The sequence below is a fragment of the Nycticebus coucang genome, chromosome 18 (genome assembly GCF_027406575.1).
Source record: "Nycticebus coucang isolate mNycCou1 chromosome 18, mNycCou1.pri, whole genome shotgun sequence".
NCBI classification, from domain to species: domain Eukaryota; kingdom Metazoa; phylum Chordata; class Mammalia; order Primates; family Lorisidae; genus Nycticebus; species Nycticebus coucang.
Genome location: NC_069797.1, coordinates 52,776,098 through 52,918,830, shown reverse-complemented (window position 1 = coordinate 52,918,830; position 142,733 = coordinate 52,776,098). Strand labels below are relative to the sequence as shown.

Genomic DNA, 142,733 nt, shown 5'->3' with positions numbered 1-142,733 from the left:
TACACACACACACACACACACACACACACACACACACACTCAGCTACCCCAATGCACACGACTAAGTCATGGATGCAGGAAACCTAAATTTTCCTTTGGAAACTGAAAAACTCATCTAAGAGCAAGTAAAGGGTTGTATTCTCTACAGAACATCCAATACCTCCCTTCTGACCTATTACCCTGCTTCCACTCACTGAGTGTTATTTAGGCTTTGTGTAGAATTAGACTAGGATTGCACTGGGTAGGGACTCCCTGACCCCCACCCAACAGCAAAGAGATCCAAGGCTCTTGGCATATTGAAAAGCTGGTCCCAGGTCCTCCTGGGGAAGTGAGTTGGACTGGTACCCCTCAGGCTTCAGATAGCACCCAGCTCAGGCCCCTCACACTGACCCTCTGGGGCCTCTATCCAAGCCCTCCAGTTGCCAGAACCCTCTTTACCAACAGGGAAGAACCAGAGAAACTCGTCCTCATCATCCCCAAGTCTCCTTCCTCCTCCCAGGCAAGTGCCAGTGAGGCCAATAACCCCAGCTTAGAGCCAAGGGGACCAAGGGTAATGGAGGTTACCTGCAAATGCTGCCTTCCAGAAGGGACCCAGTGGGTTCTGTTCTCCTTGGCAACACATCTGGCTGTTCCAGCCACCAGCGAGGCCCCAGGACTGGTAACTGTCCACGGGCAGCAGGGAGTCATGGCGAGGCTCCCCGGGAGCCCCCAGGGTCTGCACCACTGACACATCCAGGTAACTGGCCATAGGCTGGTAGGTTCCAGGGTACCCGGGATAGAAGGCAAACTCAGTAGGGCGTCCAGGATACTCCTCCCCAGACGCAGCAGTCTCCGCGGGGTAGGCAGCCAGTGTGGCCGCCTGGGCACAGGGTTTCAGAGAGCTCCGGGATACTCGGCAGGAGTAGTACCCGCCTCCAAAGTAGCCATAAGGCATGGGAGCTGGGGACGCCCCCTGGGGAACCCCGGGACACGGGTGGCACTGCTTTGGGGGCTCCGTAGGGCCTGGCAGATCCAGGGGGGCATAGTTGACAGCGGGCATCAGCGTAGGCGTCGCTGGGTGGCTGGTCAGTGGGGAGTGGGCGACTAGATTCCGACCTCCTCCGGCTCCCAGCAAGCCTTCCATATCCTTGGCCCCGTCCAAGGTGGCATAATTGCCGGGCTCCATAGGGCCGAGGGTCGGCTCATGGGGCGCTGGGGTGGGGAATACAGGGGGCACCCAGCTCGATCTCCCCACCCAGGCCCGGGGAATCCAAAGCGTTTTAAATCGCTCCCAGCTCGCAAGGCTCCTGCATTCGCTCAGCACTGCGGTCCTGACGCCAGAGACGCAGGGGCCCGGGCTCGCGCGCTGATTGGCTGTGGCCTGGGGGAGAGAGGCTAATAAAATCCTCAAGGCAGAAATTGCGAAAATACTTTACCCCAGCTTTTATCTCTCTCTCCCCTCTCCCCCCACCCCCGCCCCGTCTCTCTGTCTTCCTTTCTCTGTTCTCTTTCTTATCTATCTTTTCTCTCTTCTTTCCGTCTCTTTCATTTCATTTGAAAACAACAGTAGAGAAAAGGGAAGAGGTGTCCTTTCTCTGCTTTCCAGTTGGGAGAAACTCAGTTCCATGTCGGGGGGGAGGGGGAGGTTCTCTGGTAGGCGGGGTGAAAGGGGACTAGGGAGCCCGGCCCCACCTCTGTCTCCTCCTCTCCTTCCCCGGCTCTCCGTCTCCTGTGCTTTGGTTGGTTTAATGAGAGAATAAAAAGCCCTCCCCATAAAGTGTCCATCTTGTTGGGGGAAGGGTAGTCGGGGGTGGGGCTGGGAGGCCGTTCCCCGCCTCAAAAGAGAACCCGGGAATGAGCTTAAGAGAAGTCTGGAAAGTAGGGATTAAGGGGTGTTTCTGGGAGCCCTTTGCTTTGAGTCCTGAGTACTAGCACCCCAGGTCATTACGGGTGCCCTTCCTATCTTGGATGAGATGTAATGAGCTGCTCCGGGCTCCAGGGAGATGCCCGGGACGCCTCTTTCCCAGGTACTCTTAGCTACTGCCCATAAGACTCTGGAAGCTTCCCATTGGAGTGAGGCAGAGAGAGGGGAAGCAAACTTAAACACAGAAAACGTGCTATGTGGATGTATCTCAAACACTCAGTGTCCCGACCTGTAAGGAAAATGGAGCCTCTATACGTGGCCTGGCTTGGATTTTCTTTTAAGAGTGGGAAAGAGATACAGAGACGTGTGTGTATGTGTGTGTGAGAGAGACAGAGAGAGGGAGAGGGAGGGAGGGAGAGAGAATATGAGAATAACAGATCTAGAGAGAGCAGCACAAAGAGGAAGGGAGAAAAGTTAAGGAGGGCATGAGACAGAATCTTGTAAAATTCTAGTGTCAGTCAAAAAAAAAAAAAAAACACTCTCCTCCCCCCACCCCCACTTTTCTAGGATCTAAAGAAGTCTGAGTAAGCCAGGCCTGACTAACAGCCATGAACCAACTGTGAGAGTTCTAGACCCCCAAGAATGCAGGCACCTGGGCTGTGTGGAGATGCCCAGCCTTTCTGCCCTGCAGTCCTTCTGCTATGGTCCAGGAGGCCCAGGAAACTGTCCCTGGCACTGGCACACTCCTACCTAAGCTGAGTGTCCAGGAAGCCAAGGACCCCCATCTACTTCCTCTATGCTTTAAATTTTCCTTAAAAGGAAAAGGGAATGGGAGGGGTAGCCCCAACCTCTGGCAGAATTGCTTGAGGCCCCTCTGTTGGGGTCTACTGTGCAGTGCAATTCAGAAAATTCAAGCGGGTTGTTTTACAAATTTGTCTTTAGAAGTTTGCCGTTTCTTTTACTAACACCTCTCAAATCAAATCCTTCTGTGCCTGCTTTTTCTAGAACATACAGTTTTTCTAGAGAAGAGAGGAATTTTTCCATTCAGTGACAGGATCTTGATCATTATATGGAACAGACCACCGTGAGCTCTGACTGTGCTCAGCCATGTCTCCTCACCAACCTAAACTTGAACTTGAGCCACCCGCGGGAAGGAGCCCTGATGAAAGCACAGATCCTTGTAATGATTGCTAATAATTGAAGATGCCGAGCATGAAATCCTCACTAGATTTTATTGCATTTGAAAACAATATAAACAAAGGGAGATGTCTCTTCAATGCTTTACATTTTCTCTTCATAGTCTCTTGTTTATCTAATATGAAAAGCAAAAATACTGGGAATTTAACCTAAACACTAAGAATTTGTCACTGGGTTTTACTTGGTAGATGGTGAATACACAGGGTATATCCATGGTTTAAACTTCCACTAGGAAAACATATATATTTATGTTTCCATGTATATAATGGCATGAATAGATTCCTAAATTTGTATTTAATTTAATTCTTTTAAGAAATGGGGTCTTGCTCTGTTGCCACAGCTAGGCTGCAGTGGCACTTAAGCAATCCTCCTGGCTTGGCATCCCAAGTAATTAGAACTACAGATTCAAGCCACCAGATCTGGCTGATTTTTTATTTCACTTTTTGTATAGATGGAGGTCTTGACATGTTGCTCAGGCTGGTCCTGAACTCCCGACTTCAAGTGATCCTCCTGCCTTGGCCTCCCCAAATGCTGGGGTTATAAGTATTAGATACTGCTCCCATCCAGATCCCTAAACATTAACAAATAAATAATCAGGCAGATAGGGTGACTCACACCTGTAATCCTAGAATTCTGGGAAGCCAAGGCAGGAGAATCCCTTGAGCTCACTAGTTAGAGACCAGCCTGAGCAAGAGGGCGAGCCCTTCTCTACTAAAAATAGAAAAAAAAATTAGCCTGGTGTAGTGGGTGCCTGTAGTCCCAGATACTTGTGAGGCTGGGGCAGGAGGATCACTTGAACCTAGGAGTTTGAAGTTGCTGTGAGCTTGGCTGATGCCATGGTACTGTAGCCTAGGCTACGGAGTAAGACTCCGTCTCAAAAATAAGCAAGTAAATAAATAATCATAATCATACCCTATGGCCCAGTAATTATATTCCTGGACATAAATCCAACAAAAATGAATGTTTAAATCCATCAAAAGACAATGTGCTAGAAGGCCTATAGCAGCTTTATCCATAATACTTTGAAACTATCAACAACTCAAATGTCTATCAACAGTAGCATGAGAGAAGAAATCATGTTATAATTAAATGAGCACTATATAGTAATAAAAAAAAAACCACTGCTACACACAACATGGATGAATCACACGGATATGTGGATGAAAGAAGCCAGACATTAAAGGGTAACTTTGGTATGATTCATTTCTATGCAATCTAAGAATAAGCAAAATTAGGGTCTTGTGATAGAGATCAGAATAGAAATTGTCCTGGGGAGGTGGGCTTTGGGGGTGCTGGAAGTATTCTTGATCTTTCTAAATGCTAGTGGCTAGATGGATTTGTTCACTTTGTGAAAATTCATCAAACTGTGCACTTGGGAATTCTGTATATATAAGTTATATGTACATAAATTATATCTCAATCTTTTTTTTTTGAGATAGCGCATCATTTTGTCACCCTCAGTAAGTGCAATGGCATCATAACTCACAGCAACCTCAAGTTCTTGGGTTCAAGCGATCATTTTGCCTCACCCTCCCAAGTCGCTGGGACTACAGTCACCCACCACAATGCCAGGGTATTTTTAGAGATGAGGTCTCTCTCTGGCTCAGGCCGTTCTCAAACCAATGAGCTCAGGCAATCCACCTGCCTCCTCTGCCTCTCAGAGTGCTAGGATTACAGGCGTGAGCCGCCTCGCCCAGCCCCCTATCTCAATTTTTAAAAGGAAAAATAATAAAATCAAAAAATTTAAAATTTATATCATTGCCTATAACTGTGCTTTTTGGATATATAATATTCTTTGCCATGTTTATTGAAAGCAGCAGCTAAGTGCATGTAACCTCTACATTGCTGTGGAATGAAGAGATGATCAACTTAAACTTTGCCTGAGAGGTCATTAGCTGTGCTGGAGGCACCCCTCTAAACAGATACATTTCAACAGACATAAATACTATGGGGTTTGTTTTTGTTTTGTTTACTGTACAATGTATTTAGCATCTAATAGATCCATATGGACATATGTATTAACCTATGGGTATGTGATCCTATTTCCTGTACACATATATGTGTGTCTGTCTGTGACCCACCATAGAGCTCAACTGGAGTCAGGTAAAACCGTAAAATTAAGTCTCTTTATATGTAAAATAATTTTTCTTACCTCACAGGAATGCTGTGATGATTTAATGAGATTTTGCACCTAAAAGAATTTCATAAACTGAATAAGTACATAAAGTCTCTTTATGTTCTTGCATGTGTATCTGTTTTTAATGAATTACAAGCCATCTGTTTTTGAAAAGAAAACAGTTGCTCTAAAGAGCACCGGTTACTTGTCGCTTGTAGCTCTCAGCCCTGAATAAGCCACGTAGTTCCCACGTAGAGAAACTGAGGCTCAGAGCCTCCAAATCCTCCCTGCAGCTGTACACGAGTTCAGCCCTGAAGTCTCTGCACACCTCAGGCGTCCTGATCTCTCAAGCCAGGCTGGGCTGAGCCTGCCCTTTCCCCAGCCCCATAGATGCTTTGTGTCCCGCTGCGAGCTCCCCGCAGACCCTCCTGGAGCCCAGAGCCTCCCCCAGCCTCCTTTACTGACCCAACCAAACTCGCCAAAAGCCGTGGCGTGCTTCTTTACATACCGGCCAGACACCTCCAGGAAGGTCAAGGCCAAGTTGAAAGTTAAGAGTCTGTTTACCTCCGGGAGCCCATTCAGCTCAGCCCGGCAGACCGCCTGTGACCTTTGCAGCCTGGCCTTTGAGCGCTGCCGCCGCTCCCCCAGGGGTTCCGGCCAGGCGGACTTGGCACCTCCTAGTCAGCTCCCGCCCCCGCCTGTGCTAGAGACCCGCCAACGAGGGGGTTGGGGGTGAACAGAAGCACCCACCCTCTGCACTTGGGGGCATTTGCTAAATTACGTTTCATTTTTTGTAAAGTAAAGTGAACTCCCGCTGCCTTCGTTCTCCCAACTGCAACAACATACGGCGGCGACGATGGCGGCCCCCAGATCCGTAGGATGAATGATGAGGATTTATTTGCAACGGCAACGCTTCCTTTTCTCAAAACGTCGGGACTCAGCTGTGCCGCCAGACTGTGCGGGCCTGGCTGACCTGCTTGCGGTCTCTTGGCTTCTCTCGGTTTTACCAAAAAAGGCCTAATTGGGGTGCATTCCTTCCTTTCTTCTTTACTTCCATCCTTTCCTTCCGTCTGTATTTTCTCTCATCTGTCTTTGCCAATATCTTCTTTTCTTTTTGTGTTTGGTTTTTCTTTCTGCCTTTCTTTTCTTTAATTTCAATTATCTTACTTTTGGTGTGTTCTTTCTTTTTGTCGCTCACTGGATCCTCCACCCATGCTTTGCACTACCTTTATTTTTCTTTTGGTTCCTTTCTTCCTGTCACTTACCCTATATTTTCTCTTTGCTTTTGCGTCCTTCTTTCTTTTTCCTTCTTTCATTTTCTCTTTTTTCCTTCATTCTTTTTCTCTCCTGTAGCTACCTTTTTTCCTTTCTCTTTTTCTGTTTCCCTTTTGTTTCTATTTTACTTTACTCCCTTCTCCCCAACACACCTTCTCATTTGCAGCCCTCTCGCCCTACAATTTTCCATTGTTCTTCTCTGAAGTCTGGAAAAGGCCTGCCAGGGGACATCTCTGAGCAGCTCCAGCCTGTGCTTGGCAGCAGACGGCCTGATTGAGCGTGGCCATGCTGCGGAGCCCTGCCTGGGAGTGCCCACTGCGACTAGAACTGCTCAGAGGGCTGGGATGAGGGGTGACTGGGACTTTTCTCCCTGAAATGAAATAAGGCAGGGTCTCTCTTTGCCTCAGAGGACAATCTTTTGGACAATTTGACAGCGGAGTACAAGAGCTAAGAGCCCAAAGGAAGAAGGCACAGCTGGTCAGAAAGAGGCCACTGTTACCTCTTCCTTCCCTCCCCAAAGGGCCGCCCTGAGACATCCTCAGATGAGGATGTTTTGGGGACAAACCTAAGTGCCTCAGAGGTCAGGGTTGAGGGAGCTAGCTACAAAATTAGAGCCAACTATGGCCTTAAAGTCACGGAATAAATGGGTCTGAGGAAGAATCGAAGGATGGGCTGCTGAGCAGAGAACCTTGCCCCAATTGCACAACCACTGCTGCCACCCTGATGGCGCCTGGAAACTGGAGGAGCACTCATTCAAGCCCAGAGAATCGTGAGTGGGGTTGGAAGCAGAGGGAGGGAAGAAGGGAGGCCAAATATAAGGGTCAATGAACAGAGACCAAGAGTCCTCCTCCTCTGGTGCTCCCCCCCCCACCAGCTCTAGGTGAACAAGCCAGGTTTTTCACTGGCCACAAGTGCTGAGTAGAAAGATTGGCTGGTCCCAGGGTTTCCAGGCCCCTTCTCTGATCCTGGCCTTTGCTAGGGTGCCACCCACCCAGGGAGGCCCACCTAGATTCAACACAAACCTGATTCAAAATTAGGAATTTGGGGCCTAGATGGCTGCACCACAGAGCATAAGTCTGCTTCAGCTTGGTGTGTTGGGCAAACTCATTTTTCCTTCTCTGTGCCTCAGTTTTCCTATCTGTACTATGTAAGGAGAGAAGGGCTGGACCAGCTGTCCTTTAAATCCCAGTTAGAGTTCACCTTGAATAGAAGAAGGAGCCAGAAGGAAGCCACTAGGCTGCCATTTATTTTTCCATGCAGATCCAAGGCGGGGCACAGTTATTAGGGCTTTAAGGGAGCACGGACTTGTGACCCGGGCCTCTGTAAGACAACCCTCACGTTCTGACTCAGTGAGGAAGGTCAGTCTGAGGGTGTAAACTCCACAGTAGCTCATTAAATAGGACCAAATTGGCATAGGATCCTCAAATGGGGACAATCAGTGTCTTTGGGGCTTGTAACAGGTTCCAGGGTCCTGAGAGACTGGACTTCCTTTATTCCAACCCTTGGGATCCTGGATGGGACTTAGGAATTAAAAATATATCAAAAACCAACCTTCAAATTCAAGAGTGAAATTTGAGTCAGTTACAACTTGTCTACTATCTTGATTTTGTTTTTCCCTTCAGGGAATGTGGATGTTGGTGATAATTATTAGGAAAATGATGGCTATTCTCAGGACTGGAGGAATGCTAGTGCCAAGGGTCTGGCATTTCAAGTTCTATACCCACTAATTTGGCCTGAATTGGAACTGTAGATTGTAAGATTAGGAAAAAGTTTAGTTTGAGAAATTTAATTTCTTGCTCTGATGCCCTTGTTTTCCCTGAGTGGGGTTGGAAGCAGAGGGAGGAAAGAAGAGAGGGTCCCGGGACCCTTCCAAAAAAACCAGAAAGTAGCCATCTGTGACCCACTTCTCCCTCCCTCCCCCCCACACAGCAGCATCTTGTGTTCCCACTAAGTTATCTGTTCCGAGAAACAAAGTTGGGATAGAAGGAAGGGAGGCATTACATAAGCTCATGGTTCCAGGCCGCTGGAACACACATACACACACAGTGGAAAAAAGAAAAATGGCCTGTAATTCATCCCTATGAGGTCCTGTCCTGTTCTCCATGCTCATGGGCTTTTGCTCGTAGGTGCCACAAAGGACTGCCCACCTTGTGACTCAATAAAGGCTTTAAAAATAACCCTCCTGCCTCCCAGAGTGTCTGTGCACACGTGTGGGTACACACACACCATCTGCCTTTCTGAATTTTAGCCCCAGCCTGAGATGAGCATTGAGCACTTCCTGGTTACTGCCCTGTAGACTCTATCTTGGGGGAAAGTCCATCTTAGGCAGACCGCCAACCATTCATCCCAGACCCTGACACTTCCTGTTCTAGAGAAGTCTAGCTGATTGTTTGCAGTGTGTCTACACTGACTTGACTAGTCCAGAGCTAATATCAGGTCATCTACATGGGACCCCTTCAACTGGGCTCTTAATCTGCCTGACTTGTGAATCACTTTGTGTTTAAACTGGTTCATCTTTCCCATGCTTCCTTTAGAGGTTTTCTAAGAGTGCTAAGAAGACAGGTGAAATGACTTTCACTTTAAATTATAAACTCACAACAAAATGTATTTCTACAGGGTGTCCCCAAAGTTGCCCCTAAAATTGCCATACATATGAAAAAATAGGAAAAATGTAGCTTAAATGTACCTTTATTTACAAAATATTCATTATAAAAATTTAAATAATTTTTACTTTTAGATAAAACTTTACCTTGATTTACAAAATATTCTCTACATTTTGGTCACCTCTTTGTAAAATTTCTGGATCCACTGGCCAGATCTGTGGTTCTAGGCAGCTACAGTTTCCCATTTTGCCTATTCTTCTCTTAAAGAACAGAAAGTTCCAAATTCCCTAGCTACCCAAACTAGTCAGTTGATGTTTGGGGTTGGGAGAATCCTTAAAGATCATTCCATTCTAGCCAGCTATGTGCTTGGGTGTCTGGGAGGCAGATGCTAAGGGAAGGAAGCTATCTATCTTGCCCAAGACAGAGAAAATTGACCTCAGGATCCAGTGGCTAGTTCTGTGGTTCTAGACATTTGGAACAGGAGATGGGATGAAAACCACAAAAGGCAGACAGCTATAGCAGCTGGGTACAGCTTTGGAGCATCCAGTGATGCCTTAACTGTACTTCTGCATGCTTACCCCAGGGAATTCCAAAAGTGAGGCAACCTGGAACTTGAGTATGTAGAAGCTCACATGTTCAGGATGGTTTTATGGTACCAACTCCATGACCATTAGGTTCTAGGGATCCAAAGGTTGGTCACAAGGGCATCTCTCCCAGGTTGGGGGGCACTGCTGGTCTTGACTGTCTAGCTCTACTGGGCAAAGATGGGACTCCAGTTTTGTATTCTTTTTTCCCCAATTAATATGAGGTTACCTACAATTGGGTTACATCGTTTCATTTGTAAGATAAAGTCTAAGTTGTACTTCACCCAGGAAGCGTCCCATACACCTGCTCATTGTTCCTGCTTGGTGGGAACCCACCAACCCCCTCTTCCCGCTTTCATATTCTTGAGGTTAGCTGGCTGGGGAAGGACCTTGGGAAACAGATCTTCGTCTCTCCTCCCCTCCATCCTCTCCATAACCCCTGCCTGTGCGGAGTACTGTGGCTCATCCTGGTAGTCCTAGCACTCTAGGAGGCCAAGGCCAGTGGATCTGCTGCGTTCAGGAGTTAGAGACCAGCCTGAGCAAAGCAAGATCCGGTCTCTGCTAAAAACAGAAGAGGAGGAAAAAACTAGAAGAACGTAATGGCCGGTGCCTGTACTCCCAGCTACTAGAGAGGCTGAGACAAGAGGATGAGGTTGCTGTGAGCTATGACAGACCACTCTGTCCAGGGCAACAGAGTGAAACTCTGTCTCAAAACCAACAAACAAACCAAAAAAACCCTCCTGCCTGGTACAGGCCAGGCCCAGATCTCCAGCTGTGTGGAGGAGGGGTGCAGATAGGGATTAGGGGTGCTCTCTATCCTGGGGTGGGAATCCCCCACACCACCCTACCTGTAGGTTCTACCTCCTTTGTCCCCTCCCCCCTGCCATCTGCATGGTTTTTCTAGCCTGGGGAATCCCCTGCCCTAGATGGGACAGAGGAATGCACAGCCTGTTGGCAGACCAGCCCCTCCTGCCGGGCCCTGTGTGTCCTGAGGTCTGTGCAGGGCAGGCAGACTAGGAGCCTCTCTGGCAGGTGGCAGAAATCACCGCAACCCAGGGAAACCTGCCACCTCTCCATCAAGACTAGAGGCCGGCCTAAGAATTTTTCTCTCCTTTGGTCAAGAGACTTTCCTTCCTTCCTTTCACTTTGTCCTGAAGATTTTTCAGTAATGAGACTGAAGCCACCGGGCTTGGCGGATTTTACCCGCCAGCTCTTGGATTGCAAAGCGGCCCGGGTGGGTGAGATCTCTAACCGCCCAGCCCGCGCAGCCCGAGAACGTGGGGGCCTCCTCCCACCCACCATTCCTTTCACGCACCCAGAGACCACCCCTACGGAGGGTCCACCTGCCCTCGGTGGATCCTTCTCCTTGGGCGGAGGTTGTACCTGAAGACGGAAATTTTTGCAGTCTCAAAACCCGGGTAGTGCGTAGGTGTGTGGCGTCTCCTCCTGACCGAACTGGGACAGATACGCCGCACTCCCAGGACGCCACTTTGCCCAGCGTCCTGAGCCCGTAGACCCCTGATATCTGTTGCTCGCTAGGGCTCCCTGAGGCAGTCTCTTCAGAATTCGCATTTTGGTCATGATGTTCCAGTGTACCTTTCACTTAATCCTCACGACAGAATTGGGTAGGAGCCTACGCGGTGGCTCAAGCCTGTAATCTTAGCACTCTGGGAGGCCGAGAAGGGTGGATTGCTTGAGCTCAGGAGTTCCAGACCAACCTGAACAAGATACCCCATCTTTACTAAAAATAAAAAAAATTAGCAGGGGCGTCTGTAGTCCCAGCTACTCGGGAGGCTGAGGCAGAAGGATCTCTTGAGCCCAGGAGTTTGAGGGCGCAGTGAGCTAGGATGATGCCACTGCGACCTAACCCCGGCGACAGAGGGGGACTCCGTCTCACAAAAACAATCCGGACTCTGTCTCACAAACAACAAAATTGGGTAGTGGTGGCAATTGTTACTCTTAAAATGTGATTTAGGAGATTAATTTGTTTAACTCCTAGATGCTAATAAATGAGGAATTCTTAGGAGATTAATTTAACTCCTAGATGCTAATAAATGAGGAATTCTCCAATAAATGAAGAACTCCACCCTGAGTCTTTATGGCACTAAATCTCAAGTCTGATCATTCCACTTCTGCTCCTCTTCAAACATTCAGTCATTGGTGAATTTTAAAATGGAAACAAGGCTCATTTAAGTCTCATTAGTATCTCAAGCTATAAAGGGAAAAATAATGGAATTTGGGAAAATCAAAACACTAGCTCAAAGTTAAAATAATCCCTCTAACATGCAGTGATTTTTTTTTTTAACCAGTGCCTTCCCTGACTTCTAAAACAACAAAAGTGGGGACTAAACCCTGCCCTTGTACTCACACCTCACTCCCAGCCACTGTAGTCCCAGTTTTATTTCAGAGGTTGAGTCCATAAGAGCAACAAATAAGCTATGCCTGAAACTTTTCACCTATAGTTGAGTCCCGGAAGACCCAAACTCCAGTGGCTCTGCAGCCAGCGGACACCAACAACACCGCAGAAGAGGAGGCATGCTGGTCCACCTGGTGCAGAAAATACCTTCCAATTCTGTCCTCTCTATGAGGAAAAATAGGTGTTTGGTGGGCACTGAGAATTTGGAACTTAATTTTATGGGTGGCTCTCTAGGGCCCACCCCTTGAACTTGTGGGTGAAAGTAGGTGTGTGTATGTGGTTTTCTGGGATATGGGTCCACAGCTTCGTTGTATTGTTTTTTTGTTGTTGTTGGGAGGGTTGCTGCTGTTTGTTTGTTTTGACACAGTCTCACTCTATTGCCCAGGCTAGAGTGCAACCTCATATTCCCAGGTTCAAGCTAAGCTTCAGCCTCCTGAGTAGCTGGGACTAATTTTTCTGTTTTTAGTAGAAGAACACAATCTCATTTCTTGTTCAGGCTGTTCCGGAACTCCTAAGCTCAAGGGATCCTCAGCCTTCCAAACTACAGGCATGAGCTACCGGACCCACCTTTTATTGTGTTTTTCTAATAGCAAATTTCGATATATACAGAAAAGTAAACGGAAAAATATTATGAACCCCCTGTTCCTATGGTCCAGATTCAACATGGATCAACTCACACGCAATCTTACTGCCTTTTTTCCTGGAATATTTTAAAGCAAAACCCAAACATCATTTTACTCCCAAAATACTTCAGTTTGAATCCTTAACAGATAAGAATTTTCTGCCAGTATTTTAAAGCAAAACCCAAACATCATTTTACTCCCAAAATACTTTAGTTTGAATCCTTAACAGACAAGGATTTTCTTCTTTTTTTACATAATGTCCATGTGATTATCATGCAAAACAAATGAACAATATCATTCTTTAATGCTATTCGTGTTTAAATTTCCTCAATTGTCTCATAAATGTCTTTTTACAAGTAGTTTGTTTAAAATCAGATTCTACACAAAGTCCACACATTACATTTGGTTAATATGTCTCTTAAAGTCTTAACAATTGCCTCCTCTCGGCGGTGCCTGTGGCTCAGTGAGTAGGGCGCTGGCCCCATATGCGGAGGCGGGTTTGGGCCCAGCCCCGGCCAAACCGCAACAACAACAAAAAAAGGATGGCCGGGCGTTGTGGCGGGAGCCTGTAGTCCCAGCTGCTCGGGAGGCTGAGGCAAGAGAGTCGCGTAGGCCCAGGAGTTGGAGGTTGTCGTGAGCCGTGTGACGCCACGGCACTCTACCCGAGGGCGGTACAGTGAGACTCTGTCTCTACAAAAAAAAAAAAAAAACAATTCCGTCCTCTCTTTTTTCATGTCATTTATTTATTTATTTTATTATTTTTTTTTTTTGTAGAGACAGAGTCTCACTTTATGGCCCTCGGTAGAGTGCCGTGGCCTCACACAGCTCACAGCAACCTCCAATTCCTGGGCTTAAGCGATTCTCTTGCCTCAGCCTCCCGAGTAGCTGGGACTACAGGCGCCCACCACAGCGCCCGGCTATTTTTTGGTTGCAGTTTGGCGGGGGCCGGGTTTGAACCCGCCACCCTCGGTATATGGGGCCGGCGCCTTACCGACTGAGCCACAGGCGCCGCCCTCATGTCATTTATTTATTAAAAATCTGGGCTGTAGCTCAGTGAGTAGGGCGCCGGCCGTATACACCAAAGCTGGCAGGTTCCAGCCCGGCCTGGGCCTGCTAAACAACAATAACAACTGCAACCAAAAAATAGCCGGGTGTTGTGGCGGGTGCCTGTAGTCCCGGCTACTCAGGAGGCAAGAGAATCGCTTAAGCCCAAGAGTTTGAGGTTGCTGTGAGCTGTGACCCTAGGGCACTCTACTGAGGGCAACAAAGTGAGAAAAACAAAAACAAACAAACAAAAAAAAACTGGGCCAACCCAATTCTCAATGGTACTGGATTCCTCAAAAAAGATTACTGCTCTTGGTACCAATGTTATTAAAAGAAAAAAGAGGGTGGCGCCTGTGGCTCAAAGGGATAGGGCGCCAGTCCCATATGCTGGAGGTGGTGGGTTCAAACCCAGCCTCAGCCAAAAAAAAGAAAAAAGAGAGAGATTACAGCTCTACATTGGACCAAACGAATTTATTCTTACAAGCTTCTGCTCCGCTCGCCCTCTAGCTGGGGCACTCAGGTGTGGATAGGAGAGCTGCACAGTTCCCTCCACCTCTTGCCAAAGAAAGTGGCCCCACTAGGCCATGTCTTGACTCCCTTTGATTCTCTCATTGCTCTTGGAATGAGGGTCCTCCTTCCCTCCCCCATTCCCAGGCAGCTGAGACTAGGATGGAGTTTTGGATTATGTAGATTTGGGAATGTGAAATACCAAATACACAGCTCCAGATCTAAAGGCAAGATTGCTGCTCTTGGGCCAGCACTGCTCAGTTTCTGCCTTGCAGATGCCCCCTGATGGATGCTTCTCAAGGGAACTAAAGAGCAAGGTCTGTTTCTGAGGTGGAGTGGCCAGCTTAGCTCTGCCATCTTTCACTTCTTTCTGCCCCTAGGGTATCCTTCACAAGGAAGGCTTGGACGCTGTCTCTGCTCTAGTTTGTGTTGCCAGACATGTGTCCCTGGGCTGGCCATCTCTTCTCTCTGACCCTCAGTCTTCTCACCTGTAAAATGGAAGTGATTGTCTCTTCCCACCTTCTTCACAGGGCAGTTTGGAGATAGACAAGTTGAGGGAAGGGAAGATTCTACAAAGAATCAGATGCCAATATAATAAAAGGAGTGTTTTTCTTTTATAGTTGGTGGTGTCCAAGAAGAAAGTGAGGATTTTAATTGAAAAAAGAACCAGAAGACAAAACTGTTCTGGCCTCAGGTCTACAGAGAAGACATAGCACTTCCCCCCACCTCAAGCTAGGAAGAGACCTGAGCTTGGTGGTGTCCAACGGGAGAAGCTGTAATCTCTGGGAGAAGCATACCAAGAAGCCCACTCTTCTTTCCAAGAAGCCTGGGGCCTGGATTTACCTCAGCCCTGAGTTCCCCTGTCCCACTACTCATATCCCTTCCTTCTTTCCAGGGCTCCCAGCTTTGGGGCACAAACCACCCCAAAGTCTGAGCTTCTCTCCAAGAGAAACACTGACTAGCCTAATTACAGAAGCTGAATGGAGTTCAAATCAGCTGCAATAAATCTGCTTTAATCTTCCAAGCTGAAGTCTCTCTTCCCCCCAGTTTTGGTCTCTGAGGCTTGGTGAGGAGGTGTCTCTGTGAGTGCAGAACACAGCACAGACATCACTGAAACATCCTCACATTTTTCATTTCCAAACTACACCTAGCTCATAAAAGCCAGCAAATGTAATAAATTCTCCCCTGCAGGACATGGTTTTGATTAATTATTGGTTTTATTCAAGGTAATTCATGTGTGAAACGCAATTCGCACTCGTAAACTGAATCTCACATAATCCATTCTGAGTAACTGGCTGCTTGCTATCTTCTCCAGAGACTTACACAACACATATTTATCTTTTGAGGGTCTTAAGGTGAAATATAAGTGTAACTTCAGCTTCAAGAGAGCTCACTCAGCTGCCTAGGAGTACCAAGAGATTGGATCTTGTTTTTTCAACTGCTGATTTGATGAAGTTTCTTTCTTAGAAAATCTGATGTTTTTATACACATACATACACATTTATATATTTTATTTACTTGTTCTGCAATACCTGCAAAGGATATGTGAAGCTCCTTCTACTGGCTGGGCCTCTGAAATTCAGTCTTTATCACCAAAGGTTCATGTTTGCCTCACACCTGGAGGTCTCTTCTGGGCAGCGTGGAATTGCTCTTGTCTGGGATTTATAGTCCTTTCTGTCTAACTTTAAAAGCCCTTTACTCTGGGCCCCACATCTACAAAACAGGCTTCTGCCCAGAATGGGTATGGGATTCCCAATAGAGCCATTAACATTGCGGGGCCTCTTGGCCCACAGCATCAGGGAGTCTACATTTTTGAAACCTCTTGGGATGGTGGAGTTAAAGAGCTGAAGCTATTCATTTAACCAGAATCTAGAAAAACATGAGGTAGGAGGGTGCATCTGGCTACTCTGGGCAGTGCCACCTGTTTGCCAGGCTCCTTCCCTAGACCAAGGCAATGCAGAGTAGGGTGGGGTGCAGTGGGAGGATGGGAGAGAAGGGAACCAAGAAAGACTTTGGGTCCCCTACCCAGAAGTCATCCAGAGAAGGAGTGGGACACTCCAGCATTGAATCTGGTCTCCTGCCCGCAAAACATACTTTGGGAGAAGGAAGGAAAAGAAGGATGGGGGAACCAAAGGAAGAACAGGATGGCTTGTTTTCTCTTAGTTTTTGTCTGGTCCCTGACTTGAGCGTGGAAGTCTCTTCCAGGGCCCTGCGGCAAACCAGTTCTGAGCTGAGGAAGGCCTCCTTCGGGTGTTTTTTCTTGTTTTGTTTTGTTTTTTTCTTTTTTTCTCCTCTCTCTCTTTTACCTCTTCTGACTTGCTTCCTTGACCTGGAAGTCAGAAATTTTTTTCTAAGTAAAAAAGAGGCTGGATTCCAAACACCCCTCAACTCCCTCTGGACCCCAGAGGTCTTTCCTGGCTGGTCCTTGAAGTTCCCCCTGGGCCCTCCAAATGGGGATCTGTGTCTCAGTTAGAGTCTTGGGCTGGAATTTTTTCTTTTTTTATTCATGGCCAGGCTTAGGAGATTCCAAATGGAAACAAAATAAAATTCTCTTCCTTTCTCTGACCTACTTGAATTTTCAGTTTCAGGAAGAAAGAAATTTCAAAATGTGTGGGAATTTAATACATGGAGGAGGTGAAGTGTCACCTTCTCTGTGAAGAAAAATTTGTCTGCACCATAAGGTATCCAAAACAGTGCCCACAAGCACCCCGCTGCAAAAACACACTGACAGGAGAACAGATGGCAGCTATGTCCTACTCATACTTAGATGATCTGATCCAGCCGTTGAAAGAGCTGATTACAGAGAGTGGTTAATTCCTTCAGAGGAACTCCCCCTTTCCAGAGAAATAGATGCAGTCTGTGATAGACAGACCCACAGAGGGACAGATAGGCAGGACAGGCAGAAATTTCTGCCAAGGGGATGTCCCAGAGAGCTGGGTAGGAGAGCAGCCAGGGCTGGAATTATCCAGAACTCTTTTGACACAGATACATATTGTCCAACTCAACACCACTAGGTTGGCCTTCTAAGATACCAAAATAGCCAGCCAGCCCTGCCAATCTCAGAAGTCAGCAGAGCCATTGTTTGGCTTTCCTTCCAATAAACAATAGTTGACTGGCTGGAATTTTCACTTTCCCTGAGTTGTTAGCTCCCAGTGGAGAGTCGATCAGGGTTACTTGCTTCTCTCTAAAAGTAGACTCCAGCCCCTTTCTCTCCAGGCCAAGAGTTTACCAACTTGTATGTAAGGGGAAAATCTCTTGCCCCTACAGTTCAAATTTTGAGGGGAAAATGTTTCAGTTTGCTGCTTATACATAAAACAATCTAGAGTAATCCAGAAGTTTTATCAACTCTAATCTCATCACTTTCAACAAGTTACAGAGCCAGAAGAAGCAGGACCAGAGACTCACTCACAATTCAATTTGTTTTTCAACTTTTTTTTTTTTTTTTTTTGAGATAGAGTCTCACTTTGTCACCCTCCGTAGAGTGCCATGCAGTCATACTTCACAGCAAGGTCAAACTCTTGGGCTCAAGTGATCCTTTTGCCTCAGCCTCCCAAGTAGCTGGGACTACAGGCACTTGCCACAATGCTGGGCTATTTTTAGAGATGGGGTCTCTCTGGCTTTTGCTCTGGCTGGTCTTGAACTCATGAGCTCAAGCAATCCACCCAGTTCAGCCTCCCAGAGTGCTAAGAGTACAGGCAGGAGCCACTGTACCTGGTCCCTCACTCACAATTTTAAAGTCCTAAAAAAAAAAAAACTAGTTTTTTTATTTTTGTTTTTATTATTTGTCTCATTCTCTGCCATCTCCTCTGTTTGTTGTCCCTGACCTGCAGCCACATTTATAACCAAAAAAGCCAGAGCATTTGGACAAACACTCAGATTCCAAGTCCTCCTCCCCAGTCAGGAGCCAGGAGGATGGAGGGATCCAGGAACAAGACTCCAAGGGCCCTGCTTGGCCCACTGTGTTCTTGCCTTCATTTAGCAGTTGCTTTGAAGGTACTGACAAGGGAGAACAGAATCCGCAGAAAAGGAATGGGGGAAGTGGAATATTGTCACCAGTGAAAAAGAGAAAGGAGAGGGTTGCTGGTGTACAAATCCAGTCAGTTTATAATTCTGTGATGTTTAGATCAATTTAGCTTCTGAGAGCCTGCTTTTAGAAGAGACACCAACAGCTGGGAAGTTGGCTTACTAGTTCTTAAGTCAGAGTCTCCTTTCAAAGGCCCCTTTGGGGACTCCTGGAGTATAGGATCTCTCTGTCCATCCTGCAATAATTCTTCTGGCAAAGGTTCCCGCCCTCCCACACACACACTTGGGCTATCTTTATCTGCCTGTTCTCCCCGCCTCCCCCCCAATTCATGCTAGCTCCAGGGTTACCAAGGACCCTGTTGACCATAAAATCGTGCCCCAAATTCTCTGTATCTGTCTATGCTTCCGTTTCCCTTAGATTTAAGCTGGGGGACTCAGAAGACAGCTGAGGCAGCCACCATTGGGGAGGAAAGGAGAGAATTTGGGCAAATGTGTGGAAAGGAGTTCAGACCCCACACCCAGGTTTCTGCTGCGGGGGTTGAGGTCACTGGTCCCTCCAGGGACACCGAGAGTCTCCATGCGGAGGCCAGAGGGGAGCAGCAGCGCCCACAGGCGTCCCCACCGCCGCCGCTCTCGTCCCTTGTTTTTCCTGGGCCCCAGCTTCGCGCAGAAGGCAGGAGAGTTCCCAGCCACTGCTCCCTTCGCTAAATCCTACGGAGTGGAAAACTGGCACAGGCACAAAGGGCTAGCTGACTTTAGCACAACGCTGCGGAGCCGGAGCAACTCGCGGGCCCCAGCGGTCAGGGCGGGAGCGCCAGGGAAGGTCTCTGGGTCCCCTTCCCCGGCTGATGCGTCCCGGCTCTCATCTCCCGCCTGGGCGGGAGGGCCGCGGAGGGAGGCATTGCCTTCCAGGAGTATTTATTCCCATGGGGTACTGTGAATGCCATCCAGGCCCTTCCTCCATTCCCAGCTTTCCGTCTGCCGTGGGCCGCGGAGAGACAGTCTCCTGGAGCAGGCTCCCCCGGGTCTCCGGGCGAAAAGGTCCAAAGATCTACACTGCGGGGGCCGATTGGGGAACTTGGGAAGCCCAGCAACAATAAACAGGTTTCGGCTTGGAAACGAATCCTGGAGTTTGGCTTAATTTTTGATTTGAATGGGGCAAATAATTTCTCTTCCGCACTCTTCGGTGGGAGATCTCAGCTATATAGATTGGCCTTCAATCTAAAAAGAAGAGAGAGAGTTAGCACATATTTCCTCCCAACCCCCTACCCGGAATAAATTTTTTTACTTGGACCACCAGCTTTGGCATCACGCTAGTTGAATTAAGCTCTGTAAACTCACCTCAGAAAATAACTAAAAGGTTTTTTTATTTCTAAGTTTTGAATTTTACATATACTGTACTTTTTTACAAGTTTCCACACACAGCATTGATGTTTTGATTAAAAAAAAAATCTTTCAAGTAAACGGTCTGATTTTAATTCTAATTCTCTGAGAAAAGTTTGTATTTTAATTAAGTTATAATGATTGTGTAGACCAGACCCTAAGAAGCAGAAATGTAATTAATTTAAAATTTTTCAACATTGCCCATAATAAATTTTCATTACCTATATATTTTGAAACAAATATTACTAAAATGATAATTTCCAGATTTGAATCTACTTTAAAAAAATAAGTAATGTACATTAAAGGAAACAATTCAAAAGTTACATTAAAAAGGAAAGTATATTTTCCTCCTACATCTTATTCAGCTTCCATTTCCAAAAGTAACTACTGTTCCCAAAGTATCCTTACAGAGGTGTATATAAATATAGCCCTTTAACACAAATGGCAGCTATCATACACAGTTTTATATTTTGTCCTTTATTTTAAATATATAGTGCATCTTAAGGACCGTTCTATATGTTTACTAATGTCTCTTTGTTTATAAAGGCTCCATTTTATTGTATGGATTTACCTTAATTTATTTAGTTAGGAGAGAGTTGACAGATATTTTCTTTTTTCTGCTGATGCACACGATATACACTATTCTGTGTATATGAGTAAATATATCTGTACAATTATTCTTAGAAATGGGTGCTATCAGGCCGGGCATGGTGGTGGCTCAACAGCTATAATTCTAATACTTTGGGAGGACCAGGTAGGAGGATCTGTAACCCTAGTACTCTGAGAGGCCAAGGTGGATAGATTGTCTGAGCTCAGGAGATCTAGACCAGCCTGAGCAAGATCGAGACCCATCTCTACCAAAATAGCCAAGTGTTGGGGCAGGCACTTGTAGTTCCAGCTACTGGGGAGGCTGAGGCAAGAGGATTGTTCAAGCTCAAAAATTTGAGGTTGCTGTGAGCTATGACATCAGAGCACTCTACTCAGGGTGACAGATTGAGACTTTGTCTCCAAAAAAAAAATTACTTATGCATTTTTACTTTTTACAGTTGTTGAACATGTTTTCATAGTGTTAAAGCAACTTTTATGTCCTTTTTCAGAGAACTATGAAAAAGTTCTATGTCCTCCCATTTTCTGTTGTTTTTCCATTTTTTCCTAGTTTCTTACTACTTTTTCACTGGGCATAGTGTGGTGGTTCATGCCTATAATCCCAGCCCTTTCGGAGACCGAGGTGCATCGCCAAAGGTCGGGAGTTAGAGACAGAGAGAGAAAGAGAGAGAATTATCTGGACATAGTGGCTCTGTAGTCCCAGCTATTCTGGAAATTGGAGAAGCAGGCGATCGTTTAAACCCAGCAGTTAAGGTTGCAGTGAGCTATGATGATGCCACTGAACTCCAGCCCTGAGCAACAGAATGACAGCCTGTCTCAAAAAATTCTTTTAAATAAAAATTACAAATTTTTTGTGTTCGTGTTTTGCTAATATGTGAGGTTGTGGTTTGGTTTTGTCAATAAAGGTTATACTTATAGGGATATATAAAGTCTCTGCGTATATAGGTATTGGAATTTTGATTGTTTCCTGGAGGTGGAGGACAGATTTGGAGGAGGTGTAGAATGCCGACTATCGCTGCTGGGATTTTTTCCCTGTGAAATTCTGGCCGTGTTGGAAAATGAGGAAAGATTTGTTTTTTCTTAATCGTTTTCTCGTCGTCTTCTCTCACGCTTTAAGGTTAGAAGACACGGAAAAGTCCCAGGTTGGACTACGATGGGAAAGGTTTGAGCCATACAGAATCACGGCCCCAGACCCCCATCCCCACCCCGCTTCGCTTCTCTCACTCCCACCCTCGAAGCCTCCTTCGCTTTAAGTCTCGACCCCCGGGCAAACTCCCCTTCGTGGGTCGCCAGACTGTCACGAAAGAGCTCCACAAAAACCACTAGAAGGAAATTAATCTAGAGAGATATGGCCCCTCCAGGCACCTAGCAGATGGACTTTTGATGATTCCGCTTTCTTCAGTTCCCAATGAATTGAGAAAGCGCGGCTAGTCCTGGGACCTAGTGATCGCCTTGGGCTTAGATTTTCTGAGGACTATAGGCTGGGGTCGGAGCGTCGGCAGAGCTGGAATCGAAGATGAGATTGGAAAGCAAGGAGTGGGGCGGAGGATGGATCGGAGGGGACGCAGAGGCCGCGTCTGGCTCTCTCAGAGGCACGGCACCAACAGCTGAACCCGCGGGCTCGGCCAGTCGCCACTGAAACTCCGAAATTCCGGGGCCGTGCTCTGGGTTCCTAGGCTTGGTGCCTTAAGCAGCCCTTTTCAACCTCATCGGATTTCCCCCTGGTGAGATAAGGAGCCATCGCCAGCGCTTTGCTGGGAATTTGTGCTTTAGCCTCGCATTCGCGCCACTTTCCTGAATTTGGAAAACAATGGTTTGTGGCTCATTTGTCCTACCTGGGGCACAGACTAAAAAACTAGGCCAACTGAAGAAACGAATGCAGATCTTTAGAGGAAAGGCAAAGAGAATTCCGGCCTTGCGGAGCTCTTTGGTTCAGAGCCAGGGAGAGGAAGTCGCTCCCATTTACTGAGCACGCGTTGAGTGCCCGGGACTTCCCACGTGGAGCTTCCGAGTTCGGGGGGCCTGATGGCCGCTTCAAATGCTTCATCATACTGTTTGAGGCTTGAAGCCAGGATAGATTTTCTCAAAGGTTTCGTTGGAATTGTTGGAAATGAAGTGTAGATTTAATAAATTGAATTTTAAAGTTTTTGTTAAAAATTTTTCAGATAATCATTTACTTTTTCTTTTTTAAGCCAAAAACCTCTATCGAGGGTAGCCTGAGAACATTTCTTGCCTGCTTTCTGACCAAAGGGCATTTAACTTTTTGGTCTAATTATTAGATTATGGCAGGTGAGAAAATCCAATTTATCCAAATAATTGATTGAATTAGTGTAAACCACATTCTTGTGCTTAAGACATCTGCTCCTGTCTAGAAAGGGGGTTGGCCCTTCAAGGAAGGAAAAGCTCCCCACCCGCACCCTAGAGATTCTCTGCTCTCTCTTGTGGGTGCTGCTTTCCATGTCCCCACCTTCTCTCTCCCAACAGAGCTTGTCTTCCAGGGGTCTCTGCCAAAAGTTCCTCTTTCTTGAGAGACAGGGTTGAGTAAAGAGCTGAAGAAGGATCTAAAGGAGGAACTAGTATTGCAGGGGTGTTGGCAATGGGAGACCCTGAAGCAAACAGCTGCAGGGAAAAAGACCAGGTGGCTTCCTCCACCCTGGACAGATGGTCTTCAAACCTGAACCCTTGCAGGCTTTGTCTACACTCCATGATACTGGAAAACCGAGATTATCCTGATGCTTTGCAGCAGTTGATTGTTTCAGGGTAGACACTGAAATAATCTAATTAGTGTGATCCCCATTTGTTTGTGAGCAAGGTCTAAAACAGCAAAGGAAAATGAGAAGCTGAATCCAAGCCTTCTCTCCTCTGCCCATATTCAGGGTTGAGCTGAGGGATTTTAAGCTTCGATTTCTGAAATCATTGTTTAAGTTCTCTGACATCAATCTTCCTTAGTTTTTATTGTTTCCTGGAGCTTTTCTGAGGCGGTGACTATGTAAGCAAGCTAACTGTGGTGGGAGTAGAGAATCAGAGGACATTACTTTAGACCAACTAGGTGTCACAGAAAGTTTGCTTTGGTGAAGGAAGGGGTGGGAGGTGGAAGAGAAGGGGTATGGTATATATTGAAAGGCAGAAGGAACTGTAGTGGAGTTCAGCTGTCTAGAGAAGTACAGACACACCTCCAGGTGACCCCCCAGCCTCAGGTCGGGGAAAGGACAGGCAGAGAAGCCTAGAAAGGCAAAGAAGTTAACGATGTTTGGCTGTCTGGGGGCTTATCAGCACGCCAGGGTCAGGTAGGGGTGACATACTCAGGCAGTCAGGCAGTCAGCAGCCAAGTTCCAGGCTGTGTAGGTGAGGAGGGGTTATGTGGGGGCCAGCCTGCCCCACTAACCCACTTGGGACAATACAGCAGCTGGGCTGTGGGGTGGGCATGGCCCTCAGAGCCTCCAGGTAGAAGGAAACAGAGGAAGAGGGTGGCTGGAGAAATATTAACCCCCTTAGGGTTCTGTAGAAATGGGGAAGGATGCTTGTAGCAAATGGATGAGAAGTTGGGTGGCTGCTATCCTTTCTTAGTCCCTTCATCCTGATTGACTGCCAACCCCTCGGGTGAGATTGAGCAAGTTCTTGAGTTTCCTCTGCTTCCTGGCTCCAGGTCCCCAAAGGAGAAGAGTTGCTCAGCCTCATTTGGGCATAGGGTATGGGTAAAATTGGCATCCTCTAAAAATTCAGCAGGGAATGTCCCAGGATGGCTTACCCAAGTATTAAAGTGAATTGGGTTGAGATAGAGTAGATTACACTCTCTCAGCCCTAAATCTCAATCTTGGGCATCAGTGACAGTGACAGAGTAGGTGGGGAGCACGAAGATCCCTCTCCAAGTTCTCCCTGTCTACTTGTCTAGGCTGTGGGGGCTGGTGGCAGTAAGAATAGCTGGGAAGTTGGGGAGTTGCAGGCAGGGACATTTCTTGGCTGGGGGAGTGGGGTTGCTAAGCCCAAATCTCTTCACCCTCCTTTGGCCTCAGGCTTGAGGGTCTGGTGGGGGCAGGGCTCAGGGCCTCCCTGCTGTGAATCAGGCTTCTGGCCTCAGTACCATCCCAGCTTCTCTCTGCAGGGTAGACATCTTCTACACTTTGGAAACTGGTGGGAGAAGAACCTTGAAGGGGTGGTGGGGAGAGGAGAGAGGAAGGGAGGGATTCCAAGAAGAGGGGAAGTTCTGAAATGCTCTTTTTCCTGCCTGGAAACAAGCAGAGGCCTTCCAAGGGGTGGCCAGAGGCCTACTTGGGGCTTCAGAAGGAGCTTGGCATGGGGCATTCTTTCCAATAACTAGAGAAGGTTTCATAAACTTGTCTATGGAAATGGTGGGGGGAATTGGGAGGGCAGCGTAGTGGGGGAAGCAGGAGTGGACTAGTTCCGGATTCACATTTGTTCAAAATTACTTGATTCTGGAGAGAGACTGGGCCACTATGAAAGGTTGGGAGCACATGCAGCAACTCACCCCAGTATAACAGAGGAAATCCCACTTCTTAGGGAGGGACAAAACTTTAAGAAATGATTACTGGAGCTACCATTTTTAATGTTGAAGATGGTGTGCAGGAAACCTTTTCTGTCTCCCATTTCCAAGCTATTATTGGGCCATAGGCCCAGCAGAACAGCAGGAAACTGTGAGATCAGTTAGACCCAGCACATGTCCCTGTCCCACCAGCTTCAGGCCCCAGGAAGTGTCTTTATCTCCCTGAGCACAGTCTCTTCAGGAATAGAACACAACTGCAGAGTTGATTACTGAATCAGATAATAATACAGTGGCATTCGAGCACTGGTGGAGCCCAGAACAAAAAACCCCTGAAGTCCTGCCTGCCCCTGCTTCCTCTTGGACCTTGCTGAAGCCAAACTGCGTGTGACCTGGAGAAACCCTTGGCCACTTGCCCTCTACCTGGTCCCCACCAAGTAACTAGAGCGACTGAGAAGTGAATCAAAGAAAAAGGAACCCCCAACTCCATTCTTCTCCACAGCCCCTAAGCAGAAGGCAGGCAGGCAGGGCAGAGCTCACTTCCCTTTCTTCTGGTGGCCCAGTGTGGTCCTCCACACCGAATATCTAAAGCTCTGTAGAGGAGTAGTTACTGTGGCAGCAACACTCCTCACACCCTGTTTTCTTTGCAGGTAAAAAATGTAGGAGAGCAGCCTGCCTGAAAGTTCTTTCTGGCCTTGGAACATCAGAAGATCTTCCTGGGAGCTGGTCTCTAGACTGGCTACGACCTGGGCCCACCAAGCCCCAGTTTCCTACGCTGTAAAATTGGCATAATGGCCATTCCTCTCCCTGTCTTCCTCTGGAGTTGCAACAGGAGCAGTAGCCTTACACTGATCACCACACTAGAAACGAATTTCCTGTGTGCAACTCAAGTTCAAACAACCCTGATCTGGGAAGGGCAGCGCCGAGGTCCCCCGTCGACTTGGAGTCACCGGCTATGTCCAGCCTTGCCTGCAACACCGCTTCCTCTCCAGTCCAGTTTTCTCATCTGTAAATGGGGCTCTTATCTCCCTCATAAAGTGGTTTGGGGGATGATAAAGCAGGCAAAGTGCTTTGCCCCAGTGCTTGGCACATAATTCTCGCTAAGCAAACAGCCAGGCAGCTCCTTCACAGGGCGCACCGGAGGAAGCCCACTTCACGCTCCCTCGGGAGACGAATTCACCTGTCTACGGCTTGGGGGCATCCGAACCGGAGCCGCTGGGGCCAAACGGGCAGAGGAGCGAGGGAGAAGAGCTTGGTAACGGGCTGCCTGAGCGTTTCCACGAGGACCTCTGTCCCACTTCTCCCAGCCTAGGGCGGATCCTCTCTGACCCCGCTGGGGCGAAGGCCCAGCCTCTCCGCCGGGAGCTCTTCGGCCCTGCGCTGCCCGCGGCCGCGGCGCCCGGCTCCGGTCCTGGCGCTCGGGCGGTGGAGCGCCTGTCTGCGGCCTCGGGGCCGCGGGCCCGGCAGGATCCGAAAAGCACCCAGAGAGTAGCCGCTGACCCAGGATCTTTCCCCGCCAAGAGGCGCCGGGCTCAGCGCCCGGAGTCGGCCGTAGTCCTTCCGGTGGCTGGGAACAGCAACTTGGCCTAGGCGGTGGGGAGCGGGATTTTCTTCTCTGTGCGTCCTAATCTCCAATTCCAGGCAAATTCGCCACGACGAGCCTTTCCATAGAACCTCCTAATCAGCCCTACACAAGCCTGGCTCTTTTGTGGGGACGCCCCCCACACACACACACACAGACCCCCACTTGCCCTCCAAGTTCCCCCTGTCAGGGATGAGAAAGGGAGATGTTCTGAATCAGGACCCCCACCTTCACTTCCACGGGCCCCTTCTGAAGAATGGGATTTTCAAACTGGATCCTGGAAATCCCGCAAATGAAAATGCCAGGGAAAAAGAACTGGCAAATTGTGTACAAATCCAATGAATGATTTCTCTGTACTTTTCCTGTTCTTCCCTCCCTCAAAAACAGAGCTTTTGAGAAATCGTTTCAAATAATTAGGAAAACCGCTGAGAAATGGAGAGCCAGAAGCGAGCACCCTGTCTAGCAACTGCTGGTCTTTCTTTTCTTAATAGTAGTCTTTTCGTTAGCTATGAATACAGCTACCGCGCATTTAAATTTTCACAGGTACCCAGGACGCTAGAGGTACCAAGTGTCTGCAGGGCATAGAGGGGCCTGCCTATTCAGGCTATGTTCAAACATAACCAAATTACCACATAAAAACAGCAGGTCTTAATCCAGATCTCTCACTTTTACATAAAAGGGGAGAACACTGTTGAAATATCTAAATAATTGAAAATAAACATAGTCTCACTGGGCCTCCATTTGTGTTGGTGGGTGTGGTAGAAAAGCGCAGAGCTGTGAACAGTTTCCTGATTTAAAAACAAAAATACCCCCTTCCCGCCTTTTCTTCTTACTTATGAAATGGAAAAAAAGAAGTCCATTCTCACACTGTGGGAGCTTTGCTTGTCAGGGACTGGGGGAATTGACATGGGATGTTTTGGTTGGAGAGGTGGGAGGGTGGAGGGAATGAGAAATACAGCAAACACTGAGTCAGAGGCCCCAGACTAAGGCCTGGTTCCGTATCTTTGATATCCCTGAGCCTCAGTTTCCACACGGGTAAGATGGAGACAATGTTGATCTCTCAGGACTGCTGTAAAGAATCAAACATATATGCAAAATTTTTTATCATTATCAGCCTTTGTTTGGCCTGGTCCAGACTGAAAGAAAACGGTAGCAGGGAGGGCAGGGGCCAGCTTGGGCCCAAGCTCGGAACGGGAATGAGCATTCATTCTCCTGCCTTAACAAGCAGGCTTAGCTGGCTCAGTGTCACCCTCTGCCAGATGGAAGGGGAAGTGAGAGTCCGTGGTAGCAGGCCTGTCTCAGCCCCTGTTTGCTTTGGCCACATTGTGATGGTCTTGCTGGCTTTGCCAACCGGATTTAGGTGTTTACTCTCCTGCCTGCCTGGCTGCTGAGGCAGCTGGCATTCTGTTCCTGATTATCACGCTGGTTAAATATTTCTCCCTAGAAGAGGGATCTGTCTCAGAGTTGCCTGCTCCTGCCAACTTTCTGTTGCCTTTGCCTCTTTCTCAGTTATGTGGGGTCCCATTTTACTATAATTATTATCATACAACTCCTAGGCTTGGTAAAATAGGTGGTGGAGGGACACCACAGTCTTTCCCTTTAAAATGACTGCCCAAGAAGTACATATCCAAGGACTAAGAGGAACCAGGAAGTACACCAGCAAGAGAAAGAGACAGAGTCAGAGAAACCAGACACCAACCCTAGACCTTTAAAGAATTTCCTTTGCTTTCTATACGACTTTCCTCAATTTGTGGGGACAGTAGCAGGTATTGGGGAGTCAAGAGGAAGAGGGTCTCTGATGAAGATCACTCTAGATCAGTCAGAATTGGTGGATGGGAAGAGTTGTGGCAGAAGCATGATAATCAGGAGGGTGCCTGATGGGAGGGACAAGTGCTCGGAACAGTCACATGCCCTCCCACACCCAAGGTAACTCCCGAAGCCTCAGCCACAGTGTGCATTCAGGAGACATGAAGTACCCTCCACATGACATGCTGTCCACTTGGCTTTACCAAGCTGCTAGTTAATGACTTAGAGTCATCACTGGGGAATGCAAAATCATTGAAAACAATGCTTAATAAATTGCAGTTTCAAGGTTTTCATTGCCTTTCTAACAATTTGCAAAACCCATTTTATTGCTTTTTCAGATTCCTTGAGTGGAAATACCACTGTGTGCTGTAATTAAGCTAAGTGACATGCCAGCTGTAAAGAGAGGGCTGTGAATGATTACAGTCAGCTCATGTACTCATCCAGTATGGGTGTGTATAAGGGGGAGGACATTTGCAACAGCTGCCAATCTTCCTTACTTACACTTCCTGCCAGGGTAGAAGAAAAACCAGAATTCAAAATCACCTGTTTAATGCCAGCAAGAATTACCCAGCCTCTCAGACGTGGGTTGGGGGCTGTCCAGTGTAGGGGTTAGCCAGATAAGTGGCTCCTGAACCTGGCTGTGCATCAAAACTCCCTGGTGAGCTTTTTTTTTTTTTTTTAGAGACAGAGTTTCACTTTATCACCCTTGGTAGAGTGCTATGGCATCACAGTTCACAGCAACCTCCAACTCCTGGGTTTAGGCGATTCTCTTGCCTCAGCCTCCCAGGTAGCTGGGACTACAGGCGCCTGCCACAACGCCCAGCTATTTTTTTTATTGTTGTTGCAATTTGGCTGGGGCTGGGTTTGAACCCACCACTCTCGGTATATGGGGCCAGCACCCTACTCACTGAGCCACAGGCGCCGCCCTCCCTGGTGAGCTTTTAAAATCCAAATCAATCTCCTCCCTCTCCCAAATGGACTAATTAGGTCTAGGGAGAACCACATGTTTTTTAAGCTGCCCAAATAGTTCTGATCTTGGGGATCAGAGGACCTGCCTATTTCAAGATGACTATTTTTTTTTTTTTTTTCAGTTTTTGGCCGGGGCTGGTTTTGAACCTGCCATCTCAAGCATATAGGGCCAGCACCCTACCCCTCTGAGCCACAGGCGCTGCCCAAGAGATGACTATTTTTTAACAAATTGATGTTCGGAAACATTACTTTTGTGCTTAGAAACTTCCTTTAGTGCTGTTCTTTTAAATCCATCTGGGGACAGGAATTCATCCAACTGCTTTATGAAACAAATACCCTGATCTCCATCCTCCCAAAGCACTTTCTCCTATTTTCTTTTAGGGGACTCAGTTCTTTTGAAGCCTGCTCTATTGTTCCCTTTCCCTTTTCCATGCATCTAGCTGCCAAGTTCCAGCCCTATGATGTTTCTCTTCACCTGCCTCCCCTCTTTCCTGCGTTCCCAGCCTTGTTGAGATGTACTATGCATCTGCTTCCTTGTCTTCCCCACAGCCATCCATCCTGATAGAGGCTGCAAGGGCTTGAAGCCTGGACCGTGCTATGAGCCTCCTAATGGCTCTCCCATCTTGGGTCTCTCCCCTTGCCAAGCCATTCCACTATACTACCAGATTCATCTTCCTAACACTAAATAAAATCTCTCATTCACAAGCCTTGAGTAGTTTCCTACTGCCAACTGAGTTATGTAAACACTTCCCAGGGTAACATTTTAGACTCTCCACAATATTAATTCATTTGATAAATATTTACTGAATTCCTAGTATGGTTCTCAGGGGTCCTCGAACTTTTTAAACAAGGGGCCAGTTCGCTGTCCCTCAGATCGTTGGAGGGCCGGACTATAGTTTAAAAAAAAAACTATGAACAAATTCCTATGCACACTGCACATATCTTATTTCGAAGTAAAAAAACAAAATGGGAACAAATACAATCATACCGCCTCATGTGGTCCGTAGCCCGTAGTTTGAGGACCCCTGGGTACTAGTCTAAACTAGTGAATATAACAACGTAAAGAAGCTGGGCGTGGTGGGTTTTGCCTATAATTCTGTGCTTTGGAAGACAGAAGGATTGGTTGAAGGCAGGAGTTTGAGACCAGCCTGAGCAATATAGTGAAACCCTGTCTGTACAAAAAAAATTAGCAGGGCATGGTAGCATGTGCCTGTAGCTCCAGCTACTCTGAAGGCTAAGGTAGAAGGATCTCTTGAGTTCAAGGCTGCAGTAAGCTATAATTGTGCCACTATACTCCAGCCTGGGCAACAGAATATGACCTTGTTTCCAAAAAAAAAAAAAAAGGATGTAAAGACATGGTACATTCCAGTATAGAGACAGCCATACAAACAAATCATTATCGTGGGGAAGTGACATGAACAAAGGGCCCTCAGCTATCTAAGATGGTCTCTTAAACTATCTTTTTATCTTCTCCCAATTTTCCTTTCTGATCCAGCCAAATTGGACTAGACTTTGCCTCTTTATCATGTTCAGGGTTATTTTTATTTTCTTCCAGGCCACTATACCTCAGTTCACACCTTATATCCACTTTTATTTATTTATTTTGAGACAATTTCTGTCACCCTGGGTAGAGTGCCATGGCATCATAGCTCACAGCAACCTCAAACTCTTGGGCTGAAGTAATCCTCTTGCCTCAATTTTTCATTTTTAGTAGAGACAGGTGTCTTATTCTTTCAGGTTGGTCTTGAACTCCTGAGCTCAAGCGATCCACATGCCTTGGCCTCGCAGAGTGCTAGGATTACAGGCCACCATGCCTGGTCTTATATCCACTTTTTAAAATCCAATTTATCCTTTCCTGCCACCATCTCAAACATCACCTCTTCCAATGAAGAGGATTTAATCCTACCAACTAAAAGTGAGGGTATTTCTTTCTCATCTACTGACAATCTTTTTTAGTGGCATTTAACTCAAGCTAGTCATCTTCCTCCACTTATACTCCACAGAGGCAAGGACTGCCACAAGCATTTCCTTGTCCCCCAGAAGCATTCAACAAACAGTTGTTCTGTTTTTGGCAGCCTGGCATTTTTTCCTTCTCATTGGATAACCCAGAGCTATTAAAGCCTCTGATCAGGACCTGCTACAAAATTGGGTGGGTCCAGGGTGAAATAAAAATGCAGGGTTCCACGTTCAGAAATTATTCAGAATTTCAAGATAGTGGCAACAGAACACTAACCCAAGTGCAGGGCCCTGTGTGACTACATGGATTGGATGCTCTGTCCCTAGGATCAAAGGTTCTTTAGAAAGTGGCACCAAAGTGTTCCTTAGAAAGACAAATAATCCTGATTTCACATTATTAAAATACTTTATTGCATCACCTCAGAAACCCTTGACTGGCTAGGATTAAGGACCAGGGAGAAAAGGGAACAGTTGTAGCACTTTTAGGAAGCACCAGCGAGTCTTAATTTTTTTTTTTTTGAGACAGAGTCTCACTCTGTTTCATATGCTAGAATGCCATGGCATCATAGCTCATAGCAACCTCAAACTCCTAAGCTCAAGTGATCCTCCTGCCTCAGCCTCCCAAGTAGCTGGGACTATACACATGCCTGCCACTACCCATGGCTAATTTCTGTTTTTAGTAGAGCCTGAGTCTCCCTTTGCTTAAGCTGATCTCAAACTCCTGACTTCAAACAATCCTCCCGCCTCAGCCCCCCAGAGTGCTAGGATTACAGGCGTGAGCCACTGCCCTGGCCAAGTCTCAGGCTGACAACCTCGGATCAGTCTCTTTTGAGCCTCGGGAATGGCATCAGGAAAGGGCCAGTGAAGTAGAAGTTGAGGCGACAATTAAGCCTTTACTGTCTGCCGGTGGTAACCAGGCCTGCTTCTTCTGCCATCCAGAAGGGCTCTGACTTATATTAAAAAGAACACTATACCATGACCCTTGAGGACCAGGCCCAAATGAGGATGAAGAGGTTGTGTCCATACTGTATTTCACGGTGGGACACAAATGGCCTGAGTCTAATTCGCCGTTCAATACCTTGGATAACTAAGGTTTCTGCCTGAGGGCTTCAAGTATCTGAGACTCCCTCAACATCCTTGAGGCTAGAAATTCATTTCAATGGGAACCCATAAGGCAAAGCTAGGTCAGCATCATGAAGCAAGAGCTTGTCTTTAGACCTCTTTCTCCTCCCCGCCCGTATTTCTCCAAAGCTCTCACTAGGGATCTAACTCAGGAGGAGCAAATGAGGCAAAAATCATGGATCACATTCCTGGAGAGGGCAGAGAGCAAGAAGGTAGATAAGGAAAGATGTTATGCCTGGGGTCAAACCAGGACCTGTGCTGGGGAGAGTCAGCAGAGCCATTGCCCCAGAGAAGGCCACCTCAAGATCTGGGCTCCCAGCAAGGAGGGCAGGGCTTGACACTACTTGCCCCGAGATAGTCTTCAAAGGCTCCTGATATATAGTCAGGAGCTCCAATGTAATTGGAGGTTTCTTTCTTTCCTTTTTTTGGGGGGTGGTGGTGGTGTCACCCTTGGTAGAGTGCTGTAGTGTCATAGCTCACAGCAACCTCGAACTCCTGGGCTCAAGTGATTCTCTTGCCTCAGCCTCCCATGTAGCTGGGACTATCGGTGCCTGCCACAAGCTGGGCTATTTTTAGACCCCAGCTGGGGTCTCACTCCAACTCAGGCCCGTTTCAAACTCCTGAGCTCAAGCAATCCACCCTCCTTGGGCTCCCAGAGTGCTGGGATGAAGCTTTCTTAGTGAGGGTGCTCACTAGAGTTATCTCCCCCACCTCCCCTTCCCATTCTCCCTCTGAATCAGGCTCCTCGTGCTGGCATTGGGCATGGCAATTTATTAATGTACACCTAGGAGGAGTTGCATTGTTTCTGCACGTGGGTGGAAAAAACACCTTCAGGCTGGGTCCTTTCATCTCACCTCTGCCTTCATCTGTAAGACTGAGTTGGGCTGATAAGAGAGGTAGTGGGAAGATGTTCAGGCGCTGAGGTGGCAGGTCTTTTGGCTGGCTGGGGCAGAAGGAGGTCTGGTCTTTATCTGGTGGTGAAGCTGCAGCTGCTCCAATTCTCTTATTCAGGGTTCAGAATTCTCCGTCATGCCTAGCCCTGTCTTTTATCTTCAGAGATGAAGGCTTAACTGGCATAGTCCTACTAGTGACCTGAGGGCTTTGGACTCCTGGAAATCATGAGCCCTTCCCAGAAACATTATTCCTATCTGGAATAGTGTTCTGGATGGCAGTGCCAGTGAGGGACCCAGAGAAGTACCATTGGCAGGGCAACCAGGGTGTGTCCTGGGGTAGCACCAATTGCCTCGCAGAAGTCACGGTCCTCTAGCACTAGAGACCAGCTGGGTGGATACAGAGGCAAGGCTGTGCTTCAGTGCTGCTGATGGGAGATATTTACAAGACCCAGGATATCTACATGAGGAAATAAAACTTTCAGTTGATTCTGTGGACACTGGAGACACCGTGGGAAGAGACAAATCATTTCTTGCAAGAGGTAGTAAGGGAAATAATGGCAGAGATATAGTCTGGTTCTGGAGGGAAAAAGAAAGATTTTTCTTAGATTTCTCCTTTAAAATGGTCCCTAGACTATTAAAGCAATTAACTCATCATCACTATTGCTAAGGAATTAAAACGTGCTTAGGTGATTCATATCTATAGTCACCAGAAGCTCATTTAACCTAACAATATTCAGCTTCCTATAGCCTTACTGTCCTGGATATTTGATATGGATCATTTAGAGCTGCTAGTATGGCTAGCTGGAGATCATATATGATAGCGGTTAAGAAGCTGTGTGCCCTGGGACAAGTTACTTAACCTCTCTAAGTGTGGTTTTCCCATTTGGAAAAAGAGAATAACAAAGCCTTGAGGGCTGAGATGCAATGCTTTTAGTACACCAAAACCAAGTGTGTCTTGATCCAGTTCAGTCTGGGCTCATCGCCCTCAGCACAATATCATCATCATCATCACGACCATCGTCATCATCACTATCATTTTAACTATCATTTACTTGGTAAGATGCAAGATATCCCACTTTACTAAGCCACTGAATCATCCTTAAAATCCTACAAGATGGATTACTTATCCTTTAGAATTCAACTGTTATTTTTTTCTTTTTTGAGATAGAGTTTTACTTTGTCACCCTCTGAAGAGTGCCGTGGCACCATCATAGTTCACAGCAACCACAAACTCTTGGGCTCAAGCAATACTCTTTTCTCAGCCTTCCCAGTAGCTGGGACTGCAGGCACCCACCACAACGCCCAGCTGTTTTTAGAGATGGGGTCTCACTTTTGCTCAGGCTGGTCTCGAACTCGTGAGCTCAAGTGATCTGCCCACCTTGGCCTCCCAGAGTGCTATAATTATAGGCATGAGCCACTGCACCTGGCCCTAGAATTCATACAGTTCTGCACCCTGGCCTCTCTGATCAACCCACTGTGAAAGTGGGTCCAGAGGAAAAATAATGAGGTTATAGTGATGTAAACAGAAAAATGGAAGAATTCATCAGGGCTCCATTTCTCACGTGGGTCAAGACAGCCTTTAAGTTCATAGCAGAATGGTAGAGAAAGGAACATCTTATCAGGCTCGTTGTTCATAGAGCAACACTTGTATGAGGTTGGGCAAATCATTTAATGTCCTTAAAACCTTGATTTTCTTCATCTGCAAATTGGGAATAACGTAATGACATCTGCCTTGCCAACTTCACAGCATTCTGTGAGATATAGTTTGGAGTCTTGACATATGGAAGGTGTTAATGTTCTGACACTTACCGAGGAAACCCCTGATCCACAGCTGGCAGTGCCCTCAGACATTGCCAACTACAGCACGTGTGTAGTAGACATCTATAAATGAGATTCCACATGGTAAACTGCTTTTCAATATTAGAGCCAGGGAAAGACATCTCTCTTAGAGAACAACTTGATTTTTTTTTTTTTTTTTTTTTTTTGTAGAGACAGAGTCTCACTGTACCGCCCTCGGGTAGAGTGCCGTGGCATCACACGGCTCACAGCAACCTCTAACCCTTGGGCTTACGCGATTCTCTTGCCTCAGCCTCCCGAGCAGCTGGGACTACAGGCGCCCGCCACAACGCCCGGCTATTTTTTGGTTGCAGTTTGGTCGGGGCTGGGTTTGAACCCGCCACCCTCGGCATATGGGGCTGGCGCCCTACTCACTGAGCCACAGGCGCCACCCGAGAACAACTTGATTTATTTTTACTCATCTAGGAGAAAATACTGAAACCTCTGTTTACAGAATCCTGGAGATTCTCAGGGAGTCTGAACCCAAGTTGGCCTTTGCTCAAGAATGTCACAAAGAAGCATTTGATGTCAGAGATATTCACCAAGGTTCAACTAAGGGGGATGCTCTTCTTGCTCCCAGCTCATTACAACCCAAAGCTGATACTAAGTGTACACGGGGATATAGGATTCACTATGACCCAAAGAAGGTGAGTCCCAGTGTTTATAGGGATATGCCGGGAGCTTAAAGGGGAGAGAAACCAATAGGACTAATCCTAATTGTTGGGGAGCTCCCAGTCTGGGGGGAAGGGTCACAGCCCCTACCTTCAAGGAGATCCTGATAGTAGAGACACGATCCATGCCACTAGAGAGTCTCTTTTCTGATTTTCCAGACAAAAAAAGACCAAAACAAAACGCTAAATTTGGTCTTTTCTGCAGAAATTCAGAGCCAAATTCAATGGTCAAAACACTCTCTTCCTCTAATTATCTCTTCTTTTTCTTTGTGTGGCATTTGATCATTATTATTTGTAACAGTTCCACTGAAGATGAGTTTTCACTGTGATCTACATCAGCCTCCCTTTTTGTAATAACAGAAACAGATAGCAATAAATAAGTAGCCATCTTTACTTAAAATTCCAGTACCAACATATTATGAGCCTTGTGCTTAAGACAGTAAGGGTGAGGGGCAAAGGCAGTGGCTCACGCCTATAATCCTAGCACTCTGGGAGGCTGAGGTGGTAGATTTCTTGAGCTCAGAAGTTTGAGACCAGTCTGAGCTAGAGTGAGACACCATCTCTACAGAGAAATAGCCAGGCATTGTGGTGGGCGCCTGTAATCCCAGCTACTGGCGAAGCTGAGTTAAGAGAATCACTTGAGCCCAAGAGTTTGAGGTTGCTGTGAGCTAGGATGCTACAGCAATCTACAGAGGGTGACAAAGTGAGACTCTGTCTCCCAGAAAAAAAAAAAAGACAGTGAGGGTGGGGTGGAGCTCTCTAAGGTTCAGAGAGTTTCACCCCAAGAACAGACCCACAGATCAGGGCTGGCTATCACAGGCTTTTCTTGCCCAGGCCTGGATCTAAATGCAAGACAGTACTTATTACCCATACAAAAGATACCTGACCAAAATATGAATTCCCAGGGCCCCATCTCAGATCTCTAGTGCCCAAATTTCCAGGGGATGTGCCCTGAGAAAGCCTCAGCCACAATTCTTATCAGCAGGGAAGTTTGGGGAACATCGGTCCCAGTTCTTCTCAATGCATGGGGAGAAAAGTATGAGAATCAACTAAAGGAGCATGGAAAAGGCAGATTCCTGGGCCTCCCACCCAGGACCATCTGGATTGAAATTTCTGGGAATAGGCCCTAGAATGTGCATTTTTACACGCACCCAAGGGAATGCCCGTGGGCTGATGCTTCCTCACAGGCCCTCCTGACATGTGAACTACTGGTTACAAAGGGGCCAGAGCAGAGTATCTGGACACAGTCTGCCTTAGGTGACAGGGTGAGGGAGACAATTCAAACCTGTAACCTTTCTCTATAGGCAGCTGGGCAGCCCAGATTCCTCTGCCCCACACAATGCTATGTTGTAGAGTTCTCCTAAGTTCTTACGCACAATTTTTACTATGTCCTTGGTCTTTTCACATAGTGGAATCAAAGCTTCTCAAAGGTCTGTGGTTCCATATCTTCTCAGACCCCACTGTTCTGTTGCTCTGTCCCCTCAGTATACCCCATTACAGGGACAGCCTTTGGGGCAACTGACCTAGGCTTAGCCCAGGCTGGCACAACTTGAAGGGTATGAAAACCAACCTCTCATAGTTGGCATGGTTCTAATACTGGAACCTGTATATAGGACTCCCTCAATTTTAGCTATGAGTGGATGACAGGCAAAGTGAGCCTTGTGGTGGGGGCAGACCAGATGTATCAGAAATACACACAGCATGGGGGTCACTTTTTTTTTTTTTTGAGACAGGCTCACTATGTTGCCCTGGGTAGAATGCCGTGGCATCACAGCTCACAGCAACCTCAAATTCTTGGACTTAAGTGATTCTCTTGTCTCAGCCTCTCAAGTAGCTGGAACTATAGGTGCCCCCCACAATGCCCAGCTTGGGGGTCACGTTTTGAATGAGATGAGTCTTAATCACCCACTGACCTTTATGTCTTTATCAATCCATTCATCCTCTTGTCTACCCAGCATTCTAGGAAGATACCGCAAGTGCCTGCCAATGCACTAAATACATTAAGGGGCTATAGTCGGCCTACCTATTTCCTCTCCCATCCTTTTTGGCCAGAGGCCTGGCAGTAACTATATGCTTGCTGATCCTGAGTACTCGGGTCCTTCGCAGCACCTGTATGGCTTCTGCCAGGCCTCAGATCCAGGTGAGCTGGAGTGGCAACCACCAGCAGGTCATTCAGAGAAATATCACAGCTGTGAGGACTCTGCAAGAGGAGGAGGGAGGACACATCCAACTGCTTCTTTTCACCACAGCTGCGGCTGCCGGAGTAACACTCCTTGGGCAGGGCGGGGTTTTCTGGAAAGGCAAAAGCATGAGCATTATTCATGTGCACTGCTGGATTCAGCACAAATTCCTGGTGAAGGGCACCTCCCGCTAGGATCCCATGGCCTGGAAGTGGCTGAAGCTCTCTGAACCAGAATCAGCCACTGCTCCTTTCTTCCAAATAGCTCTTCTTCCCCATTGTTCATACTTAGCATCCGTACCTGCTACAGACTCAGCTGAGTGGGCCTCATCTGAAGGAGAACAAGGAGATGTTGAGTGAAAGTGGACTCATCCATAGCATTCTCTTTTTAGTTTTTTATCTTCTCAGTCAGACTAGAGACTCCCTTAGGGCATGAACTATGTCTCCACCATCAAACGGGGGTATCTTTGAGGGCAGAAGCTGCGTCCCCCCCTCCCAGACGAGGGGCTCCTCAAAGATTGGGACTGGTTCTGCTGCTTTGCCTCACCCCCTATACACTGACACTCACGCAGTTGGTGACTTGGCTTCAGCTTTGTGCTGTAGTGAGCTGGGAAGAAGGAGAACTTCCTCCTCATGTAAGCGTTGGTGAATAGTTCTGGCACGGAATATGGCTTCTTCATGTCATTCTTTAGTGAACACCAGCTTGGGTTCAGACTCCCAGAGAAGCTAAGGGGTTTTGTAGACAGAGAAGTTTTCGAGATTTTCTCCTGGATGAGCTGCGGAGAGAGCTGCTGTTGCTTGCATTTAAAGGAGACCATCCTGTCCATCTCTGGGCTGCTGCGCACAGAGCAGTAGCTAGCAGACATGGTCCAGGTTGACAAAGACACTGGGGAGGTTGAGATCTGGGAGGAGGATTCTAGGGAGGTTTCTACTGAGCTTAAGGGCTAGAAGAGAAGATAGTTCAAAATGAGATTGTGGAAAACAGGGCTCCTTCCCATCCTATTCTTGATTAAAACAGACCAGGAGCTGGGTTCATTAGCAGCAAGAAAGATGAGGTCAGGCTTGGCGCCCATACTCAGTGGTTACCATGCCGGCCACATACACTGGGCTGGATCAAACCCAGCCTGGGCCTGCTAAATAACAATGACAACCACAAAAACAACAAAAAAATAGCTGGGCATTGTGGCGGGCGCCTGTAGTCCCAGCTACTTGGGAAGCTGAGGCAAGAGAATCACTTGAGCCCAAGAGTTTGAGGTTGCTGTGAGCTGTGACGCCATAGCACTCTACCAAGGGCAACATAATGAGACTCTGCCTCAAAAAAAAAAGAATTCTTACAATTTAATAATAAAAAGGCAAACAATCCTATTTAAAAAAAAGAGGGGAACCAAAAACTTGAATAGACTCTCTACAAATAAAGGGGAAATACAAATTAAAACTACAATGAAATATCATAACATAACCATTAGAGTGGCTACAATTAAAAAGACATAACACCAAATGCTGACAAACAGATGGAGCAACTGGAACTCTCACACATTGCTAGTTCAAATGTACAATGCTATGATCACCTTGGATAAAGAGTTTGGAGTTTCTTATGAAGTTATACATAGATTTACCCTTTGAATCAGGAATTCTTCTCCTAGGTAGTTATTCAAGAGAAATGAAAATGTATGTCCATAAAAGATTTGTATAGGGATGTTCATAGGAGCTTTAATGACAATTAATTTAAGGTGAAAAAAAGTCAGAGAAGTCAGAATCAAGATAGTAGATACTTTGGAGAGAATAGGGATATAGACTACCTGGGAAAGGACAGAGGGAATTTTTGGAGATGTCAAAATGTTCTATATTATGGCAGGTGTATGGGTAACATGGGTATACTTATTTGTCAGATATGTACAGTTAAGGTTTAAGCATTCCAATGCATGTAATTTTTGTTTTTTGAGACAGGGTCTCACTCTACTGCCCAGACTAAAGTGCAGTGGTGTCATCACATCTCACTGCAACCTCAAACTCCTAGGCTCAAGTGATCTTCCTGCCTTAGTCTCCCTAGTAGCCGGGACTACAGGTGCACACCACCACACCTGGCTAATTTTTCTATTTTCAGTAGAGGTGGGGTCTTGCTCTTGCTTAGGTCGGTCTCAAACTCCTGGCCTCAAGCAGTCCTCCTGCCTCATCCTCCCAAAGTTCTAGGATTACAGGCGTGAGCCACTGTACCAGGCAATGCATGGAAATTTAATATTAAGGGAAAACATAGAGCTCAGCAAGACAAAAAAAAAAAAAAAAGGATATAGAATGAGCTATATAACCTAATCACATTTAAATAAAAAATATTTTTTTTGAGGTAGAGTCTTACTTTTTTTTTCACAAGTCTACTTTTTTTTTTTTTTTTTTGAGACAGAGTTTCATTGTGTCGCCCTCGGTAGAGGTTGCAGTGAGCATCACAGCTCACAGCAACATCCAACTCTTGGGCTTAAGTGATTCTCTTGTCTCAGCCTCCCAAGTAACTGGAACTACAAGCACCCACCACAACGCCCAGCTATTTTTTTGTTGTAGTTGTCATTGTTGTTTAGCTGGCCCAGACAGGATTCAAACCTGCCAGCCTCGGTATAGTGCCATGGCATCATAGCTCACAGCAACCTCCAACTCTTGGGCTCAAGTGATTCTCTTGCCTCAGCCTCCCACATAGCTGGGAGTACAGGCTCTTGCCACAATACCTGGCTAGTTTTAGAGACAAGGTCTCGCTCTTGCTCAGGCTGTTCTGGAACCTATAAGCTACAGCAATCCACCCACCTTGGCCTCCCAGCATGCTAGGATTACAGGCTTGAGCCACTACACCCAGCTAAATAAATTTTAAATGCATGCATTAAAATCTCTACTTTGCAAAGAAACATACAAACAAAAGATGGACAGAGCAGGAGAATGGAAGGTGAGCATGAAGATAAGAAGGGAAAATAAATAAAACAGGCAAAGACCTTAACTGAACCAACTACAACCAAGCATACAGAACCAGAGTTTGATTAATCAACTCCCTGCATGTGAAATCCAAAAAAAGGAACAAAAGTAGCAATATGTTGCTGCCATAATTGTTTTCAAAATATCTTTAGAGTTATCTGGGCATTGTGGCGGATGCCTGTAGTCTCAGCTACTTGGGATGCTGAGGCAAGAGAATCACTTAAGGCCAAGAATTGGAGGTTGCTGTGAGCTGTGATGCCAAGGCACTCTACTGAGGGTGACATACTGAGACTCTGTTTCAAAAAATAATATCTTCAGAGTTAAGTAATACTGCTTTGATTATTTTAGGTTAATGAAAATATAACAAGGGCAGTCTAAAAAAGTAGCAGTAATGTTAAAATAATAGCTGATGTTTACTGACTGCTGTGTGTCAGACACATGTTCATAGGTTCTTTCATCTAATCCTCATGGTAACCCATTGGCAGGCACATTTATTTATTTATTTTCAAGACAGAGTATAAGCATGAACTACTGAGCTGAGTAGTAGTACCTACTACTGAGTAGGTACTATTATTAAAAACCCATTATTATTATTACTTTTTTTTCCTGAGACGGAGTCTCACTTTGTCACCCTTGGTAGAGTACTGTGGTGTCATAGCTCACTGCAACCTCTAAGTCTTAGGCTTAAGCAATTCTCTTGCCTCAGCCTCCCAAGAGCTGGGACTACAGGTACCTGCCACAAAGCCTGGCTATTTTTTTGTTGCAGTTGTCGTTGTTTAGCAGTCCTGGGCCAGTTTTGAACTACCAGCCCCAGAGCATGTGGCCATTGTCCTAACCACTGAGCTGCAGGTGCCTAGCCTAAAAACCTATTCTTCAGATGAGGAAACTGAGGTTTGATGAAAGTTTTATATATATATATATATATATATTTTTTTTTTTTTTTCTTTTGCAGTTTATGGCCGGGGCTGGGTTTGAACCCGCCACCTCTGGCATATGGGGCCAGTGCCCTACTCTTTGACCCATAGGCGCCACCCTGAAAGTTATATATATTATTAAAAGGAGACTCCAGGATCCAGTTGGAGGTAGCCAGATCCCCAAAGCATATTCACTATTTTTAAATTCTGGTAAAAAACACATAAGATAAAATTTACCATATTCATCATTTTTAAGCCTACAGTACAGTAGTGTTAACTGTATGCACGTTTGGTGTGCAACAGATCTCTAGGACTTCTGCATCTTGTGAGTGTGAAACTCTATACCCATTAAACAGCTCCCCTTCCCTCCTTTATCCCACCCCTGGCAATCACCAGTCTACTTTTTTTTCGAGACAGAGTTTTACTATGTCACCCTCGGTATAGTGTCATGGCATCAGTTCAAAGCAACCTCCAACTCTTGGGCTTAAGTGATTCTCTAACCCTCAGCCTCCCAAGTAGCTGAGACTACAGGTACCTGCCACAACGCCCAGCTATTTTTTTGTTGTAGTTGTCATTGTTGTTTAGCTGGCCCAGAAAGGATTCAAACCCGCCAGCCTGAGTGTATGTAGCCAGAACCCTACCCACTGAGCTACGGGTTCTGCCTCTTGTTTTTTTGTTGTTGTTTTTTTTTGAGACAGGGTCTCCCTATGTCGCTCTCACAGTAGAGTGCTGTGACATCACAGCTCACAGCAACCTCCAACTCTTGGGCTTAAGTGATTCTCTTTTCTCAGCCTCCCAAGTAGCTGGGCCTAAAGGCGCCTGCCACAATACCCAGCTATTTTTGGTTGCAATTGTCATTATTGTTTAGCAGGCCCAGGCTGTACTCGAACCTGCCAGCCTCAGTGTATGTGGCCGGCACCCTACTCACTGAGCTACAGGCACCAAGCCACCAGTCGACTTTCTAAGAGTCTGACTACTCTAGATACCCCCTATAAGTGGACTCATAACAGTATTTGTCTTTTTGTGACTGGTTTATTTCACTTAGCATAAATGTCCTCAAGGTTCATTTCTGTTGTAGCATTTGACAGAATTTCCTTCTTTTTTTAAGGCCGAACACTGTCCCATTGTATGTATATACCATTTTTTTTTTTTTGAGACAGAGTAGCACTATTTCGCCTTCGGTAGAGTGCCGTAGTGTCACAGCTCACAGCAACCTCCAATTCTTGGGCTTAAGTGATTCTCTTGCCTGAGCCTCCCAAGTAGCTGGGACTATAGGCGCCCGCCACAACACCCAGCTATTTTTTTTGTTGTAGTTGTTATTGCTGTTTGGCAGGCCTGGGCTGGGTTCGACCCCACCAGCCCTGGTGTATGTGGCCAGAGCTCTAGCTGATGAGCTACAGGCATCAAGCCTATTCATTCATCTCTTGATGGACATTTAGGTTGCTTCCACTTCTTGGTTATTATGAATAATGCTGCAATCAACATGGGTGTGAAAATACCTCCTCAGGATTATATTTTCAGTTATTTGGATATATACCCAGAAGGGGGACTGCTAAATCGCATGGCAATTCTACTTTTAGTTTTTTGAAGAACCTTCACATTGTTTTCCATGGAGGCTGCACCATTTTACATTCTCACCACAGTGCACAAAGGTTCCAATTTCTTCACATCTTCGCCAAGGCTTGTTTTCTGTTGTTTTGTTTTGAGACCAAGTCTCACTCAAATCTGTTGATGTGCAACAGATCTCTAGGACTTCTGCATCTTGTGAGCATGAAACTCTATACCCATTCACTGATGTATAGACATCATCCGCTGGGCATTGTGGCAGATGCCTGTAATCCCAGCTACTTGGGAGGGTGAGGCAAGAAAATCACTATGATGCCATGGGTGCCGTGGCATCATAGCTCACAGCAACCTCAAACTCTTGAACTCAGGTGATCATCTTGTCTCAGCCTCTCAAGTAGCTGGTACTACAGGTGCCCACCACAATACCAGGCTATTTTTAGATATGGGGTCTCACTCTTGCTCAGGCTCGTCTCGAATTCCTGAGCTCAAACAATCCACCCGCCTTAGCCTCCCAAAGTGCTAGGATTTATGGCGTGAGCCACTTCGCCCGGCTGTAACATAAGTGATAATTTGTTTTTGTATTTGTTTTTTTTGAGACAGAGTCTCACTACGTAGCCCTGGGTAGAGTGCTGTGGCGTCACAGCTCACAGCAACCTCAAACTCTTCAGCTTAAGCGATTCTCTTGCCTCAGCCTCCCAAGTAGCTGGGACTACAGGTACCTGCCACAACGCCCAGCTATTTTTGATTGCAGTTGTCATTGTTGTTTAGCAGACCCAGACTGGACTCAAACCCACTAGCCTTGGTGCATGTGGCCAGTGCCATAACCACTGTGCTACGGGCACTGAGCCAAGTGATAACTTTCAAAGAACAGAATAGGATAAGGCACAGGATGGAAAATATTAAATGAGTCACAGAATGTAGCATTGTTTTAGAAACTTTTTTCTAGTTGTATATGCAATGGATTATAAAATAAAGTGGATACCTTACCGTGAGCTATGGTTAAGATTTTTTAAACATATCACACCATTCTCTACTGTACTTGATTTCCCAGTAGTTACAGTAGGGCCATCACATGGCCCGCAGTGAGCCTCAGTGTGAGGAACACAAAGGGACGTGTGCTAAAGCAGTTAGTACCACATCCATGTGCCAACTTTGTTTTTATAACAATAGAAAAATCAGGCCAGGTGCAGTGGCTCATACCTGTAATCCTAGCACTCTGGGAGGCCGAGGTGGGTGGATTGCCCTGAGCTCACAGGTTCAAGACCAGCGTGAGCAAGAGCAAGACCCCATCTTTAAAAAAATAGCTGGGTGTTGTGGTGGGTGCCTATAATCCCAGCTACTTGGAAGGCTAAGGCAAAAGAATTGGTTGAGACCAAGAGTTTGAAATTGCTGTGAGCTCACAGCACTCTACCAAGGGTGACAAAATCAGACTGTCTCAAAAAAAAAAAAAAATCAACTGTCACCTTAAATTAATATTTTTTATTTGAATTTTGCATCATCTGTTTTGTTTTGGTTCTGTAGTTAAATAAGAGCTCTAAGTATAAAGCTATTTTATGCTTATATATACTTATAAAAATGAGTTAGGTTTACCATGAGGGTCTGAGAGAGTTTTCTTTCCTTCAATGATGTCTATACATCCATGAAGTTTGAAAAATGCTATTTAAGACCAGGCACGGTAGCTCACGCCTATAATTCCAGCACTCTGGGAGGCTGAGGCAGGTGGATTGCCTGAGCTCATGGGTTCAAGACCAGCACGAGCAAGAGCAAGACCCTGTCTCTAAAAATAGCCAGACGTTGTGGGCACCTGTAATCCCAGCTACTTGGGAGACTAAGGCAAGAGAATCACTTGAGCCCAAGAGTTTGAGGTTGCTGTAAGATATGACTCCATGGCACTCTACCGAGGGCAACAAATGAGACTCTATCTCAAAAAAGAAAGGAAGGAAGGAAGGAAGGAAGGAAGGAAGGGATTTAAGAGATATACTGAGTTTAAAGGTATACCCCAAAATTCATGTCCACTGGAACCTCTCAGGATGTGATCATATTTGCAAAGTGGGGGGGTCTTTGCAGGTAGGATTAAAGTTAAGATGAGGTCCTACTGCATTAGAGTAGTCCCTAAATCCATTGACTGATAGACTTATAAGAAGTCTACATGAGGATACTCAGGGGAGAAACCCAGGGAAGAAGGCCATGCATCAGCAGAGGCAGAGGTTGGAATTATGCTGCCACAAAGCAAGCAATGCCAAGGATTGCCATCAACCACCAAAATCTAGCAAGAAGCAAAGAAGGATCCTCCCAAGCTTTCAGATGGAGCATGGCCCTGGACACCTTGATTTCAGTCTTCCAGCTTCTAGAACTATGAGAGAATTAATTGTGTTGTTGTAAGCCACCAGGTTTGTGACTATTTGCAGCCCTAGGAAACTACCACGGGGTGGCAACCTGCCTTAGAAGAGGGGGTGATTAAGAGGGTCTTTCTGTTATAAAAGCCATCCCAAGCCTATCTTCCCAGCAGACATGCCACTCCAAAACATGGGCTTCTCATGTTGAGAAATGGAGGCCTGGGAAGGCTCACTGGCTTCCTGAAGGGGCCTAGCCAGTCAGGAGTAAAAAAGGGACCAGAAAACAAGACTCCCAGACTGGGCCTCTGCTTACCATGGTGTTGGTGAATATGTTCACCGCAGAGGCAGACTTGACCTCCTTGATTCTGGTGTTGGGTTTAATCGAATTCCTCAGGTCAGGGACAGAACTGGAGTGCCTCACAGATGTAGGCTTTGGGGAAAGAGAAACAGCCTCCATCTTGGGGGCCTCCTGCTTGCAGCTGCGGTCTGTTTCATTTTGCGTTTTGTCTCGGACACTCAAGGGCAAGTCAGGTGTGCAGGACATCAGTGTCAATGGCCGGAAGTACTGGAAAGGAGAGCAAACACACAGCCCATGGGAGCCCAGCTCTGTCCACTTCCAGGGTAGTCTGCATCCAGAGTTAGATGCAGGTGAGGAGAAGAAAGGCAGTTGATATCAAAGCCTGGACTCTTAAAGTTCTAGGACCCCTAGCGGGCTTCAGGGGAGCTTTGAGCCCCTTGAAAGTGCATTTTAAAAATTGTGCATTGTGTACTTTATGGCAAGAGATTCCATAGCTTTTATCAGAGTCTCAAAGGGTCTGTGACTGTAATGAAGTCAAATGAAAAAAAAGAAAACAAAAAAACAAACCCTGCTCTGATCCTGTCTTTTCAGGTGTGCCTTTGTAAAGGAGAAGGATGGACAAGTCAACCCAATCTTTCCACTGAGCTAGACGAGAGTACTGGGCAGAGATCGGGAAGCCAGACTTAGATCACAGACCAAGTGAACTGCTGACCCACAGCTTTGGCTGTCCCTCATTTTGCACAGATAGCAGGTTGGAAGGACCTGCTGCCATGGTCAGCCATCCCATGTGATGTTCAGAGAACTCCTAGAAGCTCTTCCCAGTGGCCTGCTCTTTTGGTTGTGCTCCTGGCCTGCTGGAGGGGAGGGCTCCAACCCAAGCAGGAGCCAAAGACCACTCCTGCATGCAGTCCTGGAGCCTGCTCTCTTCGTGGGGTTCATGCCCAGCCTCCTAGCACGGCCTGCCTAGCTGCTTTTATTCCTACTGGAGGAGGCAAGTAGGCAGACCAGTGACAGTTCCCTACTATCTAGATGCAGGGATCCTCCAAAGACAATGGCACATGTGCCTTTGGGGCTCCCCTCCTGCTGCCCACGCGTCTGCATAGCCCTTCAGTGTGTCTGGGCTCCAAGCAGTGGTCTCCTCAGGAATCCACCGCGGATTGGTCCCAGCTGGGGAAGGGTGCTAGGTACGTGTGCTCCCCTCCCGTCCGGGTTTACTTGTTTGAAGGTGACACGGGTGGCAGCCTTGTGTTTCTGTTGTTTCTGTTGCCAGCTCCTCGCATTCTTGCGCTTGGCCTGCTCGCCTACTGATTCGCCCTGCATCTCTACCTTCTTCTCCTTGGTTTGGAAAGATTTTTTCTCCTGTTTTAGTCTCAGCTCCTGGATCAGTTTCCTGTCCACAGAGGAACAAGTAAGTGTCACGAGGTCAGGGACAGGCTGTACAGGTAGGCATTCTCCCTGAGGGATGGGCCAGCCTGGGCGAAGTGGTGGAATGCACCAAGCTCCCTTCTAGTCTGTGCAAGTGATTGAAGGCCAAAGAGTAGGGTATGGGGGGAAGAGTCATCCCTCCAAGAAAACTGTCACCAGTCTGGGTCACAGCATCCAAAGAGAGATGCTACCTCCTCCTCCACCATACCCTTTCTCCCCGCCATCAACTTCCCAACAGGCCAGTTCCCAACCATGGCAAGTGCTGGGAAGAGGGTCTGCAAAGGAAGCTAAGCTAGGGGTTCCATGTTGGGCCACTTCATATGCTGGGCCTCTCTGGCCAATGGGTCCTAAGAGTGACATATATAGTGGAAATAATTCGGTCTCATGAGTCAGGAGACAGGAGTGGTTCTAGTCCCTCCTCTGTCATAATCTTTCTATGTGACCCCCTCTCTGCTTTGACCTCCCATTCCATAAAGTGAGTTGGGGAGCGGGGACTGAACTCTATGGGATGAATCCCAACTCTTAGATTTTATGCCTGTGTTGAATCCACAGGGCAGCTCTGAGGCGGGGGGCATCCTGGAGGGAGTTTCTAGAAATAGCTACCTTTCTTTAGCCCACACTAGGGAATCTTCCAATTCCTGGTCCTTGTGAGACCAGAGCAAATGCTCCTCTGGCAGCTTCCAGGTTAGGGACCGCAGTTCTGAGACTATCCCCCAAACACCCCACCCAGCTCGTCCCAGAGCCCTTCCTACCGGGCATACACCTCCCGGGCCCTAGACGCAGCGGTATTCTGGAAGACAGAGCTGTTGTCTTGAAAAAACTTCTCATACTTCTCTGAGTTCAGACTGGGATAGATCAGTCGGAACCCTCCACAGTTTTCTTTCTCATACTTCTCAGTTTTTTGTAACCATGTGGCCTGGTAACCCCTGGTTTCCTCAATCCTGTTGGGAAGCAGAACACAGGGCTGCAGTTCAGTTTTCTTGGGACAAAGCCTGGGCCACAGGCTTTGTTCCTTCTAGGGCTAATGGAGTCCTTGCGCATAATAGGAATCAATCAGTATTTCCTAAGTAAATGCATGAACATTTCCCTAAAAAGAGACCTGGGACAGCTGTTGTCATAATGTAGGAAGAGCTGATTAGAACAGGTTTTTTTTCTGTTTTTTTTTTTTCTGACAGCACACCAAATTCTCTCCTGTTATAAGTAAAACCTGTTTTCCCCTCAGCTCAGTTCTGCCCAGGCAGACTGTCACCACCTTCCCATCCACAGCCCTGATCACCCTCTCTGGAGAATGGCAGCTTGTGTTTTGCTAAATTTGAGGGCTTCTTGGATGAGCTTGATGAGTCTTTACGAGCTGTCATGATCTCATTCTTCCTCACAGCCCCCCAGGGAGGTGGAGGTCAGGTTGGGAGGAATGATAGGCCTCCTTTTACAGCAAAGAAACCAAGAGCCACTCAAATATCCAGGGCCCAATAAAGGAGAAGACTGGTTCAGAGGAGGCCCTTACCCTGATGGGCGCTCCCCCATATGGGAGCTGCTTCCTTCGCAAGAGGAATTTAGAAATGGCATTGCACAGTGGAAGGGATCCTGGAATCCCCGGCCACAAATCCAGGCCTTGAGCTCTGGATCCAGACCTGTCACTTACCAGTGAGGTGACCTTGTGCAAGTCCGTTCTGTTTCTGGAGTCTTGGTATCTTGCCTTCAAGAACAGGACCACACACCACCCCATCCTCCCGCCCTCCCTGCTCCTTATAGGGAAGACAGTACAGGTGACAGTGCCTGAGAAACACAGTATTATCCAAACAAACGTAGACGTTATTTATGGTACCAGTTCCAGAAACTCAGACCTGAAGGATGAGGCTGGCTGTGCTCTGGAGAGGGTGCTAGAAGAGAGCAGGGGGCTGTATTGGGACCATAAAAGAACAAAGATATTTCCTCCACCAGGCTCAGAGTCTCTGACACTAGGACCACCCCACAAAGTGAAGATTCTAGTTCCACGGTAAACAATGCTGAGCAGAAGCAGGAGACATCAGCACCTGGCAGCACTGGAGCATGGGGTAAGGAGCAAATCCTTCTCTTCAGTAAAAAGAAAGGAATGGCTTTATTTTTTTAGATCAATAGATCAATAATTCTTTTCTTGTTTTTTGGACACAGTGTCTTGCTCCATCACCCAGGCTGGAGTACAGTAGCAAAATTATAGTTCACTGCAGTCTCCAACTCCTGAGCTCAAGCTTCTTCCTGCCTAAGCCTCCTAAATAGCTGTGATTACAGGTGCACATCACCATATCCCACTACTTTTTTTTTTTTTGCAGTTTTTTGGCCAGGGCTGGGTTTGAACCCACCACCTCCAGCATATGGGACCAGCACCCTACTCCTCTGAGCCATAGGCACCGCCCCTACTTTTTTTTTTTTTTTGAGGGGCCTTGCAGTGTTGCTCAGGCTGGTCTTGAACTCCTGGGTTCAATCAATCCTCCCACTTCAGCCTCCCAAAGTGCTGGAATTACAGACGTGAGCCACTGTGCCTGGCCTGGGTTATTCCTAAATCTTCATATGATATTAATCAATACATACATAATTATATGTCTGAAAATTAACCTCTTATTTCTAGGAATGAAGGAATACTCAAAGTAAAACTGTTCAAACTGCTACATTCTGCAAATAGAAACCCATTTTCCAAACAGAATTATCATTTGTTAGAAATGATCTCCCTCTCCCAACTCCGGACAAGATTCTTAATAACGTCTAATGTAAATAATCATGCCAGACACTATGCTGAAATGTAGAATATGCATTATCTCATTTAATTCCCCACATAATCTTATATATCATTAGCTCCATTACACAGAAAGATCACTGAGACAGAAGTGGCAGAAAGAGCACATAACTGGTAGGCAGTTGAGTCATAACTTGGACAGGCCAATCTTGTTGGGGTAGGGAAGTCAGAGAACCAGGGCCTTGGGAAGCTAATGTACCTGCTTTCCCGAGAACGACACTGCTGCAGAAACCGCCCTCGTTGTTTCTCTTTCTCCAAGACTTTCTTTTTGTCACAGTTTCTCAGGTTGATCAGAACCAAGGTGTCATATAGCAGGTTGTCCTTCACCTCTTTATCTAACCGGGAGTCAGTGGAGAAGCTTGGAGAGTGGTTGACCTGTGAGGGCAAGATGGTGGCTGGAGACAGGGCTGTCCAGCATGAAAGCAGGCAGTGAGCCCAAGATGCTGCCTCCCGGCTGCTGCTGAAGCCCACCTCAGGGCCCTGGCTACCAAGATGAGTGGAAGGGAGAGGAGGGAGCATCTGGACTGGTGCCAGAGTGAAAAAAAGAGGAAGCGGAATTCCCTCCAGTTAAACCAGCTTTTATCTCAGCCCTTTCTTCTTCGGAAGCATCAGAGGTTGGCCTCTCTTTGGTGTGTGTGTTCTGCTCCATCTCGGAGAACGAGTGTTCTCTCACGTGCATTGAGCATTCAACAGGGCAGGATGGAAAGGGCAGGCTGGGAGGCGGGGAGGAGAGAGGAGTGATACATTCCCGTTATAATTTGGACCAGGACAGGCCAGTCTTATTGAGATCGGGGAAGTCAGAGAACATGGTCCCTGGGGTCCACTACACCTGATCTCCCAAGAGGACCAACACTGGTGGGGGAACAGGGACCACCTGGGGTGGAGGGGAGACAGGTGGGAGGAGGGTGAGGACTCACTTCTGTCCACGGAAAAGTCTGTATTATTCAGAGGCACTAGGTGACAATTCGTAAGTTTCTAGCTCACTCCTTCCTTCATTCTTTCTTTCTTTTTGAGACAGTGTCTCACTCTGTTTCCCTGGCTAGAGTGCAGTGGCCTCATTATGGCTCACTGCAACCTCAAACTCCTGGGCTGAAGCCATCTTCCTGCCTCAGCCTCCTGAGTAGGTGGGACTACCTACAGGCATGCTCCACCATGCCTAACTAATTTTTAAATTTTTATATTTTTGGTAGAGACAGGGTCTCACTACATTGCTCAAACTGGTCTTGAAATCCTGGCCTCAAGCTATTCTCCTACCTCAGCCTCCCAAAGTGCTAGGGTTATAGGCATGAGCCACCGTGCTCAGCCTCTCTAGCAGTTTTCAAAGGCTCGCTCCTAGTGGCTCCTAGCAGACCTCCTTCTGCTCTCGGGGTGAGAGCTCCAGACTGCCTTACCCTCTTTCCATTTTACCTCAGAATAAGTGCCAGGCGGGGGGAAGGGTGAAGCACAGGAGCCTGATCTCTGAAGTCTGTGTCATAGGTACCCTTGCACCCTTGCGCTCTGAAAGGCGGCTTGAGAGGGTTCCTGAGGGCAAGTCCAATCAGAAAGAGAAGCAGCCACCTGGAATACTTCCCTTCCTCCTCCCACCACCTCATGGGTCTGGGGGAGGCAGGAAACTTACTGAGTGCCTCCCCCTCCTATTTCTGAGGCAACAGACACGGTCCCCTCCCTATTGGTACTCAGAACCAAGTCATCCAAGCCCCTGAGAACCAGGCACAGCAGCTCCTGTCTGATACTGAACATTGTTAACCTACCTTTGACGAAGAATATCCCCTTTCTGGGAGACAACTCTGTCACAAAAGACAGAGCTATCTTTAGAATCGCCCTGTGCACTGAGATCAGTGTTTCCAAGACTGGGTGGAAGGGGAGAGGAGGGAGCATCTGGACTGCCTCAGGAAGGCGCAGGAATTCTGTAATTCCCAGCTGTCTACTCCCCTCTGGTGGCCACTTCTCAGCTGGGCGTGAAGCCCCAGGCAGCAGGCAACAGGCAACAGGAGGAAGTAACCCAGGAAGTTGAGTAAAACAATCTAGGTGAGCCTGGAAGAGTCCCTGAAGCTGACTGATTCTCATAATGGGGTCAGTTTTCCTGCCTCCCCCAAACTTCCCTACCTCTAGCAGCCAAGGTTTGAGTTTTCGGTCCAGCAGAATGTCAAAGCCCAGGATTTCAAAGCAGGCGCTGTTGACTGTGTGGTTGGGGAAACAGGTGTGGTAGTTGTGCTTGATGGTGGGCTGGGCTGAGATGATCGTCTTGACAATGACATCCTCGATGTCCCTCCATATCTGCTTCACGTCGTAGCTGTGCTTCTCCATGTATACGTTGAAGGTAGAGAGCTTCCTGGAAGGGGACCATAGGCCGTGAGGCAGGGCAGCAGCCTCTGGTCATCCGAGGCTAAAAACCAGAAACTGCTGGAGAAGATACAGCTCCAGAGCCAGTGGGGTGAGTGCCCAGGTGCCAGGGGACACTAGGGCTGTGTCAGGGGGAGAGGAGGCCTTCAGGAGTCACAAGGCCATGCTGCCCAAGCCTCCAGAGCTCTGGGATGGACGCAGATATAGTCTCATAGGAAGGATATGACCTGCACATTTTCACTATGACCTAGAAAACACCTGTGGGCAGGGGAAGGGTTGAGTATCACAGGTGGAAATAAACCACCCTAAGCCAGGTGCAGCGGCTCACGCCTGTAATCCCAGGACTCTGGGAGGCCGAGGCGGGCAGATCACCTGAGCTCACGAGTTTGAGACCACCTCAAGCAAGAGTGATACCTGGTCCCTAAAAAAAAAAAAACTAGCCAGTCAATGTGGCAGGTGCCTGTTGTCCCAGCTACTCAGGAGACTGAGTCAAGAGGATCACTTGAGCCCAGGATCCTGATATTGCTGTGAGCTATGTATACCATATCATTCTACCAAGAGTGACAAAATGAGACTGTCTCAAAAAAAAAAAAAGGAGAAAGAAAGAAACCACCCTATATCACGGGTTTTGCTTTGGTGGCAATGGTTTCTCAGCCTTTAGTGTATATCAGAAACATGTGGAGAGCCTTTTGAACATACTGACACCCAGGTCCCACCTCATCCATCGGAGGGGATCCTGGGGACACTGAAGACACAGAAATCTTGCTTAAAGGCTGTATATGAGAAAAAGGCAGTCTCAAGGCATTTCCACAGATAGGGTTACCAAATGTCCCAAGGAAACTGGACTATCCCAATTTTAGAACTGAAAGTCCCACATTCTAGGAAACCCCTCAGTTGCAGACAAAAGAAAAGTCACCCTATCACAGGGGCAATCAGAGGAGGTGCTCATGAGGAATATCTGAACAGATGCTCTAGTCAGCTCTGACCTGGGCGGCACAGACAGAGGAATAATCTGACAGATCCCAGCGGCCATGGTGGGGATGGGCACTCACTTCCCCACCCTTCCCACACACACACGTGCACAGAGAGCTGAAGTCAGAGCAGAAATACGAAAGCAGAGAGGAAGTTTGGAAAGCTCACTGGGCCCAAGCGAAAGGAGTCAAAGAAGATGAAGCAGAGTCAGCCAGTCAATGAGCATTTGCTCAAGGCCTGCTGTGCATGCAGTTTCATGCAAGGAGGGGACACCTAGAAACTGCCACCTGTCATGAGAAGCCTAAGGACCATTTGGGGAGTCAACATACATATGAAACAACTACAAAAGCAGGTATATAAAGACAGACAACAAAGGCCACTCAACATAGAGGCCACCTCCGCTACCTGCCATTGTCAGGGAATGGGGTATTGCACATAAGTGGATTTTCCAGGTCATTCGAAGCTGATCCTTTAAAGTGGAAAAAAATGTATCTCATTTTTCTAATTGAGAAATAATTTTTCCTAAAATAGATGATATACTTCCCTGACCTCTTATAATAGATGTTACAAAACATAACATAACCTTTTCCCGATGACTCAGGACCCATTGCAATGAATATGTGTTATTGCATAATTCATAATGCCTAGCAGTTAGTCAACTCAATTCAACATATGCCATGTTCTGGGCACACTGAAAGATAAAAATGGCCTGGTGTCTTCCCCAGAGTCCCACCAAGTATTCTGTTTTTCTCTCTTCCCTTTCATTATGACCAGAGCACTACTCCTATGAGTTTACACCCCAGGAGGGGATTGACTGAGAGGGCACTTGGCCTCTGCCGCCGACTTTGGGGCAGATGAGACAGTCAGGATGAGAAGCAGATTGTCTCAAAAGATGGGGAAGGTGAAAGGAAAAAAGGAGAAGAAGAAGAAAAGAAGAACTTTTCCCGGTAGTATGAGAAGCACCCTGAAGGTCAGGGCACTGTTCTGACCCTCGGGGAGCTAAGTACAACTGGGCACTCAAGACAAACATGCCACACAGAGCAAAGAACAATTATGGGCTGTGGCTGATGGCGGTGGAAGTTCAGAGAGAGAAGTTACTGAGGGTGGTTAGACTCAGCCACCACGGGCTTGTCCTTAGAGGTGAAACCCAGCCCTCTCATCTGGTAATTGAGGAAACAGGCCCCAAGAATGGATACCACACTGCAGAGGTTATCCAGCTAGACCAGACCCTAGAACCAGACCAGAGAAGGCAACATGGAAGCTTCGCAAAACAGAAAGGACATTTAAAGATATTCTCCCATGCTTTTGGTTGGAACTGAGCAAAGGCAGAGAGGTAGGAATGGGCAAGGGCTGAGCAAAAGTACAGCTTAGCAGGTGAGAGCACAAACTCAGGAGCTAGACACCATTGGTTTCAACTCCAGCTGTATCATTTCCTAGCTGTGCGACCTTCGGCAAGTTACTTAACTCTTTCACGCCTCAGTTTCCTAACATGTGAAATAGGGATGATGAAAATACCTATCTCATGTTATGAGGATTCAGTGGTTTAAAGTATGCAAATTGCCTAGAGCAGTGCACGGCATATGGCTAGCGCTCAACAAATAAAATGTTAACTATTAGTGGAGTAGCAATAATAGTGGAAATTACAGGGGCCTGAGCAGAGGAGTTTGAACTTGATGTTCTGGCTACCTGAGAGTCACATCAGTTCCCTGACAGTGGGAGTAATGAGTGTACAGAATGTACAATTCTAATGGACCCACTTGTGTAGGGTGGTTGTTGTGGACATTCATTTGTAAACATCCTCTCCCTAGATCCTGCCAGCACATCCAGGAGGCAGGCAAGCCACCATTCCCACTTTATCATGTCCTTTTAGAGATGAGAACATGGAGGTACAGAGAGGTTATGTAGAAGGACCTGGAGCAGGGGAGAAGATCAAGGAGGCTGGTGTGGCCTTCGTGACCGAGCCCAAATGGGAGCCTGGGCCTGGCAGGAAGGAAGGGGAGCAGAGACCATTGAAGGAGGGATCCTGAAGACTGACTGAGTCCCTGGAAAAGGAAACAGCCACGCTCCCCAAGACTGGAGAAGGTAGAGATGAAAAGTTGGGCGAGGAGGCTCGGCGCCCGTACCACAGTGGTTACGGTGCCAGCCGCATACACTGAGGCTGGCGGGTTTGAAACCGGCCCAGGCCTGCTAGAAAACAGTGAGAACTGCAACAAAAAATAGCCAGGTGTTGTGGCGGGGTGCCTGTAGTCCCAGCTACTTGGGAGGCTGAGGCAAGAGAATTGCTTAAGCCCTAGAGTGTGAGGTTGCTGTGAGCTGTGATGCCACAGCACTCTACCCAGGGCAACATAGTGAGACTCCATCTCAAAAAAAAGAAAGAAAAGTTGGGTAAAGAGACCAGTTTGGAGTGCTGGGGAGGAAGCAAGAGAAAGGGTGTATCTGGATTGGGAAATGCTGAGTTGGAAACAGCATGGCAATGTCCAGGTGGGGCTGAGGAGAGATGGGCCTGGAGGTCAAGGCAGAGAGGCCGAGCCCAACGAGGGCAGGCAGAGGTTGTGGGGACAGACGGAGGGTGGGTAGAGAAGGAGGCGTGAGAAGGAGGAGAGGAGAAGAGAGAAGAGGGTTTGAGGGCAGCAGAGCAATGCTTCAAGTCTCTGCAACCTTACCTTAGTCCTGCCTCCCCTGTACCACCCCCTCCATCACCGCCTGAGGACCTGGAGCCCACTGTTAGGGTTTCAGTTCTCTTCAGAGGAGGGAAGTGAGAACCCCTCCATCACATGCCCTTACACCAAGGAAAAATAACAGTAACCACAAACACTTTCCCTGATGCCATCACAGGTCGTTTGAGCCTCACAGGGACCTATGATGTAAGCAGGGAAGGGCAAGAAGTCTTCTTACCCTCATCTTACAGACCAAGAAATGGAGATTTGGAAAGATGAAGTAACTTGTCTGTGCTTGCTTGGCTGGCAAGCATCAGATTCAGGACGAGAAAACAGGCCCTGCTGAGCACCAGTGCTCAATATGCAACAATACCAGAGGCTCGGCTGGGGCCACAGTCTAGGTGGGGAGAAGAGGAAGTGGGAGAGCTTCGGGCAACACAGGGGGCTGGTGTCCTCTGGAAAAGGGGGAAACTGACCCTTCCCAGCCTCACATGTTGTCTTCTTGCAGGCTTAACCTGTGATTTTCTATGTGCTATTTGGAATTTTGCCACTGAGGAAGTTTATGAAATGTCACATGCTTCTCTGACGCTCTGAAGCCAAACGGATGGCTTTTTCACCTATCCTTTGTAAAGGATACCGCAGAATGAATGAAGCTGTGGGGTCTGACAGATTTAGCTTCTCGGCCTAGTAGGCAACAGACCTAACCTCTCAGAGACTCAGTTTGCTCATCTGTAAAATGGAGATAGCACCTAACTAACAGTTCTCCATCCATAAACAGGCAGATAATAATGCTTTTGCCATAGTGTTGTGAAAATCCAACAACAGATGCACCCTCAGCACCTGGTACAGGCCCCAACACACAAGAGGCCCCAGAAATACTTGTTCCTTTCCCTTTGGCCCCAGGCCTGGGTATGTTCACATTCCCCCTTTTTCTAAAACTCAAATAAAATCCAATTAGACAATAACATGGATAGAAAACCACTTGTGAAGATGCTCTGATGAATTTCTCATTTTCCCCCCTTCTGGGGACTCTTAAAGCCAGCAAGCCACAAGTCAGGGCCCCGTGACACATCCTTTGAGAATCTCTAATGGAGCAACGTCCTAGCCAAGGAACAACTGCCTGGCAAGTCCTTCTCACAATCAATAAATATTTTTTGATTTGGAAATGTCTGAAGGGCCAACTTGTAATAAGGGTATGTTTTGTAGTACATCTGTATTCTGCTGGGGAAATGGCTCGTGTTTATGTCTCCTCCTCCCAGCCTCCTAGGGTTTACAATGTGGCCTTCTTTTAATGATTAACAGCCCAGAGATGAAGGAGTCTATTCTGGGTTGAGAGGCAAAGAAGAATTTTTTGAGACCATGTGACCCAAGATGGAAACACTGATGGGGACGGAAAGGGTTTGGGTAGAATCCCAGAAAGCAGCTGTGAGGCTGGCAGGGAAAGAAAAGTGAAACGACTTCCTTACCTCTTGCTGCCAGAGTGAGTGTCTCGACTGAAATTGGAACTGTGCTTGTTAATGGAATAATTAGTCAGGTGCATGCAGATATCATCCTGGGGAAAGAGACACAAGTCTGTGGGGTCAGGCTGGAAACTTGGGCCTCCTGCTTCCCCTCTGTGCCCTCCTATGGCCCCCTGGGTTTAAAAGGATGGAAACGGACGGCACCTGTAGCTCAAGGCATAGGGCACCGGCCCCATGTGCTGGAGGTGGCAGGTTCAAACCTGGCCCCGGCCAAAAAAGAAAAAACTGCAAAAACAAAATAAATAAATAGACTCAGCACCTGTGGCTCAAGTGGCTAATGCGCCAGCCACATACGCCTGAGCTGGTGGGTTCGAATCCAGCCCAGGGCCCACCAAACAACAATGATGGCTGCAACCAAAAAATAGCCGGGTGTTGTGGTGGGCGCCTGTAGTCCCAGCTACTTGGGAGGTGGAGGCAGGAGACTCGCTTAAGCCCAGGAGTTGGAGGTTGTGCGAGCTGTGATGCCATGGCACTGTACCCAGGGCAACAGCTTGAGGCTCTATCTAAAAATAAATAAATAAATAAAAAGTAAAAGGATGGAAAGAAGGGGAAGTCTACTTGAACTGGCAAAATAGAGGAAGTTAGAAGGGATGTCCTGGAACCCGGAGCATAAGAAATTCTAACTGCAGCTGAGCATGGTGGCTCACTTGTAATTCTAGCACTCTGGGAGGCTGAGACAGGTGAATTGCCTTGAGCTCAGGAGTTGGAGACTAGCCTGACTAGCAAGACCCCATCTCTACTAAAAATAAGAAAAATTAGCCAGGCATAATTGTGCACGCCTGTAGTCCCAGCTACTCAGGAGGCCGAGGCAAGAGGATTGTTCAAGCCCAAGAGTTTGAGGTTGCTGTGAGCTATGATGCTATGGCAATGGTGTTCTACCCAGGGCAACAGAGTCAGAGTCTGTCTCAAAACAAAAAAAGAAAGAAGGAAGGAAGAAAAAAAAAAGAAAGAAAAAGAAATAAAGAAAATCCAACTCCCCCCTGAGTTTGAGTAGTGAACCTCAGGAGTCCTGGGGGACCTGGGGTAGGGAGGCTGGCAGGGTAGCTCACCCATGGCCTTTTCTCCTTGAGCACCCCTGAATTATGGTTCTGGCTTTGAAGTCAGGCAGCCCTGGCCACTAGTTCCAGATTTATAATCTTCCCAGCATTGTGACCTTGCACAAGTCCCTTATGCTCTGGGTTTTAATCTCCTTGTCTGTAAAATGGGGATAATAATCCCTCTCTCGGAGGGCTCCTGAGAGAACATATACAATCTAGCACATAATAAGTGCTCAGCAAATGACAGGCCTTCACAGAGAATGTAGATTTAACTAGGATTTTTTTTTTATTATCATGCTAAGGGGGTAGAGTGGGTGTCCCTTTAGCTCACCAGGTTGTCTGTGCAAGGGTATGAGTAAGAGGTTGTAGCAAAGCGGACCAGTCCTTCTTTGTACACAAAAATCCTGAGAGGGTCACAGGATGTCACTAGCACATAAATCCGTAAGTCAAACTTGAATCCATCGATGATAAAGGGCTGGGAAGAGAGAACAGAAGTCAGACAAGCATCAGAGGAGAAATTCACACTTGTAAATCATTATTTCCTGCTGTGTTTTCATGCAATCGGCTCCAACATTGTCTACTGTTATAAAGGGCAGGCTCGGCCAGGATCAGGGATGGGAAAAGGAGACATCGGTTCTGTGACCCAACATGTGAACTTGTGGAAGTCACTAAACCACACTGTGCCTCAATTTCCTGGTCTGTCTAATAGCACAAGTAACCACCTCCAAAAGACATCATGGAAATGAAACAAAATGAAATTAAAAACTCCTCTGGGGTGGCGCCTGTGGCTCAAGGAGTAGGGCGCCAGTCCCATATGCTGGAGGTGGTGGGTTCAAACCCAGCCCCGGCCAAAAAAAAAAAAAAAAAAAAACTCCTCTGATGGGCTGGGTCCTGTAGATCACACCTATAATCCTAGCACTTTAGAAGGCCACCTAGCACTTTCAGAGGATGGCTAAGTCCAGGGGTTTGAGGTTGCAGTGAGCTATGAAGACACCATTGCACTCTAGCCCAGGTGATAGAGCAAGATCTTATCTCAAAAAAAAAAAAGTGCAAGTCTTTTGATGAAAGGTCATACAGTCACCATCCAAGGCTACTCCAGTTGCATTTCTACAAGAGTTTTCCCTGCAGTGTTCTCTTGGCCATTTCACTTCCCCCTGCACCCGTACTGCTAGAGGGCTCCCTCCCTCCATCCTACTGTGACCTCTGGCCTCCAGCCATCCAGAAGACCTGGTTACCTTGAACCTCCCCAGGACTTTCCCCCCAACCTGTCCCAAATAAGGTGGGGCTTCTGCAAACTCAAGGTGCCCTCCTAGCCTTTGTATGCATGTATCAGAGTGAAAGGGCCTCCTGGTAGACCAGACCAAATGACAAGCGTGCATTGTCTTTGACTTTCGACAACAACAACAATAAAAAGAATATAAGGGTGAAGGACACTCTGGTCCAGGCACCCAGGTCAGAAAGCTTGGTCTGACAAAATCCATGGCAGAAGACAGGCTTGGCTTCAACCCCGCCTCTGCCCTCTATTTGCTCATTTCACATTCTGTCCAGTGGAGCCTGAGGTTGCTATGGACGATAAATAAATAATCACAATGAGGAAGTACCTTTGAAATATACAGCTGACAGATCATATCCTCCCCTGGTTTGATTTCTTTCACCGTCCGGGTAATGAATATACCTCTCCCTTGGCAGCCTGAATCCGGCTTACAAATATACGTCTTGTTTTTTCTCGACCTGCTGTAGGTCTGCAAATCTCCCCAGCTGCCAGAGCAGGGAGGGAACGAGACACATCTTTTACAAGATGTGTAAAATGAAAAGTACAATGAAAAGTAAAGCTAGCTTTTTATGAACAGAAAGAAAGAAGAAAGCAAAAGCTATCTAATGTGACAAAGCCCTAGTGTTGATAGTCACCCAGAGGTCTGACAATGGGAGAGGGAAAGCAAAATCAGTGGAGAGTGTGGTCTTCAGAGGGAATTCAGGCCTGGATTTAAACCCAGACAATGCCACTTATCAACAGTGTGACCCTTTGCAAAGACCTGACCTCTCTAAACCTCAACTTCTTCATCTCTACAGTCAGGATACTAAGGACGTTCATCTCCTGTGGTGGTCAGGCACAGAACATGATACAGGCAAAGGGCTGATACGTGCTGTGCACCCCATAAAGGTGGCCATGACCCGGGTGATTTGGCTTTTTAAGTTTATGTGCAGATTTAGTGTTCTGGATAAATGAGAAGACCTTGAATCAATCAGTCTTTCACACCTTCAGAGTGTGGGACAGAAAATAATATCTTTGAATACACTTTGAAGAAAGTATTTTCAGAAGAAAGAAAGAAATCAAATTAATAAATTTCATCTATCTCCCAGTATTGCTGAGCTTCTTGTTTTGCATTGTTAACTTAAGGGAACCTTGCAATCATCAGAGAAGTCACTTAACTGCAATGCTCCTTGCTGGTCATGAAATCTAGAGGTCTTGTTGACATAATGGCAGACATACTTCTAAGTTGCTGCTGAGCCCTGACAATTGTTCCAGACAAGCTAGGGAGAGGCTAAGAGTTCCCTGGAGCTCTTGGTTTGGGGACGTACTGGGCGGAGAGTAAAGAGTGGGCTTCCTCTGATGCCCTTGCCACGTGAGTATATTTCTGATGGTGACACTTCTCTGTCCCCTCCACCCTATCTCAATCACTGGATTGCCCCCAGGACATGTTCATGTCATCTCACTTATATCCTGTTTCTTGGTGGCATGGTCCAGAGCATTTTACAGACCAGAAAAGGATATCCAGGGGCAGCACCTGTGGCTCAAGGAGTAGGGTGCTGGCCCCACATACCAGAGGTGGTGGGTTCAAACCCAGCTCCGGCCAAAAACTGCCAAAATAATAATAATAATAATAAAAATAAATAAAAAATTTAAAAAAAAAAAAGGAACAGAAAAAGATACCCAGTTTTGAAATGGATGAGATGAGACCAGAGAAGGGGAAGGGCTAGTCACTACCCATAGTACTGTGTGGGACAAAGGCCAGGCATCCCTCCCTGCTCCCAACCTGGGAGCTAACCACTACCTTGCTTTCTCCAGAGGTGCCTGTGGTCTTTAAAAATTCAGAAATGGTACATTTGAATCATTGGAATAAGTTCAAAATCAACAGCTTTCAGGGTCAGAAAAAACTCTCATCCCAATTGCAGGTACAGGCTCCAAGGCCCCTAAATATCATCTAATTTTATAGGCAGAGCCTTGTGTTTTCTCAACCTTGGACACACCCTTTATCCTTTATCTTCCTGAACAGCAGCAGGAGAGATGGGAGATTGTTTGGGCAGGGGAAATAACTGCCAGGGAATAGGGTCAAGAGGGAAATGTAAAAGGGAGGCAGAAGTGGAGAAGGAAGCACGGGGGCCACTCACTCAGCGGGGAGACACCAAGTCTTAGGGAAAAAGTGGAAATCTTTAGGGAACATCTTTAACATGCGGCTCATATTCCTAGCCAGCAAGTCCTTACGGCAGATTTCACTCATCCCAGGGAAGTGATTGATTTTCTGCAAAGGAAGTCAGAAATCTTTTGGTACTCTGATACAGAGTACCATGAGGTCCCCTTGGGAGGCAGTTATGAAAATGCAGGCCCCACTGTGTAGATGTCATACCGAGGACCATCACTGATCCAAATACCTGGTAACTTTTCATTTCCATCACCCGCTCCAGCGACACCAGGTAGTCCGTCCAGTAGAGAGTCCAATCGTCACTTTCCCCTCCCTCTCTAAGGCCATACTGTTGAGCTGCCCTCCGCACTGCAGTGGAGGTGAAGAAAGAAAAAAGAAAAAGCCTGAGAAGTAGGGGAGGAGTGTGGAATGTGGAGGTCCCGTTTCTAGGTGTTCCCGGACCAAGCAAGAAAGCGAGTGAACTTGGGACTGAAAGCCGTCTTGCCCCGTCTGGGCATACCACAGCCAAGGAAGGAACATGGTGAATTGAAAGCTATTGAAGAGCACAGCCTGTGCACCATGATCTGTACAGAAGGTCATTGGGATGAATGTTTTACCTGCCCTGGCTTCCCCTTGCCAGGAAGCAGGCCTCTGGCTTTCTTCCAAACCACTAAACACTGAATGTTCAGGGAATATAAACTAATCCTTAACATTAGCCAGAGCCAAGCTTAATCAGTGAGATAAATTGACAGAGAAAAAAATTATACATAATACATTGAGTATATGTTTTTTAAAAGCATATAATGTATTTCAAAGTCACATATATGCTATCACATTCTTCTTCCCCTCCCTTCCTAGTGTTATAAAGAGCATTGGGCGGTGCCTGTGGCTCAGTAAGGCGCCAGCTGCATATACTGGCGGGTTCAAACCCAGCCCCAGCCAAACTGCAACAAAAAAATAGCCAGGTGATTTGGCGGGTGCCTGCAGTCCCAGCTACTCAGGAGGCTGGAGCAAGAGGATCTCCTAAGCCCAGGAGTTGGAGGTTGCTGTGAGCTGTGACGCCATAGCACTCTACTAAGGGCAATAAAACGAGATTCTGTCTCCCTCCTCCCCCAAAAAGAGGCATCAACTCCAACAGAACTCAAGGACCTAGAAAAAAAGAGGTGCCTGTAGAAATGAGGAGAGTACAAGGACAGCCTAACACATTTAAATTTGAATTTAAAATACAATACCATCACCAGGGTATTCTGTAGTGCAAAATAGGTCTGTAGGTCAGGTTCAGTTCATGAACCACCAGTTCGTAACCTATGCTCCAAAATAGAGCCACTGATTGCAGCAACTGCTGCCTCTTCTACAATCAGAGTCCCAGATCATCACATGTAAGAATTACAGATAGTAATACAGAAGTAATACAGAAGTACACACCATTGTGGTCAAAACCCATGATTCTTAGCCTGAGATTCCCAACTTCTTCATATAGTTGATTGAGTTAGGAAAACTAAAGAACAGGATTCAGAGACCCCTCCTAGCTTCATCCTCAAGGATACGCAAGAATGACCCTTCCCAACCCTTCTGGGAAATCCAGCAGGTTCCCATCATAGATCCCTTGAATGCAGATGCTCACCACTCTCATACCGGCAGGTAGATAAATTGATCACCAATCATCTGGAAAAGAGAAAAAGGAAAGCAGCAAGACAGAGACAGACATACTTGCCAGAATAAGCGACTATACCCAGAAACATCTCGCCCCACACTAACCCTGGCTTGCCAGTCCCTGTCACTGAAGACACGAATCCAAAGGGGTACAGGGTGGCAGGAAACATGGAATCAGAGTAATACCCTGTTTCCCTTTAAGGTGTGCTCCCAAAGATGCGCTAGGTCTTATTTTCAGGGAACGTCTTATCTTTCCTGTAAGTAGGTCTTCTTTTCGGAGGATGTCTTATTTTCGGGGAAACAGGGTATGCCTGCCCACCAGGCATAAATTCTGTACTGCAATTACAGCTAATTTTTTTTCCAGCTTTATACCAACATCATTGCCTCAGTCCTTTTACTCCATTAGTCCACCAGAGACAGAAACTTTTTGGCAAAAATACTTGTTTCCTCCCACTTCCCGCCATTAAAAGAAGCTGTGAATTAGAAAGTGGACATGCTTTCATTTATCAATCAGTGTGAAAGGAGCAAGGCATGGTGAAATATTAAACAAGAACTGGAACGCACAAGATGCCATCAGATCCTAATAAGTCAGCATGGTTCTGATATACTTAAGGTGTACTAAATTGCCAAGGGCAAATAAGCACTTTCTTAAAACAAGCAAATCTTCTCTTCCACCCACTTAACAAAAAAAAAAAGGTGTTCTCAACACAAATAAAATGAAAATTAGGACCAGGTGTGGTTTTAGATTACACTTATTATTTGGCTTTATAAAACAGATCATCAAAAGTGGAATTTTTTAAATGAACCAAAACTGGTGTGATTTTGCTGGTGTCAGCACACAGTTTCTTCTCTACCCTCTGGTCATCAGCTACACACCCCCTCCCCACAGGTTCTTCTTCTTACCAACATGGATCCCCACTCCCCATCTTTCAATCCTAACCTGTTTTTCTTCCTCTTCTTCTTCTTCTCTTGCTTCTGAGCAAAATTCTCAAGCCCCTTTTGCGTCCCAGCATTCTCTCTCACAAAAGCCAATGTGATGATTTCTTCTGGATCTTCTGTCAAACTGTCCTCTCTCTCTTCAGAGCTTGCCCCTTCCTTGCTTTCCAAAGTCAGGTCCGGCAGCATCTTCCTGGCCTGGGAGGAGGTTCTGGGGAAAAACCAGCTCCCTCCCTGGAAAGACAGATGGAGCAGCAGTTACATGGATCTCCCTGCAGGGGGACCCCTTCCCTTGCTCATGTGGGTGGTGAACCAGGGTTCCAAGAGACTAGACAACAGGTTGCAGTTTATAAAATGCTACCCCACCTCTGTGATGGGTGCCAAGCTCAGGAAGGGAGCTGACTCTATCTTTTGCCATTGACTCTGACCTTAGGGACTCACTCAGCCAACCAACTGTGGCCTTGGCTTTTCCCTCTTGGGGTTTTCAGGAGCAGGCTGAGACGTTGTGCATGGCACCACCTGGTAAACAATCTTATTATTAAAGCCAGTGAGTGTCTGGAGACAGCCCCAGGACCAAGCCTAAGCCTTCCTTGCAGAGAAAGTCACAAGGGGGTGTGGGTGCCTTGAGGAGCACTGTTCCAGCACTTCATAGAACTTCCCACAAGGCAATCTCAAGGCAATCTGAAAGTGAACACAACTGTTGCTCATGGAGTACATGACTGATTTACAGCCGATGAAACAATAAGCTTCCAGCCCAGGGCCAGATGCAGAACTTCAGAGACCCCCAACTACAGAAAAGGCTAAAATTCCTCCCCTACCATCCATTCCAAAATAAAAACAAGGTCAAATGATAAAATACATATCAAAGTCCAGCAAAGTTCTCATCCTGCCTCGTCCCATGAGACTTCTTTAATGTTTGCCCAAAATTTCAGATATCAAATATTTTTAAGTGGATTTGAGTTACTCTTTGCAACTGCTGCTGCTTAGGAACATGCTAGTGTACCTTTGGGTAACCCAGAACGGCCAGGCCCAGTTAGGAACATGCTAGTGTGCCTTTGGGTAACCCAGTACGGCCAGGCCCAATTAGCTGACACATGTTTCCTCATAGCCAAGGCTCCTATGACCATAAAGCCAATTTTCTGGTGCTCTCCATTGCTTTCCTCACCTCTAAAACCCCACAAGCAACCTCAGCATTTCAATCCCTCTCCTTTGATACCCATCGTCCTCTTGATACTTAACATCTGTTCTTCCCACACAAATTCTTGGGCTTTTAAAAAAATTAATAATATCTTTGTTTAAGTTATTATTATCGAAATGCTGTAACATTAAAGAAGACTTAGAACATGGTGCGGGGGGATTACCTGTAGCTTTCCCACTCTAGCAACATTAACGTGTGTGTATTCATTTTTATTCTTAATTCCTTTTTTTCTTTTGCAGTTTTTGACCAGGGTCGGGTTTGAACCTGCCACCTCTGGTATATGGGGCCGGCGCTCTACTCCTCTGAACCACAGGTGCCACCTCAATTCTTAAGCATAATTATTCATATATGGTTGTAATCACCTTTTTTTTTTTTTGAGACAGAGTGTCACTATATGTTGCCCTTGGTAGAGTGCTGTAGCGTCACAGCTCACAGCAACCTCAGTCTCTTGGGCTTAAGAGATTCTCTTGCCTCAGCCTCCCAAGTTACTAGGACTACAGGTGCCCACCACAACATCCAGCTATTTTTCTTTCTTTTTTATAGTTGTCATTGTTGTTTAGCAGGCCCTGGGCTGGGTTCAAACCCACCAGCCCCGGTGTATGTGGCTGGCTCCCTAACCATGAGCTGCAGGCACCAAGCCGTAATCACCTTTCTGTCTGCTTTTTGCCCACCTAATTTCATATCATATATCTTTATTTGTGGTAAAATTTACACGTTTCTAGTTTTTAACGGCTGTGTAACATCCCATAGAAGGAATGTGCCTGAATTTAACCAATCATTGGAAATGGTTGCTTTGTTTTGCCATTACATAAACAGCTCTAAAAGGTACACTTTCATCTAGAGAGGGTCTTTTACTACCTTGGGGTTATTTTCTTAAGCTAATATCCTGAGATTGCAGGATATAGGACTACAAGGTTAATGAATGCAAATTATATAGCTTCTGGTATATTTATAAAATCACCATGTTGCTTCCCAGAGGGTTTCAAACAATTTGGACTACTACCAGCAATATGAAACTATAGCAAACTCACCAGAGCTACATGATCTCTTGAGAATCACCACCCCTTTGTATACAAACTTGCTAATTCTATACAATTTTAATACTCTATGGCCCTCTCTTCAACATTACTGTACTCTTCCACCTCTCCCTGCCCCTTTCCTAAAACAAATCATGGTGTGGAGCTCTCTAACTATGGAAGCTAACTATGAGTGATTTAATAATAAGCTCTGATGTGGAAATAGTTCTTTGGACTGGTCACAGAATTTGCATATGCATGTTGTCATTGAATGTTCACAACCACCTGAGAGGGACAGCAGAACTACCAACTCAGACAAGGATTGCCGCTTGTTTCTCTCTCTTGCTGAAGAGGGCTGCCACTTACACTCAAGTTTCCTTTTAGTGATACCAGAGCAGAAGAAGAAAGAGTTGTACTCAGTGCAACTGACAGATAAAACATGGGCCTTATGAGTCAATTTTTCCCAGTGAACGGGCACATACTTCGCAAAGTTCAAGAGAACTGTGAAGTCTTGACCTTGAGCTGCTCCCTTCATTGCAGGTAAATGACCAGCTCCACTCCCCTAGCACTCCACAACGGCTCCTATTTACCAAGCCGTCAAGGAGGAGTGGCTCCGTTTACCTAAAGGTTAATGTTAACTTGGGGAGAGAAAACTGACCCTGAATAGAACCTCTGGAGTTGCAGATTGTCTTTGCCCTTTTTCAAGTCCTTGCCCAAGTGGTAAGAACAAGTCATGGCTGCTTATATTTGTCTGCCTCTAAGAAAAGATTCTTCCCCCCCCCCAAAAAAAATCAAAGGTCAAGTTCTGTTTATTCTTACATGAGAGGGCCTCAGGCACAGAGAGCCAGAAACTGAGCACACACTTTTAGGGGAACTGGTTAACCATGGCATTCTTGCCTACATCCCTCATATTCTAGGCTACCTGTGATACAAAAGCCCCCTGGAGAGCCCCTACGGCTGGGACAAGATGGCACACAACAGTCTTTGCCACATGTGACTATTTTTGCTTTGTCTGTGGTCCCTTTGCTTTCTCTTCCCCAGTTCTTTCCTCCCTGTTTAATCCCCAAGGCTGAATCCTGCTGAGTTCTTCTCAAGGGATCCTTCTAAGGTTGCCTGCTGGGAACATGCATCCTGAGTCTAGCATGCAGAAATGTTCATGTGTTTCACAGTAGTGTACGGTTATTGCTGGAGTTCTTCAATAGAAGTAGTTGCCAATAACTAGAAAATGCAGATTTCTCATAAAAATCCAGATTTCCATTTCTTTTGGAAAGGTAATTCCAGCAAACAACCAGAGCTAAGTAATGTCTCCTTGAGACACTTTATGGTCTGTCCCAAAGCCTTATTGGAGCCAAGTAACAGTTACCCTTGTGCTGTTATTTTTCTTATAGTAGCATTAAGGGAGAACCGACATTCTCTTAAACCCACCCCACTTCTCTCATTTAAGCTACACGCCTGACCTCATAGACATCACTGGTTCTGCTCCAATGTATCTCCAGGCTCTGAAGCCGTCTCAAGTTAGAACAAAAGCTCTGAACAAAAAGCGTTTTAATCCCCAATTTTCAGAACAAGAATTAGATTTGCAGCTCAACGCCTATAGCTCACCGGCTAGAGCACCAGCCACATACATCGGGCTGGCAGTTCGAACCCAGCCCAGGCCTGCCAAACAACAATGACAACTACAACCAAAAAATAGCCAGGTGTTGTGGAGGGCGCCTATAGTCTCAGCTACTTGGGAGGCTGAGGTAAGAGACTCAGTTAAGCCCAAGAGTTTGAGGTTGCTGTGAGCTGTGACACCACAGCACTCTACTGAGGGTGACATACTGAGACTCTGTCTCAAAAAAAAAAAAAGGATTAGATCTGACCCACCTGAAATCAGGGACCCCCCTCAGTCTTTTCAGATGAGGGCCTTATTTGGCTCTACCAGACTTCTGTTACCTAGTCTTAGCCACCACTTCCGGCTCCCCTGGGAGTTCTCACCTACTGTCCTGCTCAACAATTTGGCTGGTTCCAACTCAAAAGCAGTTTTGTAGGCTTGAGGAATAAAAGGAGAAAGAGAGGCAAAAGATGCAAAGGACAAGATCTACAGGGAAAACAAAAGTGTGACAGAGCTGCTGGTGGCATCCCAAGACACATATGTTCCAGAGGGCCTCTGCAGTCAGCAGAGTTGATTTAAGTTACTTGTTAAAAGTCAGCTATAGTGCAGTGACTAAGAAGGAAGATTCTGGAATCTCTCTGCCTGGATTTAAATCCCAGCTTTGCCACTTCCTAGTTGTCTGACCTCTGGCAGTTTTATTTACTCTTCTCCTACTTTAGTTTCCTCATCTGTAAAGTGTAAAGTGGGTATTAAATGAGTGAATTCATTTGACTTACTACAACACAAAGTTCTTAGAACTATGCTTGGCACATAGCAGGTGCTTACAAAGTGCTATCTATCATTATCAGCAGTGGACCTTGGACTTGAACTCCTTGATGGAAGAGGCTGTATCTGTACATTCTCAGCTCCTAACTCTGCTTCTCTGGCATATGGTATGTGCTCATAAGTTTATTTTTCTTTTTTTTTTCTTTTTTGACAGAGTCTCACTTTGTTGCCCCTAGTAGAGTGCTGTGGTGTCACATCCCATAGCAATCTCAAACTCTTGGGCTCAAATGATCCTCTTGTCTCACCCTCCCAAGTAGCTGGGACTATAGGAATGAGCCACCACACCCAGCTAATTTTTAGAGACGAGGTCTCACTCTGGCTCAGGCTGGTCTCGAACTCATGAGGTCAGCCTGGGCCTCCCAGAGTGCTAGGATCACAGGTGTGAGCCACTGCACCTGGCCTTCATACATTTCTTGAATTAATGGACTAGAAAAATGACTAAATGCATGCACTAATTTAGCTTCTCTAAGGTTCATTTTCCTTAGCTATCTAATAGAAGTGGTATTGTGAGCATTAAGTAAATAACATTTGTTGCTTACATTGTTAAAGCATCAACCTTGGCTCTTTTTCATATAACAAGGCACTTAAATCACTTAGTTTCAGTCACTTACAACAACAGCTACTATTTACAATCAACTTATCAAATAATAGGCATTATACTAATGCATTTATATACTCAATATCTCTCTTTCCTCTATTATGGATGAGAGGATTGAGGCAGAGAGGTTAAGGTAAGAGGCACAGCTCGGATTATAAGACGTGTCTATCTTATTCCAACCCCTGTCTTCCATACTGTGCTCACTGCCCTTTTCTCTCTGCTGATCACTCATAAATGGTGTGAACATAAAGAAAGGTAATCCATCTCCTAAATCCCAGAACCAGTCTTGGTGACTTCAGTCTCTTAGGAATCAGTCCAGTGGTGTAGTGGCTCACACCTATAATCCCAGCACTTTGGGAAGCTAAGATGGGAGGATCTCTTGAGCCCAGTTCAAGACCAGCCTGGACAACATAGAAAGACCCTGACTCTACAAAAAATTTAAAAATCAGCTGGGTATGGTGGCATACACCTGTAGTTCTTTTTTTTTTTTTTTGCTGTTTTTGGCCAGGGCTGGGTTTGAGCCCGCTACCTCCAGCATATGGGGCTGGTGCCCTATTCCTCTGAGCCACAGGCACCGCCCAACACCTGTAGTTCTAATTATTCAGGAGGCTAAAGTGGGAGGATCACTTCGTCTCAGAAGTTTGAGGTTGCAGTGAGCTATGGTTGAATCACTGCACTCCAGCCTGGTGACAGAGTGAGACCCTATCTGGAAATAAACAAAAACAAACAACAACAAAAAAAACCCCAAAACCCAGAATCAGTTGGTCTCACATGATTTTCATTAAAGTGAACTGCTTCTAAATTCCAATCTCCAGCTAGGGGCTTGGATCGCCCCAAACTTGCCATAATTAGAAACAGCTCTATTGTCCTTACTTTGTTTTTACCCTCTTCCCTTCCCTCCTTTGTACCAATGTCCACATTACACCAGGGCTGTTGTTCAGGGTTGACTTAGAACATTTTCTTTTTTTTTTTTTTCCTCGTAGAGACAGAGTTTCACTTTATGGCCCTGGGTAGAGTGCCATGGCATCACACAGCTCACAGCAACCTCCAACTCCTGGGCTTAAGCAATTCTCTTGCCTCAGCCTCCCAAGCAGCTGGGACTACAGGCGCCCGCCACAACGCCCGGCTATTTTTTTGTTGCAGTTCGGCCGGGGCCGGGTTTGAACCCACCACCCTCGGTATATGGGGCCGGCACCTTACCGACTGAGCCACAGGTGCCGCTCGACTTTAGAACATTTTCTAAGCCCTTATAGAATTCCTGCATATTAAAGCTGGGAGGAATCTCGAAGAATGTCTAATTCAACCTGTTTACTTTTCAGAGGAGGTTTTGAATACCCACAACCACCACCATCAGTCTGGGCCAGGAAAGGGACTGTACATAGCCAGAGAGCATGTTATCAGAACCACCACCAAAACCTGGGCTCCCTGATCCCCTTAATATCTTTCATTTTGCCAGGTTAGTGGGCAAGCAAAGTGGACTGAGTACTTTGGAGAGTTAAAAGAAGACTAGAATTGCAATACCAATGTAACAAACACATATGTAAATAGCATCTTTAGTTTTTCTTAAGCACGCAAGAAACATTCAATTCATCTTTCCAAATAGAATAGTTAAGACAGTGAAAAAACACTGAGTTTCCTCCTTTTTTAGTTTGGGGTTTAATCTTGAGAGCTTCCAAGCCAGAGGCTGTCAATCAAATCCTGATTAGACAGTATGATAATGCCCTACCTTTGCCACCAGGGGGAGAGAATGAGCACAGGGATCGCTCTGTGGAAACACACTGCCCACTTATTCAGAAAAAACTCAGAGGGGCCATGTCTTATTTCCACTTCTGAAGAACTATACATGTTAACTATTCTTTTTTTCCCCTGAAGTGTTGCAGAGAGTAGACAATGTGTGGTGCTTTCTTTGCAAGACAATGATATGGATGTCTTATAAATGATAGAAAAGAATAATTTGGTGATTAAGATAAGAACGATAAAGAAACATGGTACAAGTTGTAGTCAACTTTTTTCATCCCTAACTTTCACTTCCAGGATTTTTCTTTTCTTTCTTTCTTTCTTTCTTTTTTTTTTTTTTTTTTTTTTTCTGCAGTTTTTGGCTGGGGCCATGTTTGAACCCACTACTCCCGGAATATGGGGCTGGTGCCCTACTCCTTGAGCCACTGCCAGGATCCTGCCGCTCCACTGCCAGGGTTTTTCATCCAGTTCATAGGAACACATAAAGCACCAGAGAGCTTTCCTATTGTGTTTGCCTGTAACATCCTTCTTTTTTGCCAGATAATAGGTATCCTTTACACACCCTTTTTTCATCTTTTGCTCCTCATTTCCCTACTGGAAGCATCCTTCTGAAGGCCTCCAGCAGTTAGGTCTTGGAAAATGTCAAAGTGAATGACAGAATAAAAGATGTGGGAGTTAGATGTCTGGATCATGCTTTCAGCTTTACCCTTCTGACATAAGAAGCCAAGCAATTATTTCCTCTCCCATTCTTAGCTTCCTGTGATTTTGAGACTACCAGGAAGAAAAAAGCTTCACATCTAGAAAAGTTCTTTGAGTTTTGATTCAAGCAGGACAAAATAAAATGCTTTGTAGAGTCTTTTGGCTTTTCTTTTTTCCTTTTTTTTTTGTAAAGACAGAGTCTCACTTTACCGCCTTCAGTAGAGTGCCATGATGTCACAGGACTCACAGCAACCTCTAGCTCTTCCGTGATTCTCCTGCCTCAGCCTCCCGAGCAGCTGGGACTACAGGCGCCCGCCACAACGCCCGGCTATTTTTTGGTTGCAGTTCAGCCGGGGCTGGGTTTGAACCCGCCACCCTCGGTATATGGGGCGGCGCCCTACTCACTGAGCTACAGGCGCCACCCTCTTTTGGCTTTTCATTCTAGTCATCCTTCAAATTTCAGCCTAGAGTCTGACATGGTCCTTAGCAAAATATAGACGAACGAGGGAGGGGTAGGGGCACCCAACTGCTTAAGGGCATTGCCAATAAGAAGCGCTGAGAATGGCCACACTTAGTGGGAACAATAAGAATCTTGCTGACTCAAATGCCATCTGTTATTCTGCTAGAAATTGAGGGATTCTGCAAGATTGGAAGATGCAATTTTCAAGTTGGGCTCATGCCCATTTTCTCCAAAATACTCAGAGCATCACTAGCAAAGGCAAATGGATCTGGATCCAAATTCCACTTCCTCTAATTTCTAAGTTAGTGACCATCAGTACCTTAGTCTCTTTGTACCTTAGTTTCCTCATAATTAAAATGGTGCTGATAATATTTATCTCAGGAGATTGTTTAAAAATTAAACGGGTTAATATATGTTTTTTTTATTGTTGGGGATTCATTGAGGGTACAATAAGCCAGGTTACACTGATTGCATTTGTTAGGTAAAGTCCCTCTTGCAATCGGGTTAATATTTCTAATGTTCTGGAAGCAATGCTTTGTTCAAAGATAAGGGCTATACTGTAAAATGAAAATATAATGGTACGATTGATGTGAATATTTAATAACTTTTTGGAGTGCCTGGCACATACGGTGCTTAGTAACACTAGCTCCCTTCCCACTTCACCCTCAAATGTAAGCGATATTTTTCCTAGGGTTCAAATCCACAAAGGAGAACTTTTCCCAAACCCTCAGGAGTGGTGAGAAATAACAACTGGAAGTGGAAGAAAATGACGATGGAAAAAATATAGGGGCATCAGCAGAGGGTTATGCCATCCGTGGAAAATGGCAAGTGTCTATCTGGAAGGTTTTCCACACAAAAGAAGAGAAATGATGACAAGAAGGACCCAACAAAGGGGAAGAAGGAGGTGAAGAGAGAGTCTCAGGGATCTCTGGTATCTAAGGGACTGCTCCTTTGTGGCACCGGGTTTAGAAAATCAGGGGAAGGTCAGGAACTGAGCGTTAACAAGACTGAGAAGAGAAAGGCCTCAGAGCCGAGGGGCCGCAAGGATGAGGGGCTGCCGCTGAAGAAAGCTACCAAGGAGGGCAAAGGAATAGCCTGGGGGATCTGGGCGCCAAACGGAGTAAGGAGGCGTGTCCGGCCAGATTTTCAGTGGGGAGGCAGCAGGAGGCTGCGGTCGGTGACCAACACCGGCCTTCGGGGCGCTCTTACCCGCGGTTCCTACTCCCCCGTCTCGCCCCTGCTCTGCCGCCCGAATCTCTCGCAACTACACCTGCGGGCCCCCTCCTCTCAAGATTAAGGAGACACGCTCCCATAGGCTGCCAGACAAGCCCAAGCCCAAGCCGCGCTCCTCCTAACTTCAGTCTGCCCGGCCCTCATATTTGCATATGGAGGCTTCTAGGCCTTCGATTGGCCCCGGCAGTGCTGCCATGCCCCCTCCCTCACGAATCCAATTAACCGCCCCAGCGCTCGGGGAGAGACGCGCCCAAGGTTGTCCTGGGAGACGCGCGGGACGCCCTGGCCGCCGCGAGGGCCCACCGCTCACTTTCCGCGAGTTCCGGCCCGCCCCGCCCCGCCCCGCGCGGAGCAAGCTGCGCCGTAGCCTTGGTCCAAATCCGCCGCGCCGTCGGGGCGCCGTGCGCAGGCGCGGCCGGAATTTCGGGCCCCCAAGTTCCAGCCGTGCCGGGCTGCGGTGAGGAAGGGGAAAATTGAACTTAGACCCTGGAGAAGGGTAAATGTCCAAAACCAGAATCTGGAGGCGTCTTGAAAGAGCTTCGGATTGAGACTCAAGTCAGGATCTCAGGCATCTTATTGCCTGTGTAACCTTAGCTTTGTTTGTTTGAATTTTGCTTTCAATTGGCTTTCAATTGTCTTAGTTTGAAGGTTTGTTTGTTAGTTTGTTTTGAGACAGAATCTCAGGTTGTCGCCCTGGGTAGCGTGCGGTGGCTGGCATCACAGCTCACAGCAACCTCAAATTCTTGGGCTCAAGCGATTCTCTTGCCTCAGCCTCCCAAGTGGCTGGGACTACAGGCGCCCACCACAACGCCCAGCTGTTTTTTTGGTTTTAGTTGTCATTGTTTGGCAGGCCTGGGCTGGATTCGAACCCTCCAGCTCCTGTGTATGTGGCTGGTGCCCTACCCACTGAGCTACAGGCGCTGAGCCAGTTATTTTATTTATTTATTTATTTAGACAGAGTCTCACTTTGTGGCCCTTGGTAGAGTGCTGTAGCATCATAGCTCACAGCAACCTCCAACTCTTGGGCTGAAGTGATTCTCTTGTCTCAGCCTCCCAAGTAGCTGGGACTACAGGCACCTGCCACAACGCCACCTTTTTTTTGTAGAGACAGGGTCTCACTCTGGCTCAGGCTGGTCTCGAACCTCTGAGCTCAGGGCAATCCACCCGCTTTGGCCTCCCAGAGTGCTAGGATTACAGGCGTGAGCCACCTTTTAACGGTAAAATGGGTAATAACCAACCAGGCTTTTTGAATTGTGACCTTACCTCCAAAATGTGAAGAGTCAAGGCCTCCACTGACTGAAGGAGGCTTTCCAGACCAACTGAAAAGCCAGCAAGACTTAAAGGACCAGAGATCTTGGCCATCTAGCAGCAACCACTTGACTGTCCTCTGGTGGGGAATCTATGATAGCGAAGAACCTCTAATAGTGACTGATTCAAGTAATTGCAGTCTTCCTTCCATTTCCACCCATCTGTGCCCAGAATCCTGCCTGTGAAGAATTGGCAATCAGTAAAGCTGTTTCTGCTAGGGTTTATTCAGGTTTTGGTGAGAGATCAAAGAATCCATTTTAAGTTCCTAAGCCATAGTGTTTCTAGAAGACCCGCTCATGAATTGAGCTAAAGACTTTGTGTTGCTTGTATCTCTCTTCTTTCTTTAGAATTTTCCAGGTGCTTTATTTGAGGCAACTAAATGTAGCTGCTCCTGTGAAAGGGATTCTTTAGTCTCAAGAGTGAGACAATGAACCATTGGTTACTGTCTATTGAAGGTGGAGCCTTTGCCAGGCACTTGAGGGGTGGCACGTAGGAAAAATGAGACACAGTCCCTCCTCAGGAAACTAATGGAAGAGACAGAACCCACCTCTCTGAAGTGGTGCCTGTTGGAGTCAATCCAGGGAAGTTTCCTGGAGGATTTTAGCGGATTCATTGGGAACATTGTGCCCGTGAGTATACGCAGGGTTTCATGAGTGCTGTGATAAGGTATTGGGGTGATGGCGGGTAAAATGACTAAAAGGAAAAAAAGAAAAAAAACCCCACCAGGATACTATAAAGACTACTTCACAGTGGAAACATTTGAGCTATAGCAGACACAGAAAAGAAATCTTTTTGTTGTTGTTATTGAGACAGTCTCACTATGTCACCCTCCATAGAGTACTGTGGCGTCACAGCTAACAGCAACCTCTAACTCTTGGGCTTAAGCGAGTCTCTTGCCTCAGCCTCTCGAGTACCTGGGACTACAGGCACCCACCACAATGCCCGGCTATTTTTTGGTTGCAGTCGTCATTGTTGTTTAGCAGGCCCAGGCCAGGCTCGAATCTGCCACCTTCTGTGTACGTGGCTGGTGTCGCCCAGCCAAGAAATCTTATCTGAACTTCCCTCATCTGAATAAAGTAGCTGCCACCAACTCTCTCTCCTTGTGGGGAGGTCTCCAGTCAGGGAGTCTTGGCACTTGTACCCTGGGATATATTTTTTAAATTGTATATATAAGCCTCATAAGTACTTTACATCTTTTAAAGCCCTAACCTATTCCCTCCACCATGAAGCTGGTATGTTTGGGGGAGTTACTCATTGCTGAGTGCCCATATGCATATGGGTAAAATTTGTTTCTTTTTTTTTGTTGTTGTAGAGACAGAGTCTCACGTTATGGCCCTTGGTAGAGTGCCGTGGCATCACACAGCTCACAGCAACCTCCTGCTCCTGGGCTTAAGGGATTCTCTTGCCTCAGCCTCCCGAGTAGCTGGGACTACAGGCACCCACCACAGCACCCGGCTATATTTTTTTGTTGTTGTTGTTGCAGTTTGGCCGGGGCTGGGTTTGAACCCGCCACCCTCGGCATATGGGGCCAGCGCCCTACTCACTGAGCCACAGGCACCGCCCTAAAATTTGTTTCTTGAAACCTGAGTTGGTAATTTAAGTTCCTCCCAACAAAGGGAACCACCCCTTCACCTGCTGATCTGCGCTGTCTAGACCCTAGAACCAAAGGCATACATTAGCCCCAGGCAGATGCTGGGTCTGTCATGTGATGCTTACGTTCACCCTGGAGTCAACAAAGGGTGGAAGCTGGGACTAATCGCCGATAAGCTGCTCTTCCAGAAAACTCACTGCCATCTAGTCAGTCCTCTTCCTTCTTCCTGCTTCTCTGCAGGTGGCCCCAAGCTGTATTGTCCCCGCCTCCAGGGCCCTACGGACCCAGGTGACCACCATCCAGTAGCCACCTAGCAGATGCTTTCCTAAAACCAACTGTCCCTGCTCTGTTCCCCACCCCTGCTTCCTCCTGCTTTCTTTCCCTAGCATCCAATCTGTTCTGCCAGGCTCACAGTTCAGTCTCTGCATCCCTCTGGAGTGATATTGTGATGGAAATGAGGGAGAGGATGCAGGAGAGAGCTGCAAAGATTTACGGCTTTCAGAGGGCTTCCATTAAAATCCTTGACAACTGGTTATTTATGAAAGGGTTGGCTGCAATGAGAGATAGGCCAGAGCCTGGCACCGCTGTCCTCTCAGGGCCAATGACAGGAACAAATACAGGGTGAGCAGCAGAACTGCCCTCACTGGAGAGCAAAGCAACCTTCAACTATCAGGCATACCCTCCAGGGTCAGACAGATAGCTAAGAAATCAGAGAATATCAGTGATCTGTGCCAGGCAAACCAGAAACAGAAAATCCACATAGCAAACACTGAGGGACCTTCAGGGCCTGGTGAAAGGTTGCAGCAGAGTTGTCAAAAAATTTGGACTGTTTCCCTTCCCCTGAGCATGTGAAAAAACAAACACACAGACCAAGTCCAAAGACTGTTGTTTTCATTGTCCTTTTGTTCCTAAGGCACCCACCTGACTAAATAAAGGAATAGTAAAACAACAACAAAGCCCTCAGAAGGTTGTTTGTTCTGCAGTTGACAGGCTTTTCTCAGCTTGTGGTTTTTCCTTTAAGTAGTTAATGAAACAAAGAGAGAACCTGCTTCTGCTCCCTGAATCAAGGTTCCTCCCCGAAGCCCTTGCTTCTTGAGCAAGTCAAAATAAAGTCTTGGTATATGTATAAGGGATGGGACAGAGAGTGACAATGAGGCAAGAGGGCATAGAAGGTGAAATTGTGTGTATTTCAGATTTTTTTTTTCTTTTCAGTCTGCAATGCGTGAAAGAATGTTGTAGAAGTGTGTACAACCACAGCATCAGGATTCTTTTTCCATCCGAAGAGTTCCTAGAGATCCCCCCTGGCATTTGTCTTGTTTCCAAAGGAGGAAATCCAGGCCCAGGGAATTGAGCTGGTTTGCCCAAGGGCTTGTAGTGGGTTCAGAGAGCTGGCTCCTCCTTTGTCCACACACTGTTACTACTGTTAGGAAATAGAAATAGAAATGGCTACCCAGTACGTCTTCTGCATTTTCTCCATTTTGGTGTGTCACTGTATGTGATGGGGCTGCTCAGCCACAAACAGTGGAGCTTCGAGGTCTCTAGTTTTTCTTGTTTTGTTTTGCTTTGCTTTTAGAGATGGATCTCACTATGTTGCCCAGGTTGGAATACAGTAGTGGCTATTGATAGGTGTTGTCATACCTCATAGCTCACTGAAGCCCTGAACTCCTGAGCTCTTATGATCCTCCCACCTCAGCATCCCAGATAGCTGGGTCTACAGGCGTGTGCCACTATGCCTGGCTAATTTTTCTATTTATTTTTAGAGACAGGGTCTTGGCATGTTGTTCAGGCTGGTCTTCAGCTCCTGGCCTCAAGTAATCCTCCTGCCTAAGTCTCCGAAAGTGCTGGGATTACAGATGTGAGCCACTGTGCCTGGCCCATGGCTATTTTTAAGGCCTCCTTTTAGTGGTATGGATGGCCCTACAGACAAGTTCCATAGAAAGCACCTTGTCTACAATTGAAATAACAGGCCCATTTCTTGAACCCTTCCTATATGGCAAGCACTTTGATTGGGGCTACAGGAGACACACAGACACATGCACTGGTAGGAACACTGCATGTCGCAAAGTGAGCCTCTGCAGTCAAAGTTGTCTTTTTCTTTCTTCTTTTAGAAACTGGGTCTTGGCTTGGCACCCATAGCTCAGTGGTTGGGGCGCTGGGGCTGGTGGGTTCGAATCCAGCCTGGGCCAGCTAAATAACAATGAGAGCAACAACAAGAAATAGCCGGGTGTTGTGGAGGGCGCCTGTAGTCCCAATTGGGAGGCTGAGGCAAGAGAATCCCTTAAGCCCAAGAGTTTGAGGTTGCTGTGAGCTGTGATGCCATGGCACTCTACCTAGGGCAACATAGTGAGATTCTGTCTCAAAAAAAAGAAAAACTGGGTTTGCTCTGTCACCCAGGCTGGGGCACAGTGCCTATTGACAGGTGTTGTCACTAATAGCTGACTGCAGCCTTGAACTCCTGAACTCAAGTGATCCTCCTGCCTCGACCTCATGAATTACTAGAACTACAGGGCCTTTTTATTTCTCTTCAAAGTACTTGAGACATCCATGTTCCACTAATATTTGCTTTGGTGGGTCACATGATATGTGTATATACATAATAGGTATGGGGTATAGAGACCTCTTACACATTGGTATCATTTTCTATGGAGAACAATAGTAATAAATAATCAAATCTACACTTAGTGGTGAAGCACATGCAAAATCTTTGCTTTTTAAAAATTTCTTAATGAAGGCCAGGTGCAGTGGCTCACGCCTGTAATCCTAGCACTCTGGGAGGCTGGGGTGGGTGGGTTGGTTGAGCTTAGGAGTTCAAGAACAGCCTGAGCAAGAGCCAGACCCAGTCTCTAAAAATAGCTGGCTGTTGTGGAAGGTGCCTGTAGTCCCAGCTACTCAGGAGGCTGAGAAAAGAGGATTGCTTGAGCCCAAGAGTTTGAGGTTGCTATGAGCTATGACGCCAGGGCACTCTACTGAAGGCAACAAAGTGAGACTGTCTCAAGAAGTAAATAAATAGATAAAAATAAAATAATTAAAAATTTCTTAATTAACAACTTAAATATTCAATGGTTAGAAAGTGATTATGGTAGAATAATTTATTGTAGCAAAAAAGAGTATACCAATGCATATGAAGTTTTATAACACCATGAAAAAGATGTTTGCATAATAGTAGTAAGTGAAAAAAATTTGTAAAGGCTATGACTCTTTAAAACACATATTTGTATGGTAAAAACTGAAAGAAATGGTAAGAGAGAATTTCCCCCCAAAAAAAGAAAACCATGACTTTCATATAGATACAAAAATGAACACATATTAAAGCTTTTTTTTTTTTTTTTTTGGCTGGGGCTGGGCTTGAACCCGCCACTTCCGGCATATGGGACCGGCGCCCTACATGTTGAGCCACAGGCGCCGCCCCATATTAAAGCTTTTACAATTGATCTTTGAACACTGTGGGGATTGGGCACCAACCCTTGCACACCCAAAAATCTGAGTATAGCTTTTATTTATTTTTATTTTTTTGAGACAGAGCCTTAAGCTGTCACCCTGGGTAGAGTGCTGTGGCATCACAGTTCACAGAAACCTCCAATTCCTGGGCTTAAGCGATTCTCCTGCCTCTGCCTCCCAAGTAGCTGGGACTACAGGCACCTGCCACAAGGCCCAGCTAATTTTTTGGTTGCAGCCATCGTTGTTTGGCAGGCCCGGGCTGTATTTGACCCCGCCACCTCAGGTGTATGTGGCTGGCGCCTTAGCAGCTTGAGCCACAGGTGCCGAGCCCTGAGTAAGCTTTTATTTATTTTTTCCTAGAGATAGTCTTGCTCTGTTCCCCCCGGCCAGGATGCAGTGGTGCAATAATAGCTCACTGCAGCCTCAACTTGCTGGGCTCATGTGATCCTCCCACCTTGGCCTCCTGAGTAACAACAGGCACATACCACCATGCCCTGCTTATTTATATATACATAAATAATATATATCAATAATACAATATATTAATATATTAATAATATAATATATATTATTTCAATAGTTTTAGGGTGTACAAGTTGAATTCCATTACATATATAGTATGGTGGTAAAGTGTAGGGTTTTAGTGTAGCCATCACCTGAGTAGTGTACACTGTACCCTGTAAGTAATTTTTCATCCCTCACCCCTAGCCACTCTCCCCCCTTTTAAGTCTCCAGTGCCCATTATACCACTCTGTATGTTCTTGTGTAGCCATAGCTTAGCTCCTACTTTTTTTTTTTTTTTTTTTTTTTGTAGAGACAGAGTCCCACTTTATGGCCCTCGGTAGAGTGCCGTGGCCTCACACAGCTCACAGCAACCTCCAACTCCTGGGCTTAAGCGATTCTCTTGCCTCAGCCTCCCGAGTAGCTGGGACTACGGGCGCTCGCCACAACGCCCGGCTATTTTTTGGTTGCAGTTTGGCCGGGGCCGGGTTTGAACCCGCCACCCTCGGTATATGGGGCCGGCGCCTTACCAACTGAGCCACAGGCGCCGCCCGCTTAGCTCCTACTTAAAAGTAAGAATATGCAGCATGTATTTTTGAGTTCTTCACTTAGGATAATGGCCTCCAGTTCCATCCAAGCTGCTGCAAAAGACATTATTTCATTTCTTCTTATAGCTGAGTAGTGCTCCATGGTATGCAGACATACAGCATTTTCTTTATCCACTCCTCAGTTGATGGGCACTTAGGTCGATTCCGTATCTTGGCTATTGTGAATAGAGCTGTAGTAAACGTGAGAGTGCAGTTAGTTCTTTGATACACTGATTTCCTTTCTTTTATACCCAGCACTGGGATCCTTGGGTCAAATGGTGGTTCTATTTTTAGTTTTTTGGTTTTTTTTTTTGGAGACAGAGTCTTACTTTGTCGCCCTCTGTAGAGTGCTATGGGGTCACAGCTCACAGCAACCTCAAACTCTTGGGCTTAAGCGATTCTCTTGCCTCATCCTCCCGAGTAGCTGGGACTATAGGCGCCTGCCACAACACCCGGCTATTTTTTGGTTGGAGTCGTCATCATTGTTGTTTGGCAGGCCCACACCAGGTTCGAACCCACCATCTCCAGTGTATGTGGCTGGTGCCCTAGCTACTGAGCTACAGGTGCCAAGCCTATTTTTAATTTTTTGAGGAGCCTCCACACTATTCTCCATAATGGCTGTACCAATTTACATTCCCACCAATGGTGTGGGAGGGCTCCCTTTCTCCACATCCTAGCCAGCATCCATCATTGCCTATCTTTTTGATATAAGCCATTTTAACTGAGGTGAGGTCATAATGCCTTGTAATTTTGATGTGCATTTCCCTAATGATTAATGATGTTTGCTGGTCATTTGTACATATGTCTTTTTTTTTTTTTTTTTTGTGGTTTTTGGCCAGGGCTGGGTTTGAACCCGCCACCTCCGGCATATGGGACCGGCGCCCTACTCCTTGAGCCACAGGCGCCGCCCTGTACATATGTCTTTTATGAGAAATGTCTGTTCAGGTCATCTTCTTATTTTTAAGTCAAATTCTATCTTTTCCTATAGAGTTGTGCTCCTTATATATTCTAGTTATTAAACCTTTGTCAGATGTGTAGTTTGCAAATATTTTCTCCCATTCTGTGGGTTGTCTCTTAATTTTGTTTATTGTTTCCTTTGCTGTGCAGAAGCTTTTAGCTTGATGTGATTCCATTTGTCCATTTTTGCTTTGGTTGCCTGTGCTTTTGAGGTCTTACTCAAGAAATCTTTGCCAAGACCAGTGCGCTAGAGTACTTCCCCATTGTTTTCTTCTAGTAGTTTGATAGTTTCAGGTCTTATAGTCACATCTATAATCTATTTTGGTTTGATTTTTGTGTATAGTAAGAGATAGGGGTCTAGTTTCATTCTTCTGCATCCATCTTGATATCCACTTTTCCCAACACCATTTTTTTTTTTTTTGAGACAGAGTCTCACTTTGTCATCCTCAGTAGAGTGCCATGGCATCAGAGCTCACAGCAACCTCAAATTCTTGGGCTCAAGCTATTCTCTTATCTCAGCCTCCCAAGTAGCTGGGACTACAGGCGTCCACCACAACACCCAACTATTTTTTAGAGATGGGGTCTTGCACTGCTCAAGTTGGTCTCGAACCTGTGAGCTCAGGCAATCCACCCACCTTGGCCTCCCAGAGTGCTAGGATTCTAGGCATGAGTCACCAGGGCCGGCCTTCTAGCTTGGTTATTTTTGCTCAGGATAGCTTGGGCAACTCTGGGTCTTTCATGGTTCTGTATACATTTTTGGATTATTTTTTTATTTCCATCAAAAATGTCACTGGTATTTTGATAGGGGGTTTATTGACTCTGTAGATTGCTTTAAGTAGTATGGACATTTTAATAATACTGTTTCTTCCAATCCATGAACATAAAATATCTTTCCATTTTTTGTGGGTCCTCTTCAATTTCTTTCATCAATGTTTTATAGTTTTCATTGTAGAGATCTTTCACTTCTTTGGTTAAATTTATTCCTGGGTGTTGGGTGTTTTATTTTATTTATAGCTATTGTAAATGGGATTACTTTCTTGGTTTTTTTTTTTTTTTCAGATTGTTCTCTGGTGGCATTGTTTTCAAATTGTGGCAAATCTCAAAAAAATCTAATACATTTATTTTTAAAATTTGCATATATAAAAAATCTGCATGTGGACCCATGCAATTCAAACTCATGTTGTTAACTATATTTATCTCATTCAATAAGGAACCTGTCAGATGGTCAGCTGGTTCAAAAAAGAGGTCAAGAAGCACAAATTTGTCTGAAAAAGGAAATGTTAAAAGAAATTGAAAATGAAGGCAAAACCACTTTTTCCCACAAACAAAGGAGGAAAGACAACCAAGCCTTTTTCAGACTGAACAGAATTTGCTTGTCAATCAGTTACCTACCATTTGCAGAATTGTAAAATAACTCTCATTGAATCAGTTTAACAATTCAAGTAAGGGGTTTTTGTTTTTTTCCCCTCGGTGGAGTGCTATGGCATCACAGCTCAGAGCAACCTCCAACTCTTGGGCTTAAGTGATTCTCTTGCCTCAGCCTCCCAAGTAGCTGAGAATACAGGCACCCACCAAAACGCACAGCTATTTTTTTTGTTGCAGTTTGTCATTGTTGTTTAGCTGGCCTGGGCCTGGTTCCAACCTGCCAGCCTGGGTGTATGTGGCCAGCGCCGTAACCACTGTGCTACGTGCTACAGGCACCAAGCCACAAGTAAGGGTTTTCTACAGACAAATTTCCTCCACAGTGGTGTTTTTCAACCTTTTATATCTCATGGCATACTTAAACCTATAGTTAAAGGTTTAAAGTATAGTTTCACAGCATACTTAAATTCTGTTAATCAAAAAAAAAAAAAAAAAGTAGGGCAGCGCCTATGGCTCAGTGAGTAGGGCACCAGCCCCATATACCAAGGGTGACAGGTTCAAACCCAGCTCTAGCCAAACTGTAACAACAAAAAATACTAGCCAGGTGATGTGGCAGGCACCTGTGGTCCCAGCACCTCGGGAGGCTGAGGCAAGAGAATCGCCTCAGCCCAAGAGCTGGAGGTTGCTGTGAGCTGTGATGCCACAGCACTATACAAAGGGTGACAAAGTGAGACCCTGTCTCTAAAAAAAAAAAAAAGAGTAAAAAAAAAAATACTGTGCTTTCAACTTCTTTCACAAATAATTTAATGAATGATCTTTAGAATTTTTCAAGGCACACCTAACATCTTTTCATGGCACACCATTGAAAATCACTGCTCTACAGACAAGAGACCTAAACATTGGTGTGAAAATGGAATATTTTGATTTTCAGTTTACTTGCTATAATTCTCTTAAAATTTCTTTTTTGTAGAGACAGGCTGGTCTTGAATTCCTGGCCTCAAGTGCTCCTCCCACCTTGTCCTCCCAAAGTGGTGGGATTACATTGCACCCAGCCTTATTTATTGTATTTTTTTTTAAAGCTATCTCTCCAAAACTTTTATTTTTTATTTATTTATTTTTAGACTTTGTCGCCCTTGGTAGAGTGTCCTGGCGTCACACAGCTCACAGCAACCTCCAGCTGTTGGGCTCAGGCCATTCTCTTGCCTCAGCCTCCACAGTAGCTGGGACCACAGGCGCCCATTGCAACACCCGGCTATTTTTTGTTGCAATTTGGCTGGGGCTGAGTTCAAACCTGCCACCCTCGGTATATGGGGCCAGCACCCTACTCACTGAGCCACAGATGCCACCCCCACCTCCAAAACTTTTAAAGGGACTGTTGCAAAGTGCCTTTAAATATTAACATTTTCTGAAGTATTTAATAGATTTGATTTGTGCACACCTTTTAGAAACATGCGGTTAATGTGAGGCAAGCCTCACATCTCTTTCCTGAAGTTTATAAAAATCCACACTTGGCCTATGTATAGGTAAAAGCCCAGTGGTATTTCAAGCTAATTAGTAGTTTCTTTCTTCCTATTAAACATTTAGTTCTCCCTTTCGCAAACGTAGGCAAAGAAACAATCTTCACTATTCTAAATCCTGGTTGTAAATAAAGATAGCAAGCTTCAGGGATAAAAATCCCACTAGCCCTCTTTTTCCATGGGGTTGAGAGTCCAGTGACCAAAGTCTTTTGGGTTGGAGCTGAGGGTAAAGGTGGAAGTAGCAGGTGCTGCCAGGGCACCTTTTCCTAGGCTTGCCTCCTGCTTCTCCTTCTTCCCTTAGTCCACACTATGTCAACCGGATGCTGCAGACCTGCACTAGACAGGACAGTGGCCACTTACTTGCCTATGGCCACCTAAACTTAAATGAAAATTCAGTTGCTCAGTCTTACTAGGCACATACCAAGTACAAGTGCTGAATAGCCACATGTGGTTAATGGCTCCTAGATCAGGTAGCGCAGATATCAAACATTTCCATCATCACAGAGAATTCTACTGGACATTTACTAGAGTAGATGACCATTTCCTCCCTCCATCTCTAATTTATCTCCCATCTTTCCCATTTTTTTTTTTTTGCTCGCCAAGATTATTATTCAAATAAATCAAACGTCACTTCGAATAAAGACTCTCTGAGTAAACTTTAGTTAAGCTACTGTGCTACTTTGAGCCCTCTTCCCAACTAGGCCTTGACCTTAGGCTTCTATGTCTGTCTTTATTGAGTCCACTTCTAACAAGAATCCTAACACAGTTTAGAGAGGATTCCCCATCCTTGATGTCTGATCACCTTTAACAACAAATCAAATTCCTTATGCCTCACTCTTGACAGCTAATCCATCCCTGGCCTGCCTTCAGCAAGAGTCCCCCTACCCTTGATGTCTCCACTCAGTAATTTTCCATCTATGGGCTCCCTCACTCTGCTCCTTGGCTCTAAGTCCCCACTTTCCTTATTGTATTGGTATTGAGCACACATTTTTTCCCTTGCCGTAATGTTCCTCTTGCAATAGTCTGAATTAAGTCTTCCTTACTATTTTAACATATTTTGGAATAAGTTTTTACACCTCTTCTGTGAAACCTTTTTGTTGCCCCTAAAAAATTTAATTTTGTACTATCTTAGCACTGTGTAAACTCCTTTTCTAAATCCAGTATCATGTGGTATTACAGTTATTTATGTGTTTGTCTTCCCTTATGGATAACTGAACTCCTCATTAAAAACATAGTGAAGACTCGGTGCCTGTAGCTCAGCAACTAGGGCACCGGCCACATACACCAGGGCTGGTGGGTTCAAACCCAGCCCGGGCCTGCCAAACAATGACAACTACAAAAAAAAAAAAAAAAAAATAGTCAAGTGATCAAGGGTATCACTGGAGTCAGAATGCTAGATTCAAATCCTTCTGATGGAATTTACTAGATGTGTGAGCTTGGGTAAATAATTTTGTCTCTAAACCTCTCTTTTCTCATCTGTAAAATGGGGATAATAAAAGTGCTTCATTTATAAGGATTAAATAAGATAATCCACTGTGTCAGTCATAAAAGTAACCACATCCCCTCAGTCTTTTTTTTTTTTTGCCTTTTTTGCCCTGATACTTAGCAATTGGAGATAATAGAGATTTTCTCTAGATTTGAATTTAAATCCTCATTCCTTTAATATCCAGTTATACAGCATTGCAGTTGCAGCCTTCCCTTGCTATTTCTATTAGAAATAAATCAGACTAGTTAATATTTTAAATCTGAGCTGTGGAATTTAGTTCCTTAAAATACCAACACAACCTGTTAAGACAAAGTTGAGTTTGTCTGCCCTAAGTAGAGTGCTACTTTGACAGGGTTGTAGCAGCAGATCAGAGAGAGATGAACAAAGTAGTGGTATATATTTAGACTTTGAAATTTGTCTTACATGGGGTTGATTAGGAATGGGTAAAGATCATGATATAATAGTTTAGGTTTGGTGGACACTGTGAGGGAAGTATTGAAGCATACAAAACTGTCATTTGTTGCTTTCTACTGGTGGTTCTTTTAGAAAGTTCCTAGAATTACCGATGGATTTATTTGCATTTTTAACTTACTGAAATAGTTGTGTTAATGCAGAAAATAAGTTGTGTTGGTATATAGGTGGTTTCAGTTCAGTGCTTTTAGAAAAGCTATTAAAATAATTAAAAGGTGGCTCATGCCTATAATCCTAGCACTCCAGAAGGCCGAGGTGGGTAGATTGCCTGAGTCCATAGTTCAAGACCAGCCTGAACCAGCATGAGATCCCATCTCTAAAAGTAGCCAGGCCTTGTGGTACAGGCCTGTAAAAGTAGTCCCAGGTACTGGGGGGTGGGGGGGGTGGAGGAGCCTGAGGCAACAGAATCACTTATGCCCAAAAATTTGAGATTGCTGTGAGCTAGGATGCCACAACACTCTACCAAGGGCAACAAAGTGAGACTCTGTCTCAAAATAATAATAATAAGTAAAATTAAGGGAACTCTACCCAGGATACTGAGGCCACCTTTCTCTGTGAACAAAGTTTGAAATGGAAGATTATTGTTTTGGTAATTCAGAATGTGATTCGAACTTTAGATGGATGCCCACTCCTTGGTTTCTTCATTTCCCACCACCCATTTATGTCAGCTGAATGCCACCTGACTTTCAAAGAGGCAGCATTAGGAATGTTCATTCCCCTGCTTGAAATCTATAACTGCTTCAGTGGCATAAATACTCTGGTTAGATGGCACAGAAGTTTCTTTCCAGATTTGGACAATTCCTTCTCCTTGGAGAAGGTGCACTTCTGCATTTAACCTTCCACAGACAGCACATGCTATGTTTAACTAGCATCTTCTGGATATTAAAGGACAAATTATTATTACACTTGTAAAATGGTAAAGAAGATTTTACTCATGACCAAAGGGAAGAAGATTATGATCAACTCTGAATACAACAAGGACAAGTAGGGATTTATAACCAACAAGCAGAGTGAGGGGTCAGTGGATGAAAAATTCCTAAGAGACATCAGGGTAGGGGATTCTTTTTTTTTTTTTGTAGAGACAGAGTCTCACTTTATGGCCCTCGGTAGAGTGCCGTGGCCTCACACAGCTCACAGCAACCTCCAACTCCTGGGCTTAGGCGATTCTCTTGCCTCAGCCTCCCGAGTAGCTGGGACTACAGGCGCCCGCCACAACGCCCAGCTATTTTTTGGTTGCAGTTTGGCCGGGGCCGGGTTTGAACCCGCCACCCTCGGTATATGGGGCCGGCGCCTCACCGACTGAGCCACAGGCGCCGCCCTGTGGGTAGGGGATTCTTATTAAACCAACTTCACAAGATTCTTGATGAAGGTAGGCCAGGTTGATCAAATATCAAGGATGGAGTATTCTCTCTCTAAACTGATCTTGCAGGATTCTTACTAAGTTTATTCTTAACCTCAATAAAAAACAAATGACCAGAAACTACCTTAATAGAATTAGCTCTAAGTCCTGCAAACTAGGGGACCCAAGAAGATTGCTGGGTCTATTTTAGGCACAATCATGGGAGGCACGATTAAATGCCCAGTTTCATCTCTAAGAGTCTTAGTGAGGTGAAGTGACCACCTCTCTATAGCCTTTTTTTTTTTTTCTTTTTTTTGAGACTAAGAGTCTCACTTTGTTGCCCTTGGTAGAGTGCTATGGCGTCACAGCTCACAGCAACCTCCAACTCGTGGGCTTAGGCAATTCTCCTGCCTCAGCCTCCCGAGTGCTGGGACTACACGTGCCCGCCACAAAGCCCGGCTATTTTTTTGTTGCAGTTTGGCCGGGGCGGGGTTTAAACCCGCCATCCTCGGTATATGGTGTAAAGGATATACCGGCGCCGCCCAGCCTTTTTTTTTTTTTTTAATAGAGTCTCACTATGTCGCCCTCGGTAGAGTGCAGTGGCATCACAGCTCACAGCAACCTCCAACTCTTGGGCTTAAGAGATTCTCTTTCCTCAGCCTCCCATGTAGCTGGGACTACAGGTGCCTGCCACAACCGGCTATTTTTTGGTTGCAGTTGTCATTGTTGTTTAGCAGGCCCAGGCTGGGCTCGAACCCATCAACCTTGGTGTATGTGGCCGACACCCTACTTACTTAAGCTACGGGCGCCGAGCCTCTATAGCCTTTCAAAGATATAAAGATTTCTCGTTCAGGACTGAAAGAGGTAAAGGTCAAAAAGAGAAAAAAATAAGTAGACAGCTCCTTCTAGGGTTGCAATAGGTTCCTCGTGGTAAGATCACTGCTCCGGACTAGGCAATGCTGTAAAGGGCGGTTAACCACCTCTAGGGCCCGGTCACTGAGCACTACAAGCACTACAAGCCCCAGGAAGCGCCGCGGCGGGGGCGGGGCTTGCTGACCGCTGTGACGTTATGGGCGGGGCCAGGCGGGATAAGCTCTCCCTTGGGTTTTTAGCTCCGCCCCTATACCTTTCCCTGCCCTGTTGCTGTTGCGCTGCTGCTGGCTGCCACCCCTGGTGAGTCCCTCCCAAGGAAGGGGGCAGTTCAGCCCTTGGGTTTCCCAAACTTAAACTTCTAGTCTTGAGGAAGGACCATGGGTGGGTATAGGGGCGTCCAGTTTCGGGTTTTTTACCACAGGCCACCTTCTGCGGTGATAATAAGTGGAGAGGCTTCCGCGGCCTTGGAGCGTCAAGAAGCAGTTTTCTTTGAGGGCAGGGCTGGAGTTCTTATGACCAGTTAAGAGGCTTCTTCGGACACCTCTGACGGAAGTGAGGGTCTTGATGCTCCAGCAGCCTGCGGCCGGAGTCATGGGTTCGATAATCCCTCACCTTGACGTCATCACTCGTGGCTTCCAGGCAAAGGCGGAGCCCTTCCGCCTCATCCTGGGCAAGTTACTTTCTCTTTGGGCCTCAGTTTCCCTCTCTACGAGTAGGTTTGACTCACAAAACCCCTTACCGTTTGCATTCTGCAATTGCAGAAGACATGTTCTAGGCAGCCTAGAAGGAAAAGAGGTGTAGCACCCTGCTTCTTTACAGTTGATTTCCCATTGCCCCACCCCCACCCCCACCCCGCCACCATTAACCTAATTTTAGTTTAGGGGCTAATGTTCCCACTTACGTATGATTTCAACCCCACGGGACGTGTTATCTTTTTCCTGTTGCTTGGATTCTTTGTTCTAGATGCAAGCCAACAAGTGGCCATGAGCAGAATAATACAGATGATTTTTATAACTTCTCCACTGTTGCAAAAACCATTTAAAGCAAAGGACTTTTTGCAGCAGGTCGTTTAGCTTATGTAGAACACATAATTAAAGAATATCTAGATGGCCCAGTTTCCCTGGTATTTTCAGAGGGCCTTGAAATTTTATCCTTTAGCAGACATGACAGCTGTGGAGTGGAAAGGACCTTGAAAAGGGTAGTTGGTAATCCTGAATTACTTGGCACTGACAAGTCCTATTGTCTTTTAAATCAGATAGTACATCTGGGGCTCTTTTAAAATTTTGGCTGTACTTTTTGGTAAGACTGTCTTGCATCCTTATTTTCTTAGATGAAAAAGGAGACAGTTAAAATGAACTCTTTCACTTAGAATCAGCTTACAGCTGGAAAGAGAGATTAGAGATTTTCTAGCCTTAGCCACACATTTTACTGATGAGGAAACAGAGGCCAAAAGGATGTAGTGTGACTTGACCAAGGTTTCAGAGCTAGCTGGTGGCAGAATTAAAACAAGAACCCAAGTCCCTTGGCCCCTAGCCTAGTCCCCTTTTCACCACACAAACACTGCTACTACTCATGTTACAGAGAAATGGCATAGTAGAGTCACCCCCTTCAAGGAAAAAGGTGGAAAGTCTCACTAAGATGGAGATTTCATACACAGCTTTGAGCTTTTCACGGCTTCTTTCAGTTGCCTGCATCTCATGTCCCAGAACAATTTTTCTGTTCTTCCCTTTAACTGGACAGCCGGTTAAAACAGTTGTTAACATACAGTGTTAAAGGGTTCCTGGGGAGGGGAGTAACATTTTTATAAGGTACTCTGAAACATTTTAGGTAAGGCACTAGAATGAACTTGGAAATTTTGGACTAGAGCAAGTGGCTCGATAATTTGAGGACCAGTGATTGTGTCTTTGCTTTTACTACATGTGTCAGGGCCCTCTACACAGCCATAGCATCCACTGCCAGTGTTCTCTAAGGGTAGTTATGTGTAAGCTTCTCTGCCAGGGCCAGGAAGGAATGGAATTCAAATGAGTTCATCCATTTTGCTAATTGCTAATAGTTTAGAAAGTAAACAGAAGGGTGAAGGAGTAAATGTGAGTTTGACTTATCTTTGTACTGCTCCCAAATCAAGAATTGATTTGCATTTCTCTCTCGGTTGTAGAAGCATTTCATTTCATTCTGCGAACTAATACAAAGTTCATTTCTCTTGTGTTTTGTATCATGCGCTCACTGATACAGACTAATGTTAAACTGTTGGGCATCATAAAAATTTTCTGCTAAAAAGCTTATCAGTGTAGTTTGCAGATTAGCTTAAAAAGAGCAGAAATAGAACTGACTGTCCTTTTGTACGGGAAGACATAAGAGAATCTATATACCCTAGTGGAGACAGTCCTGGGAGTAGTATATTAGGCTTGAAGAGCTCATTAGATGAAAATGTGTCAGGTTTTCTTAGAAGCTACGAGCCAATTCAAGGGAGTCATTTTAAAATACATTCCTATTATTGCTAGCTCCTCTGAGGACCCTAATCTTTTAGAAACCGAGCTGGAGCAACTGTGTCAGATGCCAAGTAAAGTGCCTCTGACAGTTTGTGGAATCTGTGCAGTATTTTCCCATGCTTGATTGTTTTGCTTTTAAAAATAGCTATTTGTTTTCCCTTCCCACTCCTTCTGTGGTCAGTCTTTGATTTGGGGGTACAAGTAAGGAATTAGCTGGAATACCATTTTATAATTTCTAGGGAACCTAATTCATCCCACTGATTTTTCATAATTCAGTAGCTCTCCAGGCGTCTAAATTTAACTTTTGCTCTTCATGTACTTCTTCTTTCTTCCTTGCCTATATGATTACTGTCAAATTAGAAGAAGATGATATATAGGTTCTGTAGTGGGAAAGTGGTTAAATAGGAAGGAAGTTAATGCTTAAATTTTGTATCTTCCTTCCCTCACCTTTCACAAACATTCATTTCTAGGTAGTTTGTTAGAAAGATAATTTCCCAAGCCATTGCTGGAGCCCATTTCTCCCAGGGAATTTTATCACTGTGAGAAAGGAAAGGCTTTAAGGATCACTGGCCTTAAAACTCAGCAGATGCCATCCCTCCAGGAAAAGCTGAATGGAATACTTCTCACTGACCTGGTCCAGGTTGGTATTGTATGGTCATGCTGTAGGTTTGCCCATGGCCCTTGGTCCTCAGCTCAGTAAAAGGGAGAGAAGGAAAGGCACTGTTGTTCTCCAGTCTACCGGCCTCCTCAACCCCTTCTCTAGTTTTGGCAGAGGAGAATTTTAACCTTTATTTCCAGAATGCTATTGTATGTCCTTTGAATCCTTTATGGGAAGAGAATAAGATCTTTGAAATAGGAAATTTCATGGAGTCTCTTGCATTTTTGATATGGAAGGAACAAAAGCGGTTGACTTTTTCACGTAGATAATTAGGTTTGCAGATGAATGAAAAGAGACAGAGTTTCCTTTGACTATACTCTCAAGCCTCAGAATGTGAGCTCCTTCATGTCATTTTGTATAGATGCGCTGTCCTTTTCTCAGTACTCTGAAAAACTTAGATTGGTTGTTTTTCTAGTAAGAAAAGAGAGGCTGTACTAAACCACCCATGTCCTTGGCTGGTCTTGCCTTTCGGAGTGGCATCTGTTTGCAAAACAGCTTGCTAGAGTTTGAGTGTGTGGAAGGTGGGTAACTGAGTGTGAATTTGATGGGTTCTTAAGGAAATCAAATCTGTGCTTTCTGTTTTTTTGGCACCATGCTACTTGAACCAGCCATACCAAGAATTGACTTAACACTTAGAGAGCTTATCATCTCCTCACTCTGTTTTATTTATTTACTTTATTTTATTTTATTTATTTATTTATTTATTTGAGACAGAGTCTCACTTTGTTGCCCTCAGTAGAGTGCCATGGCGTCATAGCTTGCCGCATCCTCAAACTTGAGCTCAAGCAATTCTTTAGCTTCAGCCTCCCGAGTAGCCGGGACTACAGGCGCCCACCACAGCACCCACCTATTTTAGAGATGGGGTCTTGTTCTTGCTCAGGCTGGTCTCAAACCTGTGAGCTCAAGCAATCCTCCCACCTCGGCCTCCCAGAGTGCTAGGATTATAGGCATAAGCCACCGCATCCAGCCCCTCCTCACCCTGTTTTAGAAAAGAGAAACAGCAACTTCCCCAAGTGTAGCCATCAATTTAAAAGCAAGACTAAAAAAACAAAAAAGAACTCTGAACCCCAGAGTCACCCTAACCTACCTACAGAGTCCCTTCTTTTTTCGCAGTTTGATGAATGAAGTGCATATCTGTTCATTCGTTTATTCAACAATAACAAATAAACATAGGCATAACAAATAAACATAAGGCATAGTAATCGGGGATTGCTATGCCTTAGACACTGTGCTGTGTATATAATGCAGGGAAGGAAAAAGACTGGGCATAAGATTCTCAGGTTAATTGGGCAGCACCTGTGGCTCGGTGAGTAGGGCACCGGCCCCATGTACCAAGGGTGGTGGGTTCAAACCAGGCCCTGGCCAAACTGCAACAAAAAAATTGCCAGGGGTTGTGGCGGGCACCTGGCAAGAGAATCGCTTGAACCCAAAAGCTGGAGGTTGCTGTGAGCTATGACGTCACAGCACTCTACTGAGGGCAACAAAGTGAGACTCTGTCTCTAAAAAATTCTTAGGTTAATTGAGGGGCAGGTCCTGAAATCACTCTTACCTGAATGATCCACAGTTAGAGGATAAATTAAGGATCCATAGTCAGGGGATAAACTGTGATCCACAGTTCTTCATGATCCACAGTCAGAGGATAAATTAAGTCATTTTATATGCTCAGATAAGTTTGTGCTCCAAGATTATAACAGACTAGACATGCTGGCCTCGACATGACTGGAGACTACTAGGAATTAAAGGGTCTGCAAGCTAAGAAACGTCTCTGCCCACCCTCCCATAGCATCCAAGAGAAACGTGCATCAGAGTTTACGGTAGGGAAAAGCCTTGACCTGGACTGGAACGTGACTCCTCCTTCACCTTTGAAAAACTGTTTTGAGGTTTGAGGTTGAGGATGTGGCTAAACTGTGTCACAAACAAGAAAGTGAGTGCATTTCTTAGTTCCTCAGCTCAATCCCTAGAACAGACAGTTCAGTGCCCGGGTCCCATTGTCTTCTTTGGGCAAAAACTGACTTCTGAGGATTTAGAAGAAACAAAGTCTCCATAAAAGGCCCTTCAGAGCTAGCTGAAAACGTGGAGGGTGGTGCTCCTGGAGAGAGCATGGAGGCCTGTTTGCCTTTCCCCTACTTCACGTTACATATCTCTTGACTGTATCCTTTGTAACAAGCTGGTAAATATAAGCATGTCCCTTAGTACTGTTGAGTCCCTCCAGCAAATTAATTGAACCCAAAGAAGGTCGATCAGAAGTTGTGGAGGAAGAAATTTGCAACTTGTTTGTGTGGGGAGAGGGACAGTCTTGGGGGCTGAGCCCTGGATCTGTGGGATCTGACACTATGTCTAGATAGACAGCGCTAGCTTTCAATGGGAGTTACACCCAACTGCCCCGCACCCAGTTATAGAAATCTGTGTTGGTGGTGGTTGTGGTGTGACAGCAGAACAAAACACAGTTGAGTTTTTATAAACACCTAGTAAAACCCTGGGCTGTGAATCATGTGTTCACTAATTATTAGGCCTGCCGGGCATTTAGAAGATGGTGCATGTGGCCGGAAATAGTGGCTCACGCCTATAATCCTAGCACTCTGGGAGGCCGTGGTGGGAGGATAGCTTGAAGTCAGGAGTTCCAGACCAGCCTGAGCAAGAGCGAAACCAGTTCTCTACTAAGAATAGAAAAAAATTAGCCGGGTGTTATGGTGGGCACCTATAGTCCCTACTGCTTGGGAGGCTGAAGTAGGAGGATCACTTGAGCTCAGGCGTTTGAGGTCGCTGTGATCTAGGCTGAGGGCAGTGGCACTGTAGTCTGGGCAACATAGCAAGACCCCATCTTTAAAAGAATAAAATTTTAAAAAAGAGAAGAAAAACTTGTTTGAGGGACAGGGAGTATCAGGTGTCAATAATTCAAAACACTTTGTTTCTTTTATGTATTGCTTTTACCTCCAAAATAGTTTCCTTTTTTTCTTTTTCTTTTCTTTTTTTAAAAGACAGAGTCTCATTATGTTGCCCAGATTGGACTTTTAACTCCTGACCTCAAGCTGTTCCCCACCTCAGCCTCTCAAGTAGCTGGGGAAACTGCCTAGTTTCCTGTTCTTTTTTTTTTTTTTTTGTAGATACAGAGTCTCACTTTATCACCCTTGGTAGAGTGCTGTGGCGTCACAGCTCGCAGCAACCTCCAACTCTTGGACTTGAGCTATTCTTTTATCTTAGCCTCCCGAGTAGCTGGGACTACAGGCGCCTGCCACAACGCCCAGCTATTTTTGTTGTTGTTGTTGTTGTTACAGTTTGGCTGGGGCTGGGTTTGAACCCGTCACCCTCCATATATGGGGCTGGCGCCCTACTCACTGAGCCACAGGCACCACCCTAGTTTCCTGTTCTTGATGACATTTTATCCATCTTGTGATCTAGAAAGGCACAACACAGATTATTATCCCTGTTTTATAGATAGGGATCCAAACTTTCTTGGTGACTCCCTAACACTGCATTTTTCTTTTTCTTTGCTGTGGCTTATGCTGTTTCCTTCACCTGGAATGCCCTCACTCACAAACCCACTTGTCAAAATCCTAATCTTCTTTGAGGACTCGTCTAAGATCTTACTCTTTCCCTGAAGCTGTTTTTTATTTTCCCAGCCAGTTTCATCTCCCTCCTTTGAACTGCAGAGCATCCTGCACTATTTATTTTATTCATTCATTTAGCAGTCGTTTGTATACTCATCTGTCCTCTATATTAGATAGGGATTTGTTTTAGGGCAAAGACGGTATCGGTGATAATCACTAACATCTGTTAAACTCTTCTTTGTGCAGGCTCTGTGCAAAGTACTTTATTCTGTCATTCAACTTTGTGTGAAGTGCCTACTCTATGGCAGGCACTGATTTAAGGGTCGGACACTTCACATTATTTCACTTAGGCCTCACAAAAAAAACTGATTGGGTGTTTATTAGCCCTGTTTTACAGATGAAAAAAACTCAGAGCCTAGTCAATTAAGGAAATTTCCCAACGTCACAAATTTAGTAGGTAGTGAAGCTGGAATTTGAACTCCATCATTCTGATTTCAGAACCCACGCTTGTCACCACTGCATGTCACATAATCTTCTCTCATTCCTTTCTTCCCATTCCCATCCCTGGCTCCCAACAGTGTTTTATTTATACAGGGACTCAGTAATTATAGATAAATGAAGCTGGCCACAGTGGCTCATGCCTGTAATCCTAGCATTCTTGGAGGCCAGGGCGGGTAGATTATCTGAGCTCAGGAGTTTGAGATTAGCCTGAGCAAGAGTGAGATCCCCATCTCAAAAAACCGCTGGGCATTGTGGCAGGCACCTGTAGTCCCAGGTACTTGGGAATGCTGAGGCAACAGGATCACTTGAGCCCAAGAGTCTGAGTTGCTTTGAGTTTACAGCACTCTACTGAGGGCGACAAAGGAAGACTGTCTCAAAAAATAATAATAATTATTATTATAGATAAATGGAATGAATGGAAAAGCTGAAATCCAGAGAGACTGACTTTCTTAAAATCATAGAGCTTGTTGAGATGAAAAATCTAGAATTTGGCTCGGTGCCTGTGGCTCATGCAGCTAAGGCACCAGCCACATACGTCTGAGCTGGTGGGTTCAAATCCATCCCGGGCCTGCCAAACAATGACAGCTGCAACTGAAAAATAGCCAGGTGTTGCAGCGGGCGCCTGTAGTCCCAGCTACTTGGGAGACAGAGGCAGGAGAATCGCTTGAGTCCAGGAGTTGGAGGTTGCTGTGAGCTGTGATGCCACAGCCCTCTACCCAGGGCAACAGCTTGAGGCTCTGTCTCATAAAAAAAAGAAAGAAAGAAAATCTAGAATTTAAGCCTAACAATTTCCACTCAGGCTGTTTTCTCTAGGCTGCCTTGTTTATTCAAGGCATTTAGAGAAAGGGGAACAAAGTAGTTATAAGCAGAGAATTAGAGTTAGTGGTTCCTGTGGTGAAGAGGTCAGGGATAGGCTCAGAAAGTTCTACTAGTGTAGGAAGTTGTGAATGTAAAATGGCTCAAAGTGAAACAGAAACCAAGTTGTGTGATCTTCATACTTGTCAGGATCTTGCTTTTCCAGAGTTGGGTTTGAACAGAATGTTCCCTGGACGAGAGCCCAGAAATTGCCAACATTTCAAACAACCCTTTTTGAACCTTATACTCTATTCCATATTTCATAACAGGACCCCCACCATGGAAAATATAATGGAAGATCCCCCCACATCAGCTGTCTTGCTGGAACACTGTCATTTCTCTCAGGTCATCTTTAACAATGTGGAAAAGTTCTACGTCCCTGGAGGGGACATCACGTGCTTTTACACCCTCACCCAGCATTTCATCCCCCGACGAAAGGATTGGATTGGTATCTTTAGAGTAAGTGGCTAATTTATTACCAAGTGATCTGGGAGCTAGAGGTAAATCTTAGTTACCTAAGTGTGTGACCCTCTGTGTGTATTAGAAGCATTTTGTACTTAGTATATTATGTGTGGCCAATTTTAAAATCTTAAGTTCCCTTGCCCTTTGCTCTTAACTCACCAGTGTGTGCTGTGGGACTCAAATTTTAGTCTCAAGTAAAATAAAGTATCAAATCGTATTACCCCCGAGTTTTATTATGCTTTTTGAAAACCAAACTGAAAGGCTTTTTTTCTTTCTTTCTTTTTTTTTTTTTTTCACACATAAGGAATGTGTTCAGAGGGAGCCACAAGTTTAGTGCCCCTCAAGACAATGACCTCAGATTCCTGTTGGGTGTGTTATAAACAGAGGAGCCATTCTTCAGACCCCTTGCTCTGAGTACACCATTCTGGCTTAACTTCTAAGTAACTAACTTGTGAAAGCATTTCTAGAAATGCTTTTAAAATGATCCTATTTTGGGCTTGGCGCCCATAGTACAGTGATTACAGCACCAGCCACATACACCAAGGCTGGCGGGTTCAAACGCAGCCCAGGCCAGATAAACAACAATGACAACTGCAACAAAAATAGCTGAGTGTTTTGACGAGTGCCTGTAGTCCCAGCTACTTGGGAGGCTGAGGCAACAGAATTGCTTAAGCCCAAGCAGTGACACCACGACACTGTACCAAGGGTGACATATGAAACTCTGTCTCAAAAAAAAATCCTATTTTGAAATATTTACATGTGACTTGCCTGAGATAGGTGACCCCTTATGTAATTTCTATGACATTAAATATTACTTCTTTACTTGGTGCAGTGTTTACTTTGTTTTAATATGAATATCACAAATCTGGAAAGAATGTTGAGAAGTTATCTGGTCTGATATCCGCATCCAAAAAATTTATTCCTGAACAAGTCCATCTCACTACTTTGTAAAGATGTCCAAGGATATCAAGTTTATGATGAGCTCCCTCAGTGACCTCTTCCAGTGTCTAATCATTCTGTTGGTTTAAGTACAGAAACGGTATTTTAAAATTTTAATTAACCTATTCTCTACGTCCCCTTCCCCCTCCTATCTGTCTCCCCCTCTTACTCATCTCTCACACCCATAATGACAAATCTGCCTATTTTCAAAGACAGGAAATAAAGGTCAAATTTAAGTAATTTACGCTGGTGAGTCCCAATGTCAGTGACCTTTGGTTTGACAAATTAATATGTCTTATTCCTGTTTGCCAATGCTGTTCATCCTGAAACCAGACATCAGTGACTGCACTGTGAAGGAACTTTGTTTATTTACATCCCTTGTTGAATTTCACGTCTCTTACTTGTTTGGAATATCAAGCTTATTGATGGAGGACTAGAAGCTGGAGTAACAAGACTGTGGAGGTAGAGAAATACAGCTCCCAACACTGCAGGATATTGAATCATCAGGCTAAAGGTTATTTTAACAAAGACAACTCACACACCCAGAGTGTTTTCTACTTGAAAAGCAGATGGTAGTTGTTTTTCTTCTTCTCCATATGTGGCAAAACGTAGATCAGCATTGCCCAGTAGAATTTTCTGCTGTGGAGGTGTGTATACATTTGCTGTCCAGTACAGAAACAACTAGCCACAGGTGGCTGTTAAGCACTTAAAATGTGGCTAGTGTGACTAACTGGATTTTAAATTGTATTTAATTTTAATTATTTAAGTAGCCTGATGTGGCTAATGGTTATCATATTGGACAGTGCAGATATAGGTGGTTAAAAAAGAAAATGACTTGTGTGGCACCTGTGGCTCTGTGGGTACGGTGCCGGCCCCATAATACCGAGGGTGGTGGGTTCAAACCTTCAAACCCAGCCCCGGCCAAACTGCAACAAAAAAATAGCTGGGCATTGTCGCGGGTGCCTGTAGTCCCAGCTACTCGGGAGGCAAGAGAATCACCTAAACCCAGGAGTTGGAGGTTGCTGTGAGCTGTGATGCCACTGTACTCTACCGAGAGTGATAAAGTGAGACTCTGTCTCTAAAAAAAAAAAAAGAGAGAATGACTCAAAAATTACTAGGCTTTGAAATGTGTTCTGTAAACTTTTTTTTTTGAACACTGTTACATTCTTGTTTTGTTTAGACCAGTTGTGTTTTCTAAGCACTTAGGAACTGCCAGTGAGGCCTTCACCATAAACCAAATGAAAATCTCATACTTTTCTCTGCCAGACCTACAAAGAGCTGGTTTTAAAAAAGAAAAAAATCTCATGCTTTTAAAAACCCCATGTTTGGGCAGCACCTGTGGCTCAGTGAGTAGGGTACCGGCCCCATATCCCGAGGGTGGTGGGTTCAAACCTGGCCCCGGCCAAACTGCAACAACAAAAAAATAGCTGAGCATTGTGTCAGGCGCCTGTAGTCCCAGCTACTCAGGAGGCTGAGGCAAGAGAATTGCCTAAGCCCAAGAGCTGGAGGTTGCTGTGAGTTGTGATGCCACGGCACTCTACCGAGGGGGACAAAGTAAGACTCTGTCTCTACAAAAATAAAATAAAATAAAAACCCTGTGTTTAAAAGCATTAAAAAAAAAAAAAGCATCTGCATTTGGAATGCTTCATAGATTTCAGAGGCTATTACCAAACCCCAATAAAGAAATAATGGTTAACCAAAAAAAAAAATGGCCTCCAATGTCCATTGTCCATAAAGCTATTGACTTGAACACCTGTCCTGAGGACATACTGTGTGCTGAGCCTTTGTCGAGATTGTGTGTGTGTATATGTGTTTTCTAATTTAATTCTCACAACACAACAGCCCCTGAAGTGGGGAGTAATATCTCTTGTGCACAAGTGAGTAAAATGAGTATCTTTGAGAAATGGTGACTTTCTCAAGGTCTCACACTAAATAGAAAAGCAAGTTTGTTTGACTCCCAAACCTCTGCTTTTTCTCCTCTGTTCTCCCGAATTCATTTGAACAACAGATGGTAAATTAGAGAATGAAGAGTTGACTGGAAAGTTTTACCCTTCATATCTCACTTCTAAAGCTCTCCCCAGTGTTCTTTCACTGTAGCCTTAATCAGACGATTCTTCAACTCCTCATCTCCCCTAACACTGGTAATTCCTGGCACTGAATAGGCACTCAGTAAATGTTTTTTAATACGTGCAATATGTTACCCCTTCTCAATATTGTGAAAGCTACCACCAGTGATGGCGCCTAAAGCAGGTAGGAGTCAGCTTTCCTTCCTTCAGTGTATACTCCTGCCTGAGCGTTTAAAATGTTTGTAAGGTAGCCTGGGACTAGGACTACTCAAGTGGAGGAGCCAAGGACAGAAATTGCAAGTGGCTAGAAGTAGTTTCCTCTTTCTAAGACAGCAGTAATTCTTAGCCTTCCTGGTCAAAGCGCATTAAGAAACTCCAGGATGTGAATGAGAACTCCATAAAACTCCTGCTTCCTGGACCACTGCAGGCTGCCGTGGCTCAGAGATGCTTATGGCACTGGGGTGTGTATTAATGAGACTCTAAAACGTGCCCCAGGATGTTCTGATGAGCTTTTGGTGTAGCCTTTTCAACCCTGCTCTGATTCCTTAATATATAAAAATGGAGTTTATTTATAGTTCTTTGTCATCCCACTGGGCACAGGCAGGGTCAAAATATGGCAATAAATGTAATTTTCCTTCTCATTTGCTGAGTGTTGTCCCCTTGAAGATACAATGGCTTCCTTTCTATTCTCTGGTGTGCTTTTATCTTCCACATAAGATTTGAGCAATCTTTTACCCCCTTCACATTTAGTGAGAATATTTTCCACTTAGCCAGCTTTCTGCTCTGAGGCATATTTTGCTGTAACCTTACGTCTTATGATTTATTGCATTCAATACCTAGAAGAGGTCTTTATGACTACCAGATTGTTGTTCATATCTTTATCACCAAAAAGCCTTCATTAAGCAAAACAGTAAAGGAAGAAAACTAGATAGACCTGGACTCTCGTATCAGATGCCTTGTAATCTAAGAACCCTCTTGTCCCGCTGCCCCAACACACACATTATTCAAAAGGATGCATATTTTAAATGCAGTGGAATAGCCAGGTTGGCCTATGACAAGGCTGAAAGGGAAAGTCAGAAGAGTTTCCTGATTTAGAAGTTGTGAGACTGTGTAAGGTGTAAGAGGATCAGGGTTCATAATCCCAGACCTTTTACCCCCAGTCTCTCTCATCTCTATGTCTGATATGCTTTCTGGAGATAAAATTTTTGGAGTTTTTGTCCTGTGTGTTGAAAAGCCAGTTCTCATTTCCTTATAGGACTGGTATTTTGAAGTATGTATATGCACCCCAATTTTTAGTTGTGTCAGTCATAAGTTGTATTGTCATAAATCAAAAAACAAGATTTGAATGGGCCAGGCTCAATGGCTGATGCCTATAATCCTAGCAGTCAGGGAGGCCAATGCAGGTGGATTGCCTGAGCTCATGGGTTCAAGACCAGCCTTAGCCAGAGGGAGACCTCGTCTCCTAAAATAGCCGGGCGTTGTGGTGGGCACCTATAGTCCCAGCTACTCGGAAGGCTGAGGCAAAAGAATCACTTGAACCCAAGAGTTTGAGATTGTTGTGAGCTGTGATGCCACAGCACTCTACTGAGCAACAAAGTGACACTGTACCCCCCGAAACAAACAAGATTTGAGCCCTGATGTGCAAATCTTGTTACGATGAACTCATTCTATTATATCATCAACACATACACGCAAAAAGTAAATGCATTTTAAGAACCTATAACCCAAATAAAGATTTTCCCCTAAACCCTTTCAGGTACTAAATGCGACCCTCTTGTCACTGTAGGTGGGATGGAAGACAACCCGTGAGTATTACACCTTCATGTGGGTTACTTTGCCTGTTGACATGAACAACGAATCAGCCAAACAGGAAGTCCAGTTCAAAGGTGAGAAAAATACAGACCAAGATGTTGAAGACAGTAGACAAAACTAATTTTCCCTCAAACTAGAGCTTTCTTTTTCTTTTTTCTTTGAGACAGGGTCTCACTCTGTTACCCTAGGCTAGAGTGCCCTCGCATCAGCCTAGCTCACTGCAACCTCAAACTCCTGGGTTCAAATGATCCTACAGCCTCCTGAGTAGTTGGGACTACAGGCACCCACCCCAATGCCTGGCTAATTTTTTTATTTTTAGTAGAAATGGGGTCTCACTCTTGTTCAGGTTCTCTGAAACTCTTGAGCTCATGGTATCCTACCTCCTCTGCCTCCCAGAGTGCTGGGATTATAGGTGTGAGCCACTGCACCCAGCCGAGCTAGAGCTTTCCGAGATAGATAAGACTTCCCAAATTTTACTTACATAAATAGACCTTATTTTGGGCTCGGCGCCCGTAGCATAGTAGCTAGGGCCCCAGCCACATACACCGAGATTGGCAGGGTCAAACCCGGCCTGGGCCAGCTAACCAACAATGACAACTGCGACCAAAAAATAGCCAGATGTTGTGGCGGGCACCTGTAGTCCCAGCTACTTGGGAGACTGAGGTAAGAGAATAGCTTAAGCCTGAGAGTTTGAGGTTGCTGTGAGCTGTGATGCCATGACACTCTACCAAGGGTGACATAGTGGGACTGTCTCAAAAAAAAAAAGACCTTATTTTGGATTAAAAATCATGTTGTGTTTTCAGCTTATTACCTGCCTAAGGATGATGAGTATTACCAGTTCTGCTATGTGGATCAAGATGGAGTAGTCCGGGGAGCAAGTATACCTTTCCAATTCCGTCCAGAAAATGAGGAGGACATCCTGGTTGTTACCACTCAGGTCTGTAAACATCTCACCCAATTCCCTTTCATTAAGAGTAACAATTCAAGGATAAGGTGGAATTTTGAGTCAGTAAGGCTTTATTGAAGATTTAACAGATATTGTTGGGAAAATATGTATATAATACCCACTTACACCACTCAGGAATGACTTTGGAACATTAACAAGAGTCATAACAATAAGTGATTGCTCCTTTCTCTAAAACTTCCATAACTCAACTGGCATTCAATTTTCCCTTCAACATTTCTAGTTAATTCTTGCTGTCTGCACGTCTTAGCGCCACAGTGAATATATGTAAGCTCCTTTGAGGAAAGAAGCACCACGTAGTTGTCTCTATTATCTCTCTCCATTCTAACCCAGTGCCTATCAGACACGAGTACTCGATTCATTTACTTTCTTAGCCTTTTAACATGACACCAGTTTTTCATCTAGCGCTATGACAGGTGCTGGGGATGTAAGGAAAAATGAATTCAAACACTGTCCTCAGCCTCAAGTAGCTAAGTCCACTGGGAGAGACAATACTAAGTGTCTACACGAAGAATCTACACTCTTCTTCATCCCCCTTTTATCTTTTTATGGCCTTAATTTTTGCTTATCTTTCTTGGTAATGTCAGGCTTAATGCTGCAGTTATACAGACATACCTCTCACTCCCTTACATGCTGAGGAGATGCTCCCAATTGGGGCACAAAGGTGTCACTTCAGTGAGACCGTCACCATCCCAGCCTACGGAAATTTGCTACTAGAGGGACTTGAATATACTTTATGGTATGCTTTTTGTAGGGAGAAGTGGAAGAGATTGAAGAGCAAAATAAGGAGCTTTGCAAAGAAAACCAGGAGCTGAAGGACAGCTGTGTCAGCCTCCAGAAGCAGAACTCAGACATGCAGGCTGAGCTCCAAAGGAAGCAGGTGCGGCTGCTGGTTAAAGGTGAACTGAGAATACAGAGATTGGAATTGAATGGTCCTTCTTATCCAACACCATTTTCTGTTTTGCTAGTTATCTCACTCCCAATATTTTTGAACTGGCATGGGGCTAACAGTTAAATATGGATTATTTTTTTAAACTTCATGGCAATTGGCTTGGCGCCTATGGCTCAAGCGGCTAAAGTGCCAGCCACATACACCTGAGCTGGCGGGTTCAAATCCAGCCTGGGCCCACCAAACAACAATGACGGCTGCAACAAAAAAATAGGCAGGCGTTGTGGGCACCTATAGTCCTAGCTACTTGGGAGGTGGGGGCAAGAGAATCGCTTGAGCCCTGGAGTTGGAGGTTGCTGTGAGCTGTGATGCCACGGCATGGTCCCCAAGGCAACAGCTCTGTCTCAAAAAAATTAAAAAAAAATAAACTTCATAGCAAACCTATTACTATCCCAGTTTTTTGGGTTTTTTTTGGTAGAGACAGAGTCTCACTTTATGGCCCTCGGTAGAGTGCCGTGGCCTCACACAGCTCACAGCAGCCTCCAACTCCTAGGCTTAAGCGATTCTCTTGCCTCAGCCTCCCGAGTAGCTGGGACTATAGGCACCCGCCACAACGCCCGGCTATTTTTTTGGTTGCAGTTCGGCCGGGGCCGGGTTTGAACCCGCCACCCTCGGCATATGGGGCCGGCGCCTTACCGACTGTGCCACAGGCGCCACTCCACTATCCCAGTTTTATAGATGAGTAATCTGAGGGCTGGAGGGTAATTAGTAATGGAGTCTGACTGATTTCTTCCCATTGCCTGTTTCGTTTGTTTTGTTTTGTTGAGACAGAGTCTTACTCTGTCACCTAGGCTAGAGTGCATGGCGTCACCAAAATTCACTGTAACCTCAAACTCCTGGGCTCAAGTGATCCTCCTGCCTCAGCTTCCTGAGTAGCTGGGACTATAGACAACCATGATGCCCAGCTGATTTTTCTATTCTTAGAAGAGATGGGGTCTCTTTTTCATTCAGGCTCCTCTTAAACCCCTGAGCTCAGATGGCGCCTGCGGCTCAAAGGAGTAAGGCTCTGGCCCCATATGCCAGAGGTGGCAGGTTCAATCCCAGCCCCGGCCAAAAACAGCAAAAAAAAAAAACAAACCCTGAGCTCAAGTGATCGTCTTGCCTCAACCTCCCAGAAACATAGGATTATAGATTTACAGATGTGAGCCACTGCACCCAGCGTGTAGTCTATTTATAACTGGAAACATTTGCTCTGATAAGCTGGAATGTGGACATCGAGAATTGCTGGGTATGATAGCACAGGAGTGTAGTTCCAGCTACTCAGGAGGTTGAAGCAGGAGGGATCACTTGAGTCTAGGAGTTCTGGGCTGCAGTGAACTATGCTGATTGAGTGTCTCCACTAAGTTTGGCATCAATATGATGTAGGAACCACCAGGTTGCGTAAGAAGGGATGAACTGGTCCAGATTGGAAACAGCAGATCAAAAACTCCCTCACTTATCTACCCAGCAGAAGAAAATCATTTTATCATAAGGGTATTTGTACTAGATCGTTTATTACCGCTCAATTAACAATCGCCAAGATGTGGAATCAAGTCTGGGTATATATCCAAATAACTGAAAATACAATCTTTTTTTTTTTGAGACAGTCTCACTATGTCACTCTTGGTGTAGTGCTGTTGCGTCACAGCTCACAGCAACCTCAAACTTTTGGGCTAAAGCAATTCTCTTGCCCCAGCCTCCTACCTTGTTTCCCCGAAAATAAGGCAGTGTCTTATTTTAAGGTGTGCTCCCAGAGATGCACTAGGTCTTATTTTCAGGGGACGTCTTATCTTTCCTGTAAGTAGGTCTTATTTTCGGAGGATGTCTTATTTTCAGGGAAACAGGGTAGTAGCTGGGCCTATAGGTGCCCACCACAACACCTGGCTATTTTTGTTGTTGTTGTTATTGTTGGTGTTGTTTTAGTAGGCCCTGGTGGGGTTCGAACTCACTAGCCCCAGTGTACCACTGAGCAACAGGCACCGAGCCCTGTGACTTATTAATTTATTGGACAGCACTGTTCTAGAAGAAAAGCAGCTTTGTTTGTTTTGTGTACTGTGTGTCTGCTGTTGTGTAGTAGACACTCAGTAAATACACGTTTAATGAATTAGTGGACAAACATAAGCTCCAGTGGAAGAGAAATTAAGGTAGATGCATTTTTGACATAAGAAGAACTTATCAAAAACATTTTAATATGGAAATCAATCCTTTTGATTGTTCGTTCACTGCTGTGTCATGTTATACCTGACCATGTAGTTAAGTGCTCAATAAAAAAAATGTTTTAGAAGTGGTCTCTCCCTTTGATAATGTTTCAACCTACAGGAAGAGCTAGAAACCCTCCAGAGCATCAATAAGAAGCTGGAACAGAAAGTGAAAGAGCAGAAGGACTGTTGGGAGACAGAACTGCTTCAGTGAGTGTGTCCCACTGGATGGGTGGGGGCTGCTGTGTCAATAGACACTTTTACATAGAGCAAGATTAGATTTCTGGAATTCATTAGAAAATACCATTAGAACAATGATAGGTATGGCCCCTTGAATCATGAGCTCTTTATTTCTAGGTTAGAGAATTGGTATCAGAAGAGTCAAGAGAAATGGTCTGAATTCAAGTGTTAACTTTGGGCATTGAATACTTATGGTTGGGGTCAGGAAGCCAAAACAGGACTGCCAGGGAGTCTAGTAGATTGTAAGATAACTCTGCAGGCCGAGAGCCAAGCCAGCCTTAAATCATTTAAGGCCAGATGAAGCTGGCCTGGAAGCAGCAATTGTTTCACATAGTCATCTTCACCTCCACAGACTGAAAGAACAAAATCAGAAGGTGTCCTTAGAAAATGAGAAGATGGGAATCAGAGTGGATCAGCTTCAGGTAGGTAGTGCCATACTTTACCAAAGGATATTTTCTTAGCCTTGTGATCACTTCAATTTGGTGACCCAGAAAGGTGCATTTCATTGTGGCGAATGCCTAATGACATACCTTTCCCAGAATCGACTAAGTTTCACATTGTATGTTTTCTATCCTTGCACCTTGTAATGCCCCATCCATTCCCTTTTTCATAGTTGTGGTCCTCAAGGAACTTAATAAGTTGCTCAATTTGTATTTATTATGAGCTCTTAAGACAGATGACAGTCTGTACCAGTAATTAAACCTTAATCATTTGAGGCAAAATCTTACTGAAAAGAATATAAAGGAAATAGCGGAACTATTGTTCTTAGCAATCTGTGCCTTAGAGAGGGCTTTAACAAGGGGCTTATTTAAAACTCAGGGGATAAAGTAAAGCTGCAAAGTAAAGGAGTTTTAAGGGATATTTGGGAGTTGCTAGGGAACCACATCTCTTTGTAGTACTCTACATTAAAAAGCACTGTTCCTGGCTCAGTGCCTATGGCTCACGCAGCTAAGGCGCCAGCCACATACATCTGAGCTGGAGGGTTCGAATCCAGCCCCGGCCCGCCAAACAACAACGATAGCTCCAACCAAAAAAAAAAAAGCTTGGTGTTGTGGTGGGCACCTGTAGTCCCAGCTACTTGGAAGGCAGAGGCAGGAGAATAGCTTTAGCCCAGGAGTTGGAGGTTGCTGTGAGCTGTGATGCCACAGCACTCTACCCAGGGCAACAGCTTGAGGCTCTGTCTCAAAAAATAAAATAAAATAAAATAAAATAAGGCACTGTTCCTGTTTTGTTTTTCTTCCTTTATATCTTGGTTATATTCACAATTTTTGCTTTAGGTCCAGCTGTCAACTCAAGAGAAAGAAATGGAGCAGCTTATTCAGGGAGCTCAAGATAAGACAGAACAGTTAGAGCATCTGAAAAAGGAAAATGGCCAACTCTTTCTCACTCTAACTGAACAGGTAGAGTCATGGAAAAAGTAACGTTTTTAGGCATTTGCAAGAAAATATACATCGTCTTTCTATATAATGGCCTCAGAGAAAGCCATTGCCTCTCCCTCTGCATCCTGCTTGCTCCCTAGCTCCCTGGTGCATGTTCTCCCAGCAGTGATACTGACATCTGTTTTTGTGCAGAGGGAGCAGCAGAAGAAGCTCGAGCAGACGGTGGAGGAGATGAAGCAAAAAGAAACCACTACCCTGAAGAATCAACAGGAGTTAATGGCATGTCTATCTTTGGATGGCTATGTGGGAGGGTGCCTAAAGAAAGGAAGGGATAAGGGTCTATTTTCAGGTGATGGAGAGGATAAGTAAGCCAGATTGGAATAGCATTCACCTCTGGATACTTTTTTATTTATTTATTTATTTTTGAGACAGAGTCTCACTCTATCATCCTGGGTAGAGTACTGTGGCCTCATATCTCACAGCAACCTCAAACTTTCTTGGGCTCAAGCAGTCCTCTTGTCTCAGCCTCCCAAGTAGCAAGGACTACAGGCATGCACCACTACACCCAGCTAGTTTTTCTATTTTTAACAGAGACTGAGTCTCACTCTTGCTCAAGTAATCCACCTGCCTCAGTCTCCCAGAATGCTAGGACTATAGGTGTGAGCCACCATGGCTGGCCTACCTCTGGATATTTTGCTTTCTACCCAAGAGGACAGAGAATCTGCCAAAGGAGATGTGGGCATTGCCAATGTGTGATGACTAATAGAGGAATATTGAGAGTTAAATTTCATAATAGGTTGTAGTAAATAGATCCTTAGACTGGGAGTGATAAAGAGTTCTCTCACAGGAAAATATACCACTCAGAGCAAATTCTGTTGTAATTAATATACATATTAGCAATTATCATTATAAGTTATTTTGAGTTCAGTCATACAATAATGAAAGTCGAATTGACTAATCATTTCCTATAATAGTTGGAAAAGAGGCCTCATGGTGCTGCTAAAAGGTACCTAGAAGCCCCGTTTTCTGAATTGGCCTCAAGGCATAAGAAATTCTACTATGTAAGGGATATCCAGCTGTTGGAATTATAACTCACTTCATATATATATCATCCAATCAATTATTTAGTCATTTATTAAATGATACTGTATGTTTGTAGGCTTATAGTAGGGAAAAAAAGATATGCTGTGTGCTTCAGCGTGATAATGAGTAGAGCAAAGTTTGCAAATCAGCAGCTCACAAGTCAAGATCAGCCCACAGAAATGTTTTATTTGGCCTCAGTGATGTTTTCTTAGACCTTAGTTACCCATATCTTAAAATGGAAATATTTCCAAAAATATTTTCCAGAAAATTTTTGTATTTCCAGCTTCTTCTGAAAAATTAGAAGATTTGGCACCATGTACCTACATTCCTTTGCAGTAGTATTACCCAGTGCTGGGTAGCCGCTGTGCCCATCAGATGGGTCCTGTGCTCTGCATTTTACTGCAGCCTTCACTGCTTTGCTGCGTTCATCTCCTTCATTCGGTTACATTGCATGCCTGGCCCCTGTAGGCACATTCGTGTTAATGACCTCTGATATAGCAGAGACATTAATTACTGTTTTAAGTATCCTGTAGTCATTCAAAGGGTTGAACCTCCTGGCATCAGCTATGCATTTCCTTGGTTTTCATAAACGATTTTCCAAGACCTAGGGGCTCCCTCCTTGGGTGATAGCGATTTGTTATTCCTCATGCATCCAAAAGGCCTCTAACTACAAGGACTCTTATGCTTCAGGAGCCTAAGAACAAGAAAACAGAAGTGGAAGAGCAGTTAGTGCGAGAGGTGGAACGCCTCAAGGCAAAGGTAGAGGCCGGGAAAGCCTGTTTCTTAGAGAAGTACAAAGAGTGTCACCGACTTCACAAACAGATCAGGCAACTCAGGGCTGCTGTGCTGGTAGGTGCCAGAGATAAGGGGCCCTGGAAGGCAAGGGGTGTGAAAGTTGGTGGTTCTTAGATCGAGCCCAGAAGATTGTACACTCTTGTTGAGGAGAGAAATTTTTCTTTCTACTCACAAGAGGAGGGATGTAGGGTGAAACCAGAAACTAACAGGGGGAGTGGGGGACCCCAGAAGTATAGGCCTCAAATCAGCCATGGGTGTCAGGGAAGATTTTTGTAAGCATCGAGCAGGTTTCTGTGCAGACTCAGCCCTTTTTTATTTCTGCCTTTTGAGGAAGCGAAGCAGGACCAGAAGAGCCCGCAGGAGCCAATGGGGATGGGGAACAAGGAGTCTGCAGTGAGCACTGTCATCGGGTAGCCCCTCTCGCATTACTACCTCAGGGCCGGCTAGAAGCACACAGCAATTTGGGCACCAGCATTCAAATAAAAAATCTTGGAACAAAAACCACAACTAGTAGGATTAGCTTAAGTGTGTTTTTGAGGTATGCGCATGTGTACATATGCAGGTAGGACATGGGAAACACTGGAACATGGAACTAGTTAGGTTGGCCCATCCCGTGGGGAGGTCAAGACCCCAGTCTGGGGTCCTCCTTTGCAGCCTTGGACAGGTTCCTTCCAGCATTCCTTCTTCCTCAGTGTAACTTGAGCCCAGATGCTTGTCCTCAACGTGTGGGAGGGAATCACGCCAACCTAATCCTAGTGCTTCAGAGTTCCTTGGATGAAGTGTTGATTCAAAACAAAAATGATTGTTTTCCTGGTTGAGTGGGATTAGACAAGGCTCCACTGATCCATAATTCTGAGAAGTTAGTCTTGAGGTGTTCCCCAAGCTTACTTGTTCTCTCTTTGATCACTTAATCCTCCCAGCTAAACCACAAGAAACGGCATCTTGATGCCAGCTCATGCCTTCAGGCATTTTATTAAGTCACTTTTCTGTAATTCAGTGCCCTGCCCATAGAACCTTCCTCCCTGTTGCCTTCTCACTCTGCCAACCCCACCCCTTCAGAAGGCCAGATCCTCTGCAATTTCTCACTTTCGACCCACATTGTCATATGTGATGCTAATCTTAATTTTTTTTATTGTTGACAGGACGAGAACTTTGACCTGTCAAGAAGACTGAGTGAGAACAAGATTATATATGATGCTCAGCAAAGAGAGAAAGAGAGAATAGAAAAAGAAAATGATGTAAGTATGTGAAAGACAGTAGAAGATCCGAAGGTTTTAAGGGGAAGGAGTGGGGTGACCCAAAGATGTAGTAATAAAAAGTTAAATAAAAGGGCTTTTTTAGGACAGTGGGTGATATGGATGCTCCTGAACAGAGAGGAAATTTAATGTGGTTTTCTAATCTACCATAAAACCCTGTCTGTGTTCTACAACTAAAACTTGTTTGGCATAGCAGTATTCCCCTTGAAAGGAGCAGCATTGAGGGAGACCTAACTTTTGCTTTTAACTTCACAGCTATTATAGGTATGCCTGGGGGGGTGGGGGGCGGGGTAATATCCTGTATCATTTTTATGCTAGCCAGGGGACCCTTTTCCTTCAGCACAACTTTTTCCTTTTTCTCTGCTGCCAAACCAGGAGCAGAAGTGGTGGTCTACACCAGTTCTGGACCCATGGTAGGCCCCTAATAAATGCTGTATATTCATTCATTCATCAGTTCATTCATCCAACCAGAATTTATTATCTGCTATGTGTTAATCACTGAGTTATTGTTAATTAGTTGATTGAAGATGATATGGCAACAAATAAGGTGGTTGTACTTGATTTCATTCTCATACTCTGCCTGGAATCAAAAAAGTTAGTTGTCTGGGTGTTCTTGCTGCTACTTCTGTATCCACACTGCTGTTCTCCATCTCTTTTCTCCCTGTAACCTTTCTGGGCTATGCCTCCAAGTGATCATTTCTGCTTTTTTTGTTCGTTTGCTTTTAATTGTGGTTAAAAACACATTGTATAAAATTTATATCTTGGCCTGGCACAGTGGCTCGCTCCTGTAATCCTAGCAATCTGGGAGGCCAAGGTGGGTAATTGCTTGAGCTCACAAGTTCGAGACCAGCCTGAGCAAGGGTGAGACCCTGGCTCTACTAAAAATGAAAACCTGAGGCAAGAGGATCACTTAAGCCCAAGAGTTTGAGATTGCTATGAGCTATGACACCAGGACATTCTACCAAGGGCAACAAAATGAGACTGTGTCTCAAAAAAAAATTGGCTCAGCGCCTGTGGCTCAAACAGCTAAGACACCAGCCACATACACCTGAGCTGGCAGGTTTGAATCCAGCCCGGGCCCACCAAAAACAACAGTGATGGCTACAACCAAAAACAGCCAGGCGTTGTGGCGGGCACCTGTAGTCCCAGCTACTTGGGAGGCGGACACAGGAGAATTGCTTGAGGCTCTGTCTCAAAAAATATATGTATATTTACTATCTTATTAAAGCGTACTGTTCAGTAGTGTTAAGTCTAGAACTTTTCTATCTTGCAATACTGAAACGTCGTACCTCCCACATACTAATTCCCCCTTGATAATTCCTACTTTTGATTATATCATTTATGCTAATGTGTCATGATTGCAGAAGGCTTTGGGATCTATTTCCCATTCTCTCTCTCTCTCTCTCTCTTTTTCTTTTAAGAGACAGATTTTGTTCTCTTGCCTAGGCTGGAAACTATCTTAGCTCCCTGCAGCCCCCAACTCCTGGGTTCAAGCGATCCCAACCCAGCCTTGAATTGCACTTGAATTGAAGAAAAACAGGCATTTAAAAATCAAGGTATACTTGTCTAAATCAAGAGAATGGAGCCTGGGCAATGTAGCAAGACTGGTCTCGGGCGGCGCCTGTGGCTCAGTGAGTAGGGCGCCGGCCCCATATGCCGAGGGTGGCGAGTTCAAACCCAGCCCCAGCCAAACTGCAACCAAAAAATAGCCGGGCGTTGTGGCGGGCGCCTGTAGTCCCAGCTACTCGGGAGGCTGAGGCAGGAGAATCGCCTAAGCCCAGGAGTTGGAGGTTGCTGTGAGCTGTGTGACGCCACGACACTCTGCCAAGGGCAATAAAGTGAAACTCTGTCTCTACAAAAAAAAAAAAAAAAGACTGGTCTCTACTAAAAACAGAAAAAATGAGCCAGCTCTGGTGCAAGCACCTGAAATCCCAGCTACTCTGGGAGCTGAGGCAGGAGGATCACTAGACCCCAAAAGTTTGAGGTTGCTGTGAGCTAGGCTCAGGCCATGGCACTCTGGCCCAGATGACAGAGCAAGACTCTGTCTCAAAAAAGAAAAAAAAGGAACTGTAGTAGTAAAGTCCTCTTAAGATGTTAAGGGAAATTTACTAATTTTCTTTTTTTTCCTAAAAACTTTAAATGTTGTCTATGCCACTCATTCTGTTCTCTCCGCTCTCTTTCTCGTTATCTTCCTCCTGGCCTCCCTTCTTTTCATTCTCTCTGTTAGTATATCCATTTGGTGGGATGAAGCATAAAAAAAAAAGGAAAATTATTTCAGATGGATATGATATTGTGTGTGAAAATGGTTATAGGAAGGAAATTGAAAGATACTCTGTTCTCAATAAAGTACAACAACAGTTGCAGTCTTATTATAGCTCTTGCCACAAGTTTTGTTCCCCCCCACTTCCATTGGTATGAATTCAGAGATTGAAAATTCCAGTTTATATTACTATTTTAAGATTGAGTAAATATATTTAAATTCAGATATAAAGAACTCAGATCTTTGGAATGTAGCTCATTGTGCTACATTGTTAATTGAGAGTTATCTATAATGGGCATCTCCTAGGCACTTCCTGCTGGCCACTTTTGATGTTTGTGTTTCAAGATGTCTATAAATACTCTATCCTTAGCTTTTGAAGAAGGAGAACAACAGATTGCTCTGTTACATGGGTCTGGATTTTGACTCTTTGCTGCATCACGTGCCTACTTCAGAGCAGGGAGGTGCAAAACAAAATGCAGGACTTGCCTATGGAAACCCATATTCTGGTAAGACAACTTTGCTACTGGAAGACCCCTGCCTGCATCCCTTTCCCCTCACTAAATTTTTTTTCTCTGAAATGCTAATTAAAACCAGTCTCATTGTTAAGACTTGCTGGGCAGAAGCTGAAGACCCAATAGAAAGATTGCCAGGCGAGAAGTGTTAATTGAGAAATAAATCTGAATCCAGAAGACGCAAATCAGATCATTTGCCTGGAGGCAGCAGACACAAATTGAGTCCCGAGGCTACAGTCCAAATGTATAAATCAGAGAAATGTCTTTATGGAGAAAATATACACATACAAAGCTGAGGAAGCTAATTAAGGCTTAAAAATGGAAGCACAAGGGGCAGCCACTACAATAGCCTGACCCAGAGTAGCAGGAGCAGGCTCCATTCTGGGTGGTAGGGCGGGAAATAGGGGAGAAACCATGCTTATCACTCAGGGGCTTTTGTGGCACCATGTGCTTGCCAAACAGGGAGCTTTTCTCTTTTGTCTCCAAAAGCGATATGAGATCTCATTGACTTTTTAAAAACAGTTTAAAGCAGTAAAATTACCTTAAAAATCACAACCAGATGTTTGCAATAGGCAGGGGAATAAGTTCTTTTCTCCTTTGGCAGGCCTAGGCTGGATTCGAACCCGCCAGCTCAGGTGTATGTGGCTGGCACCTTAGCTGCTTGAGCTACAGGCACCAAGCCAGTTTTTTTCTCCTTTAAAAGTATGTGTTTATGGCTCGGCGCCTCTGGCTCAAGCGGCTAAGGCACCAGCCACATACACCTGAGCTGGTGGGTTCGAATCCATCCAGGGCGCACCAAACAACAATGATGGCTGCAACCAAAAAATAGCCAGGCATTGTGGCAGGTGCCTGTAGTCCCAGCTACTTGGGAGGCGGAGGCAGGAGACTCGTTTAAGCCCAGGAGTTGGAGGTTGTGTGAGCTGTGATGCCATGGCAACTCTACCCAGGGCGACAGCTTGAGGCTCTGTCTCAAAAAAAATAAAAATAAATAAATAAATAAAAATAAAAATATGTGTTTAAAGGGCAGTGCCTGTGGCTCAACGGAGTAGGGCGCCAGCCCCATATGCTGGAGGTGGCGGGTTCAAACCCAGCCCCACCAAAACTTGCAAAAATATATATATATGTGTGTGTTTAAGTGTTTAATTTGAAAAATAACTGTTTGCATAGATGTAGTCTTAAAATCTATTCTCAGATTGTCTCCTTGTTAAATTGTTACTATTTTTATTCAAATCTCATTTATTTTCCTGCTCCGAAAACAAGTTTATTGTGTTTTCTGATTATATAGCATATATACATAGTTATTGAACATGCCATTTTATTATTTTTTTCTCTTCTCCTTACTGTTGACCTAGATCCCCTCTGTTGGATGTAAATATATGCAGATGAGAGTCAGAGGCCGGGAGGAGAAAGGGAATCATGAAAGCTACAGAAAATGTCTGTTAGAACATAGGTAGAGAATCTAGGGATGATATTTCTTCATTGAATGGAATCTTTTTAATTCTCCTCAGGTATCCAAGAGAGTTCTTCCCTCAGCCTGGTAAGTATTTGATTCATGAGATTACTCACATCAAATCAAAAGAGAAAATTTCCCTTTGCTCCAGTTCATGGGAGACCCACAGAGAGACTGGTTCATTTTGATAACTCCTTAGGTCAGCTAGAACAGTTTGTTGTGGGTGCAAGGCTGGGGCAGCCTATTGAGGTGGGGGAAAGAAAGCACAGTTCATCCTTCAGCAGTCTTCCCAAGATCTCCACCTCTGAGTTGAGTTTGGTAGCATAGGTAGGCAATGTGAAGGAGTTGGATAGCCAAATAAGACGTGTCCAGTGCCCCTTCCAAGCTGGAAGCTATGTTGGCTGCCTTAGCAATATTAGGCCTCTTTAATCCAGGGAGTGTGTCCAAATGTGAATTCTGTTCATTCATCCACTGATGCCAGGCACTGAGGATACAGTAGAAAACAAGATGAAAGTGTCTCTGCCACAAATAGCTTACATTTATACTGACTCTTTGCTCTTCCTCCCAGCTCGCCACCGAGAAATGCCCCACCTGCAATTCAGATTTTGCTAATGGCATTTGTGATCACATCTTGGAGCAGCAGCAGATGCAGACCCATTGTCTGAATTGTCCAATTTGTGACAAGGTCTTCCCAGCAAGAGAGGTGCAGATCTTTGAAGACCATGTGTTCTGCCACTCTCTATAAGTGTCCCAAACTTGTGGGTCTATGCTGTATATAGATTTTTTAGAGTAGAACCTACAGCTTCTGCTATGAGTTATATGAGTCAAAATCCTACCTAACCTGAAATTATCGGGGATCTACTCGGCTACCCCTAAAGGTGGAATCGTGTTGATTATCTGAAAGATAGTGTTAAGGGCTTCTACTTCCATCCTTGTGGGTTGCTACAACCTTAAGTCATATAACTCTTGATGTATGTGTATCATCCTCTCACCTCTAGTGCCCTTTCTTCCAAGAGTCTCCAGTACAAGGGCCCTGGGGTGGGACTGACCTGGGTATTTACAATAGGCCTGACCTGATTGATATAGGTGATTAGTTTTCCAAGTTGTCCTACCTACCATTCAAGGTCAGGCCTTGAGAATATTTGTACTCAGTCCTCTGTCCTAACCCTGGGGCTGAGAATTCCTTCCTTCCCCTTAGACCTCTTTCTCCAATTCATTGCATTAGACTGGCCAAAAATGGCATAGCAGAGAACTCAAACATCCAATTTAGATACCACAGGTTTCTCATTTTAATTTCTTAGCTCCCAAAAGAAGCATTTTATGCCTCAGCCGTGGACAGGAAATCATATTTCAGTTGCAGAAAGCCTTTCTCTCTGTATACCTCTGATAGGCATTTTCCTTATTGTCTTTTCTTAATGGTTAGGTAGGGGTTATTAGACACTCTATGAGTTTGCAACTTTCTGAGCAGGTGAGTTTGAATATGGATAAGTCAGAATAATGAGCCAACTATTGTTAATCTCTTTAATACTAAAAATAAATTACTATTTCAGGAACTTAGGTAATTTAAAATAAGCCTTCAGTTATGGTCTTTTATTTTTAAAAGTATGCTCAAAAGGACTGTAGGAATTGCAGACCTCACTGAGGATTTCTGTATACCTGTCTCAACTATTCAACAAAAGTGTCATATTGAGGTGGGGAAGGGGGAGATAATGAAGCATTAGTTGGAAAACCCTGGGGCCCTGACTTCTTGCTCTAACTTTCCATGCATTTTTTGAAAAGGAGCAGCGTGCATTTTGGCACCCTTTGTGAACTAAGCCTTCTATCCACATTGCCCTAATTGAACTGTAAGAAAGCAATTCTATTTTCTTTCCCCTCAGAGACTGAGCAAATGGAAATGACTCCCAGGCAGCCTACCAACTGGTCATTAGAGACTTTTATAAAAACTTTCTGAATGATATGAAACATGATGTCATGAATAAGGTTGAGCCAACTACTATATAATCAGCATTTCTACTACAGTTTTCCTTGATGTGATTGGGAGTTATGCCCTAGACCAGTGGTTCTCAACCTTCCTAATGCTGCGGCCCTTTAACACAGTTCCTATGGGTCACGACCCACAGTTTGAGAACCACTGCCCTAGACTAACAGTATTGTCCTTGTCACAGCCCCTTGCTTTGATGTCACCCTTGACAAAATGAAGATGAAACTGTATTACTCCTTCTCCTATCTAACCATTTCAATAAGATATCTTTTGGACTCAAGCCTTTTGCCCCCTTGAGAATGAGATGTGACATTAACACTAATTCTAGAATGGAAATATAACAGAGAGATGGTAATAAAGGAGTTTTTCTGGTACATGCCCTCCCAGCAAAATTTCTGTCGCTCCCCAGATAGTTCCAGTGAAAAATTGCAGTTTCATTTATTTTGTATTAGTCAGCTCTTAATTAACCACATGAATGAAGAGAAGCAGTGGTGCACAGGATCCAGATCAGTGAATACCATTTTCTGGGTGAAGTACCCACCCCTTTGCTCCTGCTACCCTGAGGGTTACCATGATTATCAACAGCAGCAGGAGCCCTGCCAGAGGCTTGGGTTAAAAAGCTGAGGTGTTAATGATCCTTTTTGCTGAATGTAAAACCAAGCATCTTTAACCACTATTCATTATTCCCAGCTGCTCTTACCAAGGCTTTGAAGGGAGACATTATGCTCCAGGCAGCCACTAGTGTTAGAGGAAACAGTCATTCTTACATAATCCACTGTCCACCCTGGCCTTCTCGTTCCATCCCACCTGTACCCAAACATTTTATAGTCGTAAAATAACCTGCAAAAAATAGCAGAAAGTAATGGGAGCAAATAGTATTTATATTTCAATTGGATTTTTTTTTTTGTACCTATGGCAACAGGTTTTCCTAATTCATTTTCTCTTGATCTTATGTTAAAAAAAAAATTTTTTTTTTTTTGAGACTATGTCGCCCTGGGTAGAGTGCTGTGCCACGACAGCTCACAGCAACCTCAAACTCTTGGGCTTAATCAATTCTTTGCCTCAGCCTCCCAAGTAGCTGGGACTACAGGCACCTGCCACAACGCCCCACTATTTTTGTTGTTGTTTTTGCAGTTGTCATTGTTGTTCAGCTGGCCTGGGCTGGGTTTGAACCTGCCAGCCTGGGTGTATGTGGCCGGCACCCTACCCACTGAGTGGATGTGTTGCCCTAATATTAAAATATTTTTTGGAATACCTTAGCAAACGTACATGGTGACTGGGGGGAGGCAGGCAGAGTCACCCTGCCACACACAATTATGAAAGAACACTAGCCTAAAATAAAGAGTTGGCACGATGTTAAACCTAGACCCTTAACACCTATAACTTCAGCCCTTTTCTTTGATCTTAGTGAAAATTGGTATGAAATGTGACTGTCTTGATGTTCAAATATTCTGCTGTGATTCGAGTGAGTTTATCCAGTGGCGGTGGATTGTACTGAGCTAAGCATATTCTAACTTGGTTTCCTAGCAACAGATGTGGATGAGATGATAGGCCAGGGCTGAGAAATACAGTCCATTACCTAGAAAAAATGCAAAATGGACTATGTACAAATGAAATGACCCAATGAGATGCTCACCTAATTGCCAAGTTAACCAACAATAGGCTATAAGCTCAGGGATGTTATGCTGGCTCTTGGGATCATAATATATATGATGTCATATAGATATTAAAATGTCTTCACATTTTTATAGTGCTTTATGGTTTAGATTGTATTTCCTATATTCCCTGTGTATCTCCCATAATCCTCTGAGACAAAGCAGCTATTAATTCTCACTTTTATATATGAATAAGTTGAAACATGCAGAAATAACTTGCTAACAATGGAAACAAGTCAATGTCCATCCCATGATAAATGAATAAATAAAATGCAATATCTATACAATGGAACATCATTTGTCAATAAAAAGGAATGAAGAATTGACATATGTCACAATGTGGATGAACCTTGAAAACATGTTAAATGAAAGAAGCCTGTTACAAAAGACCACATATTGGGCGACGCCTGTGTCTCAAGGAGCAGGGTGCCGACCCCATATACTGGGGGTGGCGGGTTTAAACCTGGCCCCAGCCAAAAACTGCAATAAATAAATAAATAAAAACTAAAAAAAAAAAAAAAAAGACCACATATTGCCAGACATAGTGGCTCACACCTACAATCCTAGCACTCTGGGAAGCTGAGGAAAGTGGATTGCCTAAGCTCATGAGTTCAAGACAAGCCTGAGCAAGCTTGAGATGCTGGCTCTAAAAATAGCCAGGTGTTGTGGTGGGTACCTGTGGTCATAGCTACTCAGGAGGCTGAAGCAAGAGAATCAGTTGAACTCAAGAATTTGAGGTTGCTATGAGCTATGACACCACAGCACTCTACTGAGGGTGACAAAGTAAGACTGTCTCAAAAAAAAAAAGATCACGTGTTGTATGATGCCATTAATATGAAATGTCCATCATAGGCAAATCCACAAAACAAAATAGATGAATGATTTCTTGGGGTAGGGAGTTAGGAGGAAATGGGAAGTGAGTGGTAGTAGGGTATGGAGTTTCTTTGGGGGAGTTATAAAATGTTATAAAATTGATTGTAGAGATGTTTACACAACCAAAATAAACTAAAAAACATTCAATCATGCTTTTTTTTGAGATAGTCTCACTTGGTCACCCTGGTATGATTGCCGTGGTATCTTAGCTCCCAGCAGCCTCAAACTCCCAGGTTCAAGCCATTCTCTTGCCTCAGCCTCCCAAGTAGCTGGGACTGCCACATCCCATTTTTGGGTCCAGGGAGATGAATGTACCCAATAAAGTTGGGGAAAGAGTCACTGGCCCACAAATCCCAGGTAATCACATTAAGAGTTCCTAGGGACGGCGCCTGTGGCTCAAAGGAGTAGGGTGCTGGCCTCATATGCTGGAGGTGGTGGGTTCAAACCCAGCCCCAGCCAAAAACTGCAAAGCAAAACAAACAAAGAGTTCCAGCCTGTTCTGCCTAATGTTATTACTTTCTCCCTGTGGAAAGAAAGAATATGACACTCCAGGGAACTAAAGTTTATTGTTTATTCAGTCAATCAAGCACCCACAGTGTGCAGAGCTAGTATCAAACCAGGATTTAAAAGTAGAAGACAAGTTCTTCCCCTGAAGTATCTGTAAGATTAATGAAGACATTCTCTCTGCCCTCAGGGCAGAACTCTCAAACTGCATGGGGTAGGATGAGCCTCAGGTTTTAGGGGTATCCTGATCTGATAGGGAAAGTATGAGTAAAATAAATTTAAGGACAAAAATATAAGGAAAGTCATCCTGCAAATTAAAGACATAAAGGCTGTGAGACCTTTAGAACAGGCAGAAAGACCAAAATGGCAAGTAGAGACCATGTGTTCTGAGGTTCTCTCCAAGCAGGAGGGAGAAGCAGGCCCAGAATGCAAATGACTTTTAAGCAAAAATTCTAGAATACAGAAAATCCATTTTTGTCCTGAAAGAGGCCACGATCTAGTTGAGTCACATCTAACATGCTTATTTGAGCTAACGAGGGGTAGAGCAGAGGGATGAGAAGAATTGTGGTTATAAAGGTAATAGGAGCGTCTTCCAATCCCAGGCTGCAAGACTCCCAGTGCTAGGGCTGGAACTCTGTAAACGCAGACATCTCTCCTGCCATCTCATCCGGACTCTTCTGCCTCTGGCTGAACACCTCTACTCCACTGCAGGCCAACTGTTTATGCTTCCTCGACCAAAATCAGTAGCTCTGGGTTTGCAAGCCCTTTTCCCCCAAAAAGCCAGGTTTTGAAAGAAATGGGAATCTCTTAGTCCAATTCTAGATTCCCTGAGGAAGGGACCCATTGGCACAGCTAGGGTGAACTAGTGCTCACTCCTTGTTCAGTCAGCTGTGGCCAGGAGGTGTAGGTACACTGGGCCCTCTTAGATGGGGAAAATTGGGAGGTCACAGTGTAAAAAGGAATAGGATACAACACAACAGAGCAATAAAAAGGAGCTTTTATACAGGCTTTAATTTAATTAAAATCTGCAGGGAAGGCTCGGTGCCTGTGGCTCAAGCATCTAAGGCGCCAGCCACATACACCTAAGCTGGTGGGTTCAAATCCAGCCTGGGCCCACCAAACAACAATGACGGCTGCAACCAAAAAATAGCCGGGCGTTGTGGTGGGTGCCTGTAGTCCCAGCTACTTGGGAGGCAGAGGCAAGAGATTCGCCTAAGCCCAAGAGTTTGAGGTTGCTGTGAGCTGTGACAGTACGGTACTCTACTGAGGGCAACAGCTTGAGGCTCTGTCTCAAAAAAAAAAAAATCTGCAGAGAATTATGCTAAATTTGAAAAACATTAAAATTGCATACCATATAGTCTATTTGTATAAGATTCCAAATTCCAAAATTGTTGAAATAAAGAATAGGGGTTTCCCTGTAGTCCCAGCTACTCGGGAGGCTGAGGCAAGAGAATCACTTAAGCCCAGGAGTTGGAGGTTGCTGTGAGCGGTGTGACGCCACGGCACTCTACCGAGGGCGGTACAGTGAGACTCTGTCTCTACAAAAAAAAAAAAGAATAGAGGTTTCTAGGGGTAAGGAGGAAAAGACTGTTATAAAAGGACCATGCAGGGACTCCTTGTGGCCGTAGAACGGACTACTGCAGTCAATCCACAAACCTATGCATGTGATAAAATAACTTAGAACTAAACATGCACAAAGGCAAACAATTAAAACTGGGAAAATTGGGCTGCACCTGTGGCTCAAAGGAGTGGGGGCCAGCCCCATATGCCAGAGGTGGCGGGTTCAAACCCAGCCCCAGCCAAAAAAAAAAAAAGACTGGGAAAATCTGAACAAGATTTGTGGATTTTTCTTTTTTTTTTTTTGTAGAGACAGTTTTCACTTTATTGCCCTCAGTAGAGTGCCGAGGCGTCACACAGCTAACAGCAACCTCCAACTCCTGGGCTTAGGCAATTCCCTTGCCTCAGCCTCCCAAGTAGCTGGGACTACAGGCACCCCCCACAATGCCGGGCTATATTTTTGTTGCAGTTTGGCCGGGGCCGGGTTTGAACCTGCCACCCTCAGTATATGGGGCCGTGCCCTGCCCACTGAGCCACAGGCGGTGCTCAAGATTTGTGGATTTTATCTGTATTGATATCCTAGCTGTGTTATTGTACTCAAGTTTTTTTTTGTTTTGTTTTGTTTTTTTTTGTGGTTTTTGGCCGGGGCTAGGTTTGAATCCGCCACCTCCGGCATATGGGACCGGCGCCCTACTGCTTGAGCCACAGGTGCTCCCCTGTACTCAGGTTTTATAAGATGTCACCACTGGGAGAAACTGTGTAGAGTACATGGGATCTCTCTGTATTGTTTACAACTACCTGCAAATTGGCCCAGCATGGTGGTTCATGCCTGTAATCCTAGCACTCTGGGAGGCTGGAGAGGGTGTATCTACATAGTTCAGGAGTTCGAGACCAGCCTGAGCAAGAGCAAGACCCTGTCTCTACTAAAAATGGGAAAATTAGCCTCGGCGCCAGTAGCTCAGTGGTTAGGGCACTGGCCACATGCACTGGGGCTGGTGAGTTCAAACCCAACCTAAGCCTGCTAAACAATGATAATAACAACAAAAAAATAGCCAGGGCGGCGCCCATAGCTCAGTGGGTAGGGCGCCAGCCACATACACTAAGGCTAGCGGATTTGAGCCGGGCCTGGGCCTGCTAAACAACAATGACAACTGCAACCAAAAACTAGCTGGGTGTTGTGGCGGGTGCCTGTAGTCCCAGCTACTCGGGAGGCTGAGGTAAGACAATCACTTAAGCCCAAGAGTTGGAGGTTGCTATGAGCTTGGACGGCACAGCACTCTACCAAGGGTGACATAGTGAGACTCTCTCTCAAAAAAAAAAAAGATAGCCGGGCATTGTGACTGGCGCCTATAGTCCCAGCTACTTGGGAGGCTGAGGCAAGAGAAACGCTTAAGCCCAAGAGTTGGAGGTTGCTGTGAGCTGTGATGTCACAGCACTCTATGGACGGTGACATGATAAAACTCTGTTTCAATAAATAAATAAATAAACAAATAAATACTAGGAAAACTAGCTGGGTATTTTGAAGGGCACCTATAATCCCAGCCACTTGGAGAGGCTAAGGCAAGAGGATTGCTTGAGTCCAAGAGTTTGAGGTTTCTGTGAGCTATGATATGACAGCACTCTACCCAGGGCACAACAACAAAACAAATAAAAAAAATAACTACATGTGAATTTGCAATTATCTCAAAAGGGTTTTTTTTTAAATTTTTAATTTTAAAAAAAGAACAGCTCCTGGTGGTGCCTGTGGCTCAGTGGGTAGGGTGTTGGCCCCATATACCAAGGGTGGCGGGTTCAAACCCGGCCCTAGCCAAACTGCAACAAAAAAATAGCTGGGCATTGTGGTGGGCGCCTGTAGTCCCAGCTACTCGGGAGGCTGAGGTAAGAGAATCGCTTAAGCCCAGGAGTTGGAGGTTGCTGTGAGCTGTGACACCACAGCACTCTACCAAGAGCGATAAAGAGAGACTCTGTCTCTAAAAAAAAGAAAAGTATAATATCAATTGTATCAGGGGGTCCTCAAACTGCGGCCCGTGGGCCACGTGAGGTGGTGTCATTGTATTTGTTCCCATTTTGTTTTTTTACTTCAAAATAAGATATGTGCAGTGTGCATAGGAATTTGTTCGTAGTTTTTTTTTTTAAAACTATAGTCCGGCCCTCCAACAGTCTGAGGGACAGTGAACTAGCCCCCTGTTTAAAAACTTTGAGGACCCCTGGATTATATATAATAAGCACAAATATAATAATCACAGGTCCCAGAGATTAAGATGTGGACATTGGGGGGCGTCACCTAACCCACTCTAGAGAGGTAGGAGCAAATAGCTGGTTACTAGAATTCTGAGACAACACAGAAGGAAAAGGAGCCTTAAAAGAAGGAAGTTCAAGTTTAAAGCATTTTGAATTGGAGGGCTTGTCAAGATAGTGAGTAGGCAACAAGATAAATGTTTCAGCAAAGACCTGGGCTAGATGCTCGGCACCTGTGGCTCAAGCGGCTAAGGCGCCAGCTACATACACCTGAGCTGGTGGGTTCAAATACAGCCCGGACCCACCAAACAACAATGACGGCTGCAACACAAACAAAAATAAATAACCGGGCATCGTGGCAGGTGCCTGTGGTCCCAGCTACTTGGGAGGCAGAGGCAGGAGAATCGCTTGAGCCCAGGAGTTGGAGGTTGCTGTGAGCTGTGATGCCATGGCACTCTACCCAGGGCGACAGCTTGAGTCTCAAAAAAAAAAATAATAATAATAAAGACCTGGGCTAGAGCTACAAGTTGTTCCCAACAGTGGTACAGCTGAAGAGGAGTGGGCAAGCTAACCTGAAGACAGGAGGCAGAAAGTGTGGGCTGAAGGCAGACCCTGAATAATGCCAGCCTTGGGGGTTAGGCTGGAGACCAGAGGCTGCCCAAGAAGGGAAGAAAAACCAGGAGAAAAGAGGCAGCCTGCAAGTCAAGCAAGAAAACAGACTCAGAAAATGAATTCAATAGTGTCATGCTTATAGGAGAAGGGCTAAAAAGAAACCTTTGTTTTCTCTTTTGAAAAAAATGTATTCCTATGAAAGAACATTTGAAATGCAGAGTTGGGCTCAGAGCCCGTAACTCAGTGAATAGGGTGCCAGCCTGACTGAGGCTGACGGGTTCGAACCCAGCCTGGGCCTGCTAAACAACAATGACATCTGCAACCAAAAAATAGCCAGGCCTTGTGGCGGGCGCCTGTAGTCCCAGCTACTCAGGAGGCTGAGGCAGGAGAATCGCTTAAGCCCAGGAGTTGGAGGTTACTGTGAGCTGTGATGCCACAGCATTCTACCAAGGGCAACATAGTGAGACTCTTAAAAAAAAAAGAAAAGAAAAGAAAGAAGGAAGGAAGGAAGGAAGAAAAACACACAGAGTAGAAAATTACAATCAATATAGTTACATCTACCTGTTGTTTCTATGTATAGGTGAGCTTTCAAAAATAAAAAAAGACCATATATGTGCAAATGTGTTGTATGTTCACGTGCGTGCCTGCCTTGATTTTCAACACAGGCATCCTTCTTTAAATTCGCCCTGAAGATCTGTCTCCAGTTAGGGAGACTGAGTGCTGGCCCAGGGAAAGCATGCGGGTGACCTCTGGACCTAGGCACCTTCTGACACCTCCTGCTGCGAAAGCCGGAAGCTGCTGCACCAGTTTGGCCTGTGCAAACACCAGGCACTTTTTACTGGGTCAATATTTCACATCCGTTGTCGGGGTCTAACCCACCTTCAACATCTGCTCCCTGGGATGTTCTCTGCCCTGCCCCCCGTGACCCGCCGCTTGGTCTATTTCTCCAAAAAGAGAATCTCTCCGAGCTCCCCAGGGCTTTCTCTACCTCGATGCTTCTTGGGGCTTATCTTTTTAACCTTCTTCAAACCCTCTAATCTTTGCCTGAGCCAATAATCTCCTTTAAGTACATGGAGAAACCCCTTCTACCTGGAAGCCTTCCCTGGCTCCTGTGCACACTGGGGCCTGGTTCATGCTGTGATTTCATGTTGGATTCAGTGATCCTTGCCTGCCAGCGGGCTCAGAACATGTTCTGACCAGTGTCACCACCTTGTGCTTCCTGCTGACAGCCAGGGGGAGCCCTGGGGACACACGTTCATTTGAATAACATCTCAAAACAGACCCAAAGAGAAAACCAATGCAAAATGTGACAAAACACACTGCAAGGGGGAACTAGAAATTGTCACCAAGACGGACATTTTTGCTCCCCACAGTTAACTAGCTGAGGCAATCACATATTTCTTTGCATATGTGCCCATCTTGTTCCTCGGCTCCCAAGCACAGGGACCGGCTCTGTGTTCTCTGTTCCTTCCCTGCAAATCTCTGGCACCAGGATTCGTCACTTATTGTACAGAGTAGCCATTAAATTCATGTGCAATTTGAAATTGCACGCTGTTTCAAATTGCACACAAACTTTATGGCCACCCTGTACTATTCAAACCCAGCACGTGTTAAGTGCTTACCCTAAATAAGGGCTGTTATTAAACCCTTTCCTGGACAAGGGAACCAAGGCTTAGTGAGGATAAAGACTTGAAGGTTGCACAGGTGCAGGAGGCCAGGCTGGACCAGGGTTTAGGTTTTTAACACCATACTGTTTGGGGAAACAGCAAACTCAGCTGTGGCAGAGTGGGAGGGGTGAGTGTGAAGCCTGAGTCTAACTTCCTCCTATCCAGCCTTTGTCCTCTCTGCAATAAAGTTCACAGTGCAGGAAATTCCCTGCAAGTGACAGTGACTCTTAAACTTTCCGGAAGATAAGATTTGCCAGACCAGAGCCTCCCTCACCACTTGCCATCCCTTCAGCTAACATTCAGTAACACCTCCTTTGTTAATAGCCTGGCCTCCTAGCTCAGCCTGGACAAATCCCGAAAAGAGACCCTAGTGACCAGCCAGACCAACCCCCATCACTGGGGTACCCATCCCTACTGCCTCACCCAACCAACCTCTCCTTCCCTCCCTCTCCCTCCTTCTCTTCCTTCCTTCTTTCCTTCTTTCTGGAAGTTTCTGCAGTTCAGCTCCTGCTTAACCAAAGAGAAGCAACTGTTTTGTTGTTTTGTTTTTTTTAAGACAGAGTCTCATTTTATTGCCCTCGGTAGGGTGCCATGGTGGCATAGCTCACAGCAACCTCAAACTCTTGGGCTCAAGTGATCCACTTGCCTCAGCCTCCCAAGTAGCTGGGACTACGGATGGCCACCACAACACCCAGCTAGTTTTAGAGATAGGGTCTCACTCCTGCTTGAGCTGGTCTCAAACTCCTGAGCTCAAGCCATCCATCCTCCTCAGCCTCCCAGAGTGCTAGGATTACAGGCGTGAGCCATCACGTCCAGCCCCAGAAGCAACTATTGATGTCAAGCAGTGGGAACATTTGGATCTGGGCCCAGGAGATACCTTTGAAACAAAAATTAACTCGAGTCCAAGAAACAACTATACATGAGGATCTTGGAAATGCAGACACTCCTGGTTATAAACCCCAGCCAGTGCCAGACACAGCATCTGCAAGGGTGTTGTTAATCAGCTGTCATAGATTCAATAAACAAACAGTCCTCCCCATCACCAGGGCATCTCATCCAGGCTCCTGCCTCCAGAAATGACCATCCAGAGATGAAAACTTCTCTTCAGAAGAAACTGAGGAGGAATTTTAACAGTTTGCTCAGAGCTTCACAACCTTTGTTGTTGGGAAATTCTTCCTCTAGCCAACCTCAGTCTCTGCTAATACATCCTGAGCGACAGAATTATTTTGCTGTTCTTTCACGTCTGTCACATAGTATCTCCTTCTCTTTTATTCTTTTTTCGGAGATACTTTATTGTGATAAGAACACTTAATATGAGATGTTACCTCTTAACAAAAAAAATTTATTTTTTAAAGACAGCATCTCACGGGCAGCGCCTGTGGCTCAGTGAGCAGGGCGCCGGCCTCATATGCCGAGGGTGGCAGGTTCAAACCCAGTCCCGGCCAAACTGCAACAAAAAAAAAATAGCCGGGCGTTGTGGCGGGCACCTGTAGTCCCAGCTACTCGGGAGGCTGAAGCAGGAGAATCGCCTAAGCCCAGGAATTGGAGGTTGCTGTGAGCTGTGTGATGCCACGGCACTCTACCGAGGGCCATAAAGTGAGACTCTGTCTCTACAAAAAAAAAAAAAAAGAAAGACAGCGTCTCACTTTGTCACCCTCAGTAGAGTGCTGTGGTGTCACAGCTCACAGCAACCTCCAGCTCTTAGGCTTTGGCGATTCTCTTGCCTCAGCCTCCTAAATATCTGGGACTACAGGTGCCCACCACAACGCCTGGCTATTTTTTGTTGCAGTTTGGCCAGGGCCGGGTTCGAACCTGCCACCCTCAGTATATGGGGCCAGTGCCCTACTCACTGAGTTATAGGAGCCATACAAAAGAATATGTTTTTGTTTTGTTTTGTTTTTGGAGACAGAGTTCACTATGTCACCCTCAGTGAGTGCTGTGATGTCACAGCTCACAGCAACCTCAAACTCTTGGGCTTAAGTGATTCTCTTGCCTCAGCCTCTGGAGTACCTGGGACTACAGGCGCCCACCACAATGCCCGGCCATTATTTGTTGCAGTTTGGCCGGGGCCGGGTTCAAACCCGCCACCCTTGGTATATGGGGCTGGTGCCCTACCCATTGAGCCATAGGCACCGCCCCAGTACTTTGAAAACACTTTAACAGGGCGGCGCCCCATATGCCGAGGGTGGCGGGTTCAAACCCAGCCCCGGCCAAACTGCAACAACAATAACAAAAAAAAAACAAAACAATAGGTGGGTGTTGTGGCGGGCGCCTGTAGTCCCAGCTACTCAGGAGGCTGAGGCAAGAGAATCGCGTAAGCCCAAGAGTTAGAGGTTGCTGTGAGCCGTGTGACGCCACGGCACTCTACCTGAGGGCAGTACAGTGAGACTCTGTCTCTACAAAAAAAAAAACAACACTTTAACAGGGCAGGAGAGGTGGCTCATACCTGTAATCTTAGCACTTTGGGAGGCTGAAGTGGGTGGATTGCTTGAGGTTAGGAGTTTGAGACCAGCCTGAGCAAGAGTGAGACCGCATGTCTACTAAAAATAGTAAACCTAGCTGGGCATTGTGGTGGGCACCTGTAGTCCCAGCTACTCAGGAGGCTGAGGCAAGAGAATCTCTTAATCCCAGGAGTTTGAGGTTGTTGTGAGCTGTAACACCATGGCACCCTACTCTGAGTGACAGAATAAGACTCTGTCTCAAAAATAAACAAATAAAACATTTCAAGAAAAATTTACTTTTTTAAAGAGGGCTCTCACTATGTTGCCGAGCGAGGCTGGTCTCATTCCTCCCGCCTCAGCTTCACTAGTCCCTGGGACTATAGGCATGAGCCACCATGCCCAGCAGTCAAAATTCCTTTTAGGGAAATGATATCTAGGGAAATATTACGCCTGTCAGTGGGTATTGATAGGAACTCAGCACTGAATTCCTATTGAGGAACAGTGGAGAAACGCCCTGTGAACATCCGTGGTTGGGTTCTCTTAATGTTCCACCCCATAGGCAGTAGTACCCCAGGCATTCTGCAAAGCTTGGATAGCTTAGCCAATTGGCTTCCCTTTCCTTCTCTACTGCTCTTTCAGGATGCTCCACCTACTGACTGCCGGACACTGCCTCGTCTGACTTGCCACTCAAAATGCCCACCCTTCCCGGCTCAGCACCTGTGGCCCAAGGGGCTAAGGCGCCAGCCACATACACCTCAGCTGGTGGGTTCAAATCCAGCCTGGGCCTGCCAAACAACAATGATGGCTGCAATCAAAAAATAGCCAGGTAGGGCAGTGCCTGTGGCTCAAGGAGTAGGGCGTTGGCCCCATATACTGGAGGTGGTGGGTTCAAATCCACCGCAGCCAAAAACTGCAAAAAAAAAAAAGCCAGGTGTTGTAGCGGGCACCTGTAGTCCCAGCTACCTGCAAGGCGGAGGCAGGAGAATCGCTTGAGCCCAGGAATTGGAGGTTGCTGTGAGCTGTGATGCCAGAGCACTCTACCCAGGGTGACGGCTTGAGGCTCTGTCTCAAAAAAAAAAAAAAAAAATGCTGCCCCTTCCCAGAAGCCTCCCTGGCCACTGCCCAGCACTGTAGAGTCCCTGACTGATTCGGAATTGAATTCTGAGACAATTGGTTCTGTTCTTGTCCCCTATCCTTTCCATCCCCCACCCAGCCAAGAATCAAGAGCCAGAGCCTCTTCCTATTCAATATCTCCCCTGTGTAGGAACTTAACCAAATGACACATCACCCCTTTCCCATGCTACCTGGAGATCAGGAAAGATGGTGGCTGTGGGCAGCTTGCGTTTCGGACCGTTGTCCTATCAACTCAGTTCCAGAGTCCACAGCAGGAAGAGGGGGGCTGGACCTTCAGGGTCTGGCTCCAGGACGCTTGAGCTTAAAAAAAGCAGTGCCCAGAGCCCCCTGCTGGGGAGTCTGGGGCTCAATTTAACACTCCCACTCCCTCAAAGGCCCTTTCCAAGGATGTCAAGAGTTGTCGATACTTTCAGAGTGGTTATATCATGTCACAAATATTAAAATGCACTCACATCCCACATGAAATGCAATTTATACACAAATTATATGTAAGTTGAGTTGCAATTGATTGGTTAGTATTTTGCTTTGTAGCCATTTATTTCAATCTTTATCTGATTCCATTTTGCAATATTCCTCTTTCATTTTGAAAACATTTTTCCAGTTTTCAATCATTGTCCCTTGACCCTAAGCCACTGTGCCTAAGGGACAGGCCAGCAGGGCCAGTGCCTAAATTAGCTTGATTAGATTCGCAGGTCCCATAGCTCATCAACTCCAGAGCCCATGGGCAATGTGCCCACTCTACTATCCATCCAACTACCAGTTCATCCATCCATCCATCCACCACCCATCCACGTATCTATCTATCTGAGCTGCATATGGTAGAAGAAAAACACCTGGGCAGAGTCTAGAGCAGCCACGCGTAGTGTGAGACTGCCCTCTGCAGATTGTTCCAGGAAGGTGCAGGTGGGGAGCTCCTCTCAGGCTGAGATCAACCCCACCACTCACTCACTCACATCTATGGAGCGCCAACCTATAACTGGCACCAGGTACATAAAGCATGGTCCTGTCCACACCACCATTTTGTAGCGGAGCAGCAAACACAGAAACATATGATTACAGTTCAGTGCAATGACTGCCACAAGAGATGTGTGCACCAGGTTCTATGAGACCACTGAGAAGGAAGGGAATGAGTTTGGGCCAATAGGGAAAGTCATCACAGGGAAGGTGACATTCAAACTGAGCCTTGAAAGATGTGTAGGAGTGTTCCAGGAAGTGATGGGAAGGAGAGTCATTCAGAGCAGAGGTACAACACTGTGGAAGTGCGGGCTTGTTGGGAGCCATAAGAGGTGTGGCACAGCTAGAGCATGCATAGTACCCAACGAAGACCCAGCCAGGGCCAGCTACAGTGGCTCATGCCTGCCTCTAGCACTCTGGGAGGCTGAGGCAGATGGATTGCTTGAGTTCAGGAGTTCAAGACCAGTCAGAGCAAGAGCAAGACCCCATCTCTAAAAATACCCAGCTGTTGTGGCAGGCATCTGTAGTCCCAGCTACTTGGGAGGCTGAGATAAGAGGATCGCTTGAGCCCAAGAGTTTGAGGTTGCTGTGAGCTGTGATGCCATGGCGCTCTACCAAGGGCGACATAGTGAGACTCAGTCTCAAAAAAAAAAAAAAAGACCCAGCCAGAGAGGCAGGTGGGGCCAGATAGTGAGGACACGAACCCAGCATGGTGATGCAGTGCGTACCTGTAGTCCCAGCTACTTGGAAGACTAAGGTGGGAGGATCACTGGAAGCCAGGAGTTCAAGGCCACAGTGCACTATAATTGTGCCTGTGAACAGCCACTACTCTCCAGCCTGGGGAACACAGCACAGCCCCACCTCTTAAACAATAGTAACAAAAAAGAGGACATGTAGCACCTAAATCCAAAACGCAAGAATTGCTGTTCCTTGTAGCAGTTGTTTAAACAGGGGTGCTAACAGCAAACCCCCGTGGGGAGCTGAGGTTATGCCCCTCAAAGTGAATTTGGAGGTCAGGGCTTGCTGGAGCCAGAGGTTTCAGCCACCCAGTTCCCTAGTCAGCCCCAAGTCAGGGTTACCAGGTAATCGCTGTGCCTGACAAGTTGTGCCAGGCCACCAAGCAGGCACTCAATGGAGGTTTGCCCCAGATCCCATCCAGGGCAGTAACCTCCTCTCTCCTTTTCTACATACCCAGGCACAGGTACCTGAGTCCACTTGGCCCAGACCCTGAAGGTGGAGGAGACTGCTGTCAGCAAGTACTACAGGCCCACAGTCACCCAGCTTCATGACTTCAAGGTCAAGTTCCCACTGCCCTACCAGGTTCTGCTTGGCCAGCTCAAGCCACATGTCACCATCAAGAGGCCTAGCACTTTCTTCTACATTCAGGGCCCTCTCACCCTGCCCAAATAAACACATCAAGACACACACACACAAAAATAAATAAATAAATAAATAAAAATAAAGAAATAGGACATGATGCTTGGGCCAGAACTCTGTGCCAAACAGGAGGCAGATCCAGCCACACAGAGAGTCCAGGGTAAGGGGTAATCGGGCAGACCCAGGATAGGGACAGTGGAGACTGAGCTGCAGCAGCCATCTCTCAGACAGTCTCAGCTGAAGGCATCAATACAGAGAAGACGGGAGCTTTCGGGTGGGAATCAGGTGGGACAAAGGAGCAGAGTGCCTAGAAGAATTGGGAGAGTTTCCAGAACACCTCTGTCCTCTGTGCTTCCACCTCCCTGAGCATTCCCTGCTCAGCCACAACTTTCCTGCCTAGATAGGAACCCTGGCTTCACTGTCAACTGGCTTTAAGACTTTGAGCAAGTCACTCAATGATACACCAGCCAGTTTCCTCGTTCTTAAGGGAGAATATCATAGTAGTACCTACATAGCAAGGTTATTGGAGGGATTAAATGAGGTGAAAGTATGGGAAAAACATACTCAACTCAATGCCTTGTATCTAGAAGTTCAATAAATGTTATCAAGTTCCCCATGATTCCTTTATTTATTTATTTTTTTTAGAGAATAAGTCTTGCTCTTTCACCCAGGCTGAAGTGCAGTGGCATCATCATAGCTCACTGTAGCCTCCTGGGCTCAAGTGAGCCTTCTAAAGCACCAGGATTACAGGTGTGAGCTTATCACGCTCAGAAAAATGTATTTATTTTTAATTAAGCTAAACTTGGCTTGGATTCTGTTACTCACGAGAGTAGAAATGAATATCCAGAGTAGGGTTCATATGATGAACCTTGAGGGAAACTGAGGGACTTGGCTGAGCTGGGAAGAGGGGTTTGAAGGAGGAGTGTATGACAAATGAGGGAAGCTGGTAGTCCTTACTATTGATAGAGAAGCAGCTGGTTAAGCTCTTCCCTAATGTCCTACGATGATCAATCCATGTGTCCACTGAGACCATGTCTTTAGGTGATTTTATAGCAAAATGGAGTATAAGGTGCAAAGACAGGCTGTTAATCAGCCCTGGTCTAATTGACAAAAGATAATAGATCTAACAGCAGCCTTATCACAGTCCTGATCAAGAAGTCAGGCTTGAATCATGCTGAATTGCCAGCCCAGATTCTCTGATTCTTTATTCACCTCCACACCCAATACTATAATGAAGTTATAGTATTGATTAGAAAACTGTAAGATGTTAGTTGTTGGAATAAGGGTATTGATTCATTCATTCATTCATATCAAAAATTCAAGATATTTACTGAGTGAGCATCTACTCTGTGCCATATCCTGTACTAACCATAGTGAACAAAACAGGCAAAGATCCCTGCCTTCAAGGAGCTTAAATTGTTGAAGAGATAAAGATGTGGGTGGAGCCTATGGCTCAGTGAGTAGGGTACCAGCCCCATATACTGAGGGTGGCAATTTTGAACCTGGCCCTGGCCAAACTGCAACAAAAAAATAGCCAGGCGCTGTGATGGGCGCCTGTAGTCCCAGCTACTTGGGAAGCTGAGGCAAGAGAATCTCATAAGCCCATGAGTTTGAGGTTGCTGTGAGCTATGACGCTACAGCACTATACTGAGGGTGACATAGTGAGATTGTAGCTCAAAAAATAATAATAATAAGCATAACAAATAATCGTATTTGTTTGTCTGTTATGGTTAGAATAGTATAGTAGGAGGGGCTAAGTACTCTGGGGGAAATAACAAAGCAGGGTAAGAAGTTCAGAAAGAGTGGGGGAATTGTGATTGCAATTTTATTTTATTTTACTATTTTTTTTTTTGAGACAGAGTCTCAATTTGTTGCCCTCCGTAGAGTGCTATAGCATCATAGCTCACAGCAACCTCAACCTCTTGAGCTCAAGCAATTCTCTTGCCTCAGCCTCCCAAGTAGCTGGGACTACAGGTGTCCACCACAACTCCCAGCAAGATGGGATCTTGCTCTTGCTCAGGCTGGTCTGGAATTCCTGAGCTCAAGCAATCCACTTCGGCCTCCCGGAGTGCTAGGATTACAGATGTGAGCCACTGTGGCTGTCCCTGTAATTGCAATTTTAAATAGGGATGTCAGGCCACATTGAAAAGGCAAGATTTGAATAAGACATGAAAGAAACTATGGAGTGAGCCCCATGGATGTAAAGCAGAAGTGCAAAAACATACCTAGTGTGTTCAAGTCACAGCCAAAAGGCAATGGGGCTGGGGCAGAGTGTCCCGGGGGAGAATGGAAAGAGAATAAGTCAGAGAGGCAGTGGGGGACCACGTAGTTCAGGGCTCAAGACTTTGACTTTCAGAGAAATGAGAAGCCATTGCAGGATTTTGAGAAAAGAAGTAAAATAATGTATGTCTTTCTTTTTTTTTATTGGCCATGCTAACCTGTGTGTTGTTCAGATTTTAGTATATGTGCTGCCAAAGTGAGTACATAACATACATATTTCTTAAAAGGATCGCTCTGGCTGCCGAGTTGCAGATAGATGAAAGGAAGTGAGTGAAAGTGGAGCGGGTTCCAGTCTCTGCAGTTACCCAGATGAGAAAGTGAAAGGGGCAGGGGCAGTAGCCCTGGAGGTGCGGAGGGGTGGTCAGGTCTTGGATGTATTTTGAAGGCAGCACCAGCATGGTTTCTTGGGATTGAATGCGTAGTGTAGGAGAAGGGAGCTTTATTAAAAACAAACAAACAAAAAACCCCCAAAACTCAGAATAACAACCACAAAAAAACACCCTCCCAAACCTCAGGTCTCTCCAAAGTATCTCCTGTTGAGGTCCCTCTGCTGGACAAGTGTGAAATTGCTTTCCCTTTTAAAAATCCACAGGTAGTTGTGGAACACAGCAAGGGTACAAGGCTAACTTTCTAAAAAGGATTAAGGGGAGACAGGCTCCCCTTAGACACCTCCATGCCCACTACTCATTACCTTGAGGCTAAGGCCCTTAATTGATGAGGCTTTGGGATGAGTAAGTAGAGCTCCCTAGAACTGGAAATCACCAAAGACAGACAAGATTCTTGGTTTGGGCTTTTTCGCAGAGATTCCCCAAATGAAACTCTCAATCCGCCAGATTTTATAGGAATTGTAGCACCAAAAATATGTATATGATGCTGGCAAACATAGGCCTGAAATTTTCCAATGCCAATGTTGAAGGAAGACTCGGTCCTAAACACATACAAAAGATACCAGCACAGCTCCTGGACAAACAGCCAAGCATAATGCTTTCCAAGAGGCAGATATGTAGCCGGGCGTTGTGGCGGGCGCCTGTAGTCCCAGCTGCTCGGGAGGCTGAGGCAAGAGAATAGCGTAAGCCCAAGAGTTAGAGGTTGCTGTGAGCCGTGTGATGCCATGGCACTCTACCTGAGGGCGGTACAGTGAGACTCTGTCTCTACAAAAAAAAAAAAAAAAAAAAAAGAGGCAGATATGTTTGGTTTTTTTTTTTTTTGAGACAGAGTCTTACTTTGTTGCCCTTGGGTGCCTGTAGTCCCAGCTACTTGGGAGGTGGAGGCTCAAGCAGTCCTCTTGCCTCAGCTTCCCAGAGTGTTAGGATTACAGGCAAGATGGGGTCTTGCTGTCCTGCCTGGTCCAGAGATGGAGCCTTGCTGTGCTACCCTCCCACACCAGATTTCCAAGTAGCTCAGACTACAGGCACACACCACAGCCCCTGGTTCACTTGACTTTTTTTTTTTTTAATAGACAGTCTTACTCTGTTGCCCTGGGTACAGTGCCACAGTTTCAGCCTAGCAACCTCAAACTCTTGGCCTCTTGCCTCAGCCTCCCAGGATCTCGCTCTAGCTCAGGCTAGTCAAGAACTCCTGAGCTCAGGTGATCTTGGCCTCCTGGAGTGCTAGGATTACAGGTGTGAGCCACCTCACCTGGCCCATTTGACATTCTTAATTTAAATGAGAGAGAGAGGAAGGAATCAGGCTGGAATTTGGAAGAACTTTGTGCAAAATGGCTGAGATCCTTAGACCGAAGCCCTAACTTATGAACAAAATGGAATACCAGCAACATAGATGGTTAAAAAGGTCTTAGCACAGCAACTCCATAAATGAACCAAGTTTCCATAAATCTATCCTAATCCTTGCACCATCCTTGAACACTTTGCTGCATAGAAGGAAGCCTAAATGAGCACAGGTTGGAGGCAGTGGGCAGTTATATTTATCATTTGGTTTAATTGCTGGGTGCTGGGAGCCACATCAAGGTAAGATTGAACCTGAGCTAGAAAACTAGACATCACTGGGAGATTACATGGCTGGAGAATAACTGTTTCATGATGTTGCCGCTGGATACTAACTGGACATGACTTTGAGTGATTTTTTCCTTTGGGAATTATATGAGTTATGGTGGTTCTTGAGGTTGTTGGGTCATCTTAGGGTATATTGGGACAAGGGCACATATGTGTCTGTGCACGTGAACTGCACAATATAGCCCAGTATGTGGTAGAGACCTTTTGGGATTCTTCCTAACTAGGAGTCTTCACTCCCTCTTCTCTAAATACTGCCCCTCAACTCTTGGTATGGCCTTCAACAGTCCTATTTGGGTTGTTTTTTTTTGTTTTTGTTTTTGTTTTTTGAGACAGAGTCTCATCATGTCGCCCTCTGTAGAGTGCTGTGGCGTCACAGCTCACTGCAACCTCAAACTCCTGGGCTCAAGCAATTCTCTTACTTCAGCCTTTCTAGTAGCTGGGACTACAGGCACCCGCCACAACACCCGGCCATTTTTTTTTTGCAGTTGTCATTGTTATTTAGCTGGCCTGGGCTGGGTTCAACCCCACCACCCTCAGTGTATGTGGCTGGTGCCGTAACCACTGTACTATAGGCGCAGAGCCCAACAGTGATATTTGAAACTTCATTTTTTTATGTCTATAATTTTTTTTTTTTTTTTTTTTTTTTTGTAGAGACAGAGTCTCACTTTATGGCCCTCGGTAGAGTGCCGTGGCCTCACACAGCTCACAGCAACCTCCAGCTCCTGGGCTTACGCGATTCTCTTGCCTCAGCCTCCCGAGTAGCTGGGACTACAGGCGCCCGCCACAACGCCCGGCTATTTTTTGGTTGCAGTTTGGCCGGGGCCGGGCTTGAACCCACCACCCTCGGTATATGGGGCCGGCGCCCTACCGACTGAGCCACAGGCGCCGCCCTATGTCTATAATTTTTAATGTTTTGATTTCTTATATTATGGTCAGAGAATGTGGTCTGTGTGATATTGATTCTTCTGTATTTATTAAAGCTTGTTTTGTGGCTAAGTAGTTAATTTTTATAAGTGTCCTGTGCACGCTTAAAAAGACTGTGGACACTCTAATTGCTGGGTGCAGGGTCCTATGGAAGTGCAATAGATGAAGGTAGTTAATTGTGTTGTTCAAATCTCCTGTATCCTCATTCACTATTGATCTGCTTCATCTGTCAATTACTGAAAAATATGTGTAAAATACCCTACCATAATGGTGAATACCTGAATTTCTTATAGTTCTGTCGATTTTTGCTTTACATTCATATTATCACATGCATACAGTTTAGAATTATTATATTCTCTTTGAACATTTTATGAGTGTATATAAGATTCTCTTATTTATTTATTTATTTTTTTTTTTTTGTGGTTTTTGGCCGGGCTGGGTTTGAACCCACCACCTCTGGCATATGGGACCGGCGCCCTACTCACTGAGCCACAAGCGCCGCCCTATTTATTTATTTTTTAGAGAAAGAGTGTCACTCTCTCACCCAGACTGAAGTGCAGTGGTGTCATCACAGCTCACTGCAGCCTCTAACTCCTGGGCTCAAGTGAGCCTTCCGCCTCAGCCTCCTAAGCAGCTAGGAACAGGGGAACGCCACCACACCTGTGTGGGTTTTTTTAGGTTTTTCTGTTTGTTTGTTTTTGGTTTTGCTTTTGTAAAGAGAAGGCATCTCCCTATGTTGTCCAGGCTGGTCTTGAACTCCTGGCCTCAAGCGATCCTCCTTCCTCAACCTCCCAAAGTGCTAGGATTACAGACGTGAGCCACTATACTCCCTCTTTTCTACAATAGTGCTGTTTGCCTCAAAGAATATTATGCCTTATTATAACAATTACACCAGATTTCTTTTAGTTAGTGTTTTCCAGTATATCTTTCTACATTCAATCTTTCATTACCTTTAAAAGATGTTGTAGGTGGTCGGCGCCTGTAGCTCAGTGGCTAGGGCACCACTGGATTTGATGGGTTCAATCCAGCCCGGGCCAACCAAATAATGACAACTACTACCAAAAAGTAGCCAGCATTGTGGCGGGCACCTGTCGTCCCAGCTACTTGGGAGGCTGAAGCAAAAGAATCACTTAAGCCCAAGTGTGTGAGGTTGCTGTGAGCTGTGACGTCACAGCACTCTACCGAGGGGGACATAGCAAGACTCTGTCTCAAAAAAAATTAATAAAAATAAAAAATGAAAGATGTTGTAGGCGATGCCCGTAGCTCAGTGGGTACGGCGCCAGCCACATACACCAAGGGTGGTGGGTTCGAACCCGGCCAGCTAAACCACAATGACACCTGCAACAAAAAAAATAGCCAGACATTGTGGCGGGCACCTGTAGTCCCAGGTACTTGGGAGGCTGAGGCAAGAGAATCGCTTAAGCCTAAGAGTTTGAGGTTGCTGTGAGCTGTGATACCATGGCACTCCACCAAGGGCAAAATAGTGAGACTGTCTCAAAAAAAAAGAGATGTTTTAAATATCTTTAATAAGCAGTACATAGTAAATGTCTACCGAAGGCTGGCTCCTCATGCTGCTGAAAGCATTGCCTTGGATGCTTTCCTTGTCTCTCCTTTATCATCCTTTTCTTCCTACCTCTGTGCATTATGTTCAACACAAACGCATGCTGCTATTTTTTCAATCTTAAAGAAAAATTCACTCAACCCTACTTCCATCTCGAGCTATGCCTATTTCTTTGTTCCCGTTTACTAAAAAATTCTGCAAAAGAATGCTATTTAATCATTTCCCCCTCATTCTCTTATTTTTCTCATTCTCAGGTTTTTATTCACTGTTTTTATATTATGTTTTTAAATAACCCATTATTTCAGAAGCAATACACAAACTTTGTAAAAAATTAGAAAATGTAGCAAAAGTAATAAAATGAAAACATCACATTCTCACCATGCTGAGAATACCAATGTTAATAACTTAGTTCTCCAGTAATAACTGGATCTTTTATGGATAATATATGCATGTTTGAGCACATGGGTTTTTATCAACAAGAGATCATATTGTACATACCATACTTTTTGATACTTTTGGCTGAACTTTATTTATATATCTGCCCTAATTCTTATATTCTTCTCTCATGAAAGACAGCATTATCCATTCATTCAAGCCAAACTTCCTTCTCCTTCACCAGCCCCTCTCCACTAGTCATCAATCATTAAAAGACATCTTCCTGGCCCGGCGTGGTGGTTCACATCTGTAATCCTAGCACTCTGGGAGGTCGAGGCAGGCTGAACTCACAGGTTTGAGACCAGCCTGAGCCAAAGCGAGACCTCATCTCTAAAATAATAGCCAAGCATTGAGGAGGGCACCTGTAGTCCCATCTATGTGGGAGGCTGAGGCAAAAGAATCGCTTAAGCCCTGGCTCAGTGCCTGTGACTCAAGCAGTTAAGCGCCAGCCACATAAACCTAAGCTGGCGGGTTCGAATCCAGCCCGGACCCACCAAACAACAACGATGGCTGCAACGAAAAAATAGCCGGGCATTGTGGCAGGCATCCATAGTCCCAGCTACTTGGGAGGCAGAGGCAGGAGAATCTCTTGAGCCCAGTAGTTGGAGGTTGCTATGAGCTGTGATGCCACAGCACTCTACCCAGGGCAACAGCTTGAGGCTCTGTCATCAAAAAAAAAAAAAGAAAAAGTCTTGATTTCATATTCCAGATTTCATATCAGAGTCAGCTTTCTGGAACATCTGTTTCAGTTTATTGACCTCTGCCTCCACGTCTTTTTTTGTTTGTTTGTTTTGTTTGTTTTTTTGAGACAGAGTCTTGCTATGTCACCCTCGGTAGAGTGCAGTGGACATCACAGCTGACAGCAACCTCAAACTCTTGGGCATAAGTGATTCTCTTGCCTCAGCTTCCCAAGTACCTGGGACTGCAGGCACCTGCCACAATGCCCGGCTATTTTTTCTATTTCTATATATATATATATATTTTGTAGAGACAGAGTCTCACTTTACCAACCTCAGTAGAGTGCCATGACGTCATGGGACTCACAGCAACCTCCAGCACTTGGGCTTAGGCAATTCTCTTACCTGAGCCTCCCGGGTAGCTGGGACTACAGGCGCCCACCACAATGCCCGGCTATTTTTTGTTGCAGTTTGGTCAGGGCCGGATTTGAACCCGCCACCCTTGGTATATGGGGCCTGCGCCCTACTCACTGAGCCACGGGCGCCGCCGCCTCCTTTGTGTTTTCATACGTTGTTCCTTCTTCCTAGAAGACCCTCATCTGTTCTCTCTCACCCTCTCCCTTGAAATATCTAGCTAACATATATTTATCCTCAAACCCCAGTTTAGAAATCACTTTTTTTCACTGGGCGCAGTGGCTCACACCTGTAATCCTAACCACTATGAGAGGCCAAGGAGGGTAGATAGCTTGAGCTCACAAGTTCGAGACCAACCTGAGCAAAACTTGAGACCCCCGTCTGTGGTAAAAATAGAAAAACTGAGGTAAGAGGATCACTTGAGCCCAAGAGTTGGAAGTTGCTGTGAGATATGGGACAGCTTGAGACTCTGTCTCAAAAATAAAGAAAAGAAAAGAAAAGAAAAGAAGGGTGGTGCCTGTGGCTCAAAGGGATAGGGCACCAGTCCCATATGCTGGAGGTGGTGGGTTCAAACCCAGCCTCGACGAAAAACCACACCAAAAATGAAAAGAAAGAAATCACTTTTTTTCAAAAAGCCTTCCTTGTTTTTGTCTAGATGGAATTATTACTCCCTTCCTTATACTTTGCAGATAGTTTTATTGTGGTGCTCAGTAACATAATAGTTTTAATTGTTTGTTTACATATTCATTTCCCTGCTAATTTTAAATTTCTGTAGGGCAAAGACTAGTCTTAGTCATCTGAGTATTCCCAGCATCAAAGACAGTGGTTGGAATGTGCTAAGTGCTCAAAATGTTGAATTCATTCCTGAACAATGAAGAACTAGGCTTGCAAGAAAAGAGAGAAGATCTGAAATAAGACTCTAGGTGGAAGAGAAATGGGTTCAGAAAGAGGAACCTGCTGCTTTATTATCTAAAAGTTTGCCCTTTGCCTCCTTTATCAAAAGCATTTCTCCTTCCTTGGGAATCCTCTCAGATTTCCCACAGGGGCTGTTTGGCCTCCACTCCAAGAAATAGAATGGCACTCGTAGCTCAGTGGGCAGGGCGCCAGCGGGTTTGAACCCAGCTAAAACAATGACAACTGGGACCAAAAAATAATAATAATAATAGAAAAATTAGCCAGTGAGACAGCACTGCCTACCCAGAGTGACAGACCAAGACTCTGTATCATATAAAAAGAAAAACATTTATTTCCTTCCAATCCTTTTTCCACATGCTTTTTTTTTGAGACAGAACCTCAAGCTGTCACCCTGGGTAGAGTGCTGTGGCGTCACAACTCACAGCAACCTCCAACTCCTGGGCTTAGGCGATTCTCTTGCCTCAGCCTCCCAAGTCACTGGGACTACAGGCACCTGTCACAACACCTGGCTATATTTTGGTTGTAGTTGTCATTGTTGTTTGGCAGGCCCCGGCTGCATTCGAACCTGACAGCTCAAGTTTATGTGGCTGGCGCCTCAGCTGCTTGAGCTACAAGAGCTGAGCCTCCAGATGTATTTTTTCACAATGCTATGCATGGTTTTGAATTTCTCATGTCCTTTATCATAAAAAGGTTCTCAATATAAAATATTCCTCAAGGTCAGGCTCAGTGCCCATAGCTCAGTGATTAGGGCACCAGCTACATACACCTAGGGCCTGCTAAACAACAATGACAACTATAACAACAAAATAGCCAGGTAATCATTCT

At 45.5% G+C, this 142,733-nt stretch overlaps 3 protein-coding genes and 2 non-coding genes across 7 annotated transcripts in view; 2 read left to right on the top strand and 3 right to left on the bottom strand.

Annotated features, from left to right (window-relative positions):
- The window catches only part of HOXB13 (homeobox B13), a 2,264-nt gene extending 972 nt beyond the window's left edge, over positions 1 to 1,292 (bottom strand). The window contains exon 1 of the mRNA XM_053570144.1: positions 565 to 1,292. Within this exon, the coding sequence (XP_053426119.1) occupies positions 565 to 1,165 (601 nt within the window). The 5' untranslated portion in view covers positions 1,166 to 1,292. The remainder of the gene's footprint in view (positions 1 to 564) is intronic.
- Positions 1,293 to 32,977: 31,685 nt separating this feature from the next.
- Positions 32,978 to 73,952, bottom strand: TTLL6 (tubulin tyrosine ligase like 6). The gene is given in 17 exon segments (XM_053570122.1): positions 32,978 to 33,622; positions 37,577 to 37,845; positions 38,301 to 38,676; positions 45,814 to 46,065; positions 47,014 to 47,188; positions 47,976 to 48,164; positions 50,193 to 50,368; positions 52,100 to 52,325; positions 57,432 to 57,517; positions 58,854 to 58,997; positions 60,124 to 60,280; positions 61,913 to 62,043; positions 62,174 to 62,292; positions 63,548 to 63,588; positions 64,517 to 64,742; positions 73,849 to 73,876; positions 73,878 to 73,952. Coding segments are annotated over 16 exon segments (2,670 nt in total). The 3' UTR covers positions 32,978 to 33,622.
- A 1,835-nt stretch (positions 73,953 to 75,787) lies between these two features.
- Positions 75,788 to 118,052, top strand: CALCOCO2 (calcium binding and coiled-coil domain 2). 3 transcript variants are annotated; one of them, XM_053570126.1, is made up of 13 exons: positions 75,788 to 75,809; positions 97,623 to 97,812; positions 102,607 to 102,706; positions 103,436 to 103,569; positions 104,351 to 104,476; positions 106,844 to 106,932; positions 107,315 to 107,384; positions 108,240 to 108,362; positions 108,534 to 108,620; positions 111,362 to 111,457; positions 114,106 to 114,241; positions 115,756 to 115,784; positions 116,266 to 118,052. In XM_053570126.1, exons 2-13 carry the CDS (start codon positions 97,633 to 97,635, stop codon positions 116,440 to 116,442), a joined length of 1,347 nt encoding a protein of 448 aa, XP_053426101.1. In that variant the 5' UTR covers positions 75,788 to 75,809; positions 97,623 to 97,632; the 3' UTR covers positions 116,443 to 118,052. The 3 variants fall into 3 exon arrangements, with proteins under 3 accessions (XP_053426101.1, XP_053426100.1, XP_053426098.1); XM_053570125.1 differs by lacking the exon at positions 75,788 to 75,809 and adding an exon at positions 89,516 to 89,602; XM_053570123.1 differs by lacking the exon at positions 75,788 to 75,809 and adding an exon at positions 92,410 to 92,431.
- Positions 98,111 to 98,238, bottom strand: LOC128571479 (small nucleolar RNA SNORA11). Its single transcript, XR_008375886.1, has one exon. It is a non-coding gene; the product is annotated as a small nucleolar RNA SNORA11 (small nucleolar RNA).
- Positions 118,053 to 132,206: 14,154 nt separating the features above from the next.
- Positions 132,207 to 132,329, top strand: LOC128571425 (small nucleolar RNA SNORA68). The gene has a single exon (XR_008375841.1). It is a non-coding gene; the product is annotated as a small nucleolar RNA SNORA68 (small nucleolar RNA).
- The last annotated feature ends 10,404 nt before the right edge of the window (positions 132,330 to 142,733 follow it).

Coding starts and splice junctions, on each gene's coding strand:
- CALCOCO2 (XM_053570126.1), top strand. CDS start 97,633: ATGGAAAATATAATGGAAGATCCCCCCACATCAGCTGTCTTGCTGGAA. Junction 106,933..107,314: donor TGGGAGACAGAACTGCTTCA/GTGAGTGTGTCC, acceptor TCACCTCCACAG/ACTGAAAGAACAAAATCAGA. Junction 107,385..108,239: donor TCAGAGTGGATCAGCTTCAG/GTAGGTAGTGCC, acceptor TTTTTGCTTTAG/GTCCAGCTGTCAACTCAAGA.